This window comes from Halichoeres trimaculatus, unplaced genomic scaffold (assembly GCF_033239565.1).
Source record: "Halichoeres trimaculatus isolate MK-OKI-2021-1 unplaced genomic scaffold, fHalTri1.1 fHalTri1_scaffold_13, whole genome shotgun sequence".
Taxonomy (NCBI): domain Eukaryota; kingdom Metazoa; phylum Chordata; class Actinopteri; order Labriformes; family Labridae; genus Halichoeres; species Halichoeres trimaculatus.
Window position 1 is genome coordinate 22,338,294 of NW_027437191.1, and position 144,179 is coordinate 22,482,472.

Here is a 144,179-nt window from a genome sequence, read left to right on the forward strand (position 1 = left end):
ATACAAATATGGTATGATTGTATCAAATGTTGTAAAAATTAAAAACACTCCCAAAAAGATGAAAACCTAGTCAGAAATGAATGGTTGGGTCAGACAGAAAGCAGAAATCACACCACTATAAAAGTGTACTAACAGTTAAAAACCCTGTAATTTAAAATTTTTATCTTGCTATTTTGATACAATATCTCATAATTGAAAAGAAAAAAAGAAAATAGATCATAACTAATTATCTCATGATTTTAAGTTTTTTTATTCCATAAGTTTCACCATTTGTTAATCTCAAAATTTTAATTTTATTTCTTGTAATTTTAGCTTTTTATCTCTTAGTTTTGATAAGGTACCTTAAATTTACAAAATTTCTATCTCATTACTTTCTTATACTTTTGACCTTTTTATCTCATAATTCCACCTTTATCTCTTAATTTTTACCTTTATCTCGTAATTGTGACCTTTTTCATTTCGTAGTTCCAACTTTGTCTTATAATTTCAACCTTTATATCCTTTAATTTGAATATCTTAATTTCAAATTTAATTCCAATTTAGTATCGCGTAATTTAACTGTTTTTCCATTTTTGACTAAATATATCAATTTTACAGATTTCCATCCAATTTAGCATCTCGTGATTTTGATTATTCTGTATCCAAATTTTGAATTTTTGTTGCATAATTTCAACTCTCTCATAATTTTGATTGAGCATCTCATAACTTTGACTTACAAAGTAATTATCAATCAATCTTAATACATCTCACTGATTCACGACAAACATAGCCTCAAAATGAGATTATTAGTCTTTTTTTGCCTAGTGGAATTGTGCTTCAATGAAAACAATATTTTGAAACTTTGTTTAAGTCTTAAAAGATCAACCTGTTAAAGCTTCTCCTCTATACATCATCCGTACATTTCTGTTCAGTTGCAAAATTTTAAAACTACCGATACCTGACTCCAGAGTAGGGATGGGTACCTTTTCACATTTGAAACGATACAGTGCAGATGCCCGGCACCTGGCAATCGGTCTCGGTACCAGTTTTCGGTACTTTTTTGTGTTTATGTTGTCAAAAATATCAGTTGGTTTAATAACAAAACATTTTTTTCAATTTAATTTATTTATTCTTCAGTATATAACCTAGTAATGCTGTGTTCATGTCCAGCATGGAAAATCACCAACTCTTCCACTCCCTCATAATCACAAGGATGCATTTAGGTACGTATACATGGTACCTTTTGATTTTATGTGAATCAGTACCTGGTACTTTTGACAGAATTTGGTCGGTACCTATTAAGTAACCTAATTCAGCGCCCATCCCTACTCAAGAGCATAAAAGTCCTAACCTTGGGGAACCTATTTTTCTGCAAACTAAAGGTAAACAATGAGTTTGATCAGTTACCCGTCCTGACAAAGTGTCCTGATAACTTCAGTTCAGGTCTGGGATCAAAGCAGAGATCAGCTGCTCTCTGGAGGAAATTGCTCCATTTAAATCCAACATGCAGAAAATAATCTGCCAACACAGTTAATAAAATATGAAGCATCCAAATAATTAAAACAGTTTTTCAGGGTCAGCGTGAGCTGCTGCTGCTGCAGGGGGGAGTCTGAAAACCCAGGCTGTGTCTGCCCAGAGCAGAAAATGAAGCAAGTGAAACAGACAAAAGCTTATTTTGACTAACAACAGACAGAAAGAGTAAAGTAGGTTAAAACTGTCTGCTGCTCAGAAATCAGACGGCACAGTTCATTTCTCACCCCCACAGCGGAGTTAGATAACAAGAGTAAAAAGTACACAACGCTCAGTTTTTATTCAGACTGAGACACCTGCCTGCATCAACACAAACCAGAAAAACCTGACGCTGTTTGTTCGCTGCTCTCTGAACGTGAAACACTCCTGCAGGAGTCGATCCAGACTCAGCTGCTGAATGAGCACAGGGAGCAGGTTAAAGGATAAAATAGTTTATTTTATAGTCTCATAGTAAAGGTAGGCCTCAACTTGCAAGACAATTGTTGGCAGTATGTACAACATACTTGTAATTTCCATGGAATGGAATCGGACAAACAAAGACCTAGTACACTAATTATATCCTCCTAAATGGAAATAAAATGGAAACAATATACATACACACACGTTTCCTAGACACGCAAAATGCTTCCTTTTTTTCCTCTGGGGGGATTCAGCAACATTGATTTTACCGTGTAAAGCACAACACATTGACAGGGACTCGATTCGCCTCCTTGTACTGCAAAAGACGGGAGCTACCTTTGACATTCAATACCTAGTTCATACCCTTAAGGAAATCTACATGTGACAAATTGGCATTTTTCCATGACTGGTGAGGTTACTACAAAATGCATAACATACTTTAGTAGTTGAAAACATCTGATCAAAGCTTTTTTTTGTATTTTAATAGTTTATAAAACGAGATGTCTAACGTATTCAGCCACCTAAAGTCATTCACTACTTCAAGCTAAAGGACGAAATACGATACAAGTTTCGGAATATTTTCCTTCAAACCATCATTTTCAACAAAGGAGGCATTTTTCTTTTCTTCTTTTAATCAACGTGTCTTACAAATGTGTCAGGCAGACAAACATCTGCGATCCAGTGGGCCTGAGGTGGGTATCACTTAAACATTTGCTCCAAAGCGTCTTCACATTCTTTAATAGTGGAAAAAAAAAGCTACAAATGTTTTTTTTTTCTATTTGATTTTAAAAAGGTAAACTTCTCCAGGATCGTTTATCTAGGTGTGTGTGTGTGTGTTTGTGTGTAAATTCTAAACAGGTTTTTATCAAGAATAACAAAAATAAACAAAAATATAATATAGCAGTGCTTGGAGGAGTACGCCTGCCACGCCTTTCCTCCTCCAAAAAAACGACCTAAGAAGGAGGAGGAAGGGCTAAATGAGGGTACAGAAAAAGCATCCAGTCCTTACGTAGCCAAGCTGCCTCTTTTAGGTTTGGGATTGTTGACGTTGCCGGTAGAATTGATCAGGAAGGAAGGGGGGGGAGAAAAAACCTGAAGCTCTCTAAATGGACCGAAGCAGTCATCTCCCACCCTGCTGGCGTCCTCCTGCACGTTTTTCTGGGTGAGAAGAGAGACGATTGTGGCGGAGGTGAAGGAGGTTTAAGGGGTCATGAGTCTCCAGTGCGAGCCCACCCAGAGATGGAGGAGAAAGAGACAAGAGATGGAGAGGGAGGAGGGGGACGTGGGTGGTGGATGTCGGCGTGAAGAGGGGGGGAGGGGTTGGAACAGCCTCGAGAGCTTTAAAGGCTGTGTTTCCTCTCGCCCTCCCTCGTGCCCCGCCTCCTCGACCTTGGCCAGGGGTTTAAAGGCTCTGCTCTCTAGGTTGCGTCCACACGCAGCTTCTTCCTGTTGGGCGGCTCCTCGGCCTCTGACTCGGAGCTGGAGTCAGAGCCTCCGTCGAACGCAGACACGGCGCTGCCTTTGGGGTTGGTGTAGAGGCTGCTGTCAGATGAAGAGTAGCTGGCCTGGAGCTGGGCGGAGCCTTTTACCTTCTCCAGAGCTCGGACTGAAGGAATAAAAGAAGAGGAGGATTTCAGAGATGGGAATCGGAAAACAATCCCCATTTAAATATCATCTTCAAACCCTCCACATTTTGTGTTGATTATGGTGCCCCCTGTAGACCAAGAAGTGCCTCATATCTTTTTCTGATCCTGTTCTTGTAAAAAATAACAGTAAATAAAAGTTTTAATCCAGGTGAAGATGGTCTTGAAAGCTTTTGTGGCTTATAAAAAGGCATATCTATCAAGTTCGGTCTGCTTTGCAACAGTTGAAAAATTCCTTGAAGAAGCTTTATTTTCGCTAAGATGTAAATGTCTTTTATTCACTTTAAACTTTAGCCTGATTTTGGTTTCATGGTTGAGGAATATTCCGCCCATGAAGAGGATTCCTGAGGACAAGCTAAAGTTGTCAATACAGAAAGCACTCGCACTGACAGAGATGCTTTAGGTCCTTAAAATACATTGTCCTGCTGCCCACATCCACAGGTGAAAATAGCTGAGCTATCATCATGTCTCTTGCACAATCCAGAACTATCTCTCCAACCAAAATGTCCCTTGCACCTCTATCATGAAAAACTATTCATTGGTTTTCCCAACTCCTTCATTAAATCTGCATCCACATGAGTTTGTACAATTAACCACTGGTGAATCAGGAAAGACAACACAGCCTTTGTTTTTCTGGCGTTCAAGAGCAAACAGGGCTGCAGGCAAACAGCAATTGAGGACACCAAGGTCATTAAAACTACAAAGCTGGGAGTAATGGTGCCTTATAATGTTGATTATACTTTAATACAAGGTTAATTTATCTTTCCTCTTTGCCCCAAACCAGCACAGACCAGAGAACAGTTAAAACCATCCAGCTCCAAATTAAACAAATTAAGAAACTGCTTCAAAGTTTCCCCTGATTCAGCATCTCTGCTTACACTGAGTGCCCGTTTTATTCTCACAGACACATCTCGGTCTACTAAAAAACAGATGTTCAAATGCATTAAAGCTCCTATTCTGATCTACATTTCCTTAAAAAACAGATTTTTCCTTACATTAGGGCCTAGGTCCACTCACAGCTTTGCAAATTATCACCAATACACACTCTGAAAAACATGTTCAGCTCTTTTCTGTATTCAGTCTAACACTAGAACTGAAGATTCTGGTTCCTGGGGCTGTTTCTATAAAAGGACAAGTTCAGTCAGAAAAATGCTGGAATGCAACATTTTTTTAAAATATTTCCAGCAAAAATGAAGAAATGAAATGATCAGCACACTTTTTTTAAATGAACATTTATCATGAGTCCACAGGCGGCCTCCTTTTATATCTTGTAAAAAAAAAAAAAGAAAGAAGCACAAAAATATATATTCTTTTTAAACTTCTGACTTTAAATTCTGAGATCAAAGTCAGATATCTATGAACAAAAATGTCATACTTTTGATAAATGGTAGACTTTTTTATTCTATGCTCATCAAACCTTCAAATAATGTAATACTTTGTATGTCCCTTCCCCTCTTCCAAAGAAAACATTTTAATGTCTGCTAGGGTCCAGATTTCATTTGCAGCAGTCTTGTGTTTTGTTGAGACAGGTCAGTGCAGATGTAAACGTGACTTTGAGATGATTACAAGTAAAAGTTTGGTTCTGGGACAGGAAGTTCCTAGATATGTCTTTGGTTGTATCAATAATTCCTTCATGTGCATTTTCCTGTTCACAGACCATGGTGTGTGTGTGTGTGTGTGTGTTTGTGTTTTCACCTTGTTGCTCCAGCAGAGCGTTCTGCCTCTTCAGGTCGTCGATGTCCTGCTGGTGTGTGTGGTTTTTTCGCCTCATGTACTGGATGTACTCTGTGGCTTTGTCTAGGATTTGAGCTCGAGACGCCTGTTTGGTAGACTGCTGTTAGTGACACATGCAGAAATTGAAGCAATGACGCCAGTATTCAGAGATTTCATTACATTTTCATACACACACAAACACACACACACATTTAAATACATATATATAAAACACAGTAGTACAGATGGCTGAAACACACTGCTGACTGAAACACTAACATTAAGGGGAAATCTGGGACAATGCTGAGTGTCTGCACACAGCTTGGCTCCCTGTTAACCTCAGAAAATCCTCCGGCTCTTCAGTCTGGCATCCGGAGGCCGGGTCACAACCCAGAACACTACTGTCAGTGTGTTCGCCTGGTTTACAGCAAACAACAGAGCGGATGCTGCAGACTGTGAGCTCTGTTACTACAAATAAACCAACCTACGCTGAAGGAAAATAGACATTTATCTAACAAGCATTTAACAGATCTCTAACAGCAGCATCTTTGATCTATGCTCTCCCTGTATTCATAACAGTCTATCGACGTGAGACTTCACCTACATATGGGTCTCCTTTTGTTTAAAACAACTAAAGGTGGTGTAAAAAACACCTCAACTATCAATCAACCTGCAAATTTGGTTGAAATCGTTTGGTCAGCAGACAAAAATCTCAAAAACAAAAATTGCATAACAACGCTGAAGCTATAGCTGCTTGTTTTTCCCTCCTGAAGCTCCTCAAATTGAAGCTGAAACTTTCAGAGCTCCCCCTGGTGACTGACTGCAGTATGGGAAGTAATTTTGACATTTTATTTTAGAGTTAAATGTGTCTTGCAGCCAGATCTATTCTGTGCATGCCTTGGTTGTACATAAGTGCATACTGTGCTTGTTATTTGGCTTCACTTTTTGAAACATAAAGTGATGGAGGCATGCCATCCATATTTATATAGAGTTGATGCAAAAAGCAGTTTAAGAATCAGAGATCTGAGGTTAAATTCAAATGAATTTTGACTTTAACAGACAAAATCTTGAACTGTTTACCTTACTTTTTCAAAAGATCAACAACTTTATCAACTGCTTGTCTCAGCTCTTGCAAAATGTTTACCATGTTTGACAGTCTTGTGGATTTGATGCTGCAGATCCAGCGTGATGTTTTGGTACGTGTTTCTAATACTCTCCTAATTTTTCTACTCTGCGTCCTCTTAGAGGATTAAACTGCAGCAGTCTGGCTCTAAAACAGAGCTCTAACAGCCATTTGGTCCTGGGAGAAAGGCAACGGTCAAGCACTGAGGCAGCAGTAACCGAACATTTCTCACAAATGGTCATCTTAACGTCCCTCACATCATTTCATCCGCCCACGCCCTTTGCGCTGCGTCAGAGTCAGAAATGGTCTTTTAGGGGAAAATAAAACGCTGTGTGCCTGCTAACTGAACCAGCTCCAAATGCTCTCGATGTCATGGATGTCAAAACAGGAAGAGAGCGGCTAAATTTCCTCATAATAACTTCCTGAGGCTGGTCCAAGTGTTTAGACTGCTTCACTGTTTGCTGCTGCTGCTGCTCATCTTCCTTCATTTCACCCTCACTGTTTTCCTCCACTAGCATAAAGACATTAAATCACCTCATCCCTGCAGTTAATGTCACAAACATATCATACTTCACCTTCATCAAACAATGACAGAATACAAAAATGTCTTACATGAGTCTTTTGTGAGCCTAGCAGACCTGCAGGCTGAGCTTTACCAACCTTTTCTCCCTGCAGGGCGGGTACCGAGTCCCGGAGGCTGTGAAAGCTGTCTTTGATGTGGTCCCTACGCTTGCGCTCCAGCGCATTGTGGTGTGCCCGTTTGTCTGCCTGCAATGAGAAGAGTCACAGGGCCTTGAGCCGGGCAGCAGAGCAGCGTGGGTAGAGAGGACAGCGGGCGTCCAAACATCGACCTACACACACCACTCTGCTGCTGCTGCTGCTGAGTCCCACTTCTGCCTTCACAACACCTTCTGACACTGCAGCTATAAGGCTGGTATTAAGTTATCATTCTAATATTTAGACATGTACTCAAATATATTTATAACATCTAAAATAAAACAATGAAGGGCTTCTTACTCATTTCAACATCATGTTTAATGTGCTGCAAATAATTTTCTCAAATAATTTGATCTACACTTTTAAAGGATACAAACTGTTACTCTATATAATGCTGGTTCAGGGATTTTCAATTTAAAAAAACAAACAGAAATGGCCAAGCAAGCACTGCTATGATTAGGAAGCAGAGAAACTGAGAGATTGGACATTATATTTGGCTTAATGTGCACTAAAGGTGCTGTGTGTGTGTCTCTGCTCTGCCCTCTGTCACACATGTAGCTCTCACCGAGTCATGACTCATCTTGTGCCTTGAATTCACAGATCAGAGAATATGGTTATTTAGGCCGCCTTTACACAACAATGTTTCATCCGAAAACGCTTAAACGCAATGAAAAAAAAACTGCATGTACACGGAAACACAGAGGGACCAAAAATTCTGTAGTAAGCATGCCAGGCCTGTAGTTGGCGCTATAACTATTTTGTCCAGAAGCCGCTTTTGGGAGATCACCACAGAAGTAGAGTTGAGCCGATCATCTGGTGCATTGGCGAATACTAAGTGTAGAATTTGAGCAACAGTTGCACATTTTGTTGAAAGACAGTCAGCAGTTTCAGCAGATTGAGCAGCACAAGCACAACATGGTAGTTCACAACGATTGTAACAACGGTACTGTTGTCCTGTCATATTGGCTCACGGAGCGGAGTGTGACGTCAGCGTTTCCACTGAAGGCGCCGGCTTACTGTTCACACAGCAACGCTTTAGGTCGGCTAAGACGCTGTTTCCGTGTAAGCGCTAGGCCAAAATTCAACAAAACTTTTGCGTTTCACCCTAAAACCATTGTTGTGTAAACAGCCCCTTAGTCAATCCTTCAGCCATTTTTAAGGTTTAGGCACAAGTGAAATGTTTGTCTGGGGACAAAGTTATTAGCAGGTCCCTGATTTTTACTATGAGGTCTTTAGTTTCTGTTTGTGTTAGTGACTTCTTCTGTGTCAGCATGGTGTTTGGTTTGATTCTTCTTGGTACTGGTGTTTACTGAAGTGATTTAAAAGCTTTTCTGATTGGTTTTGAAATTGAATACTCAAAGTGAAACCCTAGAACTTTCAGACTGGGTGGGAAATCAGTGTACCTTCCTACAGGGCACATTTTGATAACCAACACACTCCTTCAGTAGTGATTCAGGGATAGCTCATGAGTTGCAAGACAATCATTTCTTGATACATCAAGCTATCTGACCAACTAAATACAGTTGGTAATAACACATAAATAGCCTTTCAATTTATTTCAATGGGGAAAACTGATTTGACATACGAGTAAATTAAGCTAGGAGCCACACTATGGAACAAATAGAACTCATAAGTTAAGGTACCAGTGTATCACAGTACGTGGAAGGTGAAGGGGTAGAGTGTATTATTTGTGTTATTGGTACCAAAGTTGTTTCCTCTAGAGGTTCTTAAAACAGAAATATTTTGTGGCTGGGTTGTAATTATTTTCTCAAACATGTTAGGATGACAACATATTTTGACCCATCTATGGGAGCAGATTCTGAATAAGTGGAGACGAGTATGGTTGTAACATGGGAAGGGCGGTAACACCACCAATCAGGGATAAGACAGAAGTCATATCATCAATATTTACCCACTTCCACCCTGATCACACATAGTGATTGTTAGGACTGGAAACAGGTGCATGCAGTGTCTATAGAGAAAAAAATTGAAGTAAATGAATTTTTTGACTAAGATTTTATTTTGTTTAGTACTTGTTACAACCACACCCAGTCTCCCCTAAATATGCTTTTGTCTGTTTTTGTACAGCACTTTGTTTTGGTTGCGGTTGTTTTTTAAGTGCTTTATAAATAAAGTTGAGTTGAGTATGTGTCTGTCAGGTCGTTTGAGGTAATTAATGGTCACATTTCATCAGGAGGAACTTTCTTCATGTGGTCAGGTGAAGGGGAAAACACAGATTTTGTCTGCTGAAGCAGTGCTGTGCTGCCAGAGTTACACTTTTTAAGCTTTGTGTTGAAAATAAATAGACTCTGTGTTTAAATACCACCAGGATTTTTGCATATTAACCCCGTATTAACTCTGTAACTCTGAGCAAGTCAATAAGTTATCTGGGTGAAGCATCTGTCTGGCCTCTACACCATTCTAACTTAAAATACCTTCATACTTATTTATCAAGCTATGCCATAAGCCACTCATTAAACATTCAAAAGCTTATGGTACTAGTTTGTCCATTCTGTGTTGCTGTAGAAACTCAGCGGTGAAAGCCAGCGCCTACTTGGAAGGGGAGGCACTTCTGATATAGATTAAAGGAGCTAAATTTAAGTCAACAAAAACCGAACACCTTTTTTAAATATTCAGGTGATAACAGACAAATTAAAACGCTGTCTTTCCAGTCTGCACATTATACCTTCAAAAATAAAGCCTAAAAAAGCGCGAGGGTTGTAACTCACACAAAAATCAAATGAGAAACAGAAAAGTTTGTTATGATACTCTAAAGATTTACCCGACCAATCCAAGAATACATCTCCAACAAAACTTAATATCTGAACAGGGCTGAAATAACAAGGGGAAATTCAACAATCACTTGGAATTGGAAGACGTAACTCTGCAGCCATTTCCTTCTCCAAACTTTGAACGATTTCAAGGGGAAACATTACATCCTCAGATGTAATAAATACCTAATTTATTACCCTGATTCAAACCAATGCCAGAAACTAATCACAGTCCCAACTGTTGGCCTGTTCGCACCAAATTTCTCATACAAAGCCGTCAGATTTCCTGGAGAATAATCAGAAAGAAGCAGAAAATAAGCTCCCTGGCAGACAGGAGGACAGCCAATCAATACAGCGATTAGCTCTGATGAATTTTCTCTCCCACGCCAAATTGATTGTCAGCACCACAAGCAGCCATCTTAAAAAGTCTTCCTATGGTCATGAAATTACTTTTTGAAGGATCAATTGTCATCAACACAAGTTGATGCATTCTTCGGCCTTTTAAGCCCTGTTTCCACCAAGCGATTCAGTTGCATTCGTCTCGGCGCTGCACACTCGCTATGGCGTTTCAATCCCAGCACAGATCCTCAAATAACCAAGACGAGTCGTCCTAGTTTTTGGGACCCTGCTACAGGGTTGCCAGCCTAAACTGAACCGATCCCAGAGGGTGGAGCTCCAACACTGCAGACCATTGACTGGTAGAAAAGATCGTCACTTGCCATGCGACAGCGGCTGTATTTCTCCTCGCAGCACTCAGTCTTCTCCGCAACAAAGCTTAATTGCGCTTTGTAACAAAGAGTCACATGGAAATCACAAAGAGGATGAACTGCTGGATAACTTTCATCGTTGCTCTTTGTTTACTGTGTTACTGTGTTCTTCCTCGTTGGATTTATTAGCGGGGTTCACTGTGTCGCGCTGCTATGGCGTCACAGTATCATATAATTGATGCAGCTATTGGCATCCAGCTTACACGCCGCCTACCACGAGGGGGCACGGCTGGCTGTGAAAATGCAAACAGCATCAGGCCTTAACTGAGCCAGAACGTACTGATCTAAACCGGACTGCTTGGTGGTATCATGGCTTTAGGCTTCCATCCCCCCTCCTTCAATGTGACCAAATGTCAACACCCTCCCTCCTTCCCTCACCCCTCCTCCTGCTCCACACATCCAGGCTGGATTTCAGTCCCTCCCTCTCTGCAGGAGCCCTTAGGAGCGGCCGCTCAAATTCATGACTTGGTCAAAGTCAAGAAACTGGAAGAAGAATGAGGTGGGCGGAGAGGAAAAGAGGATCCTGGAGGATTGATGGGACTGAGTTAAACTGACGAAGACCACGTGAAAGAAGTCCAAAGACGTGACTTAAGGAGCTGAAGATCCAAGGTTGAAAAGAAAGTCTCAACTCAGCCAGATGTTGGGGCTAGTTTCAGGCTGTTTTGGAGCATTTCCTCAAGTTTGAAGGTCTTGCTCCAAGCTTGTAAACAAACAAACACGCAGGCTTGTGTAACATGACCTCAAATTTCAACCACACATTGTTTCCTGATCACAATGTATAGGCACAAGATGGCTGCCATGATCACATGACCCTAGCCTGAGCAGGAGATCAGTTTGCTGCCTGTAGTTCAACCTGTTTTGAGGCCAGCCTGCAATCACATCTGATTGTGTCCTAATCCAGGCCGTCACCAGACTGAGACATTAAGTCTGACACCCAATCAGAGGCTGACTGCTCATCTCACTCTGAACAAAGAGGCCTGATTTAAATATTAGCAATCGAATGTGGTTTCAATGAGGTGGGAGCCATGTGATCTAAATGTCCTCTGACTCATTCTGTCTGAGGATCACAGCTGAAACCCAAAGCTGCACACAGGTTAGGACAGGCTAATGATAATAGTTACAATTCAAAGAAGGCCCGAACGCGAGATCCAATCTGTAATAAAACCCACTTTTTTTTTCAAATTCACTCCACATTACTCACAAAGCCCGCCTTGTGATTAGTCTGGCATGGCAACAGCTGCTCCCAGCCTGTTGCACAACAGCCACAACAAACCATCCTAGAGACACAAATCCACCAGGACCACAATTCTCTTCTCATGGTACGCTGAGCCACCAGAGGGCTGGACTCCACTCCCTGCTCCAAACACATGACTGCTATCTGTGGCATGTGCTATTACAAGTTACACGGCCGATTTCAGGAGTTTGAGGAGAACAGAAAGCTGATTTCCTGTTTTTACTATTGCTTTAAACAGGAGGACATGATGAGATTTCTGCTTTGTGTATCTCTTTAAAAACGAGCTCAGCTTTTCCTATCATTAATCTTTGAGACTTAATTGAAATCTGATGTATTTAAGCTCTCCTCTCTGGAGTTCCTTTATATACAATTACAGCTCAGTAATGGCCATTAAGTGCCCTGTATGGTTTAAATGAATGCTTTTTTTAAGTGGCTACTTCTAACTATCACTCCAATAAAAGTCTGAATTGAAACACATCTGGGGTAAAATGTAATAACAGAGAAAACTGCTTGAGTAGTGACATTTTTATAGAATTAAACTGATCTGGTTTTCTCAGCAGTTTCTATTCAGCAACATACTGTTATGTGTTTGAAGCAGGATTTAATAAAGAAGTGTGGCTATGTCTATAGTTTAACGACGGAAAACGTTCATTTTCAGATCGGGGGATTAGATTTATACACAGAATGCTGCATGAAATCTATAGGCCCTGCCTTTTACTACAGCAATATGGGATTGTATTAATAACAAGATTAGATCCTCCTGAATCTGGATTAAAACCAAAATTGAGTGTACTTTCTGCTTTTTGAGGGAATAGATAAGATGCAAAAAAAGGCATTCAGACATTGGTTTTAGGTCCAATTTAGCAGGACAGTTCCTGATCTAGTAATCAGTATTCATACAAAAACAATATTCCACATGGCCGATTAACTGATTCATGAAATACTTCCCCCTGCGAGGTCCATAAAGTGACTGTGCTAAATTGCTATGGGCTAGTTAGAAACCATTTTGAGCGCAGTCACACTGGCCATCATACTGTGCCCATGCTTTAACCCTAAGGTCCAGTTTGTCTGGTCAGTGTGACCACAAGAGCACATGATACAATCCGTGATGTATGATCGCTGCGACCGCTCCTCTTGACAATCAACAAAACGACTTATGTAGGCCAAAAAGTCTCTGAAGTTGTAGCAGCGTACTCTGTGTCTCATTGTGCTTCCACTGATGAGATTGCACTTTGTGTAAACAGATGCTTCACAGACGTAGGCAGGCCATGCGTGTCCCATAAGTCTGGTTCATAGTGGAGTAGTGTGACCACGGGTCATACTACTCAAGCAGGGGAACGGCACTCTGAGGGGCAATACGCCTGAGTACAACACGGTCCGAATGGCCAGTGTGACCACGCCCTTACAAATGGAAATAACATATATTATCTAGTTTACAGGGCAAAGTTTGCATTTAGTATAATTTCTGATCATTTTGGTTGAAGTACCTCCTAGAACTCTTTGGTGTTAAGATGTTTTATGAAACTTCCTAATCTCACAGATGTTTTCGTTGGTTATTATGGAAGATGTTTATTTGATTACAAAAAGCAATTAGTCTTTACCATTATCAGTCATATCCTATTACAACAAGGGGCTGATATAAAAGGTTAGGAAAATACATTTTTAAGCAAAAATATTAGTCTTTGGAACTATTCAATTTTTCATTATAATTGATTAATATAACATTCAAAAATCAGGACTCAAACCTGATCATACTGATTCTTGATCAAATTAATGTAAAAATACAGTTTATCATTTGTTTCATAGGTTTGCAGAAAGGTGGACAGGTCCTAAACCATGCACTCTTAAATCCAGTCAAAACACAAACATGGATAAACCTGTTCCACTGACTGTCATCAAAAGAGATGTTTGGGTTCAGTCAATTACAGCCTAGTGTTGACACCTTTAAATCTGACACAAACATTTGCTCTTGGTATTATAGAAATATATAAAATGTTGGTCATGTGTCTTGTTCCGAGGGGTTCAGTTAGCTGCTGCAGGCGGCACAGAAATGCACAACCAGCAAAGGCTAGAGGACGTTAATCTGCAAGGAGGGCTGGGGGTCGAGATGCTAGCTCTTCTAACTTTAGCCAAGCGAGGTAAACCAATTTATTTAACTGCAGACTTGGTGACTGTGCACTAACATGTGTCTAAAAAAGTGTACTTCTGAGTTTATGCTTACCTATGAAAATTCTGAATATTAATGTTTTACTAAAAAAATATCAAATTAGCATCTTGGGAATATCCCTGCTGTTGCAGGCCTTTCACTTTCTTCAGACTTTTCCTTTTAACTTAATTTACAGATAACAAACCAAGCAAGTTTTACCCAAATTTGATAACAGACGAAAGTCAAACTCAGCCTCAAATCAATCAGTCAAAATCAAGCTACCTGTACAAACATATTTCAGTACCTTTCAAACTTCATCCTATACACTATCTGAGCTGACGAGTAGGTGAGGCGCCATGAAAACCAGGAGTCCAATTACGTCATTTCAGCCGTTATCAGTTCATCATAAAACGGATACCTTTTCCCTGCTGCCTGAGACGACACAGCAGCTGAGCGGCTCCCTCAACTCTATTCATACCTGACCATGACACATTACATAACTGCTCCAGGTGTCAACTGGGAGACTGGAAGAGCTGGTAGGTCTTAGCTGCTGAGACCAGGCTAACCATAGCCGTCTCACATTCTCTGCATGAAAGCCTACACTTCTGACAGGCTGGTGGAAAAGATTCTCGCTTTAATGACAGTGGAAACAGCGATAAAGCAGAAGCTGAGGCAGGTGATTTGGACGTATAGAGGCTTTAAGACAGGGAGCATGCTTTTCACCTGTACTTAAGGGAAGAGTGGCCCCCAGAGTGCTCAGAAAGTTATATAACCAATCACCAATCCTCAAGTTACGACATTAAACCTTTGTTTTGTAAAACAGCGGTTAAAAACTTGTTAATAATAAACTGACATCAATATTTTTCTCAAGGTAGTAGCCAAAACCTTTAACTTAATCTAAAAAAATGGCAATTATTTCATCTGTGTTACTGCAAGCCTTTTGATCAACTATGTTTTATGTCTTTGTTGTGTCTGACATATGTTAAAATTCCCAATCTGCATCACATTCAGTGCGTAGTCTGTGTAAACAGGGTCATGTTTACATTTAACAGAATGTTATACGAGGACGGAGCAGCTAACCAAGTCTGGAAACCTGCTCAAGGTGGACCAAATTGCTCCCACCATTAAAGATTTAAGATTTTATGTCTGAGTTTCTGAAGGAGGCTGATTCAAAGAGTGGAAGTTTTAATCTTCACCAACAGAATATGCAGATCCTTTGCAAAGCCTGAGCTGGCAGCTGTTGATGCAAATAATATTTACGACTATTTCCTCAAATCCTCCAGCCTTATTTGTGTAAATGCAGATTCAAAGCCTGCAATGTAAGAGCCAGCCTGTCTGACGAGCACAGGACACACATATTAATACTTATAGCTTCTGTGATCAAATTAAACGAGCTGAAATCAGGTTTGAGTCGCTCATGAAACTCCATCTATAAGGTCACGACTGTGCAGAGGAAAAACAGGGGAATGCATGTGGTGTTTGCGCAGTAAAGCCTTTTTAAATGACATTATTGATGCAGACTCTGAAATGTAATAACGCTGGTGCTGCTTTAATGCCTCCCTGCATTTAAATCCTGTTTATCTAACAGGAGGTAAGACATCCTGTCGTGCAGCCTTTGCATTAACCACGTCGTGTGCAGGGTGTTTTTCTCGCCGGAGTGCGATGCAGCTTGCTATACGTCATTCATTTAGGCTGCCAGCCCTTCAGTGGCCTGTAGAGAGAAGATGGCTCTAATCACTGGCTGCAACACAGGAAAACATCCCGCAGCACGCCTTCCTGACACGGACGCTTGTTCGAGCTTCAGGCGCGGCTGGCTCTCTTCCTCCATACATGCAACAACCTTTCTAACCACCTCATTCTCCCTCTGCAACATCATGAATGCAGCGCAAACGTAAACGGGATGACCTAGATGTGTAATTTGCAAAAAGGAAAAAAAACTCTGATCACGAGCGGAATCCCCGCGGTGTGGGGTGAACCGACGGGGGAAACGTGCACAGAAAGCTTTGCAATACGTGGAAAAAAATAATTCTCATGCTAGGAAAAAAAGGCTTTTACGGAGGGATAAAGCTTTGGTCTAAATATAGATGTCGTGTCACCGTCTCCCTATGGCTGCGTACGCGCAGGATGGGGGATACCCTGCAATGCAATGGAGGAACAATTGCAGCATATCGAAATTTGCAAAGAGGAACATTTCCATCCTTGTGTATGAATTTCAAATGTCCCAAAGCACAGAGCATCACTTTATCTTTCTCTTTGATGTTACATAAACCTCAACAGTGCAACCTATCCAGTCCACTAAGAATAAATAAAGCATAAATAAGGCAGAAGGTGGTAATCAAATCAACTTTGCAACAGCAAGTGAGACATATTTCAACATTGGACAAACCCCAGCAGCATTACGCACCACAGAGTGATATCTCGGTGAGTCTTCCTGCAAAGAAACAGAACAAAAAGTACAATTGTAGCCAAAATTGTTCAGCAAATCTTACTGTTTCGCTGAATTCATTAAAAGGAAAATAGGTCACTAATGTTAAAAAGCTAATAAAACTTGTGTTTACAATTATCATCATTATTAAAATTCCCTGCTTTAAATATTAATCTGACAGAAAAGCAAAACTAGCCCAGCTTACAGGGAGCTAACACTAGCTGAGCCGCTAGTTCAGCTAAATCGCCAGCTGGCAAAATATCCTCCATAAAAAGCGAAAAATCTCCATACTCACGTCACTATCGACTTCGATGTCATCGTTATCACTCATTCTTCGGTAAAATAGTCTAGTTTAAAGGGACGGGAGGCTAGAAAAACAACATGAAGCACTTTAGCACCGACAGCTCCGACAGACAGACTGCTAAACGCTCTCGAACTGTTTGGACAGAACCGAGGAGGACTCCACGTGACTACAGTGCACACACACAGCTACTACTGAGCAGCACGCATGCGCAACAAACACGGGAGATTTGGGTAATGTAGTCACACTGGCAAATTCTAGCTATTTACATGAAAGTTAATAAACTACTCTGGTATGTTTTTCGCTTTTCTCATTAAGAATGACAACTAAGAAGAATAAAAACTCAATAAAAAAATTAAACTGCGTAAAATTTATAAGAACAGCAAGCAATGTATATTCTAAAACTACAATACCCAGAAGTCATCTACCTTCCCTGTGACATCACAGCGTCCTTTCGTTTCATAGGCATCATGGGAGTTGTAGTTGATGTCATATTTGTATGTCAGAGGAGTTAAACAGGGCCATGGCTAAGACACGTGGATGTGGAGCACACACTCATACACACCCAGCTCCAGTTACAACAGCCTACAAATATTCACCAATCAGCTGATTCCTCACTGTGGACACTAAACATGCTAATTGTGCTGACTTTTCTCTTTTGTTATGCTTCATTTTTGTATAAGAACACTTAAAAAAGAATGATATAGAAAGTGTAACCTAGAAAAAAAATATGTGCAAGACCATTTAATGACAATATGTATGTTAAAAGCAAATGAAGGCACAGAGAGTGCACAGACTAATAACATAGCAGCAAAAAATATATATATATTCTGAACTATAATGTGTTGAAGAGGTATTAAACATATAATGTGGTAATGTCGTAATAATTGCACAAGTAACAAAATCAATTATTTCACATTTAGAAAACAGATGGTTGACACTGAACAAGCTTCCCAGTGATGTTAAGTCTCCTGCAAGGGGTGGGACATGTTGTCCATCAAAAACAACATTTTGGCTGCTGTTCTCCTGTCAGTAACCACTTCCACAGGGTCCAGAGGGCAGCCCAGGTTGGAGCTGGGCTTCTTCGCCACTCTGATAAGTATTTTCTTGCTGCTGCCGCAGCAGACTACCCCAAAAAGATGCCAACAAAGAGTCTCAATGGGACTTTAGAGGACACCAAAAGACCTGAACCCCTTGAGCAGAAATGGTCTGCTTTGTCCCTTTTTGTGGATAAGATAAATAATGCTTATTTGTTTGTTGTAGCTCTTGTCTGACGTTGTAATACATAGATTACTGTTTGTTTCCTTGTCATGGGGGGTTGACGGGGTTATGTAGAGTGTGTGCTGCTCTTAGGACAAATAGCAAATAATCTCCTCTAGTGCTTCCTTTTTTTTCACAAAACTGTGCTGTAGATAAGGAGCTTACACTGTGGATTATTTTGCAGTGCACCAGTGGGTCAGTAAAAGTGTAATAAAAAAAACAAGCTGGGAGCAGCCTGATCTGTTCCCTGGTGGGTCAAGAGGCCTCAGCAGCTGTAGGCGACACCCTGCAGACGCACGGCCCGTAAGACCTGCTCTGACCTCGATCCTATCACCTTCACTTCACATTCTTGCCTGAGTCCTCATCCTTTTTCCTGTCATATCTATTCCTCCTCCATCTTCTATCTAAACAGTTATGCTGCAGAGGAGCTGGAACATGGTCACGCAGAAATTATCCTTACCAGTGCAGCCTACGTGAAGAATGACAACACAATAAGGCTTTAATAATGCATCTGCTGCACCGAAGCCTCTCTGTCTCCATGCATGACAGCAGAAAGCATCAGGCTATATTTGTGCACATTTATTTTCCCTCCAGGGATGAGTGATGTTATAGAAACATTATGATAATGAGGCAGCGCTCACTGGAACCATGATTTTCTTCTTCATATGTTTTCTAGCCACACCCGTCATGCTTTAACCTCGAGGCCTGAGCTGAGTTATGAAGTGTTTTAGCACCATTTCAGTCCATGATACTGAGGCTGGAGGGGGCACAGACATTGATTAGCTGTAGCTCAGGTTGGGGGAGTAAAATGTTGTAAAAAAAAATGTGAAGGGCTGGACTGTAATTGTAGTAATAGAGAAGCTGATCAGGCCTGAGAGAGTCTCCCCTCCCCCCTTGTCCTCCCAGGGCTGTCCTGTGTAACCAATAAAACGCCCTCCTTTTGTCCCTGTCCATACTGCAGACACACTGGACAGACCACAATAAGCGCTCCCCATTAGAGATTTCTTTTTGTTCAGGCTATTGTTGTTGGTGCATGACTTATAAAAGAAAGGAGGGGGCGAGCTGTCATAGATGTCATCAGATTAAGGCTAAAGTGGTTTCATCTAAAAGGCTGTACATGAGAGTAAGCGAGTTAAAATGCAGTCTGGAGTCTTTGGAGGGGCAGGACAGTGGTTAGCTTTATGAAATGAATAACTCAGACTAATCTAAACCACAAACTGACACGATTTCTGTCAATAGAAGTATAAGTTATACAAGGGGCGGAACAAAAGAAGAAAACTGATGCAACAACTGCATTCTCCTTCATCATTTATCCCTTTCAAAATAAAACAGACTTACATGAGCTATAACTTAAGTCATGCAGATTGTTTTTAGTTTGTTTATAATAGATTTTTTTCCATTCTTTCCAACACCTCCTTATGTTAGTTACACGTTTGTTCTTGTTGAAGTTCTAATGATCTTTGAGTGAGTTGCCATCACAAAGTCATGTTGTAACCTCAGACTCCTTAAGATTTTTTTTTCTATTAGGCTCATTAGAATAGAATTGAATAGAATAGAATAAAATAGAACAGAAGAAAGCAGGGCCTACAATTGAAAAAACAATAGAGTAGAACAAAAAGAATAGAAAAGAATATGTACTATTAGAATAGAACACAGGATAAAGTAGAGTAAAATAGAACAGAATAAAAAGTTACTTGAAATAGAACAAAGAACAAAAAATAGAATATGACTTCAAATAAAACAATAGACTATGACTTAAAAAAATGGGATTGGTAGAATGTGACTTAAAACAAAACCAAAATTAAATGAAGGAATCATAGACTTGTAGATTCAGGCTTTGAAGATTTTGAATCTCATTAAAAAAAAAGGAATGGTTTTTGTTATATCTTTTGGGCATGAATTTGAGAGACAGACAGAAAAAAAGGATGATAACACTCAAGAAACACTTGAACAAAAATAAAAAATAATAGCCAGATAATCACAAAAAAATAAGAAACAACTGATATAGTTACTAAAACAACTTAACCGAAGAGGACTCATGAGTTCTCGTCAGCCTTTTTGGTTTAAAATTAACCATAATGAGTGTATTCTATAAATAGCCCATCTTGTAGTCATTAGTGTGGAGCTATCAGAGCTACAAGTATGAATAATTATTTTTTTTCCATTCATTTCGTCAGAGACTTTTGCACCGATGCCAGCAGCAGCAAAATATCCCTCAGAGTAAAAGAGATTAGAAACCCTGGCAGGAGCATCAGCGCAGCAATCTGTGAGCCCAACACCATTTGTGATGGTGTACAGAGTTTTGTTCTTGGCAGAAAAAGAAACTGATCTGTTGGAAGCCAGAGTGCTGTTGCTTTACAGTCTGAAGAAAGTATCAGAAGTTCTCGTGCAGTAAGCGAAAAAAAAACAAAACTGGACCATATCCAAAAGGAGTTTTTTCCCCGTTGATAGAAATTAAATGTTTTCCTGACCAATGGAAGTAAAATTCAGGAAATGTGCGTTTCATCTTGTTTTTAATATGAAATGTAATGAAAACTTCAGCCTCTTGGGGCCGCCAGCAGATCTGAGGAGCGTGATGTTGCCAGAAAGTCACACCTCTCACGCACACAACTATCTACAGTCAGCACGGAGGGCTGCTGAAACATTACTCACCAGTACTGCCAAACTAAAACCTCTGCTCTTGATCAGGATTTTTGGGACAAAGCACCAAAACCTTTTTGGGACAAAGCACCAATGTAAATCCAGAGACCTACTAAAAACATATAAAATGAGACTAAAGTTTTAAAATTGTGCAGAAAAGACAAAACTGAGCATAACACTAGTTCAGAATGCCGGATGAAAAAAATTAAGGGCTAAAAATTTTGAGGTTAAAATACTCTGAATCTGACAAACAATCCTGATCTAATCCAGCTCCTGACAAAAAAACATCCTGACATATTTTGCCCATATCAACCCCTAATGGAGAACATGTACCTTGGTCAAAAGCAGAGTTTGCTGGTGTTTACTAGCATGTAACACTGCAGAACACTGACCACTGATCATCTGGTATCAAGAGACACCTGAAGAGACACCTATCTGTCCTATTGTGTTGAGGTATGGGGAAATACATATAAAAGCACAAAAGATTTATATTTTACAAAAGAGAGCCATAAGGATGGTTCACCATGCTGAGTACCTTGCTCATACAAATCCTTTGTTTTTAAAATCGAGGATTTTAAAATTCTGAGACTTAAACATTTTTAAAACAGGTCAGATTTTGTTTAAATCCTGGAATAAGTTGTTACCAAACAACATCCAAATGATGTTCATGGTCAGAGAGGCAGCATACAATTTGAGAGGGAATTTTAAATTTAAACAACCATCCATCCATTCAACACTGAAAAGTATGTGCATCTGTTTTAGTGGTGTAAAATTGTGGAATGAACTAGAAGAGGACTTAAGAAGAATGAAGAAGAAGAATGTGAATTAACTTAAAACAATTTAAAAGTAACTACAAAAAAAAACACTCTTGTTCTGCTATAAAGAACTGGACAGCTAATTTTATAATCTTTTTTATTTTTTCAAATAATTGAGTCAGTCAACATGCTTTTAACTAAGGTTCTCTTTATATTCAAGTTGTTTGTTTTATTATACTATATTGTATGAATTATGAAATTATATGACAGTGTAAGGGGGGGCTGAACTTGATAAGCCTTGCTTCCTTCAGCCCCTTCTCGAACTCGCACTTTATCATTGTGTGCTATTTTTTTTTCCTATTACAAATATTGTTTGTTTTTATGTGCTTGTTTGAGACAAATAAAAATCAAATCAAATCAAATCAAGGACAGGTGAGCTTTGATTTCATCAGTCTGTGATGATGAACAAGGAGGTCTGATTAACTTAGTGACTGACTTTACAAATATACATCTCTGCATGCACCTGTCAAAGAAGTTCTGAACTGTTTGCGTTTTTCACAAAGTAAAGTCAGATCTAGGAAGCCCTCTTTGGTAAAAAAGCGTGCACTAGATGGCAGCTGTGCACAGCCGTCAGCCTTCATGTGACATGTGTGAGTGATATGAAAAGAGAGAGCAGGCAGAAGAGAAAGGGACTGTGGAGCAGACAGGAGAGCAGAGAGGAACCTTTGGCCCAACAGGTAAGAAACACTTTGCATTCAAACACACTCAGCTTGTTTTAACACCTCAGACTGTTGCTTAAAGTGTGTTATGAGGGAATCCTTTAATGGGTGCTACTTTCTTCAAGAACAGGTGTGCAATTCTCACCTTCAGAGCAACCAAAGAGTAAGTGTGGAGCTGAGTGACATGTCTGTGAGATTCTGTGGTGTTTTTCATTCTAGTTTTTGTTTCTTTCTATGTGGGTGAAAAGATGTGAGAAATCCTGTGAAGGTAATTTGTTGCACGCAGCATGTGAGCGTACCTGTAGGGAGGATGTGGTGGAGTCTGGAGATGTGAAAGAGTGAGGAAGAAGCACATGCAGTGATTTTCCTTTTGAGTGAAGGGATAAGGAACATTTCAGACCCTTCCTGCAGACATTTCTGTATATACTGCGTGTTAAAATTTCTAAAGAGTTAGTTAAAGACAAAAAGAGAGAAAAAATGCAGGTGTAATGTGAGAATCTTTGAGGAGGCGATGCTTTATTTTAACACTAAACTCAGCACATTTCACTGCTGCTGCACATTGCTGAGCTGTGGGATTGTTTGAATGTAAAGGGTTGTAAGCTTATCTTTTAACTACATGTTGTAAACGCGCTGCACAGGTTAAGAGATCATTAAGTAACAGCTTAAGGCGGGGACAGACCAAAACAAAGATGCAAGGTGTTCTAAAGGAATAAGATCAAACTTTATTTTAAAATGCAAAGTGACAGATTTTATTTCTTAGAGATTTTGTGTTCCCTAAAAAACTCAAAAACCTCAAACATGATTAAAAGGTTTAGTCTGTGTGTTAGACGCAGCTGAGTGTAAAGGTCTTCAGAGCTTAGCGTGAAGTCTCATTGTTTGATGATTAAAAGAAAAGCTTCTGGAAACCTCAGCAGTCTCTCTGATCATGTAACACCCGGTGATAAAAGAGCTAAGAATTTAAAATTATATAATAATCACCGACAAGCAGTCAATACAACTCTTTTTATGGTATGTAGCTCCTCATAGGGTTTGGCTCTTGTTTCATACACTTGAAAGACTTCGAAAAAGTTCTGCTGTCTTGTTTTCTCCACATGGAGGCTGTTTTGCAAGGAGCACTGTGACGTTATCTCAACAAAAAAGGCTATCTGAGCTTTCATCAAAACATTTGTCTCGCAGAGAGAACACACTATATGGAACGCTTCTGTTTTCTCCAACTGATGCAACCATTAAGTGCCATGTTTCCTCCCCTAGGAAGGCACAAAAACTAGGATCCTTGAAACACGTTTTTAAATATGAAGGGCGTCAAGAGAGTCTTTTCATTTTCTCCAACTGAGAGACCCCCAGGAAGGACCTGTACAATATTTAGGACACTCTAACTCAAATGTTTTCTCCATTAACCACACATTCTGAAATTAACAGAATCATATTTTCTCTACTGGAAATGCAAAGAGAAGAAATGCAATCAAATTTTCACCACTAGAGGGACACTACAGGAAGTGTCTTCATGATTGTTGTTATTACTTCTACCATGCACAAAATTTTTCTTTTTCTAAATAGAAGAGGCATCCAAGAAAACTTTCATTTCTCCAGGTTTCAGACCCTCAAGAGGGCACTGTGCTATGTTTAAGGCTCTTAATAGTATCTCAAATGTTTTCTCCACTCGACATGCATTCATGTATTTACTGAGCCATATTTTCTACACTGGAAATGCAAAGAAAAAGAATACAATGAAACTTTCATCACTTTGAACAGCAAATCCTTATGATTACATTGCACAATAAACACTTTGGGGAGCAATCTTTTTCTCTGATATTTCCACTGGAAGAGGATTTTGATGTACTTTTCTAGACAGAGCGTGATCATGTTTTCTCCACCAGTGGGTAATTTGAATTTCCCAAGTTAAGTTTTGTTTTCCTTGAAGGGCATAGAAGAAAAACACCTTTGTTTTCTCCAATAAAGACCACCTTTGTGGGCACTGCAACTTGTTATCTCTGATGGTAATGATACAAAGGAAAACCACATCACGCTTCCTCTACCTGAAGTGTGCCTTTCTAAACACTACACCATGTTTTCTCTACTGAAGAGTGAGAGCAGGAGTGTTATTATGTTTACAAAAACAGACTTTACCCAGTGGGCACACTTCATGGGGTACTACTTTCAAGTTTTCTCCTCCATAAACACATTGTGAGGCCATGAGCAAAGAGATCTAGATAGGCTGTGTGCTAGACTGTTTCCTCAAGGGTGTAACATTTCATTTGTAAGCTGGAAGGACAGAGAGGTTCATTGATTGGGAACCATTTTTATACTGTTGAAATGCATTTGTAAATAATCTGTTAACCTGTTCCTGGCCTACCTGTTTGTCACTTTGTTTCAGATTTCAGCTCAGTGTGACACTCCAACATGGAAGAAGTCGTTGAAAACACCTTGGATTTGTTCTCAGATCAAGATTCCATGGAGTATGAGGATTATTTTTTCAACACGACAGTCTTGAACAGCACCTTTGTTCCTGTCATGCCACCTGTGATCAACAAAACCATCAACCTGCTGCTGATAGTTGTGTTAACCATCACAATGGTTTCTATGGGATGTACCATGGAGGTGTCCAAAATCAAGGTGATTTTTAGAGAGATTATTTATCAACAACGATGGATGCGTGCGCAACTTGGGTCCAGAAGCACTGTGTAGTATAATGTTTAGTCAGCAAACTTAGAGGAGTTAACCACTGAAAAACACATTTTAAACTAAATGTCATCACTTTGACGGACGGTAAACCACTCCCAGGTTTGTAAAAAAGCAGTGAGTGGATAGAAGAGATCAGCAAGTGGACAGATATTAGGTGGACAGACGTTTTTAGTGGAGAAATCCAGCGTGTACCCAGAGAGCAATTTAAACACACAACTGTCACTCCGTGCTCATACTTGCATTATCCGTGACATGCCAGGACGTAAACGTGTGTCAATAAATCAGAAACCCTCCCAGACCATAAAAGCACACATACTGCTGAGTCTGAGACCATACTAAAAGAGTTCATACTAAAAGAACCAGAAAACAACGTCCAGAGGGTTAATTATTTACCCACAGACGTCGCTGGTCTTTCAGTGTGAAGTGTGGCCCTGTTAACTGTGACTCTCGGCCATTATAGACTGTATTGTTAGCTGAGGGCAAAAACTGTGTAGAGCGGGGTGAGTCACCTGTTAGCATGGTCGCCATTAGCTCCAAAGCACCGGTTGCTCTGTGACGGTCAAAACTTGACAGACGTTGCCTCTGTTGCATCGTATCGTTTAAAAAAACTGACCATAAAACAACCGTACATTTTTATTCTGATAACAGGTTGAATTTAGTGTTTAAAATACGATAACTCGTCTGAATGAATGGAGCCAAACTCTGCTTCTGCGGTCAAGATGCGTGCGCATCTTTATGATGACGTTGGCTGTTAATCCCTGAGTGTGTTTGAGATATGTTTTCAAATGGACGAAAACTGATCTCACTCTCTTTGTTTCAGAGTCACATACTGAGACCTAAGGGGGTGGGGATTGCAGTGCTGGCTCAGTACGGTGTCATGCCTTTGACAGCCTTCGGCCTGGCTAAGGTTGGTGGGTTCTTCAGCTCTGATATGAACAGTCAGACAATCACACCTTCATCAGGAAGCATCACTGGGTTAAAAATCATCCAATTCGAGCGCATTCGGGGCCTGTTCAACCAACAGATGAAAATGAGGTTAAATTGTAGCAAAGTGGAGTTAACTCTGTCCTCTTGATGTTTTACTGACCCACATGGTTCAATTTTTTCACCGTGAGGTTTAAAGTGGGCAGAGATCAAGTGAGGACAAATTTAGAGAGTATTTTTTCTTATGAAATAAGGTCTTTAAGATAACATTTTACTTTTATTCACATTTATAAATAATCCAAGAGATTACAAGTAAAGCAGTAGCCAGATCAAAAAGTTTCATGCTATTGCAAAGTAATGTAGCCTAAACATGAGCCAAATGATGGGAAGTTGATATACAACTTCAGTTAGGAACCTTATTTTCTATCTATTAATTTATTTATTTATTTAAAGGGACAGTACACATGTTAATGTACATTTCTGTGCAGTTCAAGGAGAGTGACCAAACTAAAAGACAGGTAAAAAATATCATCATTACCTGAATGTGAAATTAAAGAGACTTGTAGAACTGGACAGAAAAGCTCTTACACAGATGTTTAAACATATTAGACTGTCTTTCCCACGCCAGCATCAAATATGTTAAACACCCTGACCTGAGACACAAACAGGAGCAGAGCTCTGAATCATTCATGTGTTGCTCTACAGGCGTTCCAGCTGGCTGAAATCCCAGCTGTGGTCGTCCTGATCTGTGGCTGCTGTCCTGGAGGAACCCTGTCCAACATCCTGGCGCTGGCTCTGCAGGGGGACATGAACCTCAGGTACACACAAACCAAAACACACAGACACTTACATCACTACTTTGTGTGTTACTTATTACACTGACCTTAAAATTTGTGGGAAGCTTATTTGTATTTCTCAAAAGTTTAAACATTCACATCATGGTTTTTCTCTATCACTTCCTTGTTTGAGCTAATTAATCATCACATGCTACTTAGTATAAAGCCAAGGCATCTATGACATCAACATCTTTTAACCTTGATACACTTGAGAAACAAAGCAGTGTTCACACATGCAGAATTTTGTGCATGTGTGAATACTGCTGATGATATTCACACATGCATCTTTAAAATTTCCGGACAGCCTGTAAGCTTTTATTCTCATGTTTCCTCATTTGACTGCATCAACTGACCATTTTTCATACTCTAACCAGTTGTACCCTAAAGTAAATATTCTGTCATTTCTGTTTCAATTTCAAAGCCTGACCATCAAGAGGAGCTGTTCATTAGCCAAGAAATAAAGTAGAAAAATGATGTGTCATGTTGACAAAATATCTAAGATGTCAGGTCTATCAGAGTCTAACTCTGGGGCAAAACTGTTTTGCTGTTGTATGACTGTTTGCATGACACAAAATCATCATCAAGCCACAACCTCTGGTTTTAGAAATACGTACCCTCTGCGAAAGTGTTAAAAACTGCAGTGCCTTGAGTGACCACTAGAGGGTTGCTGCAGAAACATTGAAATCTACAGAAAAACAAAGACAAGAAAGCAGATTTTAACAGTAAGATAACATGTTAACAACCTGCAGAAATCTGCAGTTTCTTGAGTGTCAGCTTGAGGCTGGCTCCGGAAGTCTCAGCAGAAATTAACCCATTTACAGCCTGGTACAAAAAACATCTCCTGTCTGTCAGCCCACACTGTATGGGGAGGTGAAATTTTTCTAACTTAGCAGTTTAGTGGATATTAAGATCTCAAATTCGCCCAACTGACGGGCGCCCTATAGCTGAAACTGATGATTTGCTTCAAAAATCCATATCAGAAACAGACAGGTGACGTCTGGGAGACTACTGTTGTGGGAAACGTTGTGTTAACACGTGCAGAACTCTGTGCATGTGCAAACACTGCTATGATGTTTGCTGAGCTTTTTTTGTTACTGTCTCAGTCCTCTCGTAAAATGAATACTGTCTCCGTTGATGTACAGGCTCTGACTCAGCAACATTAAAACATGCTTTTTTTGTGCCGCTGCAGTTGAGGATGCTTGCCAAATCAAAGAACATCCTGTATCTGATAAGCAGAACATGCCCTATCTTTATGTGTGTAACAGCATGTGGGATTTTACCTATCGGCTCATAAAAGCTCCATAAAGACTTTCCTTTTTACGACTTTACCTTTCACCCTGTTCTACACAGAGTCCCCCATCAGCTGTGGATGTTGTCACGTTGTCTTTAAATCCTTTGTTGTGTTAACCTCTTAAAACCCAAGCTTTTGTCTGGTGTGCATTTTGGATAAGTAAGACATTAGGGCTTGACATTAACTTTTTTGCTCACCAGCCACCGTGGCTAGTGGTTTCCCAAAGTTACTAGCCACTCAGCATTTTCACTAGCCATATTTTTGTTGTTGGATCATTATGTTTGATATGATTAAAGCTGACTATGAAATATTAAAGTTTGCTTGAACTAAATTTACAACCTTTTAAAATGTAAATGACCCCCCGTGCACACTCATATTAAGACTACAACAACGTTGAACACCCGAGTCATTATCAGGTATTCAGCTCTGATCAGGTCGTGCTCCTTTAATACAAAAATATGCAGACTATTGAGATAAAGTCGTAAAAGGAGGAGTTGATTATTCTATTTAAGATGTGAAGGTTGAAAATTAATTGAAAAGATAAAAAATAAACTGAAAAAAATCTAGCTAGAAACACTGCCTGCCTGAATATTTATTTACAACATTAATTTTTGGCAGTAATAAACTAAGTATAAGTAAGTAAGTATAAGTCATAAAATTTTTCATGAAGAAGAAAACAAAATATATAAATCACACTGGACTTTAAGTCACATTTAATTATAATGACTTGGTTTGTTAGTATATCCAGGGTGACCTTTTTACATATACCTTTGATAACTGTTATTAGGAGCTTTAAATATTGTTCCTTCACACCTCATATCTGTCACCAGTTTATCTTCTCTATGTGTGCTTCTCAACGCCTATGTAATGTAATGTGATCTCCAAATAGGTGGACACAGCGTCTTAAGATTAAGAGGTTAAGATTTATCTGGCTCACAGCTTTCCAGCAGATCTTGTCATTTGTGTGTGCTTCATAAACTGAAACTGTAGCTGCTAAAGAGCATCTTTTGTTGACATTACACTTACATGGTCATAGCATTTACAAATGGATTTTTCTAAATATTTTCATTTTCTTGTGGCATTTGTTTGCAAACTTTTTTGTATATTCTGCTTGAAGTATTTTACAGCAATACACAAACATACCAATGCAAGAATAAGAAATGAGAAACTTATCTGACACACAGTTGTAAATAAATTCACAGGCACATTCTACTGTCACAATGCATATTAATTTACTCTGATGCAGTGTAAAGGTGACTGTTGCATGTTGCAGTCTTTCAACATTTTGAAACATATGTAAAACACATCAATCCTGCATCGCTAGAGCCTAAACAGCACCCTCTGCAGGCCAAATTTATCATAACAACGCACAGCAGAGACATGCTGTGAAAAAAAATTATAAAAGTCTGACCTCTACATCAATTGCTATTAAACATATTTTAGTTTGGAGGATGCATACAGCTTTAGTCAATCTGAAGTGAGCTGGACCAGGAAAATCAGAGCATACTAACCTACAAATACGTGGCATGTATGAACCCAATTGCAGGCCAATCAAAGGGTCATAGGTCATTAATGTAAGGTATCCCCTCCTGGTTCTCTCCTTCAGCATCGTGATGACGTCCTGCTCCACCCTGCTGGCTCTGGGAATGATGCCTCTGCTGCTCTTCCTCTACTGTCAGGGTTTTGGTAACCTGCAGGACTTTGTGCCTTACCTGGACATCATTAAATCTCTGGCCATGATCCTCATCCCCTGCGGCATCGGCATTCTGCTCAACTACTACAAACCGCAGTACTCCAAGACCATCACCAGGGTAACTGCATGCTTAGAGCTGGGTCTAACTTTGATTTTTGGTTGAAAAATCAAAAGTGGAAAACGTAACCAACCTTTGTTCCTATCTTTCCAGGCTGGGATCATACTTCTGATGATGGCTGTGTTGGTCGTCATCACTCTGGTCAGTGTTGGAGTTGGAGGCTCTGTCCTGAACGTCCTGGCTCCTCGCCTCATGGCTGTCGGCTCCCTCATGCCCCTTATAGGATACTCCTTTGGATACATCATCTCCTCTCTTTTCAATCTCACACACAAGTAAGTCAAACACACACGTTTCATGTTAAACTCTGGTTGGATATTCTGAGATTAAAAGGGTAATAATACCTGACCCTCCACTCTGCAGGGAGCGGAGGACAGTGGCGATGGAGACGGGCTGTCAGAACATCCAGCTGTGCACCACCATCCTGAAGCTGGCCTTCCCCATGGAGCTGATCGGCCCACTCTTCCTCTTCCCCATGGTCTACGGATGTCTGCAGCTGATCGAGGCTGCGGTGCTGATCGTGATTTTCAGGACTCATCAATACTTAACACGAAATGAGAAAGGTAAGGCTCAGGTTTTTATGAAGACTCAATGTTCATATAGAAAAGGGACACAAAGAACACACCTGGTTTATGACTGGTTTATGAGCAACAAAGAGCTGCTGTAAAATATTAATATTTCAACCTCAACAACATAGACAGCAGTTAAACAATGAGTTAAAAATGAGTGCAAACATGACCACTGCCTCACCCTGATAGCTATCTGTTCTAGTTGTTAAGTTCATTCAACTTAATGGATAAATACAACTTCTAATCATGCTAAACAAAGAAATTTAACTAAGAGATCTAAAAATTCACGGGGACCTCAATGTTTTTCTGTGACCTTCCAACAATAAAAGTAAAGACATTAAAATAATTCACTGCATACAAAAAAATATGAAAAAAAAAAAACACTCAAAAAGGTCACAAAATAAATGAAATAAAAAAGATGTAAAAAAAAAAAAAAAAAAAAAAAAAAAAAAACTTGCCAGAGACTATCAAATTCAAAAGGTACAAAACTACTGCAGAGAATTAATGTTTACTGTTTAAACAGTTTTCTAAATAAAATGCAAAGATCAAAGGAACATGAAAAGAATTTGAGGGCTAAACAACTTCAGTGAGATGTAAAATACTTGAAATATGCAAAACATTTTCAAAATGATGTAAAAATACTTAAAATTTTTTGAACTACCTTAAAATAAGAAGCAAAACAAATTGAAAAAGATGTAATACTACAAACAAAAGATGTTTTACTTAAAAAGATGCAAAATAATTTCAAAAGATATAAAAAAAACTTTACAACTCGTAACATGAAATGATCTTGAGTTTTGAACCTGTAACTTCTTTAAAGACAGCAAAACAAATTTTCAAACATGTAAAACAATGAGAAAAATATATTATACAACCTCAAAAAGATGTAAAACCCTGACACATGTATATAAAAAAAACAAAACAAAAAAAACAACCCTTCCAAAGGTGTAAAACTACTTGAAAAAAGTTGCAAGATAACTCCCAAAACATTTAGTACTGCTTCAAAAAGATTTTAAAAAGACTTTTAGACTTAATGTAAAACAAAACCAAACCAAACAGAAATTGAGGATAAAAACGATAAATAAATAAGAAAAAAACAAACTTTTCCGATTTGTTAAACTTGTGTCGGGTGCCAACAACTCTAAGAAATGAAAAGGTAAAAAATGAAAAAAAAAAAAAAAGTAACAGCATTTTCACCTGTTGTTACATTGTGTTTAATTTAATAAACCTAATATGAGCTGAAGCAGGTAAAAAACTACTGCAAAGAGGAGTAATGTTTACTGTTTAGCTGAAACTGTTTCATTTTATTCTCTAAAAACCAACTGTCACCACTTGACTTCCAGAGAAGTACGAGCCGACACAGACAGAGGAAGAAAAGTCTCCAAATGGGCCGGTGTGATGTAAGAATGAATCTGCTTTTATTTCCTGTTTGAACTGTTGCTGACACAGACAGAGCCGCGCTGATGAGGCTGTGAACTACTTGAACAAATGAAAATCACTGAAGGAAACCAAAGTGGAGATTTAGTTGAAATCGTTTTTATTGTTTACCCCTGTTGTCTTCCTACACCATACAAACGTCTGTTGTATTTTTCACTGAAAATAAAATCCTTATGTACAAAAATGTCCAAAAGTCTTGCCTACACGTTCGTTTAAACCACAGAAACATTAGCAACAGCACCAACAGGTAAACTCGGAATCACATTATACGCTCAATAAAACAAAAGTCTGCTGTACACAAAACCCTTTAACAAATCCAAAACATTACAATGCTAGAATACACTGCATTCTACAAAGTGTTGACTTTTTTTTTTTACATCCCCCCAAAATAAAACTTCAACAGTCAACTGCAAGAAAATGTAAGATTCATGAAAGATACAGTTTATTTCCTGTAGCTGTTTAACCGCAGTAAGAATGTGCATTATGGTACAGTGCCCTTTATACTGAAGCTGCCAGTGCCAGCTATAATGGTGGCTCATCTTTGACCTTTAAGCATTAATAAGAGAGTTCAATGAGGATTCAGAGACTAAAGTTTGTTTAAAGAAACGCACATGCAAGCATCCAAAGGTAGATATGACTAACACCAGCTGCGGGAGGGATACAGGAGAGAGGTTAAAGGTCAGGAGAACAATGGGTGATAAAAACAAAACAGAGGAATTAGTAAAAAAAAAAAAAAAATCTGACTGGCAACAAGCAAAAGTTTCACTTGAAGAAGTGAAGAAAGTGGTCACACAGCTTGCCAAACGCATATTAGACCCCCCTGCTGAAGTTTTCAAGAGATGACTCGAGCTATCATCCCTGTCACAGAAGGACTGCTCAACCAGATCAACTGTCTATTGGATGAGTGAACCAAAAGGGAAGGAGTCAGCGTGTAAAACCACAAGAGTCTAAACATGATGGGTTTCTACATTTCGTCCTGAAATGCCCGATAATACATTAAAAATATCTGAACAGCAGAGGATCCTTCAGACTGTGTAGCTGAGTTTAAAACTTAAAAATGTACGACAGGAACCCAGAGAGGGAGATGACGTGATTTCATGAGGGGAACAGCTTTCAGACGGGGTCACTGGAGCTGCAGTGTGAACGGTTTGGAGCTAATTTATGGAACATTAGCCACAGCTTCTAGCGCTGGCTGTCAGTGGAGGGGGAGCGAGAGCGGGAACGTGAGCGAGAGCGGGAGCGCGAACGAGAGACTGATGCTCTCTGAGCAGGCAGAGGAGAGGGCGGGGTGGCAGACTTGCTGGTCTTGGAGGAGCGTTTGGTCGGCTCCTTTGATTTACTGGATGGGGAAGAGGCACCGCCGGCGGGGGAGCGGCTACGAGAGCGGGAACGATTGCTGGCCTTCGCGGGGCTGCGGGAACGCCTAGGGGAGTGCCTGGGGGAGCGAGATGCAGAGCGACCACGAGATCGGGACCGTGAGCGGGAAGAGCTCTCAGACCGGGAACGGCTCCTCGACCTGTGAAATAGAAAAGAAACAATCATCAGATCGTACACCAAATCATTCCAACAGGAAGAGGCAATGAAGTTATAGCTATATCATTCTGGATTAGTGATTCTTTTCTGATCAGTCATGAAACTTTCATTAAAATCTTTCTTAACTGTTCAGGAGCTTTTAAATAAATTGTCACATCTCTTAAACAATCAGACTAATGTGATCCTAAAACAGCTTCCTGTCTGCACTTAAAGGTGTTAAATGGACACTAAAGTGATCCTCTCTCTAGAAAGTGCCTTTTAAGCACAGTAAACAAAAATCAATACACTCACACATAACTGCACACTTTGCCTCCCAATAAAGAAGCAATATTCCTGATATGATAAAACAGATATTTTCATCTTTCGCTGATCTGAGGCCTTTATCAATGAAACTGAATCAGGAGCCATTATCTGTGAGCAGGAGTTGTAAATTCTCAGCTGGCTCCTGTAATATGTATCGATGTTTTGTCTCTGACTGAACAGAAGCTCCAGCAGACAACTCACCTCTTTTTTGCTGCCTCAATGAGCTTAATTTTCCTGCCATTGATTTCCTTTCCAGACAGTTTCTCAAGGGCGTTTTTCAGATCACTGTAAGCAGCAAACTCAACAACCCTGCAAGAAACAAAACGAAAGGAGATGATTGAATGTCCTTTTCTCAAATTAAAAACACACACCACTAACTCTGATATTCTTTTCTAAGGTGGCAGACTCACCCTTCGTTGAGTTTGGGTCGGTGTGCGTCCGCAAATGTCACCTCTCCAGCTTGTCTCATGAAATCTTTCAGGTCCTACACACGTAAACATCAGTTAACTCACGGAGAGGTTTGAGACACAAACACAAGCTGAGACATTAACAGGACTGATTTACCCAAAAAAAGAGATGGTTAGATCTGAGAGGTCTACAAAGCTACTGCAGATAAGGAGTGTGAGTCCAAGAACCTCTGTCAATCAGCTGTTCGCTCAATAAATAAATATGCAGAAAATCGGACCCCTGAAAGATTTGTCCCAATTTAGAAAACCCGTCAGATTTGAGAACCTGTGCCATGTCTGCAGAGGCAGAGTGTTTGAAACAGCTTTGAGATTCTTGGACCCACGGCTCATTACAACTACAGAGACATGAACACCAGCTGCATGAACTGATCTGCAGTGGCGCCTCCTGGGCAGCATTTGGCACTTAGAGCCCCATGGCAACCTCCCTGGCAAGGAGAGCACAGGGCTCGGCGCCGGGACCGCCCCTTGTCTCGGCACCCTGCCTCAGTAAAGAGAGTGTACAGGGTGGAAGAGAGGAAACTACTACCTGAGAGCGAAACCCTTTGGGACGGGCCCATCATAACAGCAGATTATATCCACGGGTACCTGGGAGGCATTCACACCCTCTCTGTCTCTCTCACGATGTGCGGGAACACCAGAAGGGGGGAGGGGAGGGGGGATATCGATCGATCGAAGCCCCTCAAATTAACGAACCATCGATCAATACGCCATCACCATCGACTCTCGCTCTTTCCTCTCCTTTCTCTCTGCCAACTCTCTGTTTCCTCTCTCTCGCTCTCAGCCACACACCAGGCGCCCCCCTGCCTTCGACAGGGGGCGTTGCGAGCGAGCGTAGGGGCCGCCAGCGCCTCTAGTGTGGAGCGAGCGCTCACAAGACCAGCAGGCATCAACTAGGAGTAGGACAGACTGGCTGACAGCTCAGGCTCAACCCAGACAGAAGGACCCAGAAGGGGTTAACTCCACCATAAGCGAGCTCTTCCACATGACACAACAGTCAGGCTGGTAAATAAAGGGGTGAAGAATTGGTTAAAATTTGAAATTATAAACAAATTCAGTGTTTTGTTGTCTCTGCTCTTTGAGTCTTTATTTAACTGCATGTGCTGCAGATTTACAAGAGCTCTGCTCTTTACAAAACAAATTTGGGATTCATTACATCAAAATTGTATGAAATGTTTCAACATTTTAGCAGGTTTAATTTCTTAATTTGTGATTTTTCAGCTGTATGTAAACTGTATGTGTATACTGAAGGAGACAGTCTGTTGGTTGGAGGTGATAACATCTGTAGCTTTAAGAGGCTTTCTATGCAAATCAAAACATGAAGTGACACTCACCTGCCAGCTGACACGAGAGGACAAGTTTTCCACAATCAGACGATTCTCTGTACGCATCGGAGGAGGGTTACGGCTGGAAACAAGAGGGTGGAACGTTAAAAGAGGTTCCCATGATAAGAGCTTTAGTACATAGTATTTTAAGGTTAGCAATGTCATGTTCTTTCTCCATTGATATCGCTGAATTCTCACCTCCGACTGTTCTGTGATCCTCTGCCATAGCGATCAGAGAATCTTCCTCCTCCACCGCCACCTCCCCTGCCACGGCCGCCACGCAGGCGCACACGAGCGTGCTCGATTGTCACCCTGTGGTCACAGACAAGGAGGTCAAGGGAGGATAAAACCAAAACATTCAAGGGGTAACAGTAAGAGAACGGTGTAAATTCAGTCCTACCTTTCATTACATAACTCTTTCCCATCAAGCTCATAAACAGCATCTTCAGCGTCTCTGGGGTCATCGAACTCCTACAACAAACAAGACACATGTTCCCATCAACACTGTTTGACATTTGTGTTTTTTCACCATATCTTTTATCTGCTATGCAAACATGTTCCAGGAAACACCAGGTAGAGATAAAATGCAAATGCCCTTTGCTCATTGCATATATTACCCTATGCAGTGAATTAATGAAGAGGGGATGGTATCAAGATACTGAAGCATAGCTCAGTACTAATGTGTATTCAGTATGAAAATACATTTGATAACTTGAATCAAACCACACTACATTCAAATACTTGCATCCAGCATTAAGTCACAGACATGAGCAGTTATCCTGTGTAGGTGTGTCAACCAGGTAGAACAAAATGGAGCATAAAGTGGGCGTCACATTGATGAGACCGCTGTAGATATGCATGCATGTGAGCAGAATCATTTTCCTGCAAAATTAAACATCTATCGTAGAGAGATAAATATCCTGCATTTTGATTCCTTCTCATCATGTGACTCACCACAAAGCCGAAGCCCCTCTTCAGGTCGATGTCTCTGATGCGGCCGTATCCTTTAAAAAACCTCTCCACATCCTTCTCTCTGGCAGACGGGCTCAGACGGCCGATGAAAATACGACATCCACTCATGCTAGTGCTGTGAAAAATGCAGTTTACCTTAAAAAACAACAACAGAGACACTCAGTAACAGTATAAGACCAATTAAAATCTGAAACTACCGAATCAGTTGATAACAATGATGAATAACGGCCCTATACAGTCGAGTTCATACCCCGTCTGCAACAAGGCCGGGTAGTAAGCTAATTGCAGCTAATTGGCTAATGCATAGCGAAATACGATTTAAGCAAACAATATTAGATAGTAACGGGTTTTCAATCTCAAAGTACACACCTCAAATTGTTATCCCGGAAGGGTGTATCCTTGGTGGCTGTCAACAGTGACCGCAAACGCCAAAATCAAACAAAATGGAGCCTCTTCACTGAACAGGGAGGTGAAGAAGACGAGCCCACGTGACGTATGACGGAGCTATCCAACGGCAGCCGGCTTGAGACGCTGTCGCTTCCGGTCATTTTTTTCTTTTTCTTTTTCTTCCTCTTCTTCTTCTTCTTCTTCTTCTTTTTTAATAAATAAATAACGAACATACAAAAAAGGGAAAACGATATCTAACAATTCCCCAAAACTTTAAATCTGAAAAACGTTTTTCTAAAAAAAAATATATATATATATATATCATCAGTCGTAACGATACATTTCAAAACCTTTGATTTTTTTTTCCTTTATCGCGAAGTAAAAATACTGTATTGCATGTCAACATTTTTAAAACAAAGTTATGTCCAGCAGTGTCTTAATTTTTCAAGCGACACAGACTAGGTTTTATATGTTAGTTTACAGTTTGATAGTTTGGTCGAAAATACGCCTAAAGTGAATTTTTATTATTGCCGTTACATCGGCAAGGACAGATGCTTCGAATATTTTCTACGGTGTTTGAAATAGAAAAATGAAAGAAAATGAAATTCTTCAAGCGCTTACTATTTTCATTGGTTAAGTTTATACATTTGTCCACTAGATGTCAGTCAGACACAGTGAGAATATTCAGAGTGGGTGTTACTTTTGAAGGACAATAGATAATATTTACACTTTTTTGTATTAAAAACGCTAAGGCCTAAAGTTTAAGGTAGTAATTTAACGATTAAGATGACTTAAATGCAGTTAAGCACCACAAGAAGATATAACAGCTTAACCAAATGCTGCAGCATAGTAAGGACACCATTATGAATCAGCTTCAAAAATACAACTACTATCTTTATTTTATGTGATATCTTTATGCTGGAGACATACTACAGTGATTTAAATTAATGTAGCAGATACTGAACCAACCTATGGATCATTTAAAGATGTCTTGGCTCAGAGGAGGATCCTGAAGTGCTGTATCATGACAGATGTTCTACCATAAACCTTAGCAGCACCGGGAAACCCTTGGAAATTATTGCTTTGAATACTGGTTACACCATGACAGGAAGGAGGCTGGTGTATTCATTCAGGCTGACATTGAAGAGGAGCAGATTTTCCAAGTCCAGCACTGCTCAAATCTTCCAGGAACTCAACCAAAGGAAAAATGAATCATACTCTTTTGAGCAGTACAACCGTTTTTGTACTCGTTTCCATGGCTGACAGATACTGGAAATGTCCTGACACTGACATAAAGTGAAGCTTCTCTCTGGAAAAGTGTGTTTCATGTCAGTGAGATATATATATTTTAATTTTAAAAAATGACACGTGATCATACACATTCAAAAGAAAGCTTTAATTAGAAAGTTATATACACACTGTAAAATTAAATTAAACTTTATACAAATATTAAATTACTATCTTCACACCCACTGCCATGTACAGAGGAAAAACAAAGCTGAAAGCATTGAAACTAAGAATCAAGATGTGTTGTTTTTTTCTGGGAAGCAACACTGTACAACAGTGTTTCTGGACACAAAGTTAATCTCTGTTTTTCATCTTTTCAATCCCAAAATACTTTAATACCTTGTAGCAAAAGAGAAGCAAAAGAATAGTGAAATATAGGTGCTTATAGGTTCATCATTATCATCATCATCATGGTCATTTTCATCATCACAGTAGCTGGAAAGGGGAGGACAGAGGACTGGACATTCGTTAAGCTGTGTCCACAACCAAAGTAAACTCATTGATAAATACACAAAGACAGTTTTATGCATAGAATAGAAAAGAAGAGAGTAAGGCCATTGGGAAAACAGAACACGCTGCAGTACTGTAAAGCAACCAACGCAGAGGCTTGAGATTATACGTCCAAAAAAAAAAAAGGAAGAAAATAAATGTACAAGTCTAAGGCAACATTGTTTGCATTAATAATGTAGCCATTGACACTGACACACAGCCACGAATGCCAAATAAAACTGAGAAATTAGACGGATTGTTCCTTTTTTCCTTTTATTTCTCTGAGCAGCGAAGCTTTAAAAAGTGATTCTCAGGATCCTCCAGAGTCATGCTGTTTCCACGGTGACCAGCTTAACCACAGCTTTTTCGAGTGGTGATGAAAACAGAGGATGGTTTCTAACAAAATAACACGATTCTCTGAAATCTGCACTTGGCGTTGGAAGGGTGAGCAAGTGTATGTGGCGGGGGTGGGGTGGGGGTGGGGGGTGTGTTAGAACAAAAACTTTTCTATCCTTTCACTGCAACCAGTTGCAGTTGTGTCAATAAAGCACAAAAACGTGAGTCTTCAGTACAGTGTGAAGGTGGGAGTGAGCCAGTTCCTCTGAGGAGACTCCTGTTTTCCAGCCATTCAGCAGAAAATGATAAATATTCGAGCTGGAGAGCAGATGAATAATACACACATTGTGTGGTGGACCGCTTGCCTGAAGTGACGCTGATTTGTTCATGTGACTTATTCAGTGCTGGGAGAGATTTTCCTGTGGTGTAAGACGGGGACATTGTGAGGCCAGTCTCTGATGTGAAAATAGGCAAAATCAGAAAATGGCTGACACACACAAACACGCACACACATACACATACACACACACACACACACACACACATACATGCACTCTGCAGCAAACTGAGCCTCACACCAAACAATAAATAGTGGGGAGAAAGCTAAACCACCTTAAATTTCATTCACGTGCCCAATCATTATGTTTAAAGACAACATATCCTCAGCTTGCTCACAGGATGTGACATTATGTCTCCCTCGGCTTGTTCAGGTGAGATGAAACGCACATCCCTGGCACCAAAACACCAATCAATCCCACTTGTATGACAGAAGAAGAAGCACCATCCAAATTCAGGGAGCAGCTGGCAGCAGGAAAGAGAAAAGAGCAGCTCTTTTAAGAGTTGTGACATGATGCTCTGTCAAAACGCTGCATCCTGCTTCTAGCTCCTGTGAAGTGGTTCTCAATCCCACTAATCCATATGCTTGACGCCGGAAACACGGGAAGCAAGAGGAGACAGAGACAGAGTGAGAGACGGGGAAGGCTTCATGCTTCATTCAGACTGGGCCACCGTGCTGTGACAACGATAACTAAAAACAACATGCAGCATTCACAAAAAAAGAAGAAAAAAAAAAAAACAGCCGCCACTCACAACTCTTCAAGTACAGCGGGAAGACGATTCAGGTTCTGAGCGTCGCAGCTTCAGGAGCCAACATTACAAGTGATCTCATATTTATTTTCTGTATATCTGCAGTAATCCCAGACAGTGGATGTGTCATGGTTGCTGTAGCCTTCTCCCATGAAGCCTCTGTGTACGATGTTAATACAGAGAACTACACTTGGGAGGAGTGTACGGTAATACATGGCCTATGATACACGACCTTGTCTTACAGAGTGCTTTACTCTTACACACAGGATCTACAGGATTCATGTTGAGCTGACACCACTTTGTTTGATTCTGTGTTCCTCCATCATTGCTTGTGATGTATCGCTTGTTGGTTTTTGACTCTGCACGGGCAGCGGTGGCAGAAGAGGTTGCATGGGGATGGGGTGAGCATAGTTCTAGTCTTTTCTCGGCTGAAGGGAGTCAAGGGAAGTGGGTTGACAGCCACAGTCAGTCCTGGTCAGCAGTGAGAGATCGGGGGAACGGGGTCCTCTGCTGCTGATGCTGAGCGCGAGCTGGCAGACTTCATGCTTCCTTCAGAAGAGGAATATCTGCAGGGAGGGAGACAGAGCAGACGGGTTAGAGCAGAGCTGAGGTGAAGGGTCAGCTGGCTACCCACCACACAGTCAGGCAAACCATTACATCAACAAAGAAATTCCAACATGGGTGGGTTTGTTGTTGTTAGGTCATAAGAAGTCATGGCTCTTTTAACTCTTTCACTCATCTACTTGTAGGCTGAATCTGTCAAATGCATAATATCTTCTGCTCAATCCTTATTACCCAGCAGATGTTCGGGATCATGCTTTTTCCTCTTACCATCAGAAAACTCGTCTGCAGAGGTCACAGAGAGCAGACTGTGCTGGTCGCTGCTCTCAGAGTCTCTACGTAGAGGTAGGGGGCCCGCGCATGCACCCCCAGGGTGCTCTCTGGCCCATGATGATGAAGAAGAAGAAGAGGCCGAGGGGGCCTGATGAACCAGTACTGTCTCTGCATGACGGCGGGAGGAGTAGGACGATGAGGAGGACGTGGATGGGAGGCAGAAGTCTAAGTCTCTGTGATGGCGGCTTCTGCTGGAGCTTTGGCCTCCTGTGGCCCCCTGAGGTAGACCCTCAGAAAGCACGATGGGGACCCGAGACTCTGGAGGAGCCGGGGGAGGCGGTGAAGGAGGAGGAGGACCAGAGGCACCGCAGGGTCCACCGTTTCCATATACAGCCTCTTCATAGGAGGGAAGAGTCACCTGGACGCCCTCCACCATGATGGAGCTGGACTGGCCTGACACTCCCTGCTCCCTCCTGACACAAAAAGATGTAAACAATTAATCAGAACTGGAGGCTCAGGTTTAGAGTCATGTGTGCAGCGTGCCACAGTATAACCTCTGTGAGGAGGTGATTAGCGCTGACTGTACCCTTAATAGCAGGCTGCACTAAGCCCTCAGAACTACCACACAATCTACCACAGTGCCAATGAGCACTAGATTAAATCACAGAGGCTTTTTATCTCACAGGCACAGGCAGCCAGAACCCCTTTTTACTTTTACTTTCATTTCTCAGAAACCCAAAATGGGACATCCTGTACAACCAGTTGCCTGGCGTTGCTCTGCTTATGCGTACTACTTATGAACTGGTTTCAACAGAAACAGATACGAGGTGTGTACGGGAAAAGATACACAGCAGACTCTGCTGTGTCTCTTTAAGGCAAACAGGGAGGTGGTTTATGGGATTTAAAAAAAAAGGGCAGTGTTCCTCCAAAACAAGCAGAACAAAAGCTTTCAAGAGTTTCTGCCAGCTGTAGTTTGTGTAAGAAACAAAGGGCTTATGTAAAATTCCTTCTCAACTTGATCACAGAGAGACAAAAGACAGTGTGCTAGGAACAACTTGGAGGTTAAAGAACATGCACAGCTCTATGACAACAAGGAGCTGATGTGGTCTTCATGTCTGTGATGATATCGCACTGGACTCTTTTATTTTTTAAGCCATCTGGGGAAGTGACAGCTTCCTCACTTTACAACGCAGCCTTTTCAGGCAGGCAGTACAAGACAGGATCAGAGAGTTTGTGCAGGCAGGATTCCTACACAGTTCTTACCTCGGGCTCACTGAGAAGGCGTTTCTATATTAAACTAATGCAGCTGTGTAGGCAAGGTACTGCAGCTCAAGTTTCTCACACTTGAACATTTAAAAAGAGTGTATGTCAAGACAGCAATGACTGTTGATGTTTCATGGTGGCTGATGCCAGGTAATCCTATCAAACTTCAATTTTCAGTGAGTTATGAGTTAGCAGCTTGTATCATTTTCACAACACTTTGGTCCTACTTTAATGTTATACTCCCTTTCAGCAGACTGTCTGCTACATTTTGGTGTTAGTTGCAGGTTTGTATGATAATTTGTTACCTGACAGTGTTAAAAATTATGATGACCCAGTACATATTTCATATTCCAGATCTTAGTGTCCAGAATATTGCAAAGATCTGAATCTGACCTTGTCTTGTATTGTTTTGCAAAACGATCCGACCATCAATCGTGGAGTAATATACACATATGGTGAAAACGGCCCTATCTCACAATGATAAAGAATCCTTTGAAAACATCCTGGATCCAGATGGTGATCTGGATCACCTCCAAAATGTAATCACTTCTTCCTTATCCCACTTTGAACATTTCCTGAAAATTTCATGAAGATCTGTTTGTTACTTTTTGAGTTGTTCACAGACAAACTCTCCCAAAACCATTACTTCCTTGGCAGTGGTAACAAGTGCACTGCAAAAACTGAAATCTTATCAAGTGTTTTTGTCTTATTTTCAGGAGAAAATTCCTATTTAGACTCAATATGAGCCAAATTCACACAACAAGAGAAAAGTTACTTGTATTAAGACATTATTCTAGGAAATTTTCAAGCATTTTTTTCTTGTTCCATTGGCAGATTTTTTTACTGGTTACAAGCAATTCAAACCTCATTTTTGTACTCTGATAACTTGAAACAAGACATATTTCTGGATTGATAAGTTGAAAGTGGCTTATATCGAGTATAATAAGACAATTTTTACTTAAAAAAAGACAAAAACACTTGATAAGATTTCAGTTTTTTTGCAGTGTGTGTTTGTAGCTTGAGTAGGCCTCTGACAATAATGGATGGGTGTGTGTTTGGTATCTGTGTGTGTGTGTCTTACCTGCTGTGGTGGAAGGACTTGAGTTTTGGCTGTACAAGAACAAACAGCACCACTAAAAGCAGGATAAGAGCCACAGAGCTGGCTGTTGATGCCACGATCGACAGAGCTGGTACGCCCAGCGTGGAGCTCGGCTCCTTGTCTGAGGGACACAGAGAAGACGTCGAGTCGTAAGTGGAACTGTGGTCACAGACTCTGCATGAGGTCGTGTGTGATTACAGAGGTGTACAATCAAACCTTGTGTAAGTCGACAGCTAATCTGCATGGGGCCGTCCCACTCGCCGTTCTGGCAGGTGAGGAACTTGTAGTCTCCCTTCAGAGCGTAGCCCTCGTCACAGAAGTACTCGATGACGGTCTTCTGGGTGAGGCGGTGGCAAGGAGACGGATGACAGCGGTATCCACCATTCTCTGGTTCAGTGGGGGGTGAACAAACTGGGGAGAGAAGAAGAAATTGTTTCTGTTGTGTTCATTAATTGATACCTGTTTGAAAAGTTCCTTTTTTCCCCTCTTTTGGTTTTGAGGAAAGATATTTAACTGGTCTCGTGATGCTTTGTTTCAGCTTGGTGTGGGAGTGCAAATGCTCATTTTCAGAGATTTAGAAAGCTTACTTTAAAGGAAGGTGGAAAAAATAAAAAAACTGTCTCCCCAAGAGCTCAACTGAAATGGATTTAGCTACAAAGAGCAATGAAAATGAATCATTCCATTTATGATGGGTTTCTCTGAATGCCGAGGCTTTCAAACCTGAAAAGCAGAGTACTTAAATATGATGAGTAAACAGGGAAGGTAACCTGTACTTTGAGATTATTCCTCTATGTGTGTTTGAATGCTGCTCACCGCTGCTCCTGACGCAGCCTGGAGGCTGATGGGACCAGGCTCCAGAGCTGGTACAGATGATGCTTGTGGGTCCATCCGCAGTGTAGCCCGGCTCACAGCCATAAGTCAGCAGGGTGCCTGGGGGAAACGAGCCCCGGTTGGCTTGGGTCTTGTTCACCAGGTCTCCGTGCTGCACGCCGGGTGGCCTCGCACAACCTTCAGACACACAGACATGCGAAGAGAATGAGAATGAGTTTCCTGCCTTTGGGCTTTGCCTCCTGAAAGTGAGATACAAAGCTTCTCTTTGGCCCCCAGACAGGACCTATGATCAGTTACGTAAGAAACTACCAGCAGCCAAACCGCCATCCTGAACCACATTTTAAAAATAAAAGGTAAACACATTATGATGAGGAAAGCAAGTAAATGCAGCAAGAGTTAAAAGTTCTGTGGATGGATTATGAAGCCTTTTCATTTCAATTTATGCAAGCATTAAAATCCTGCTGGGAAAACGAGAACAATCTGTTTCACATGCAGCCTGAACCTCTGCACTAATATTGTGTCAAATAAACAAAGTATTTACAACAAATAAAGGAGCCTTTATGGCACAATCACAGGACTGTGTTGCACGATTTGTAATACTTTTCCCGTGATTGTTGTGTTTAAGTGTTGCATTAATGTGGAGTTGCTGCGATATTGTGCTGTTCTATCATTGCGCTGACATAAACTGCCGACTGGCTTCCTCTGCAGGCAGCTGCCACTGGGTCAAACAACTTTTCACAGGGAGACTGTGTCAGGCTGACAGGTTGGGCTGATAATTAAAGCTCAGAGGTATTGTTACTTGAAACCAGGCTGCATTTTACACAGTAACAGTAAAACAGTGAATCAGGATGACGAGTGTTGTTTGAGACAACTGTTCTGAGCATGACAGAGAACACCTGAAGGACTCACGGTGGATTAAAATATCTGAGGGAGCTTCGTATAGATTTAATTTCTCTTGATTATCTGGCGAGTGATGAGACAGAATCTTTAGGGAGACTCATCTAATTGGCTCTAATGACAGACTTGAAACTCTAAAGCAGCCAATAAGGACAGGGTGAGGCAGAGACCTGATGTTAATTGTGCTTTGATCCACCTTCCCATATTCTGTCTATGATGCCGCAGTGTCATGCCAGCTCCTTGAGTCTGTGTTGTGGATTGATTATCTCGAGTTGTGCTTCACTCCCACAGCTCTGAAACTCCCAGACGCTCATGTTTAAATATACAGATTTGGAGCTGCAAACTGGCAAGTGTGGATGATGTTAATCCAGCAGGTCTGACAAAACAATGCAGCACCTGTGTAAATGCAGACACGACAGCAGGAGGCGGGCTTTGGAAAGTAGATACAGACATACCAACTTTATTACTACTGATCTGGCTCATCTGTGAAGTTGTTACGCAAGAATTTCAGGCTTGGCTTCATTAGAAACACAATAAACACTTAGCTAAAACCCATCTGGGTCATAAAGTATATTTGGATCTGTCGTAATAAGAGGATTTCATGGTGTTATCTGTACATCTTATCTGCTTTAATTCATTATATGGATTTATAGAAAGCGCAGTATTTTTCTCAGTGACAAAACTCAGGCCTAAGTACGTTTTAACACCCCCACAACACAGGCATTAATAAAGCCATCATCAAAACTAATGACCACATGGCTCATTATTTAATCCTTACTGTTAGAGTATTCACAAAACATATTAGCTATGCTCGATTGCAGGGTCTTATCACCCGCTTGACACAAACACACACACCAACACTGCAAACAGCCACTTTGTCTCTCTTGCGTGTGTGTGTTTAGAGATTGAAAGAGAGACTATTTCCACAGCAGCGCCTCTAACATCCTCTAATCTCCGGGGAGAAATGTCGCTCTAAGCTGGCAGCACAAGATTAAATGCAAACACTCAAATGTGTGCGCCTACTCACCCAAACACACACACACACACACACACACACACACAAAACAAAGTCAACACCCACAAACAAAGACACTCCCAAGACAAAGTGGTGTGATACCAAAGGGTGTGATATTGAATCCAGCTGGGGACAGATTTGGGGTGTGTGTGTGTGTATATGTGTGTGTTCAAGGAGTGTGACCACTGCTCACTGCTGCTGATGCTTCGTCACCTAATTGGTTACAAAACATCTGGATAGAGGTAGAGAGTGGTAATTTAGCCAGCTGCCACTTTTTTACCTACATACGGCGTCCTTCTAAATAAAAATATTACATGAAAATTGAAGCATTATTTATTGCACGAGTGCTGCTGGAGTTTCCAGAAGCTGGTTTAAGCCTGATCAAACTTCACATTTCTTTATAACAAGAGCCTTTGTTTAGGAGTAAAACAAATAATAAATAATCTGCAGATTATAGTCGTGATTAAAAGCTTATCCTTTTGTCACAAAGATTTGAAAATGTCCCAATGCCAAAAGGACCAAGTAAACAGGGATAAAACAGAGAAACTGAACTTATAGGACAAGTTTGGTTTATACAGCTTTTACATTGTTTATAGAATGAAGTAGAACAAAATACTCACCCAGAAGGCTTTCCTGATCCAAGCAGTGCTTCGGGAGATATTTAGATCCAAAATCGTGCAGTGGACGTCCGATAATGGGATCCATCGGGGCATAGACAGGGTCGCTCCTAAAACTGCATTAATGGTCCAAAAACTGATGTTTTTCACCCATATTCCATCATGGTCTGCTCTGGGTTGGTTCTGCTGCAGTCTGTGTCACTCCAGATAGTGCTGTGTGGCTGTAATGACCTCTGAACTGACAAAAACTTTGTTTACGTTTGCCCCTCCGTGAATGCGCAGTACTCTCTGGAGAGCTGACTCCACTTCCTCCTTTCTTTGAGGGGCAAACGTAAAGAAAGTCTTTGTCAGTTCAGAGGTCAGTACAGCCACACAGCGCTGTCTGGAGTGACACAGACTGCAGCAGAGGACTAACCTGGAGCGGACCATGATGGAATATGGGTGAAAAACACGAGTTTTTGGACGATAAATGCAGTTTTAGGAGCGGCCCTTCTATGCCCCGATGGATTCCATTATTCGGATGTCCGCTGCACAATTTTGGATCTAAATATCTCCTGAAGCACTGCTTGGAAAACCTTCTGGGTGAGTATTTTGTTCTACTTCATTCTATAAACAATGTAAAAGCTGTATAAACCAAACATATCCTTTAAGGATGGCTAGAATCCCAAGCAACCATGACAGTAACATTAAGATTAGGGATGCACAATATATCATTATCAATATCGGTATTGGCCGATGTTGGTCACTTTTGTTAATAAATCGGTATTGGCTAATGTGTAAAAGTGGGTCAATATTTACTTATTAACTGCTAGCTGTTTTCAGGGCATCTTGAACCTTCAAGATCCAAATAATATTGTTTTCTATGACTATGTAAACACCACAACTACCAAAGAGGAGTGGACTTGCTTCTTTTATGTCTCTCTCCCTGCTTTTGATCCAAAAAATAGACAAAACATACTTTTTGATCGTGCTACGTCCTATGATCCTCTCAATGGTCGTCTGTTGTCATGGTCACAACGCTTTTTCTTTCTGAACTACCTTGACACATAATCTCAGGTTGTTGTTTTTTTTTTTAACCAATACTTATATTGGCAAATATCGGTTATCGGCTATAACAGCAATATTGATGTCCGTATCAGCCAAAATGTTCATATCAGTGCATCCCTAGTTAAGATTACCTGACTAATTGTGAAATTTGAGGAGGAATGTTGGTAATAACTTTAAGTAACAAATATTTCTAGAAATGTTTAATTTTAAAAATAGTTTTTCCATTACAAGAGTTCAAACCAGGATGCAACAGCTCTGAAAATACATCATGTGTCTTGAAGCTCAGTATTTTAGATGCGATGTGTTGGTATTAGCAACACCTGCAGACAAACATCCTGCATGGCCACTAATCCAACCTTGAAGTAAACTCAGTCTTTAAGACGCAAACACAGGCTGATGGTTTGTTTAGAGTGATACATAATGACAGAGGTTCATGTTCTCACTCATTCACAGCCTCTTCTCCAACACGCAGAAACACTATCTGCACAAACATATCAGGATGCTATTTGACACCATGACCTGAGCAGTTGTTGGGCCAGTTGCTTCAGGCAGGCTAAAGGCTCTCTGAGGGGGTGATGGTGCTAATGGAGGTGGTAAAGGTGATGAATTGATGACCCTGGGCTGGGAGGCAGCAGGGGACAAAAAAGGCCTTAGGGGGCAGTTTAGGAAAACGGCCTCAGCCCAGCAGTTACTGTGATGGTCTTTTGTGGTGCAAAAAGCCATCAATACATCAGCTGAAGACAGATTCTGTCTTTTGTCTGGGCTTTTCTCTGGATAACAGCACATTATGAGGTAGACTGCTGTATTTATGCTCTGTATTTTTAGCCGAACATAACTCAGAATTTCTGTTACAGCTCGTTTTGAGAGGATGTCTGCAGGGATCTGATCGGAGCTTCCCCAGCATGTCCCTCCTTTGTATTTCCTCTCTACTTCATATAAATACAGATAAGACATGCTGAAGAGGTTTGGGTCAAGTAGGGAGAAAAGTAGGAACACAACAGTTGTAAGATGTTTCTCAACACATAAAGACAAGCTAGTTCTACTTACAGCTTCAAACAAAGCCAGTGTTGTTTTTGTTGCTAAATCTAAAAGGCACTGCTGTGCATTAGCATGAGGTCAGTTGATCAAGTGCAAAGAAATGGTTACAGTGAGAGGTTTAATCCAGCAGAGGGTTCATTCAGTCAGAGGTCACAGCAGAGAGAGGTCAGACTGGATGAACCATGAAGACAGTCAAATGTTATTTTTATACTCATGGGGCTTTAAGATCAGCGACCAACCAGGATGTCATGGCAGGAAGGGCTGTTAACTGGATAACCAAAGATCACGGCTAAAACATTTCATACCTGAAATAAGCAGAAAAATTATCTTATTTAAAGGGATAGTTCAGTTTTTTTGAAGTGGGGTTGTATGAGCTCTATATGACCACTGAGGACATTAGATACAGTAGAAAGGTGTCTCCTCTCCCTCAGTAAGACACAGAATCATCATCAGAAGCAGATGTTTATTGTATGCTACATGTAAGAGAAAACAGTGTATGTGATTTAAAAATAGATATTTTACACATAATAAAAAGATCCACTGAGAATAGAGCGTCTCATACTCATGCCAGCTAAAAATCTAAAGGTTTAATATTTTTAAGACAGAGAAAAGTCAAAAAGTGGCTGTCAAGCTTCAAGGAATAAAGATGTTTGCCTGAAACTTACTCTCCCATGGGATCATACCTGTCACAGGAAGCAAGAACCCACTGGAAAATATATAAATATATTCAACATCAAAAAATTCTACTGCTTTTGTAAATTACCAAGACTAAGTGTGAGGCTTAAAAGCAGGAAGTAGGTGAAGAGAATCTAAAAAAAGAGAGTAATACTGTCAGGAAAAGGTATTCATTACTAGATAAAGAAGCAGAGAGAGACGAGGGGGGAGGGGAGAAAGAGAAAGAAAAAAAACATCAGCATCATGGAGGACTGTGGCTCTGAGCGATTACACGCCAAAAAGAGACATGTCGTGGCAGGTCGTCCAATAGTTTCTGTGAGCCAGGGAGAGGCTCTGTGCAGCAACAATGGGAAGAGGAGGCAGCCGTCAGCCACAGCGCATACCACACTGTGGGCTGGGTGCGCACAACTCAAGAGACTGTCAAAGGAAGGAACAAACACGGCTTCAGTATCCCAAGATGGAAGAGAGCTTCAGATATATGACCCCGCCGTCCCTCCCTTTCCCACCGTCGCCCTTACAGCCACCATTGGATATCGGCTTTAAAAACACACAGGGGGGAAAAAACTGATAAAAAAAATAGTGAGCAATGCCAGAGTGGATGTCAGCACGCCATGTTTTGTGCTTATGAGGAAGGGAATGAGTCACAGTTTAACACAAGCTGTTCTCCCACCAGTCTGATGTTAAGAGTTTGCTCAAGAGAACGGTGGTTTCGAGGAGCGGCTCGAACAATAATGACTAAAGCAGAGTAACAGCAAGCAGAAAAAATCCTTACATGAATTACAAAACTGTCTTGTGAAGTCAAGTAAATAAAGATGCTTTAATAATTCTGTTTCCTGAGGATGTGAGCAGTGCTTAAGCCAACATAAGGAGTTAAAGTGGTCATATGAAAAGGTTAAACTATAAAAATCTTCTGGGCACACGACTGTAAGCTGATCAAAGGGCTTAATTGCTAAAGGTCGCAGCAACACTTGATGTAAGTGGGAGTACTGGGCCAGGATGGAGCGCCCATGAGGCCGGCGGCTAATCCCAACATCCGTCGCCTTAAGGCTGTGCCGGAGGAGACTTGGGCTGTGGGGGGCGTTAAAATCCCCTGCCTTGCTCTGAAGTGCCTGCCTGGCTGTGAATATCTCCCTTTCCCCATCTGTTACCGACGGTGCTCGCCTGCTGAGAGCTGGGAGAGGTGGGGTGGGGTGGGGAGGGGTGAGGATAACTGTTGGTTGGGAGGGAAAAACAAGGGGTTTTAGCCGCCTTTGCCAAGGCAAATTAAAATTCTAATTATCCTCCATTACAAGCTGGAAGCGCTCGAAAGCAGATCAGATACTGATGACTTCTGCAGCCAGCTGTTTGGTTGCTCTACAGTACGAAACAATAGGCCATAAAGAGGGTGTGTTTTCCAGTGTGAGTGTTTGTCCTCTCAACTGTGTCAAGGAGCGGGGGGAATGTGTGTGCGAATGTACATAAGAGGGGGGTGTGTGTTGGATTAAGCTAAAGACCAAAGGGATGATGATGCTCTTCTTTGGCCTGGTAAATATGTTTTTGTTCCTCAGATCCTCTGTTGTTGTTGTTGTTTTTGATGATTTGATGTCAGTTTTTGGGCAGAGGGTGCTTTTGTTTCCCTCATCTCTCCCCTTAAACCGTTTGATTTTTTGCCAAGCAGTTGTTATTCAAGTGTTGTACAGAGCAGGCGAACACATAATAGGGAAGTGCTGGAAATACTGGGAGGGGCTGCGACTAAGTTCTGCCAAAAAGTGGTTCTTCTGAAACCGGGTTTCCCCCCATCGTGTCAGAAGGCTGATGATGAAACTAAAGACTGGAACAGGAGAAGATTATGACAGCCAGGGGACGTAGCAGCTCGTATAGCAATATTCCAGTAAAAGTGAAACTTCTTGTACTTCTTTTTGTTTCACTCCCTTAGCTTTTAACTAGGGGTGCAGCGGTTAACCAGTTATTCTACCAACCCCGGTTAAACGTCCGGTTATATAACCGCAGACGTTCGGCAACAACGGTTATTTCTGCTTACAACAGTCCGTCAGTTTAAACCCGTGCGCCGCAAAATGCAGCCGAAACGGTTCCTTTGTCTCTCTCTCTCGCGCTTGGTTTCCACACGGCCTATTTAGCGGGCGTACCACAGCAGCACACAGACGAGAGACAAGAAGACTATGAGATACAGAGAGAAATAGTGAAACAGTGTTTGTAAAACAAATCAAGATAGACTGGGACCATTGTTTGTATCACAGACATAGGAGCTGCAGCCCACGAATCCCAGGAGAAACAAGCTCAGCTAACCATGGTGGCTATGTTAGCAAAGAGCTAATGGCAGACGTCGCTGAGCAGGCAGATACACCTGAAACTCAACCCAACAAAAACGACCTCTCCACCAAAAAAACGCTTGAGGTCGGCAGTGTGGGAGCATTTTGGCCACAAGAAGGATGCCCAGGGACTTGTTCAAGATGACGGCTACCCAATTTGCAAAACCTGCCGACGAGAAGTCTCAGCTAAGGGCTCCAATACCTCGAATCTCCGGCAGCATCTGCTTGATCACCCTCCCGAATTACATGCCAAAGTCGTTATGGTAAGTAAACGGTAACCAACCAAAATATGTTATATGATTAAAAATATGTAATTAATAATAATACTAGCCTAGACATGAATGACATTGATTGTTGAATGAGTGGATGATAATAACACTTAACGTCTATTACCCACGTGTAAAATAAATAAAATGTGGGAAAAAACAATTAAACATATTTTCAAAGAATGCCAATGTGATTTTTTATGTCTAAAATAATCACCGTAAAACCATGTTTTTTTCTCAGACTGTAACCGTATACCAAAATCTGAAACTGTTGCACTCCCTGAGCTTTTAACTAGCATAAACAAGCTAGTTGTAGCATAAGCCAAAATGTGCCAAAGTGTGTATTTGCTCTATGCTCTTACTTTCCTTCTTTCACACATTTGCTGAAGCTGATCTGTGATGTTAGCATGAGAAACTTCACACAGTATGAAGTGACACAACTGCGCGTGACCCCGCTGAGTAACACAGGACCATAACATAAGAAGCTTGATGTTTGGGTGAGTGATACTACCAGGGTCATGTTTTATTGCGAGCAGGTGAAAAGTCGTCATGTTGTAACACTGTCTCACACACACACATACACCAACACACAAACACACTAATCTCTGCTTTCAGATTACTTTTACAGCTGGCCACTGAGAACCAGCTAAAGCAGAATTTTGATAACAAGAAGAGAGGTTGGGAAAAACTGCTTATAAAACTGGACGTATATTACTGTAGGGCAGAACCAACGCAGATCAAAGCTGAAACTTTAAAGTGTGAAACCATTTATAAAAAAGGAAAACGAGATTTAACGCTGATGTGAGATCTTTAAGGCCTCTGGGGGCAGACAGGGGGACTTTAGCGAGGTAAAACAGGGGGCAGAGGTGGAGGAGGATGAAGCAGGGAGGCATAGCGAAGAAAGTGCCAGCACAGTTCTACTAAAGTGTATAGTTTACTCTCTCAAAGTGGAGGTTTCAGGCGTCCCAGGGTGCCACAACCAGGAGCTTTGTTGTGCTAAGTACTTAGAAATCTGACATGTAGGCATTTATTTTGTTAACAACACACCAGGGCTTTAGGCCACTCAGAACTGGTCAGTTGAATCAGATTTAGCTGTTCAATAAACTATTGACTGTTTGCCTCTTGTCTTGCAGCTCAACACCACAAACTGCATTGTTGTCTATCCTTTAAGAAACACACTGTCAGAGTTTTTCAGAAGCACTGGTTTTTGCTGAACCATCAACACATTTTCCATGTTTGTCCATCATTAGTACAAAATGAATCCAAGACACCGTTCTATTCTAGGGAAAGGCCAAATCTTGATTCTCATTTCTCTAAAGGGACTTTGGGTCTATGTGACATAAATGGATTCATGATCTAATGGGAAAGTCCAACCTGACCGCAGATACTGAGAAACAGCTTTTAGAAATAACCAGTTTGGACTTTTTCAAGATCACATTTCAAGTTCTGAAAGTGCCTGTAAATAAAGCCCCATTTCAGAAAGAAAATGGGACACGGTTAACAAAGAGCAACCATGGAAGACATCTAGGGATGGGTATCTTATGAGGTACTATCATAGGTACTGACCTAATTCTAGTTCTGCACGATTTGGGGAAAAGGTGCGATTGGCGATTAGGTGGACAATATTGCGATTGCGATTGTGCTTGCGATTTAATAAAAAAAGTTGTGTCATGAGTCTACAGACTTGCTTGGTTATCATGGAGAAAAATCAAGAAAAAAGCAGAGATGGATTACTGAGGATTTCAATTGTGTAATAATTCTCAAAATATCCAAAGTTACTGTTTACAAACAACAATGTACACTACAACAGTACTGTTTTGTTTGTATTCAAAATAGCACATTTATGCCACTTTTGCTTTGCATGTTTTGAAAATTACATCTTTTTGCTCAGTGTCATTCAACCGGTAACCAAAATAACACCAAATAACAGAGGTAGAGTTTCTTTTCACCTTGAGCGCCTCACTTCTTTTTGCTCCATCTTGTCTGATAAAACTGCCGTACCAGGGGGGCAGGTAGTCACATGACCAGTTGAAACAGTGACTGATTAGTCATCTCACACTCTCTTACTCAGTCACACACACACAGACACACACACATCACTCACACAAACACGCTCTTTTTTTAAATTAAAAAAAAAATAATTGCACAATCGCACCTCTTTTGCGATTACGTAATTGCATGTGCTGACATTGTGATTGTGATTGCGATAATGGTGCAGCACTACCTAATTCCATAGTACCAAGTATCAATTCAGGTCAAATCAAAAGGTACAATGGTCAGGTACCTTAACACATCCTTGTGACTGAGGGAGTGGAAGAGCAGGCAATTTTTCATGCTGGACATGAACACATCATTGCAAGTTTATACATTGAGAAATAAATATGTTAAATTAAAAAACTTCAAGACTTTATTATCAAACAAATTGAAATTTATTGTCACAAAATCACAAAAGCACAAGTACCGAAAATTGGTACCATACCAATACCATACCGACACCAATTATCAGGTACCAGGCATCAGTACCGCATTGTTTCAAATGTGAAAGGTACCCATTCCTAAAGACATTCAGCAATTAGCATGCAGCTCCTAATCCCCATTTCCACCAAGCGCTTCAGTTGGGTTCATCTCAGTACGGCACGCATTTTGTGGCGTTTCCTTGGGCTAAAACCAGGACAGGTCCCAAAATTAACCACCTGCACGTCCCTATTTTTGGTACCCTTCTGTTGAAGTGCAGTACATACCGATCAGACTCCAGAAAGTGGAGCTAGAAACACTGCAGTCTGTTGATTGGTGGAAAGAATAAAGAAACACATGACCCTGCCAAGTTTAAATCTCCAGTCAACTTCCTGAAAACAACTTTCCTTTTACTTGGAAATGACATCACCACGTGAAACTGCTGTCAAATGAAACCGTGTCACTTTTTTCTTCTTTGTTGGATTTATTAGTGGGGCTCTTTGCCATGCTATCATGCTATCATGTAGCTGACACAGTTATCTGCATCTGGCTTACACGCCGCCTGCCAAGAAGGGCACGGTTAGCTGTAGGAACGCAAACAGGATCAGCCTTTACCTATCCAACCTACCACTCTGTACTGGACCACTCGGTGAAAACAAGGTTATAGAAAGAGGAGAAATGGTTATCTTGTTTCAAACTGCTTTATTCTGCATTTAAAACTTTTCTTGCACTGTCTGGTCTGAGCGTTTCCAAGGTTGAGTGTGAATAATTAAGCTCTTGTAATAAACCTTGTGGATAATGACTACTGGAGGGTCATTCCGAGAATCTTCCAGGTCGACAGTCTAACCTCTTCTCCCTCCCACACTGCTCGGTGAACAATTATCCAGCCTGACTCAGGATCTTTTAGACTTCAATTATTTAACTTTGAGTGGGTAGCCCAGCCGCAGACGCAACTCAAAAAGCCGTCTAGTGTCTGTTTGATGTGCTGCTCTGAGATCCACAGAGTTATCCTTTCCATAAACAGGAAGCTGACCAGAAGACGTGAGTCAAACAGCTGTGGGTTTCCTAAAGGAGAATTTCCAGAGAACTCAGTCATCCACTCCTCTCTTCTCTTCCTGCAGCTGGACACACAAAAACAAACACTCACGCACACACACCCACACACGCGCACTGATCCAGGGTGAGGGAGGTCTACGAACAGACTGATACATCCAGTCTCCCCCCTGCTGTTACATCGCATTTAGCAAGCCACGTGTGCTGCTATTACACTCCATTGTTCCTGAGAACTGAGGGCGGGGTCACGGTGGCAGATTTAAGCAGCGTGCCTCTGAATAGGACAACAGACAACTTTGCATTTGAAGGGTTAAATATGCATGGTAGGCCAAAGTGGGTGAGGGCAAGGGGGAGCCCCATTGTGTGACCCTCTTTCCAACTCCGAGCCACACACACACACACACACACACTGTCCCTATGTAACAGATGGGTGGATGTAAGCGAAGGCGAATGGCGAGCTCCCCCTCCTTTCCCCTGCCATCACTGCTGAGGACAGCTGGGAGGCAGACATTCCTGCTCCTCAGCTTTCAGAGGAAAACAAAAGAGAGTGTGGTGCAGGACCCCTCCTATGTACACGTGCATGTATTTAGATACACACACACACACACACAAATGTGCACACACGCAACCCCCTCCCCAAAAAACTGTCAATGCATCTGTTTGCTGATCAGATTTCAACAGAGGTATGAGAGCTGAGCCAGGGACATTTGCTGAAGGTGAAAGTCAGGGAAATAATCCCAACAGTGGCTACGAGCAGCGTGTACATGGGCATGTCGGTAGCAAGTTGAGGGCAGTTAAAAGTCTGTTAGGGGCAAGGTTATAATAGTTAACTAAAACGAAACTAAAAAGGAAAACTAAAATTTAAAATACGCAAACTAATAAAAACTAGAAAAGAAAACAAAAACGATAAGAAAACTAAAATTGTATCTTGTGTTCACAAAACTAACTGAAACTAAACAAAATTATAGACTAAATGTCCTTAGTTATAGTTTCTGACAATATTAATAGCCTTTAGGATTTAAATTAATCCGACACATTTTCCCAACCAATTTTAAGACAGTTTTCGGCAGTTGTCAGCGCCATACGGCACCATCATAGCAACGTACTGGGACGTGCTTGTTTACTGCACTGACTGGCTGTGCTCTGTGCTGCGACAAAACGTAGAGGAGCAATGAATCTGAGCATCTGTAATAGTTTAATTTCATGTGAGTCTGACTTTATTGTTACAGAGTCCAAGTTTCTAATTATTAAAGTTCATATTATATTGTTTTAGATAATTTATGTTTTTATTATTTTTATTTAATTCATGTTAACATTGTTTTATATAATTTAAAGTAATGTTTTTTTAAATTAAGTTTATATTATTTTCTTGTGTTTAAGGCAGCAGCCAACAGTTCAGTATCAGCATTGACTGAGCAGTGAGCACTATGTTGGACTTGAAAATAAACTGTATTACAAAATATTTACTCTGACCTTTTTGAATCCTGCACCTGGTTAATAAGGTATGAAAAACTAAAACTAAACTATAATGACAAATCCAAAACTATTTTAACCTTAGTTAGGGGGCCATTAAACCAAACAAACTCAAACCTGACACTGGCTTTTCTTGTGTCTTCACTGGTGATCAGAGTTGTTTGGTGACCAGGTCCACTGCAAAAGCACAGAACATCCTGTGCTTCAGTTACCACAACAACTTAAGGAAATCAACTTTAAATAGAGCGCCCATGTTTGAGAAAACAGGAAGTCTTGTAACAAAATTCAGCAACAAATTCTGAAATGACCACGTTCGCATCTCAAGTGACTCCACAGACAACACGTGTTTGTATCATCATCCTAATGAAGTCCAACTGACCTTTCATAGAGCAACTGCTCCAGCAAGTGGGAGAACAAATGGCACCCAGCACATCACGTCTTCACACAAGCAGACTTCACTGATGAGAGAGAGGAATGCTGTTTGTTCAACGAGTACATCAGACTGTAATCTGCAGCACTCCTGATTCAAGTGAAAGCTTTGATTGGTTCTAAAGGTGGATAACTGCTTGTTTCCTGGGCTACTGCAGGTTTCTGACCATTAAAATAAACTTCACCCTGAAGCTAACACTACTACACATCTTCTGACCATAACAAGATGACCCACAAGTATGAGAAGGTACTTTGCCTCAATTAAAATTACTGTCCAGTTCGTAAACAAACCCTGTGAACCAGTCGGGGGTGAATTTCTATTTCTGATTCTGTATTTACTCCAAATCAGTCACGGCTGTCCAGTAGACAAAATTGCAAGCATGTGAAAATATGTGCACCACAAACTGTGTTCAGTGAGCCATTACTTGTGGGGACTTTGATACAGATTAAGCAGAAAAAACATGATCTGGTATCACTAGTGGTGCAAAGGATCATCATTGATCCATGATCCGTTTGGATCGACGTAATCGGTTCGGCACACACGTGACCCGCGGATTGATTTCTGAAAAAAGCTGTGTGCTCGTCCACACACATTTTTTGATGAGCGGAGAAGGGAGGTGTGCAGACATGGCAGGCAGAGGAGAGGAGGAGCTTGAACGCCCTGCGACACACTGGTCATACACACCATGCCGTGCCTAAAGTGATACTCTGGGATGGAACGAGTTGGGTCCTATCACTTTAAATTTTAAAGGAAAGAGATATGCCTATATATTGCACTTTAAATTGTTTTTCATTAATAACTATGTTATAAAGAAGATACGCCTTGTGCACTACTTTTATATATTTAATTTAATAATTAAAGTGTTTAATAAACGGACAAAACTTGTTTATTTATTTATTTATTTATTTTTGTTTTTATTTTTTTGCTTTTTTGCTAATCTGAAAAATGATCCGATCCGTGACTCTTGATCCGAGGAATGATCTGATCTATGTGTTTTGTGATCCGTTGCACCACTATGCATCACTAAAGAAACCCAAATGATTGATCAGATGATGTATATAGGGCTGGTATGATGTACTATTCTCACAATTCGATTCTGTTATGATTTCTGGCGTGTTGATTTGATTTAAACTGCCATTTTCCATAGATATGATTTTTGCGATTTTTATTTTGCTTTTTTAACACCAGACCATGTGAAAAAGTTAAATGATGATGATAATGTCTCCAGATTATATCCATATTTTCCCATAAAATGCAAATCATGTGAGTCAGAGAGAAACATTTCACCCTCTGCATCACTTGCATTTGAAAAAAAAGGGATTGTTTTGACAAAGAATACAGATTTTGATATTGTCAAACAAAAATTTCAGATATATTGATTTTCATTTTTTTCTCCCACCCTTAACAACCACTGTCTGCTAAATGTGCCGAACATAGTACAACCTTCAGTGTTTACAATCAAAGAAGTGAAACTGGGACGTGCTTATTATCAGGTAATCAGGTTCAACTTAAACCAACAGAGAAGCCACCGGAAAATGAGAGGGTTACCAACCGTCTCTTATCATGAGGAAGATACAAAGTACTGTTTGTATTGCTGGCCAGACCTCCAACCCAGCAGACAGGTTGTAGACGCAAACAAAGATATGAAAGTATGTCACCGTTCAACGCCTTGTTGGGTCTTCTGCAAACATGAAGACAACGAAATCATCACCTAAAGCCTTCATTTGAAGGGTAAATACGCTGAAAACAAATAAAATCATGTGTTTGTACATATGTAAAGTCACAAATACAGAGATAAGTGTTGAAATCTTTCTGGACTTAAGCCTGGTTAAGAGTTATGGTTAATGATGTGGACTTCGACCTGCATTCACAAACACAAGCTGTCCCAGATATCATGACATAAAAGAATAAATGTGACAGAGAAGGAATCTTATACCATTTTGGTAAAACACCAAATATTTGCAGTAGGCAGCCAAGAGTTGTTCACATTTAATAATTTCTTATTGATTACCCAAGCACACACACTGTCACTGACTCAGCTGGCAATTTAGAGATGTCTTTGGGGGTCTGATAGCTTGTGCTGGTCATTTGTCATCATTTCTAAATCGATTTAAAGTCAGAGATTAATTTATAAAAGTACAGGCTTATACAAATAAATATGCAAAATAGTATGGTTGGGACACAGAGACATGCACGCCTCTCATAAATCCTAACACAATTATCCAAATGGACTCTTCCTGGTTAGCCCGTACAAAGACCTTTGCTGTTTGGCTGCTGTTTGCCACGGAGAGCTGTTTACAGATGATGTAATAAGGACAGAGGGCATTAGAGTGGAGCTAAGCCAGCTGGGCACTAAACATCTCAACACTCAATCTAATGGACTGGTTATGCTTTGAGAGATAGTAACAGACAGATCAAAACAAAAACAGGAAATAATGGGAAGTAGACAGGAAATATTCAGTGATAATTAGAGCATCCTGCTGGGAACAGAGGACGACGTTACATGGAATTCTAGCTGAGTCAAGAAACAGGGGACATGCTGCTTTAAGGCTTCAGAGTCAGCAAGTATGAGCACTCTGCAGTGTCGACTCTTTAAGCTACAACTGTAATTCTGACCAGCTCAAAAGATAAAGGAGATCAGCTCAGAGTTATGAGTCGGGGACTGCCAGCCCTCTGTAAGGGAGGATGTATGGAGGCAGAAAATAAACACTAGAGCAATAACGGTGCTTTTTCTGATGAAATGCACTCTGTTAAGGAGAAACAGCTGTACTGCCTCCTCCACCCATGAAAACAAGCAACACTCGTGCTGCAGGATAGCACATGTACAGCCATGCCTTTCCCCTCAGATCCTGAGTGTTTTTTTTTACTTTGCTGCCAAAGACTGAGTCTACTTGAACACTTAAAATCGTACTCAGAGGAATTCTTGACAAGACAAAGTTAAAGTTTGACTCAAGATACAAGCTGAATCAACACACACATATATATTTTTTTCCTTTTTCAGCACACTACTGCCAGATTTCTGGTAAATTTCCTTCAGCTCTGACTATTTGAAGCATGGCTTTCAACTGTGGAGGTGATAACCACTGTGACCATGACTTTTTTTGGTCCAAACATAATAGTTAAGCTGAGATTTAGTGCTAACCAAATGGTGATGCAGGCTGCAAAAATAATCAGCTGTGGGTTCTTTAGAAGCTGCTGAGTAGCTCAAGTATTTCTGTGGGCTAGTGTTGTAATGACTGTTTGAAGACAGAGCGTGCAGGCCAAGTACTTACCGCTTCTGCTGCTTCACATGAAGAGCCAAGACAGAAACTTTATTGTGAAACAGCTACAGGAAGTTCAGCTGAATTAGTCACTGATTTTAGCATTTCCTTGAGGGCAAGACACACGCAAGATTTGGATGGCTGTCTTGTCATCAGATCAGTTTACAGTTTCACATTTTCCCAAAGATCTGATGTGAAACTGGTAAAAATCCAGAAAAAATGTGGCTAGCAGTAAAAGCCTCCAGCCTTCGACTTGTCATTAAGATTTCATGTCTTACCCATCCAAGAACCACTCATCCTGTACCCGCGTCACAAGCTCTGACACGGTTGCTCACAGTCTGTCACAGCACTGATGTCTCAACTATTGGCAGAATCAGCATCAGTGTGTAGGATGCTCGCTGCCTTATGTGTAAGCTGATGAACTTGTTTGAGCAGGATGTCACTGTTGACTAACGGTGTGATGAAAAAAAGAACAGCCCACACTGTTGCAGTGGGCCTGAAGACACACATGGTAGAGGAGGTGTAGAGAGGAGGAGGGGGAAAACGAGACAGATGAAGAAATGGGAGACAAGTAGATCAAAAAGAAAGAGATTTGTCTGAATGCATACTTAAGACTGTGAAGAAACAGCTCACAAATGTACACAAGACGTATAAAACGGCAAAAAATTGGAAAACTTAAAAAAAGGATTGAGTTAAAGGATGAAAGCTAAAGCAGAGGCAAAGGCAACATAAGACAGGAGAGACTGGGGGATATATTTAGCAGCTCATTAGTCAGAGATGTCCTCTACTCAGCAGGCTGGTCCCTCAGATGAGGCCCTTTGGAAATCATTATGACTGCCTGCTGCTTCAGACAACCACACACGTTTCACTGGAAAACAATTTGCAAACTGCCTCATTCCTCCCCGGCCTTAATGTAGCTTCAAAATAATCCTCAAGTTCTGGAGAGATGCCCGAAAAAACAAAGCTTTGCACAATGAAAAGTTACACAGTGTTTTTAATAATGGCTGCGTGGGTTTTAACACTGCAGTAGTACAAAACACAACTGGAAGGAGATTTTAAAACTGAATTTTTATACTGCATGTCACCAGAGTTGGCAGTTAGCACCACTCCCTGCTTTAGATATTCATTAACCTTTACTGCACAGTTCCTGTCAACTATAGACCAAAAACTTTAAACAGGTCAGTGGAAAATATTTTCAGAAGTAGTTTTCTGCTTTCTAATTCCTTAAAGGGGACATATCATGCTGATCCCTGATTAAATACTTACATATGATATAATAAATTTGAAAACAAGACCTTTCACCCCCTGAATTTTCAAAAAATGAGATATTGTATTTTTTCTGATATCCTAGAACGAGATTTGATGCCTCTGAAAATAGGTCATTGCCATTTGGCCGCAAGATTACGACCTTCGAGACGACACGAGGATCCTCTCTTTTTATTGGAATAATCTGATAAAGCAGCTCCTCCTCTGTGATGTCAGTTAGTCACACAACCAAGGATACACCCACCAAGAGCCGACTGACTGGGTGCTGGATGCAGGGACTCTGCTCTGCTGAGCAGCTCGGCTTTACATGGTGAATTAGCAGATAAAACACTGTAGTTTTAGCAGACGTTGTAATACTTGTGAGACTGTGATATTTGCATGCTTGTTCTGAAATATAAATAGTTTATTGGTGAAGTCTGCCTATATTTCCACGTATAAACTGTACATGTTACAGTACCGGTTTGACTCACCACACTGAAGCGTCCTGAGATGATCTGTGTCGAGGTGGATTTTCTTCCTCCTGAGCTGCAGAACCGTCCGGGTCTGACTCGGGGTCCAATTCAAAAGGCCGTATCCTACACTCTGCCATTTTATTAGTGCTATCAATGCCTTACGGTGAAGTTTTTGCAAACAGCAAACTCGCTCGGTCTGCCCCATTCAATGTGGCGATTTTGTAAATACTGCCATGCTGCAAAAACCGCCCCCTGGCTCTACCCCCTCCGCCCCTCTGATAGAACCGACCAATCTGAGCACAAAGGGCTGTGACGTTGCAAGGTTACTGGAGGCCATTCTCGAAACGGAGCGTTTCAACGAGATCTTCAGAATGGCCAAAAATGAGGATATTGAGAACGCTATTGTGGGGCAATGAAGGAACTAAATGACTTGTCCTGAGGGCAGAAATGCTTTACAGGCATCCTAGTTTGGCATAGTGAAAAGGAGAAACAAGCATATGTCCCCTTTAACTTAAATACTGGTATAGAGTGACCTATCAATATAGGTATGATGAGAATATATCCAAACTGTGATATAAAACAGCAAGAAACATAGATTTCTGATCAAGTGAAATCTAAATTCAAAGAGAAACACTGCCTTTAAAGTGTAAGCAAGCACTGAACATACATAGAATACAACCTTTGACGTATGATGCACTCTTTACCAGAATCATATTATTCTAAATAATATGTTAACATGACTATTGAAAGGAAAAAAAATATTATATGTGGGCTAATTTATTATGCTATGGCAAATTTTCAAGTGTACTTGCAGATACCTTACCAGAAACACATTGACACAAAAAAGTCAAAGAAAATAATTTCAAAAAGCTGTCAAAACATAAAAAAAACTCCTTTGATATGTGTTGGCTGGATCAATGTCTGTGCTGTGAAGCTAACAACAATCTGTGGGAACTGTCTGGTCAACTAAAGTGAATGAAGTGGTCTTTTCGCTCTGCAGTATCTTTTTCCAATGAGCGTGTTTGTTTTTTTGTCTGCTGAAGCGTTTAAAGTTCCCCTTTGGGGCTTGATTGGGTGAAAGAGCTGTTAAATGACACAGGGTGAGAGCAGGGAGTGATGGCTGGAGTGATAAACACACAGGTAATGAAAGAGAAAGGCTTGATGGATTCGACCAGACTGCTGCTAATGGGCTCTGGTCTCACCTGGCTAATGGCTGGACCCTTAAAGAGAGAGGAGTGAAGCAGAGTTCAGACATCATAGAACAGGGGCTGTGCTGTGCCCTGTGAACCCAGTCACACACACACATGTATACACACACAGAGTGAGTTAGCAATCCTAATTGCAGACTGGTGATCTAGCTGAGCTGCAGCTTGCTGTGGTTTTTCAGCCCGTGGCTCCCAACACCCCCCTGAAAGCCCTCTTTGTTCTCACATTTCAGAGAGGAACCAGTTGCCAACGTATTGCTTTACTCCTGCCTGCCTGCAGACCGTCTTACTAAAAGGACTTCAGGGGACGATTCTGAACAGTTAATTGCACAGAGCCAATTGTCTCCCCCTTTGTAGTATTTATGCAGCCTTTCCAGAAAACTCCTGTGAAGCGAAAGTCACTCACTGTGGTTTTTATTTCACGCACACACGCAGAAGTTTTAAAGAATACGGCTGTTAAAAGAAAAGGGCACGGCTCATTCAGATATTTTCCTCTGTGGTCTGAGAAATGACGCTATGCTAGCCACCAGAGCCTAGTCTGTTATTAGAGAGGAACAGGGAGTTGTCAAAGGTTTTTCCTGAAGCAACTTGACTTTCGAGAAAACATCCCAGTGTCCTTGGGTTTGATACGTGCCAAAAATGAAGGGATCCTGGGAGTGTAATGCCTTCATCAGGTGGAGAAATATGTATTCAAGTCAAGCCAGGAATGTGCAACAATCGATCGTCAAAACAAACACAGATCTCGGAGGAAATGAGAGAGTCGGCTCTCATGCTCTCCTTGCTCCTTTCTTTACCCTGTGACTTCACTTTTTTTGAGGCCCAAGAGGGGAGAGGGTTGTTTCCCGTTCTCACACATGAACATACATAGACGTCACCGCCTCACAGAGAACGCAGCAGGCTTGTTTGTGTGAGACTCCTGGGCCTCACAGGAACTTTCCTGTCCAGCTTTAACTCAACTTCAAAAAGACAAAGAGTTTTCAGAGGGCATCGTTTGTCTGCTGAAGTGGACCCACAAGGATGGTCCAAGCCGATTCGCTTGACACAACACTGTTAGAGCGAAAACACGTTATCATGTGAACAGACACTTTGACGCTCAGAGTTCTCATCTTTACTCTCTCAGTTGTGACTCACTGTCTAGGTCAGCTTCCTCTGAAACAAACCACAAAGGCTCACTGTAAGGAACTGACACCATATTAGGAACTGAGCTCTATACAGCCCACAATAGTGGGTTGCCAGATTGACTCAGAAAAGACATGAAACAAATGATATTTACACTGTGCTCCAGACTGATTCCATTTATCTTGTGCATACACAAAAACCCAAGGTGTTGCTTTGTTGTTGTGTTTGTTTACTGGCACCCTGCTTCAGTGCAGAGGATGTTTTTGTTTAGCATGTAGCTACTTTTGGCAGAATGTCCTGAAAGGCAAACAGAAATGTAATCATACCCAGTAATCACAAACACAAATTTGAGGGAGCTTTCTACATTAAGACAGCTGATACCCTGCTGGTAATCTTGTTTACACAGCACAGCTGAACAACAGACAAAAAAGACATGACTTGGACTGTGATTGCTTCTGAAAATAGCTCTGCCCCAAAAGGCTTTGTCACTACCTCTTGAATGAGGGTATTAACAGATACAAGAAATGGTAGTCCTGACCTTTCCTTTGATCATAAAGCTGCTTCTGTTTGGTTGATGTAAAAGGCCAAAAGGGCAAACTACCTCATTATACAGTAACACCCACAGAGAGGACGATGCTGCATGGTGTTGTCCTCTGCTCTCTGTTGTTTTGAGCTCCTTATCTAGAATGCAAATGCTTTACAGTAAATTTCCAAGTATCATTTTTATTCATGCCGTGCTCTGTTATTTGTACGAGTCTGGGATAAGCCTGTCAGCTCTGATGGAATTTCATATTCATGAAAATTTCCCGAGCGATCTCCAGGCCTGGAACACGTTGAGGGATTACCTGCGTGAATTATGTATGGTGAGCAGGAGAGGAAGGAGGACGGTGACAGAACAGAAGTACTGATGACATGACTCGAAAGCTGGAAGCCTTGCCTTTACTGTTATATGTCCAGTTATAGATTAACTCTACGTAATGACATGATTGTAGCACATGCTTTGGGTTTTTGTACTGCAGCATAAGAAAAAAGCTTGAATGCTCCATCCTCATAAAGAATGAACAAAAGAACTGTAAGGTTTGTTTGAAATACTTCTGTTTCTTCTGTTGTAAAGAGGCTATTTTGTTTTAATATTTAATACAAGTTTCCTTTGTTGGATTAAATATTTAAGATTATGCTAAAGTACTTGAATAGAAAAATGCACCAAAAATTGTGCACTCATTTATCATTAAAATGTAAGGGCTGAGTTTGCCTGACAACCTTTGCATAGGCTATACTCTGGAATTACTAATATATATTCATTTGATGCAAAAGAGCAAATATCAAGAGCCGTACAGCATTTTGAGGAGCTGTGTGCCATGAGTCAGCACGGACATACTATGAGGAAGTGGATCCAGAAATAGGCAATGACAACACCCAAAAATGAGAGTTGGTTTTGTCTTGAGCTCAATCAAAGCGTCATCAGGAATGTTCCTTTTCATGTTTGGATACATAACAACACTAAAAGTAGCAGGCGCTGGATGGGGGTGGTTTGGGGCCGGGTGGGGGGTGGGGGTGTGTGCTGTCTGCAGGGGGGCTGCTGCCCCTGTTGCCCTGGTGTTTTTCCCTGGCGCCCTTGATGGGCCGGGTTGGTGCCCCCTTGGGTCCTGGGGCTGTATTTGGATCCTGTGGCTCTGGGGGGGCCTTGGCTGCGGTCTCCCTGGGTATGGGCGGCTACTTGGGTATTCGGTGACCACCTGACACGCATGTGTGTAAAGACACTCGAGCTCCTGTTGAGACTAAATGTAAAGAAGCGATTGGTCCCATCAGAACATGCTGAGTTGGGCAGTCATACGCATCTTCTCACATCCTATGTCTCCTCCATATCTCACCACTAAGGGTCCACCCCCCTTTTTTATCAAGACTACACATCTCTGGTGTCTCTGGTTTCTTACAGCCTTTACTTCCAGTATGGATTTAGATCAGCACAGCACTTGGACTACTATCTTCAACTAACTACAATACCTGTTTGTTCTTCTCCCAGTTGTCTTATCTTGTCTTGTTGGTCACTGTCTCCCCTTCTTTCACTCTGTGGTGTGGCACGGCCCTCCCCTTCAGCTCACATCAGGGGTTAAATAAAGTTTTATATGATGGAGTAGCCTACAGGGAGGGCTGGTGATGGTCACTATTAGAGCAATAATCGGGCCGATTATGCCTGTCACCGATTTATCGATATCAGCCAAAATGTAGCCGATTATAAACATTTTTGCTCCACGGAGATTCTGTCACTCCTGCTCCTGTGTGTCTGAGTGTTGGGCTGCACACTGCCCGAGTGCCCACCCCCTCCATCCACCATTATCTAATGTAAGACTATAGAAAGACGTTTTAACATCGGGTTAGTTGCTTTTTGTGAGATAAACAGAGATAAATGGTACTGTCATTTCATACGTCCACCATTATCAAATGTAAGACTATAATACGGCGTTTTAACGTCATGTAAGTTGCTCATTGTGTGTTTATATTTTTAATTTTTTTTATACTTACTTTGTTTAAAGTTTGACTTATTTATTAAAGGTGTTTACAGTTTGACTTCTCTATTTATTGTTGTGTTTACAGCTTGTTCTTATTTATCATTGGTTTACACTACAGTTCTTTAGTTGAAATTTTTAAATTTAAGTTCCTTGTTTTAATTTAATAGTGTTCTGTCTCTGTCTTGAATCATATGGGTATTATAATAATTTGTGATTATATACAGTATATATCCCGTGTATATCAATGAATTTATCATATACATCAACCGATATATCGGATATCTGTTGATATATCGGATATTGGTCGATATATTGGATATCGGCTTTTTTTTGCCCTCAGGATCGGCAAAAATCCCATATCGGTCGGCTCTTGTCACTATAGCAGTGAATCATATTCACATATCTCTCACTGCTAGAAAAAAAATGCATTAGTCTTTCCAACCCTGCCACCGGACACAGTGCCCGGCTGTAAAGATAATGCAGACAAGGGGAAAAAACAAAAAGGAAAAAAAAAAAGAAAAAAAAAAAAAAAAAAGTAGCAAGCGCTGCTATGAAAACAAATACAAATCTTAGCTTCATCGTGTTGGCCTCAATTCCTTCAGGCAGTTTGAACACTGGGTCAAGTAATAGTAGAAGTTAGATACAGAACGTGAGTCTACAGAACTGTTTGTCCTTTCTCATCAGTCAACCTCAGAGGTGCAGGTGCATCAGCTCATTTTTCTCTCTGTATAGCACTATCTATTACAAACACTGTGGATACAAGGTCTGATGCATTAAGCTGCACAATTTTACGTAAAAGCTTCATCTTTATATGATACAAAACAACCACGAATAACACAAATTTGGAGCGCACGCATAAACACACAATCGTGCAGCGTACAGAGCACGTGGGCTGGGGATTTGAGGACACATTTCCTTGCTACTGGTAGGCCGTGTGTGTGTGTGTGTGTGTGTGTGTGTGTGTGTGTGTGTGTGTGTGTGTGTGTGTGTGTGTGTTGGATGCAGAACGTGAGTGTGATACCAGCCTCTCTGGGCTCTACATGAATCATGTGTATTACATAAGACACACACACACACAGCCAGAGAAAGAGAGGGAGAGAGCTAGCGAGCTGGAGTCGATACACCAGGGATCAGCCGTACCCAGCCACCCATCTCTCCCCTACAAAAGAAACTCCTTCTGTTGCTATTTCATCTCCTGATACACACATTTCTAATGTGAGAGGTTTAAGAAAGGAAATCAATTAAGGATTTAAAAACATCCAAGAGCTGAAACCGCCCCTCACACGCACACATTTACTTATTCACACATACACAGTCCGCCTCCTCTCAGTGGCAAGGACATCTGGCACATTTCACGAGCTGGCTGTGTGAGGGTTGTGTGTGTGTGTGTGAGTGTGGGAAGCGCGTGTGTGTAGGTGTGTGTTTGTTAGGGGAGGAAGGCACAGGAACATTGAGGGCTAATGTGAGAGGAAAGCTGGCACAAGTGAAGGGGATCAAAGAGTAGAACTTATCTCTATGTACCACCACACAAACAATGTTTACATCTGCTTACAAGTCAGAGCCAATATTCCCAAAATTTTGCAACTCACATTTTGAGGTAATCACAACCGTGCTGTGTGATAACAGCCAAAGCCACCTAACCTTGTTAAAAGCTCTCAGGGGAGTCTAAATGTCACAGCTGATTGAAACCTCATGACAGCGATGTGACTGCAGAAAACAGCGTCTCCCAGTTTCACTCAATAGTGGAGAAAAACTGTTGTGACTCATTAGGGCAGTGAATGGATTCACAGAGTGGGCGAGATCAAGCTCTCTGCCGCTGCTAAGAGTGAGAGCAACCTGACCGAGCCAAGGGTAAAGGAAGCCAATTTAATCTACCTGACCTGCAGGACGAGGGAGAAATAACCTCTATCAATTCACAAGAGACGGTGAAGATGCTTGTTTAGTCAATAAGCATCATGTGGGAACAGAAAAAGAGAGACAGGAAGAGGAAAAGCAGTGTGTGTGTGTGTGTGTGTCTTACCTGATGCGTGACCATGAGGGAGCAGGGTGAAGAGGAGGAGGAGCACAGAGGCAGCCAGCCTGTGGGTTAGAGGAGAGGAGGAGGAAGAAGAGGAGGAGGAGGACGGGGCTCTCGTCTGAAACGCTACCATTCCATCGCACATCTTTTCCTCCGGCGACCAGCGAGAGAGTCCTCTACGGCTTAACCTGTCCAGGCCACATAGAGAGAGGAAGGGATAGAGAGAGGAGGAGGGAGGGAGGGAGAGGATTACTATCAACATTGAGTGAGGATTACGTAACCAAAAGCAACACGGAGAGACAGCAGGGAATAGAAACAGAGTGAGAGTTACAGGCTGGAAGACAGAGAAAGGGGAGAGGACTTCTCTGATCATCATTAAGTAACAGTTGGTTTACTGATTATAACGTCATTAAGAACTATTTGCGTATTTCCTCTCCCTTCAAAGTCCCTTAAATTGCACAAATTCTGCTTCTACTTTTTCAAAACAACCCAGAAGTTCCCCCGAACCCCCCCCCCCCCACATCTTCACTTTCAGCTCTGCCTCTAAGATTGAACCGAGTAAACCTGCCCCGGCGTTCTGCTGTAGATGATGTAACAGGGAAACAGATCCCTGCAGCTGATGAGGAAGCATTAGGGTGAGTGAGGCTAGAAATGTGTTAGGGAGAGGGAGGAGGGGAGGGCAGTGGAAAACCATAACAGTGAAAACGTGCAACTTTTACAGTCAGGGGAGGAGCTACATGAGATGTAACTTCATTTCAAATGAGTCAAAGTCCCGGTTTTTTTTGCAACACTGGAACATACAGAGCAGTCTCGGTCATACGGCTTCTACAGTCTAATAATAGCAAGGGTGCAGTACTTCTCAGCTGAGTGATAAACAGATGTCAGCTGACTGTATGCTCAGCTGTAGCTCATCGCTGCCATATGCTGCAGATTGTCACAAGAACCAGAGTTTGATGGATTCATTATTAAGATCACAATCAAGTGTAAACATCTGAGGTATTTCCTATTCTTCAACCGCTGATATGACCAACATGCTACCAGAAATCTGTTGATAGAGGATGCAGTGTGTCTTGCCGTTCTTTGAACCATACGTGACTGACTGCAAGACATGTTGGAGCCCCAGAGACACCTTTAAAAGTCACTCTGAGAAAAACAAACACAGGCAATACAACTCTTAACAAATCTCTCTCCATGATACAAACTTAGCAAACTTCCTTAAAGCAGTTAAGACTGCACTATCATTACATAAAGGAGATGCAGGTGCATATACAGTCTTGAGAATGTTGCTGCAGAGAGGTTGGGATGAAGTAGCAGTAGTTGCGTTTTTCTGAGGAGCTAGCTTGCTGGCTGGCAGGCAGCATATCCTCGAGAGAGGGCAGGGGGCCATTACAGTTACAGAAGGCTGCTGAGCTAATGGCTACAGTAATGGCATGGCTGCACTTAGAGAGCCGCCAATTTGATTGCAGATCTGCTGCGTGGCCACTGGCACTGCCTCAGACAACCTGGAGCTATTGAGATGAGGAAAGTTTCTGAAAACATGCACAAAATCATATAATGTGTATTCCCCATGTAGCTGATTGTGTTTATAAATGTATACGTCATGAATCTGGAGCAACTTTTTTTTTCCTTTTGGAAGTATATTTGGCCTGGAAAATTACTGAAAGACGAGCTTAAAGTGATACTCCGGGATGGAACAAGTGCAGAAATTACCCCTACAGCAGTGTTACTGTGCAGCAGAAGCCCAGAGCGCACACACCAAACACCCCCTCTCTGCTCCTCTGCTGGTTTCCTCTGCACTCAGACGCGGCCATTTTTTACTTGACCAAAAACACAAATAAACGGACTCCCACCCAAAAAATCTGATATCGGTCTGCATTCACGCTTTATTTAGAGATTTTTAAGCGCGTTACTTTCACACAAAAACACCGCTAAATAAGGCTCTAGTTCTCATCGTGTCGTAAAACGGCGCTGCCTCCGCTGCAGAGCCACAGCTGGCTACGAGGCGCTCGCCGCTTAGTGTATCAGTCCGCGCACGGCGTGCCAAATATAAATAAACACAGGCAGTCTGCCAGGACGAAGAGACACGATGAGAACTAGAGCCTTGTTTTGCTGTGTTTTTGTGTGAAAGTAACGCACAGAAAAATCTCTAAATAAAGCGTGAATGCAGACCGATATCAGTTTTTTTGGGTGGGAGTCCGTTTATTTGTGTTTTTGGTCAAGTAAAAAATGACCCCGTCTGAGTGCAGAGGAAACCAGCAGAGGAGCAGGGAGGGGGTCTTTGGTGCGAGCGCCCTGGGCTTCTGCCGCACAAAATCACTGCTGTAGGGGTAATTTCTGCCCTAAACCTTGTGATATGACCCAACTTGTTCCATCTCGGAGTATCACTTTAAGCATTTTATACGCAAACTTTACGAGTTGCTGAACTGATTGTAAATTTGCTATCCAAAAATCTGTGTAACATATTGCCACACATTTCCCAGTAGACACACACACGCACATGCACACAGGGCAGGGCCACACACAGCTTACCATCTTCCTAATACCCACAGAAATAGGTTGGAAAACCATACCTGCACGCAGCACAGACCAGTGGGAAAGGGAAAGAGTGACGTAAGCTACTTTTGGCAGAACAGTTTGAGAACAGCATTGAGCCAAACGGCAGACAGTCAAAAACACATGCAGAGGACCCGTGCCAGCTATTTGATCCATAGACGCTTCCTCGTTTGTCTACGTTGGAACGATAGCGCTGCTGAGAGGCTGCTTTTAATGATCACGAGGAAAAGTCTTAGAAATAGAAAGGAAAGAAGCAAAGTCAAAGGAAGGACAAAAACCAGCACGTTGGGATGTAAATAATCACTTGGGATGGCATTTATAAAGCAGAGTTGATCTCTTGAGAGAGCTGGGGCCAGAATATTGACCGACCCCAACGTCTGAAAAGTGAAAACTTCGACGGAATTAGCTTAATTGCTTTCGCACAGGAGTCTTGGACAAAGGAGCAAGTCATTAACTTTGTACTTTGGTATCCCTCAAACATATACAGCTTTCCAATTAGCTGTTACAATAGCCTAAGAGCAATTTCTTGCAGATATTTTTCAATACACCTGGTGTTTTAGAGCTAAATTGATTAATAACACAGCAGGAAAGCGACAGAGCGTAAAAGCCTCAAATTCTGATGTCAGCTTCCCTGCTTGTGTTTCCTGTCAGACATCATCAAAGACGGCGAGTTTCACACATCACTTTAAAGGCTGCACAGCTGGTTTCAACTTCTCCAAAACATATCTTGTTCCTGGAACAAAATACTATGTCAAATCACATTATTAAGCACTCGCTGTCTGCCAGGGGACACCGTTTAAGCCCTAATATGAGTGTGAATGTTTGGTGTATAATAGACATGTTTAAACGTTTAGCATCATGTTGTGTTTGCTATTCAAGCAGACGTTGGAAGAAGAGCAAACACAACCTGGCACCTGCAAAGGAACAGAGTCACTTCCTTGTTTCCGGATAAGTAAAGCTCTGTGTGCTCTGCTTTTAATAATTAAACGGTGTGAGTCTCGCAAAAATGCATACAGCCCTATTAAAATTATATGAAGATTCGATGTGAACATTTCAGCTTAATTGGACATCTTTACTCAAGCGATTCACCCTGTTCAAGCTCAATAAAAAAACTGTATCTTAAACTGTTAGAAAGAACAGTCGTATCATAAATGTGTTGCTTTGGACTGGAGCAATCTTAAAATTATTTTGCACATTATGTTGTAATAAGTCCCAAATCTGTGGCTCGTGGTCAGATTAACACCACCACAATGGTACCCTTACAAGAAAGTAAATCTGCTGTACCCAGACATTAGTGGTGCCAAAGTTCTCTTTTTGAGAGGCTGTGTGTAAAGCCAGATAATACTGGAGACTGAATGCTGTAACAGGAGAATTTAGAAATGGCAAATGGAGAAACTGTTTCTCTGAAATGGCAACAAGTCTGTTTGTCATGGGCCTGATGCTGGACTCTTCTTTTTGTACATTAAACATCAAGGAGCGCAGTTTTAATGCTAATGATTTTGGAGAGAGGGCTGCTTAGATAAAGCTCGAGTTGAAATGAGTATGTGATAAGCTAACTGAAATATAAATGTTAGCCACTTTTGATAATTAGTGTAATAGCTTGTCTCTTTTCTGAAGCACAGATGCTAAATGTTGTTAGTATTAGCTTGCTGTGCCCTTTCACATCATTATTAATTGAGTACTTGTGTTTTTTGGCCTCAAAAACAAGTAGAGCAACTACAAATTTAACTGGTAATAAAAATAACTGAGTTGCAGCAATGTTTAAACAGTTTTGCTACTTGACAGTGGGGACAGCATTTTTTGGCTCTCAGATTTAAAAAAGTGCAATATTTTGTCTGGTTAGTTTCCACCTGGGGGAAAAAACGATGCAACCCTCCACTTCAGACGCCATCGAGACAACCAGCCAGCCCAGCAGGCTGCTACTGCAGTCTTTCAGCTGCCCGGGGCTCCTGGAATGCAAAGGGAGCCAAGGAGAGCAGCAGTGCAGGCATGTGTCCGGGAACAGAGAGCACTCAGTGTGCCAAAGAAACAGCCGGGAGGAGATTTCCACCCGATAGGCCCCAATGCTACTGCGGCTGGTGGAGCCCGCCTGGGCCTGCTGAGGGAGCCCAGAGATGAGGCTCTGCATGGCAACATAGAAAGGAGCCTTTGTTATGAAGTATTATGTGGTGGTAAGCCCCACAGCGCCTGGGTATCCCTCTGTACTGCTACAAGGAAGGAGGCTGAAAAAGTTAGGAGACAGTAAAACTACAAAGAAAGTAAGGATAGTACAGAGGAACGCACGTAAGAAAGAGAGAAATGCTGTCATGTTATGTTGACAGCAGTGAAAGGTGGGGAAGGCAGAGTGGGACCGAAGCCAAACACGCTGTTCTTATCTGTCCACACAAGATGTTTTCTCTGAGCTAAGTTGTCAAATAGAAAAAGCCTCTGAACGCTGGACGGGGAGTTATAAAAATCACACTTTGGGTACACAATGGCTGTAACACTGAGAACCATTAAAGCTGCCCATTGTTTATCCGCAAGTCCCTCTGTGAAAGCTAGAGTGTGCACAATGTGTGAAAACAAAACAAGTCCATCCAAACAATGGAAGTCGGAGTGATGATTGTGACACTTAAAAAAATAACACTTATCGGTTATGGACAGGGCAAAGCTTAAAGGCTCTGTAAGACTACTCAGAAAGGCTACTGTTTTTTCCAGGAGAAAGATTCTGTTTCCCATGAGCACCACCACCCACGGTTGTAAAACGAGACTCTTGCCAAGGTGTGCGTTTGTTTAGGAAGCACATGAATGGGGAGTTTATCTTCTTTAAAGAGGCTGTGAAGAGTTTCTAAGTGATCTTGCAAAAGTCTCTCTTCTACAAATGCCTGATAGTAACCCACACTTGAAAATGAGATTATCAGCACTAGTACAACAGGTTACAGGTTATTTCAAAATGCTACTTCTTAGCTTCCCAATTGGGTCGGACAGGACCGGATTGATTTACGGCACCTCTATGTCTCTATGACAACTTCACGCAGGCTGACAAAGTTTAGAAGTAAGAAGAGAGATATGTGTTTTCCTCTGCTGAAAAAGATTTATTAGAGTAATTTTGTAGTCATGGTGGACACTGGAGCCTAACTGAGCTAAGCTAAGCTAAACAGGAGAGTGACAGAGCGCAAGCTAAAGGTTAACACAGCGGCTGAGCTGTGAAAATGTCCATTCCAACCCACATGCAACAGTTATTCTGCATTGGTCTGTTAAAACTTGAGTCTTTCAATAAAATGAAGAGTGAGGATAAGAGTTAGCTCTGCTTGGGAGATGACTAGCAGGACATAGCTAACTAGGATTTACTAAGGTTACACATTAGACATGTCTTAGAGCACCGAGCTGTGAGTAACACTAAATGTACACAGCTACTAAACTGCAGACAAACTGACTAAGTAGGCCTGTCATGATAACAAATTTTGCTAGACGATAATTTTCCAAAATATTATTGCCGATAAACGATATTACTGTCAATATTATTTTGATTTTTTTTTCATTTTTCATTGATGTAATTATGATAAATGGGATAATAAAGTGAGTACACCATATCAAAAGCAAGAAACTTTAATTTCTTAAGAGTATTTAACTGTAATTAAAAGGTCAGGATCTTTTTGATAAAATAAATTAAACAAAAAATATAATAAATTTAACGAACAAGAAAGAGAAAAAAAATACAATGAAAATGAAATGGACTCTCTTTTAGAAAAAAATACATGTCAATGAAAATAATTAATACTAATCAAAAACAATAAAACATAGACCCTGTCTCTAAAGAAAAAATAAAACTTAAAAAAAAAACAACAACAATAAAAACTTTAGCCTAAATAAAAGGGATTTTAAACAGTTTCTGAATTGTTTGTAACATGTACTTTTTCCCAGTCAATCCGTACTGTCTCTCAAACATTTTTAACATTTCTGGCTTTCAACCGTATTGAAGGGCTGCATTTCTTTGGCAATGTAGCTGTCTCTGAGCGCCCACCATTTAGCGCTTTTATTTCTATATACTTTGCCGATCAAAAGCCTCAGTAAGGGCAGATTGTCAAAGAACAAGGCTCCGCTGCACCTCCCTCTTCTTCTTCGTCGCCACTATTTTCAAACAAATGCGACATATCAGCTCGTTGGTGTTCATGAGCTCACACTTTGTTCATTCTGATAAAAAACAAAATATTCCCACACTGGGACTGTGGCAGGCGGCTTAAGAACAGTATCTTTCGTGCCATCACTCACATTAGCGTGTGTTTCCTCCTTACTCCTCAGGATGCTCGCCTCAGCTCTCTCCGTGTGTACGCGCAAGCAGCCCTGTCGCAAAAGATGCCAAAGATCGCATTTTTGACAGATGCTCACTCTGCTATAAATCTGCTAAATCCGCTATAGAACCTATGCACCCCGATGTTAGGAAAGATAGATGTAGTGAGCCATCTTCTCATTCCGCCTCTTTGGTCGAAAGAGAGGAGGAAAACAAACATGCATGCACGTGTCAGTTTATCAAGGCTGGCAAACTTACCGAGGACGTTTTTATTTATCATTCGGTTAATCAATTTATTGATTATCGTGACAGGCCTATGACTAAGTTTGCTTGTTGTCGCATTAGTCTACAGATACACTGGACCACAGGGCTGCCAGCAGTGCTGCATATAGCCGGCTACTACAATGTTTGCATGTTGTCATGTTTCAAACTATGCAACTGTACTGATAAAAAGCTTGCCTCTGCATGTTGTACATAGTAAAGGAAATTTGTTAGGATCCAATCACCATTTATTTCAAGAACAAACACGCACCTCGCTAAAAGTCATTTTCACAACAGTATGCATGAGACTCTAGGCCAGAAGGTGGCGAGGCAGCCCAAATAAAACAGATCCTCCCCATAGCATCTTTAACACTATTTCATTTAAGACAACCTTTTTTTCAGGATAAGGACGAGGTTAAGGTTTATTGATAGACTGTCAAGTTTGAACAGACCACAGACTAACTGCTGCATGTGGGTTGTAACACATTCTATCTCAAAAAGTTTAATCTGTGTTTGAGCCTGTGTTCTATCACTCTCCCGTTTTGTTTTGATTTTTTGGCAGTCCAGCTCCAGTGTCCGCCATCACCTCAAGATAAATCCAAAAGTCACTTTGCCAGCTGGTGTAGTGTTGTCAAAGGGACTTCACTGTAAATGGACTGGCCAGGCTGTCTACAGATACTAAGAAATAGCATATAGAAACAACCAATTTCGGCGCTGGTAATCTCATTTTTAATCATGGATTATGAAAAGGCAAATATATAAAAGTGAGAACACCTATAAAGTCCTTGCAGGGCCTTTTAACTTGAAGAAATATTCTGTTGGCGGGATCTTTTTATGTGACTGAGCGGCAAAAAGCAAGACATGACATGATCTTATCTCTCCAAACAACATGCTGTGCACAAGGACTCGATGAAAACATTGGCTGGTCCTGTAACAGACACAGCACTCCTAGCTGTTTGCTTAGACTGCACATTAGCCTTGAATACGTTCCCCTTCCTGACTTCAGGTGCCTCTTGCTCTCTGTTATGATCATAGGCAACAGCTCACATTTGGTTCCCCTTTAACCTCTCCAAACCTTCCCAGCAAGCAGGAAACGACTCAAAGTTTTATTGCAACATTTGCGAAGGGGGTAGGAAATTACAGTGTTGAGGAAACTCTTCTCGGGGAGACCCTAGCAGCTCAATATTACGTCTGTAATGCTGCAACTCTATCAAACGTGGTCATCTGCCTTCGTAGCAGCTCCAAAGCGGAGTCACACGCATCGACACGTGCAACTGTACTGCGAGCTATTTAAACAAAGACTGTGGTGGGCTGCCAGGAACACACACACACACACACACACACACACACACACACACACACACACACACACACACACACACACACACACACACACACACAGGGACAAAAACAAAGACACAAACCTCATCCTAACAAAGTAAGAAAGCCACTCGCGGCTATTATTACTATTCTTTCACTTATGTTAATATATGCGGTATTCCAGCTGTAACCACATATTATTGTTATCGTTTGCTAACTGAACAACATGTAACACTTTAGTAACGCTACAGCTGTTAACTGTTTCAGATATGACTTACTAGCTATCCCGCTTGGTTTTCTGTCTAATAAAATATTTAACACTTTAGCAAGCAAGGGTACCCGAGTTTAAAAAAAGACTTTAACTTGCTGAGTAATATCAGACCTGCCAGGAAAACACAATACAGATTTTAACATTCGTCAGGGGTTACGGCTAGCTTAATTGAGAATACACTTTGTTAGTTGAGAAAACATTTAGGTGACAACTCATTATTCAAAGTGACACATTAATACTTGTTAGCGTAGCGTAGATAAGTTGTCTTAAAATGGAAATACTACAAATTCTGACACAGTGGAAAGAGAAAGGCAGAACCAGAGATCTCGTAGTGGCCTATCCGTGCTTAGCTTGCGAAAAAAAGGGACTCACCAATGTAAAGGTTACCAGTAAGCCCTCCTCTCAACGTTTCACATTCGAGGCATTAAAGGCCGCTTAGAAGTGAGACACCCAGACGAGAAAAATATAGCGAATGAAGTCATAAAAATCTGATGTTTTCGTCGTCCAGCTCTGTTCTGTTGTTACCTCGTCCTCGGCTCTTTATTCGAGGTGTGCGGAAACACTCGCTGTGAGAACTCTACCAGCAGCTGCCTCGCTCTCGCGCGGTCTCCATGGCTACCTCGTTGGAAGGGCGGGTCCTAATGTGTCAAGGCAAGCACAAGGGGTTGATTTCAAAATAAAAGCATAGAAATAAGACAGTGAGACAAAAGAACAAAGAACAATGAACGATACAATTCATAACAAGAAAAACAAAAACTACTCTTGCCGGATGAAAAAATGTTTTGTGATTAGTCTTTCATGATGAAATATTCCATAACAGATAGACGTTGTCTTCCTGTTTAGTTCTAGAAAATTGTTTGATATCTAATATTATTTTGCTGATAAAAGAACATTCATTTTCAAGTCACAACCTTTTGTTGTTTCAGTACCAATCAGAATTTAATTTGTCTATATAAAGCAAATGTTATTTGTTTTTTTTACAGCAGCTTAAATGACAGAAAAGACATAGTGCAAGATGCAATAATAGCATAAAACATATAATTTAAAACATGTACAAATTTGCAAGTGCGGGCAGGGGGGATGAAAGGCGGTAATACAGTGTAAATCAATGGCTTTCTAACATTATGTGTGTTTAATTTTCAGTTATAATTTGGTTTGAGTCCTAAGCCATGTTAAACACTGTATCATACTCATTTTAAATACTTCCAACAAACCAAACCAAGCAAAACTGCCATCTCACAGATTAAAGGTGCCTTAAGTCTTTCATCTCTAGCAGGTCACATGGAGTCTAGTCTAGTTTCCATGCTGTGTTCTACTGTAAAGGATTGTCTTTGTTGTTGCTGCAGCTGGAGAGACTACATTATCACAGCATGCATATGCATTAGATCTAGACATGGACAAGTATGTTGAAGAGGAATAAATAAATTGAATGTGTATCTGAATGTGCTTAAGGGGCCACTTTATTATCTATGAATGTATACAATGTGTTTTCAGCTGAAGGGACATAAATGTGTAGGAGGAAACCACTGTCAATTACTCAAAGACGAAAGTAAAATATCTCTTCACACTAAACCACAGACAATGCAGCACAGCAAGCTTGCAAAGCTCAATGCATCACTGAAAAGACATATCAGAGGAAGCAGGTCATAAAGTGCCAGAAACTTCTCTTAGTGTAAGGCATCCAAAAACATTTGATCAATCATGTCATATGGAAAGAGCAAATGAATTATTGACTTTCTGCACATGTGAAAAATACAGGGCATCCACTGCATCCAAAGAAAGTTTTCCTAAATGTTTTACTGAGGTAAAGATCTTTTGGCAAAATATTGATGTTATTTAATAAAAATCCAATTTTGGCCATGTTTTCAATGTCCTCCAAATGGTGCTCCAATTAATTGACTCTGTTGTTGTGATGTTATTCCTTGGCACAACACTCAACACCAGTGAATCATTCCTTGCGCAGGCTGTTAGCAGGAAGAAAATTCAGACCCCAGCAACAATGACTGAACATTTCCTTTCATTGGCAAATCATTATCAAGACATTTTCAATGAAAAACATCTACATTTACATTCTTCATTTCCAGTAATGTTTGCCCCCTTACCTGACCTCATACATCCTCTCTGATTTCCACTGCACTTATATAAAAATAAGTCCTCTTCCTTTTCCTCCCTTTGTAAATAAGTCTTCTTGACTCAGGGGTACTTTCAGTCTTGGCGCTGGACAACCCATAATTAATAGGAAATAAGTCCAAGCCCTTGACATGTCATTGAGTTCTGCGAGGAACCTCTCAGACAGAAGAGGGATACCCTGGAGATAAACAAGAGGCAGCTGAGCCAAGTGTCCCACCATGTTGCTCATTAGTATGAAAATAAATTCAGCAAGGTGGACCAGAATCTAATCAAATAATCTATTCCAGTGAGGGAACATGGGGTGGAAATGGGATTCACGTCATGTTCTGTTCTTTTCTACCTGTGCTCTTGTCAATAGTACAAGAACACAGTCCCAAATATCGTATCAACGAGTTAAGAGGTCAATATAAAACGTTAGTCCTGGAGCATCTTAACCTTTCCTGCTTTAGCTATTACTCTGTTCCTCTGCTGACATCTAGTGGCCGTCCCACCCTCTTGTAAATTCAAATAGTTTCCTGATTCTATTACAATTGATATTAATTTGTAATTTTAGATAGATCAAATCAGTTTCTACCAAATCCGATTTCACATTTAAAATGAGTAGGTCTATTACTTGAACTCAAGTGCACAGTGCCAGCTGCTGACAATATGGACATTTTCATTGCACAGATGGAATGGCTTCTGGCTTCCCTTCAAGAATGATTACTGAAATAATTTCAAATCTAAAATACAATAAAACATACTTTGAGTGAATATTTTGACACACGATTAGTGTACGGAGCGGCACTCTCACTAGAGCAAGACAGAAGATTCAGAAAAATCCGGAACCGCTCCCCCCTCTAAATCGGTAAAGTGGTTGCGCCCACATGTGAGCTTCCTGATATGAAGGCGCTGCTTCCATGGTTATTTCAACGATGAATTAAAGAATCGCTACGTTGTGCATGTACAGGTATGCATTTCTGTCACTCTCTAGCATTTGAAAGATGATGTATTTCGAATGTGTTTGCACGATTGCCAAAAACAGTAAACCAAAACACACAATTTGCTCGAAGCAGAGGGGTAAACAATCACAAACTAAGAAGACTATAACATCTGCAAACTGAATGTCTGGTTAAAGAGCTAGCATATCAACATATAATTTACATATTAAAGCGAGAACTCGCCGATAATATCGATATATCTTAAATCTTGGTGCCAACTGTCCTCAGTTATCTTTTAAACCCAAGAATACTGTGACCTTTCACCCAGTTGGACATTGCTGTGTCCCTGAATGCCCTCCTCCTCAGTTAAATACACTTGATTCAGTTAAAGGTGGAACACACCAATGACAAGCAATGGCATCTCAATCATAGATTCTTTGGTTTACTTCTGTGGTTTATTTCTATGAACAGAATAGAACATCAATTGGTTGCCATTGTTGTGACCAACCAAGGGCAGTTTAGCATTTCTTTAAAATAGCAGCAGATAAAAAATTATATATATATATATATATTTATATATATATATATATATATATATATATATATATATATATATATATATATATATATATATATATATATATATTTATATATATATATATATATATATATATATATATATATATATATATATATATATATTTATATATATATATATATATATATATATATATATATATATATATATATATATATATATATATATATATAAAAGAGAGATTAAGGGTTACCATCGCTCATCACACAATTACAGCAGTTATAAATAAAATATTAATAGGGTAACTTTACTTGACTTTGCGTGTTGCATGTTCAGTATAAAAGTGAGAATGACTGAATTCACTCTTGGGCTGAACCAATGAAAAAATCCCTTGAATCAAAATTTAATGAATAAAATCTATAGCAAGCTTTTTCTTATTGCTTTGACAGATGGTGACAACATAATTGGCTAAGTCTCCTGTCTACTTACAAGAAAAAGGACTTGACTGTGAAAACCTAAAATGGCCTCACAGATCCGCCTGAGAATCCTCCCCAGCGTTCGTTGTTTCTTTGATAAACTGGTGCAGGTGAAAGTGGAGGGACTCGCTCCTCACAAACCAGTTGAGCTGAGATCCAAACTAGTGGATGACAAAGGAATTGTTTTCAAGGCTTCTGCCCTCTACAAAGCTGATGAAACTGGCCAGGTGGACGTCTCCCACGCACCATCTCTTGGAGGGAGCTACACTGGAGTGGAGCCCATGGGTTTGTTCTGGTCCCTGGCACCAGATACTCCACACAGTAAAGTTTTTAAGAAGGATGTGCTCACGCCAACACAGGTGAAGATAGAAGCACTGAGTGGAGACACTGGTGAGCTCTTAGCATCTGAAACCAACGAGAGAGAATTCATGATGGAGGGGATGAAGAGGATACCTGTGGAAGAGGGAAGAATTCGAGGAGTCCTTTTCATACCACCAGGTAAGCTGTGTGCTGTGAGTCAGGATTTAAGAAGTGATAAAGCTGCAAATAAATTGGAGAGGATTTTATTTCCACTATTTATTCCCTCAGGAAAGGGCCCATTTCCAGGAGTAGTAGATCTATACACTTTTGGCGGAGGTCTCACTGAGCCCAGAGCCAGCCTCCTGGCAAACAAAGGTTATGTGGTTCTGGCACTGGCGTATTTGGCTTACAAGGATTTACCAAAAAAAGTCTCAAAGCTGGATTTGGAGTATTTTGAAGAGGCTATTGCTTATCTTCAGAGACAACCACAGGTGAGTTATGAAGATCAAAACAAGACAGAAAACAATATTCAAATTCCCTTCCTCTTCACTTCTAGTCTATATAGTGATATTTCTCTTATTTATTTTATTGTAAATAATGAAACTTAACCAGTTTTAGGCTTAAGCTGACATGATGTTGATACTGTGTTACTGATGACATCTAGTGGTGAAAATAAATATTTTTTGAATATTTTATTTGAAAAATATTCACATGAAATAGGTGGAATAGCTGTAGATATAAAACAGTTACTACAGATACAGGTGAGATGTCTACATCTCCTCAGAAAATGTAGAATAAACAGGCCCTCGCCCAATAGATTCCCTTGTCTGGTGTGCTAACAAAATATATACTTGGATCCAAATATGGTAAGACATATAACCCCAATAACCCATATTAATGCAACCAGATTGTACACATCTTAATCCTTAATTCCACAATGATAACAGAAGTCAAATCAAATATCAAATAAAAATTAAAAAGAAATAAAAACATTTTGTTGCAGGTCAGCGGCCCAGGGATTGGCATCATATCCATCTCTCACAGTGGTGGAATCGCTCTGTCCATGTCGTCTCTCCTCTCTGGGATCTCTGCAACTGTCTGTATTAACGCCTGCACCGGAAACACTGTGATCCCACTCCACTACAAAAGCAAAGTTTTCCCCCCACTCACTCCGCTTATAGAGAACATCCAATTCTTAGACTCTGGGATCGTGGATATACGTGACGCCACACCAGACGCATCCTTGGAAGAGAACAGAGCATCTCTGTTTCCAATCGAACGCGCTAGCTGCCAGTTCCTCTTCGCCGCCTCTGAGGATGACCACAACTGGAACAGCGCGTTTTTTGCCAAGCAAGCTGTGGAAACTCTACGAAAACACGGAAAAAAGTCATACGAGCTGGTGACGTACCCAAAAGCTGGGCACTTTTTGGAAAACCCTTACATGCCGTATTGCCCATCTGCATTTCACAGAGCAGTAGGGAGCCCTGTGGTGTTTGGTGGGGAGCCAAAAGCCCACTCAGAAGCTCAGCTGGACCTGTGGGAACGAGTCCAGGAGTTCTTCAAGAGCCACTTAGTCAACAAGAGCACTTGTTAGCAAGCACTGCTGCATCAAGTGTATCAAGTATCCTAGAGCTGCCGTCGCTAGGCATGCTTGACCCTGCCTTTAGTTTCTAATGAATGAAGTTGTTTGAGGAGCTTTCAACTGCACTGAAGCATCAGCATCTTAAAACAGTCTTGATATGCCTTTCTGAGCTTCCATGTGAGTCATGACTCAAACAGCACTCCAGTATTAATTCAGATAGGATTCAGGATTCATGATGCTCCTGTGAAAGTGAGGTGTTACACTAAAGCAAGGCAGTGAGCCACTGTGAGCAACGCCAGAGCTCCAGAACTAACACATCCAAATGAGATGCAGCCATCATCTCTGTGATTGATCACCACTGTGGAAACAAGACGCTCTTTTACAGCCCCGCCAAAATAAAATGACTCAGAATGACAAACTTATTAAGTCCCACGAATCAATCAGTAATCAGAATCAGAATCAGAATCAGAATCGGTTTTTATTGCCAAGTATGCAGCACATACAAGGAATTTGACTCCGGCAGTTGTTTTCTCTAGTACAAGAGTGGACACAAACATGACACATAGACATGACAATAAAAAAGATAGATAAATAAAGATGTGGATATAGAAAAGGGCTGGGATAAAATGTGCATCAGAGATATTTACAGAGTAATGGGATATTTACAATTCAAGGTGAAAAAGTGCAACTGTGCGGTCCATAGTGCAGCTGTAAGCTGTTTTAAAAGGTGCCAGTGTTAATTAGAGTTTTTTATTATTTAATATGGAGACTGCAGACGGGTAGAAACTACTCCTGTGCCGGCTTGTCCTGGTCCGCAGAGCTCTGAGGCGCTTGCCGGATGGGAGCAGTTCAAAGAGTCCGTGAGCAGGGTGAGTGGAGTCCCTCACAATGTTTCCTGCTCTCCTCTGAGTCCTAGAGCAGTAGAGGTCCTGGATGGAGGGCAGGGGGACTCAGCTGGGATAACTTAATAACACTTCATGCCTGTTTTGAAGACTTAGTTTGAAAAGACTTCATATCTTTGTATGTCTGACTTTGAATGATGTGATTTAATTACAGTGACGTTATTGAACAGAAATTATTAAAATATGACAGAGCACATTAATCTGCCCATTAGTCTTATTCAGCCAGAGTTAGCACAACAGCTAACTGAGGCAGGAACTCGAAATAGAAAGGACGTAGAAATGAATTCACAACAAAAAGACACAGGTACATGTGACAAACACAGTGCAGACCAAGAAATACATGATGACAAACACAAATCAAATGATGAATAGGCCTAATGCATTTAACCTCCACATTAAGATAAACTTACAGAGGACTGGTTGATTGAATAATAAAAATACCTCACACATTCAATCATGCACACACTTAAAATAATCAATATGAAATGGATGTTAAAGAAAAGTAGCATCTACATTAACAAATTTTGTAATAGTTTTTAGAAATAAGGTGCAGAAAATAAAGTCAATAAAATATGTTATAATTGATTTAAATATTTTTGTTTCCTTGAACAATGGAAGACAGTGTTCATCATCTACATGTGACACTGGATATATCTGCCACTTTATTAAATCTGTAAATATAAAAAAAAATAATCACACACTACAGATGATACTTAAATATTATTGTTAGGTTTGGAAACAAAATGCTTGAAAATAATTAGTAATCTTTACAGATATTGCCCTCTAGTGGCAGCTCCTACTTCTTACATTCACCCCTTTGTTTCCAGTTGTGAGATCAGTCCAAGACAAATGTGTTGCAGAGAAAGGGGAACTTAAATGATGAAAGGTTTTGAAAGACAAAGACTTGTCTTTACTTGAAACATTGCAGCCCTATTCACATGTTTGTAACCTCATATTTGACTCACAAAGGGGAGTAAGTGCAGGGTAATAATGTTCATTTCTCTCAGTGCAACCTGCAAAGAGGAAGTCAGATCTGAGGATGACAAATGAGTAACACATTATTCTGACTGAACAGAGCTAATTTTTGTGTCAAATCTCTTTTTATCTCATGAATGTTGTTCCTATACTGTGTCTATTTAACAGGGTGAAACTGGATATGTACAGAACACTTCAATGAGCATTTTGCACTGAAAAATGCTAATTCATACCAGATCAGTTTGTTTCAAGTTGTTACTATTAAAAATTTAACATTTAATACCAAATTCAGTCTCTGTAATGAGTCATTGATTCATCATTTTTGAGGAGTTTTTAGTTATTCTGAGCTTACTGAAATAAATACTGATAACTCAATTAACAACCTTATTTCACAATTTCTGCAAAGACTCTGTTCAAGTGTTGACAGAAGGAAGGATACAGTTTTGTTGAAAGAATCAGGGGCCAGTTTGGCTCAGTGTTGGCACCCAATATACATACAAAAGTATCATCCTCAAAGAGAGCTGAATGGGTTAGATACTACTCTGTCCCCAGGGGGCAGGCAAAATCTCATTGATATATCTTTCTTGAGGGTCTAAATGTGCATCAACTTTGGGATTCTTTCATTAACAGACACTCGAAGTATCACATTCAGAGTCACAGTCAGAAAAAAGGCTGCAACTACAGTCTTATTACTTATGTATTGGAGTTTGGTAATTGTGTGATTGATTATTAAAGTTCCTGTTTTTTTTTTGTACAACTGGTTAGGAATCCGATTGTAATAAATTAAAAATGTCTGTTTTTAATCAGATTATTTCTGTATTGAAATTACTGAGGTAGAACAACAAAAAACACTGGTGGGCAGTAGGTAGGTGCCACATTAATCACAGATGTGATTAATTGCTTATTTCCCTGCCTCCATTTTCCACAGATTCCCAGCACGAGATACACATGAATATGACAAAATTCAATTGTGATATGCTGCTTTTTCCAAAGAGGGCACCAAAATCAACACAGTCTTAAAAGGCACATACAGTAGCTTTAAGTTCAGGTGAAAAATACCCATAACATTTACCCACAGCCCAATGTGACATCATCAAATATTAAAATTTATACAACTGATTTGCCATAATCTGAAACTTCATTTTCATCGCATCAAAAAGTAAAAACAGACAAATCCTTAAATTTTTTTTAAACTGAAATCATCATTTTTATATCTTTTTTTTTTTTTTTTTTTTTTTTTTTACAACAAAATACATTTTTTGCAGCTTTTATTTGATATTGATGTTGATTAGTAATTTTATAATAAGGATGTTTTGTTGTACTGAGGTATGTCCTCTTCCATTTTGTTATTTCCCGCAGACCCAAGAGGCATTTCACAGGTACCTGTAAGAAAACAGAGGGAGACAGCAGCAGGGTAAATTCAGCGCAGAGAAGTGTTAGCCTAATGTCTGAAAGCCACTTTTTAAGGTCTATAGTATAACGGAGAGTTGTGGATTACCTCAGTATCAAACACAGCAGACCCATGGATAATATTAGATTGGTTCTTTAAAGGCAGCCTTTAGCAGGACTTCGTTTTGTTCAGCACCAAAGTGGGTCCACGGGTCTCACAGCACGAGCTAGCCTCCCTCCTCTTCCTCCCCATGCTTGTCATTCATAAGATTCTCGGCGCTGTCAGAAGAGGAGGGGCTCTCCTCTCCAGTCTTGCACCTTTCTCAGTGAGATATCCCTTTGCAGGCTCTCTCACCACTTCGTGTACCAATGAACCGCCTGACAGAGCGACAGGCAGCGGCAGCAGAAGTAACAGCCTGACAGACAGAGGCGAGGGTTGAGTGATCTAACCGGAGCTGTGCGTCTTCCCCCCCGGAATGGACACTTTGCTGCCCGGTGTGCTCCTGGGTGAAGCCGATGTCAAAGAGCAGCAACCGTTCTCCGAGCAGCCTCTTTGCGCGTGGATTCCAGATGCCGTGACCGTTTTCTCCATGCATCTGCATCATGAAATGAAGGAGCGGATTTATTCACGTCTGCTTTCATGTATGGTAATGAGGCCAAATCATGTTTTCACTTAACAGGCATCTGACTTGACAAAGATCCTCTTGTTGCCGGCAACTGCGCGCCTTACCTCCTCTACCTGTGCATCCCCGTTGACATCATTTGTGTTGTGCAGATTTTCCTCCGTTTTGCATCATCCCCTCCAGCAGCGCAGCAGCTCAGACATGCCTCCCCACGACTGGCTGCTGACAACCCGCAAACCCTCTTCATAAAAATCACCCAGGAGTCGACATGGATGCTGGGAGCCGGGCAGTCACGGTTGGAGACGTCGCTGCAAATGTGACATTTGCCCACCTCAGGTTGGAGCTCCTGAACGCCTCGAGTGCTCCGACCCGATGGGACAGCAGCCCGAGCCCGCCTGCAGGGGAGACCGAGAGGATCTACCGGGAGCAAGCCTATCGGGACTTCACCACCGCCATCCAGGTCCTCATCCTCATCGGTTCGCTTCTGGGTGAGTGGAAACATTTTTATAATCGCATTTTGCATTCTTATATTGAGCCTAAATACCTGTTATTGCTTTTTTGGGGCTCAACATCCACGTTTTTTTTAATTTATCAGCCTCAACAGTTTGATCTTAAGTCAGTCAAGTGGAACTCTGCTTTGGGAAAACCCTGATCTGTGGGAAATCAACAAGTCTGCCAAAAGAAATAAATCTCTGTCTCCGCAGAAGAGGAAGTGCGTTCAAATATGCCCCCAAAATAGACTGTAAGAAATCTGTTGTCAGACTACACATGAAAAAGTGTTTTTTTATGTTAAAAAGAATGGCAAAGAAGCAGGGGTGTGCACAGGTGGGGGGCAGAAAGCCCCCCCCCCCCCCCCCCCCTCGTGGCCAAGTGTTTGATAAAACATGCGCTTAACTGCGAGCTTAAGTGCCATCTTGGGTGCCAGAACTTTCAGAAGGTGCCCTCTTGTGAGTCAAAACACATGTGCTAAAGTGCCCCCTTGAGTAAAACACATGCTAAAATGTTCTCCTGGGAGCCAGATTAATGCTACAATGCCAACTTGGGCACCAAACCATGTGCTGAAGTGCCATCATAGGCCTCAACACTTTAAGAAGGTGTTCTTGTGGGGGCAAGATTGTGTGCTTAAGTGGACTCCTGAGCCAAAACAGGTGCTAGAGTAACCTCTTGGGAGCCAAACCGTTTCTTAAGTGCACTCTTGAGTCAAAACAAGTGTTTAAGTTCCCTCTAAGGAGCAAAATGTGGGGTGTAGTGTCCTCTTATGAGCTAAACTGCTTGCTAAAGGGGACTCTTGGTTCAAAAGGAGTGCTTAAGTGTCCACTTTGGAGCCAAAATGTGCGCCGCAGTGCCCTCTTCTGGGGGGCCAATATGTGTGCTTAAGTGCCCTGGAAAACATCCAGAACTTAGTGCCCTCTTCTGCGATGATCTAATGTACTGAATTGATTCATGACCAGCTCTTAACTTCTCGCTGAAGCTTTAATGTGACTATTTTTTCAAAGGGTGACAAACAGGAGTCACTGTCTTCTCCTTATTTGTCAATAGTGTTACTCAAAGTAACCTGGACGACAGGGTATGTGCCAGCTTCAAGAAAAAATTCAAAATGGTTAATTATTTTGGTAATCTCGAGGAAAAAACTTTTTTTTTTGGATTTGTTCCTTTTTTGCATATTAATACAATAACAAGGACATTTGGGGTTATGGACACTTATTTCAATAGGGTTTGGTATTTGATTATGTCACACTGGGCTCTGGAAGCTTTAATGTGAATGTTTTCAATGGACCAAAAGCAGAAAGATTTTCCATTGGTGTGAAGTTTTAGTGTCCAAAGCTCTGTGAATCATCTGCACGCTCGTTCGGTGTGTAGTGATAACCGTGACAGGTGTAAGCTATTTATTTCGCCCTGGATTAAGCTGACACAGCCGGGATAAACACACATTTTGGGTTTCTTTCAAGCTGAAACAGCTCTGGCTCTGGGACAGAGACTCGTGCTTGTGCCAGGAAAAGCTCAAACCGCTACTGTTCTCCATGATGATGATGATGGAGATGTGAATGATGAGTGAGGGAGCTGTGAGAATTGTTGGACAGCAGCAGCACATCTGTCTCAAACTGAATTTCAAATCTGCTGTTCTCCTTGGCAGAGCTTTGTAAGAACATGTCGTTAATCCCCAAATCTGACTCTTCCCATCAGAAGGCTTTATAATCACAGCACAAAACACACTGCATGATTGCTAGTTTTTGGACAGGTCTGGATTCAATGACAGCTTGGACTTTTGAAGCCTTGCAGAAATAGCTCTTTGTGACATAACTGAGAGGATAAGACACAGAAACAGGCAGAAATGACCAGCTGACTATTGCTCTGACTCAGTATCACCTCCTGCTGTGCAGCACCATGTGGCGGGGTCAGAGTAGTGCGACATTAATAGTTGCATAATATTTTTTGGCGATATAAAACACACTGTTTATTTCTCGTTCCATATGGCCATAAGAACTAATTATCTTCTTTTGGTTTGTGTGACCTCACTTATATGAGCCCTGAAATGCTTAATGAGGAGACATCATATAAAGAGGCTGCTTTTTACAATCATACTAATAATGGATTATGTACAGAACACTTCAATTACAGTTTGAAGTGCTTGACCTCCAAATCTCCTGACTGTATTCTGTTAGGGCTTCTATCTCTGGGAACTATTGTGAACTGTGAATGACTTCTAGCCAAACCCTCCTCTTCAAGAAAATGTATTCATTGCAGAGGACAGACCCCTCAGGGTGGAATATCTCCTTTCAAGAGGGTCCTGGGCAAAATCCCCTCTGCAATATGTCATCAAAATTGTGACAGTGTAGCACATTTTGCAAATTGCATCTGTCTTGTTCAGTCTTACATCTCTCTTTTAAAATCTGTATAGAACCAAACTTTTAATTTGAAATTCAGAGGATAAATTGGCTCATTGGCTTGGTTCCAACATGTTTATTTACCTTTCACCTCATGCTCTTCCTGGCAAATTCATCCTCAGCGCAGGTTTTGCAGTGCATCCAGGGAGCTCATATACTTTACATATCCACGATTCCGCTACGCATGTTACGTGGGTCGAAGAAATAATTCCTCCAAAATATGTTACTAACACTGATGAATTAACGTAAACAATAATGTATTTAATAGATGGGATTGTGTCGAGACAAGCATCTTGTTACCCAATGCATCTTGATAACCTTCCAAAATTGCATTGACTCTTAACTGCTCTACCGGTGAATTTGCACCGTGATATATGTATCGGATAATCTTCTTATCCCTTTTAAGTTAGCAACACTACCCCTCCCTTCTTCTTCCTTTACATGCATGACGTCAGCACTATATGCTACATTAAAATTAGTCCAGGCAAAATACCACACGATGAGCTTTAAAAAAAAAAAAGAAACAATTCCTCAGGGCAGAGGATAGTCCTCAATCAGTTTTTGGCAGTCCAGGTACTCAAATTATTTGAGGTACTGTGAGACCTAATATGAGCCCCAAAAAGAAACCAAACTTTTTGAAATCTCACTGGGACCAACCTAAATAAAGGTTAAAAAGCAAAATTAAAAATACATTAAATCTGGGAAAAAACACTGCTAGCAGCCAGATTTTAAATATTTGCTACAGCAGATGCCCAGTATGTGATGCTTTTGACTGCTAGCAGACGACAATGTTAGATCTTTTTTTTGGTATGAACAACTTACAAATGGACATAATGGAATCAACAAAGAAATCAGAATAACCGCTTTGTCCACAGACAGACAGACAGGCAGATAGATAGATAGATAGATAGATAGATAGATAGATAGATAGATAGATAGATAGATAGATAGATAGATAGATAGATAGATAGATAGATAGATAGATAGATAGATACATACATACATAGATACATACATAGATACATAGATAGATACATAGATAGATAGGCGGGGGGCAAGATTTAATGCTAACAAAAAGACAGGTACAGGAGCTTTGATTTAGTATGTAGGATTTCTAAAACTTTGAAGTCAAATTATAAAAGGCACAACAGAACTTCAGCAGTATGAACCTCTAAAGGAAACCAATCAGAGAAATGGTGGGAAATAATGGGTCTTAGGTTGACCAAAATTAAGATGATGATGATGATCATGCAGAATTGTAAAACAATAAAGTCAAACTTTGTTCGGTTTTCGATGTTGATTTTAACCAGAATGTGATTTTCAGCAACTCTTTCAAACAGATTTCTGTATTCAGAGCTGAAAAACCTGGGGTCAGGTTTTTCAGATGGCTTTTGACTGGAGCTGAGGTTTGGGAACCTGTCAGTGAATAGGTTTAAGATGAGATACACACGACCACAAACCAGAATCAATGAGCCCCTTCACATGTCTGACTGGAGTCTGCTGCTCTCTCACTCCACCTTTACACCAAAGAAGAATCAGGGTCATTGCCAAAGCTTGCAACTCTCCACCTGACTATGGAAAAAAAAAACATAACCCACACAATAAAACAGTGAATCACACTACCAATGTTAGTCCACAGAGCTCGCTTTGAGGTTTACGTTTTTATTAGTTGGCTATGATTCTGAGGCTACTTTCACATCAAATAGGCTTTAACTTCATGGTTAAAGATTAGAAAAGCAGACAGCGCTAGTAATCAGTAATGTTCAAGACATCCTTGTACTTTTGCATTCGTGATTCGGTTAATTACTTTTCAATTTTCTGTATTTTTCCTATGGAAGTGTCCTTGGTTAATGTATGAGCAGGTCCATTTCTTAATTACACCTTTGAAAATCATCAATCAGACATCTTCAAACACTGACCTCGGCAACAAGGTCTGAATGTGTGAGCCGAGGATAATCAGAGCAGAGATTTATGAAATATTGACAACAACAATTACTTTACTTTTTAATTCATTGAAATACTTGCTTTATATGATTTTTTGTTTATAAAAGGATGGTGGATTGAGCGGGAAACATGGTGAGGGTGAGTAGTGACACGTTGGAGCCCTGGCTGACTCACAACTATACTGGGCACTGCCCTGGGTTACTTTGTGCTGGTTTTGTTGCATTTAAAACTTTTGATTTGTTTCCTTCACATAGCACAGGAAACAGAACACACTGAGATAAAGAACACTGGAGTGTAGGTGTCAGAAGACTCAGGTTTGACTCCAGGTTCTGCTGCTCATCCTTATAAAATCCAGGTCCTGATCCTGCCATAAAAAAACATCCTGATTATATTGCCCCCTTATGGAGAACATTGTCCTTGGTCCAAAGCAGAGGTTGCTGATGTTTACACTGCACGTAACACCGCAGAAAACTGACCACTGATCATCTGGGATCAAGAGACACTTGAGGGACAGTTGAGATTCACAGGTCACTGTGTAGCAATGGTAATGATGCACTATCATTAATTACCACTTAAATGGGTCATTTAACCAGAAAATGCAAAAGAATGCAGTGAAAATATTCTGTGTTGACACGGAAATAGAGTTGGACTGATCACCTGGTGTATATATTGAATGTGTCTTCGCTCATTGCAGTAGTGATGCAACATATGCACATTTTGTTGAAAGGGTGTCAACAGATACAGACACTGGGGGTGGCAGCAAAGAGAGGGCGCCTGGAGCACTTAAAAAAAGGCAGAGATTTTTTTTCCTGCATTTGTTATGGTGGTTGTGGCATTATTGTTCCTTTCTGTCTGCCACACAGGTATGGTCATCTGTGTGTGTGTGTGTGTGTGTGTGTGTGTGTGTGTGTGTGTGTGTGTGTGTGTGTGTGTGTGTGTGTGTGTGTGTGTGTGTGTGTGTGTGTGTGTGTGTGTGTATGCGTAAGTTAGCGCATATGTTTGTGTGTCTGTAAACGCATCAAGGTGGAACTCTGCTGTGGGCGATACAGAGAGCCGAGGTGAAAGTGAAGTTTGAAGGGGAGACCATGAGGTAGAAATCACATCCTGTCATTTAAATAAGATCAATAACATAAAGCTGTTTAATCTGTTGAATAAATTAACAAGGTATAGACCTGGTCTAAGAGACAAAGCATGCTGCTTCAATTATGCCCCCAGATCAAGCTTTGAATGAGGGAACTCCTACAAAATAACGGAAGACTCTCGGCAGCTTTCCTCTTAGAGAAGTACTGTTTTTCACCGCAGATTGTTGGCCATGGTAGCTCTGCCTCCAGCCTCTGACATAGTCGGTGCTTCAGCAAAGGGTGCTAAGCACCAGTTTTGAGCACTTAAAGTCAGAGCTTTGTCTGTAGTAACAAGAACCAGTGCTTAGTCAGGAATTGGCACTGAACTAGCAGTAGCACCAGCTCGGTCAAACAGGGATATTAGCAGGTGTGTTGCTAAGTGTGACAATCTATTTGAAATGTGAACTTTCTGGTTATCCAGCATGAGATTCTTAAACTCGGGACTATGTTTCCCTCTCACAGTAACCCAGCCATCGATCCCTGCTGCTCTGGATCCACTGGGAGGAGGGCTGAGCTAAATGGTACTGTAGAGATCCTCTCCCCCTTGTAGTTGCTGGTCAGCATCACTCAAATAAGTATGAAAGTGAAAACAGTAGTTTTGCATGGTGAGACTCTAAGAACTTGCATAGGGGAAAAGGGAAGGCGTTAGATTCTCCAAAACAAGAGGACATCAGTATAATAATAATGGACATGGGCTGTGGCGCGCAGAGCTGGAGCTCTGATGCACAAACACACATAAGATAAAAAGTTGATCAGGTCAAGTGTCTGTTGTGTTCAGAGTTACTGTTTTTAGCATTTCAGGTATAAACAGTGTTGAAAGAAATCCTGTTATTGAGGTGCATTAGTGGCGTGAAATGAGCATCAGGGCTAAAAATAGATCCAAACCCTCACACTCAATTCACAATCTGTTGCACCTCTTGTTTTCACTCACAGAACAGTGCTTTATTTAGACCAAGGCGACGCAACAAAAGAGGCGTTAAATATGCTAACTACGCATGAACTCAAGGATAAATTCATACACCTTTAAGCATGTGTGTCTAACCTGAAAACAGCATCTCATTGACACAGATCCACACCTCTGTGTGTGTGCGTGTGTGTGTGTGTCTGTGTTTGTGTGTGTGTGTGTGTGTGTGTGTGTGTGTGTGTGTGTGTGTGTGTGTGTGTGTGTGTGTGTGTGTGTGTGTGTGTGTGTGTGCTGACAAACAGAGCTCCTGTTGTGTCAGGGATTTTTTCTCATATTGTTACCTGTAGTTGCCATTTGTTAAGTGCAAAAAGCAATCATGTCTAATGTTTGCCCTTTCTTCTGATTGGCTGCTGTGCATACGGTTGCTAAGGTGTCTGTCAAGTGCTGGTTGAGTGTTTCAGGCACAAAGGGACAAAGTGGTGTTGCAGACAAAACAGACCTGGATGATAGAGAAGGAAAGGTCGTAATGTTGTCAGAGCGAGCACATTCAAATGCTGTGTTTGGTTTTATTAATTAGCCTGAGCTCTGGAAAGCACTTTTTGCACATCCTTCAAAACAGAGACACAAAAAGCCACTTACTCAGAGCAGAAGAGACACTTGTACTATTTGAATGAAGTGTTTTTTTCTAACAAAGAATTTCAACTCTGATCCAGTCTCACCTACAGAAGTCAGAGTACATTTGAATGAAATGTTGCAAAATAAAAGCAACAGGAGCTGTGATCCCACATTCATCACCAGCATCGCAAACACTATGAAGGTGTGATATGACATCACCGCAGCGCCTCTGAAGATAAACTCTCACACAGCTCCCGACAAGAGCGCTCTTTGTGCTAAAATTACCTCCAGGGATGTGTACACACAGAGCATGGTGAAGGATTGGAGAAAAGGTACGCTGGAAAGGGTTCGTTGTTTACTGACCTTGGTGGCTGGTTTTTGTGGGTAGAGGGAAAGTGGAGATGCTTCGAGGCAGACCAGATACCAGCTAAAAGCAACAACACAAGATAGAAAAAATGCAGAGTAAAGCCTGGTTTTTACCAAGTGGCACAATCTCCTCTAAAAGATGAAGCCTATTCTGAAGTGCTAAAAAGTGCAGTTCTTTGAGTGTCCACTTGAGGCTGCTTTTAGAAAACATGAGTAATCACAAACACACTGAGATGAACTGGCTCAAGGATTCAATTGTACGACTCAAAATGTGCAACAAAAAGAGGCTCTTTATTCAAGTAAAGGACAATTTTAAGTATTAACAGGGTATCAAAAAGAGAACTGGAGCTTCGTTGGCTTTTAAAGATTTAATAAATAACCTGAATCAAAGACAAAGACTTCTGAAAATCTCTGTCTGACAAGAAGAGACAGACTTTTTTTTCACACATGGTAATGGGGCACTGGTGGAAACAGTGAGGGCGGGGACAACAATCACAAAGGTGCAAAACACAACAGGGTCAAAAGGAGAGATTCAGCTACAAAATAAAACAGTACAGGACAAAAAAAAGATGAATGGATCTTTTTTTTCAATACTATGAAGGGGATGAATTATTTTACAACTTACCCATAAAAGGGCATGGCTGACCCCAAAGAGTCCAAAGACCTTCCTCTTTACCTTATCCAAACTTGAAAAAAGCTTGGATTCAGCATTGCTAACATTACTGCTGCCAACAATGGGCTGCAAAACTGTGCATCAGAAACAAACAGGTGACATCACAGACACAGCATTGGTATATCATACACTTAATGGTATGTCCTTATGTGTCATAAAATTGACAACACCCAGCCAGATCAGAAGACACAGGAACCTGTTTTTCATGTGACTGAGGCTATTTCTTCTCCTTTAAAAAGATCTTGACTGCAGCCTCAGCCATTATACCTTTTTCACAGAACCATCTGAAACAATAAGAATCAGGATGTAAATTTATGTCCTGCTGTATTCTGAACATTTATTTGAGCTGATTTAATTAATCCATGTGAGCCCCTTCACAGGAAACAGGGGCTGAGCATTAATTAAGGCTATATTAAGGTTTCCCTGAAATGCTGCCCCTGTGTGCTGTTGTGTAACACAACATGTTACTGAAATCCTGCAGTTAGAAGCAGCAAAGCACAACATGTTCCCCTGAAAACAGCTTCTTCAAGCAGCGTCTCAAAGCTCTCAGGATGAGCATTCACAACACGTCTTTATTGAATCTGACGTTGCTTTTATTCTGCCAGTACAGGGATTCTTCCAGCACCAAAGCATTGGTTTTTATACACTTTAAACATTCTTTTCTCTGACGCTAACAAACACCAGGATCAAATTACCTCCGAAAAATAACACAAATCATTTTGCCTCAGCAGGGAACATCTTGCTCTGTTTGTGACACAGAGTGCACAGCTAACACTCTGTGGGTAATTATATCTTGAGAGGCTGCGCTCTGTGTCCCTGTGTGACCCGACGTCAGTGTGAACACCACAGGGGGTCAAAAGTTTACCTTTTTAAACCTCATTAAGAACCACAATGTCTCCAAAATGTGGAAAGTCACTGTGTTCCTGAAAACACCCGGAGGGGATGTCTCCCTCGGCTGAGGTTTTGCTCTTTCAGAAAGAATTTTAAACTGCAGTTTTTTAAAGTTGCAGGTGAACATTAAAGATTGATATGATCATAAAAGCTCCAGAGTGTCTACCATCTAACTGAATCATAGTCACCTATGGGACTTTTCTTTGTCTTTTCATGTTTTACTTTGAGCTTTCAGTTGTTAGGGGGCTGCTGGAGCTCAGTTGTTGAATCCCCAGATCATGCAAAAACCAGGGCTAAAGCCTGGTACAGGTGCATGCTCCCTCAGTTGGTGAGTGGGACTTAATTTCCATGAAATACTGTATCAGTGCAGTGTTGCACCGAGGCGATCAGTCTGTAGCTCTTGCTGAGGTTTTATGGAAGCTTTGACAGCAGCATTGAGCTCATCTGTTTTTCTGGATCTGGTGTTATTTTTAGCCCTGTTTTCACCAGTTGGTCTGGTATGGATAGGTACAATTTGGTACGAGTTGGATCTGTATAGCCTGATCCTGTTTGTGTTTCCACAGCCAACTCTGCTCTTCTTGGTAGGCAGTGTGTAAGCCAGATGCTGATAGTTGCATCAGCTACGTAATAGCCTGATGGTATAATAGCACAATACAGTGTAACCCGCTAATAAATCTAAAAAAGAAAAAAAAGTGACAAAGTAAACAAAGAGGAACAATGTGGGACTGACCCAGGTACATGTCAGATTTTTTTAAAGGTGACTGCTGTCTGAATAGCTAGGTCACATTTAGTGCGGCTTTGATGTAAAATGAGATAACTGGCCTCTGCCATGTTGACACTGTTTTGTGCATGACGTCATCAATGTTCAACTGAGCAAACTGAGCATGCGGGTCACTTCAGGATTGTGAGCTCTTCACATACCCAGTCGACAGACAGGCCACACGTAAAAATGTAATGTTAACAGCCAAACACAAAAACGGATTTGAGCATTCAGGACTGCATTGTGAATGTAGCCTATTCTTCTGCTCGACAAGTCTCAAAGGTCCAGGTTGAGGGAGTTTGCTGCCTAATCAAGCTTTGACTAGCTTTTGACTCTTTTGGCGCTGTGGGCAGGAGCCAAGTCCTGCTAGAAAATGAAACCAACCAAGCAGGAGGAAGCATGACGAGCTCCATAATTTCCTGGTAAATGCCTGCATTGACTCTGGACTCCAGAAAAAGCAGTGGACCTACAGCAGCAGATGAAGCGGCACCCTCAAACTATCACTGACTATGAACTGTGGACTTTGAGACACCTGGATTCTTGGCCTCTTCGTTTTCCCTACAGACACTGGGTCTTTGATTCCCAATGCAATGCTGTGCTTTGGACCCCTAAGCTAGTCTAGTTCCTTTCCTCCTTAGCCAAGGTCAGACTCTTCTGACGTGGTCTCTTGTTTAGGACTGGTTTGACTCAAGGAACAAGACAGGTTTAGTAAAAATCTTTGATCCGTCTGTGGTGGATCTTGATGCTTTGTCTCTAAACTCAGCCCACTCCTTGTGAGCTTCCCTAATATTCTTGAATGAGGTTTTCTTGACAAACTCTCTTCAGGCTGAGGTTATCTCTGTGAAAACATAGTGTCTTACCCTCCTTGTGGAGACTATCTTCTAGATAACTGTCCAAACAGCATTTCCCAATGATTGTGTTGCAGACTGAACTGGACTAAGAGACCATTTACCGGCTCAGGATTCCAAATGCTTTTCTCTATTTTCCATCTTTATACTAAAATTTTAAGGTAGAGCCACACAGGAAAAAAAAACATTGGCTTGCTTTTCTGTCACTGCTTTTTCTGTGATAAAGTTAGATGTGGTTGATGGTTCTGGTTTCCAAAACGGAGTTCAGTGTTGGCGTCTAGGCTGTTACGTGACATAAGAATAAGAGGCTGGGACACAATGTTTTTAGATGTATTTTTAAAGAGTTTAAAACATTCCTTTTTATACTTTTGTCCATGCAGTCCATTTATTCCTTAATTATTTCAGTTCTGGTCTCTGTGTGAGTGCATTTTAAAATAACGCATTTGGAGAAAGGTCGGGAAATCTTTTCAGGGGACATCACCGTGGAAACCTAAAAATACACTGGAAGAGTGCTTCAGATGATTCATGGACCTCAACTCCCCAAGTGCTGTAAAAGATGTAGTCATATAAACTTTTGTTGTATTTGTATTAATTTCAGGCTGTTTTCTCTTTTGGTGACACTCAAATGATGTGTTAAAGGTCAAGGAAGTCAACTTTTTCTTTGTCCCCACAGGAAACGCCACAGTGCTGTGGTGCACCATCCGCACCAATGTCTTCAAATCAGTCACCAACCGCTTCATCAAGAACCTGGCGTGCTCAGGGATCTGCGCCAGCCTGGTATGCATCCCCTTCGATGTGGTGCTGGGTGCCAGCCCGCGCTGCTGCTGGTGGATTCACATGCTGATGTTCTGCAAGAGCCTCAAGTTTCTCCACAAACTGTTCTGCTCGGTCACAGTGCTCAGCTTCAGTGCCATCGCACTCGACAGGTTAGTCTATCAATAAGTTTATTGTCCTTCCAAACCTTCTTTCTGTCTGTCTCTGTGAGAAGTCAGCTAGACAAAAAGGCAACTAGACAAAACAATGTGCCTCATTTAGAGTCCCAGCAAGTATAAGAGAAAGAGACAGCGATATAGAGAGTTGACTGCCTGGGATTATAAACACCTTGGCAACAGGCCAGGTACTCTAAGGTTGAGAAAAAAACCAAAGCCCATCAGAGACCTGCAGACAGATCAAAAGGTTAGTAAAACAGCAGGTCCTTACGTGGCGGGGTGGGAGTGGGGAGATACAGAAGAGGAATAGGGCCATCAAAGTATTAAAGCAAGGCTGATTAAAAAAAGTTTCTGTTCTTTAGCCTAGTCTTTTTAAAGGACCCATATTATGCTCCTTTTCTGAAGTTTATTATGGATCATTGATGTCTTCATGAAATGGTAGTAACATGTTTAGAAAACAGCTAACCACAGCTAAAGTTAGCATCCTGAAGCTAACACAGAGACAGGGGGGGACACTGAGGAAAAGCTCTTACATCTGCTCCACAGCACACAGCATTTAAAATACTCACATTTCCAGGGTCCGAGGTTTGTTGGCGGATTGGTGATGCGCCTGGATATGGTCTATTCGCTAGCCCTCTGTTGTACTGTCCAAAGTTGGAAGAGCAGTCGGCCGTGGAGTGACTAGCACACACATGCACAGTTTTACTGAGTGTAGCTGGCACATTTCCTTGATAAATTAACTCTAGCCACTCAGTCTTGTCTTCTCCCGAGATGGGAAACTTGTGCATGGAACTATGAGGCTATTTATAGCCAAAAACAAAGCAGTGATGGGTGGGCGGAGAGGGGGTGCAGGGTATCTGCTCCGGTGGACCAAACAGGTCAGACTTGCTCCTGAATGGTCAAAAAAGGAAATCGCCGACGTCAGCAGATCCCTAAAATCCAAACAGCTTGTTTTAGGTCAGGATTTTACATTCACAAGCACTACTAAATACAGGTTTTGTCATTAAATATCACATTTTGTGGGCTGGGAGAAAAGCCAAAGACCCACAAATTTCACTAAAAGACTTAATAAAAGTGATTTTTGCATAATATGGGAACTTTAAAGTTGTATTACTTTGAGAATGATAAGTTGGAATTGTGTCCTAATCTCTGATTCAGTGAGAATTCAAACCCTTATATCAGATTTTGAATATTCTTATTGTAACTCTTAGCCTCGTTCCAGATTTCTGATACATATTATTTAAATTCTGACCCCATTGAAGAATTTAGGTTTTGTATATTAGAGTTTTGACCTTAGTTAATAACCTTTTTTTCTAACTTTCTTACTCTAATTTTTACATTTCAACCTTTTGAACTACAATTTTAACCTTATCTTGAATTTCAGAATTATGCCCATAATCTTTTAACACTGTCTTGTAAGTAAGGATTTTGTCCCTAAAAGAGAAAAAAAGACATCTAGTGCGGCTCCAAACTGCAAATAATTCTTGTTTTTTGTATACACAAATATAAGAAATGCTGCGAAAGAGGCATGGGAGCAGGCATCTGCCCTTTCTCAATAAAATTCATGTGTGTCATTGTTAACTTTATGTCAATCTAAGTGTCATATTGGTAGCATGCAGCTGTTATTGGGCCTGCACAGCGATTCTAGCGAGTCGCAATCTGTTCCACAGCGTAACAGCCAAGCGTAACAGGGGGCGTCTTTCTGTTGCCATGACAATGGTGTCTTCTGTTTTCGGGTGAAGGGAAGAGGGCCTCCCATTCCAGCCTTTCATATTTATACCTTCCCCCTTTAATCAAAGTGCCCTCCCCAGCCCCAAGTGTGACTTCATTTGGGGTGACACTCGGTAGTAAAGGAGTGGTGTGTAGGACGGGATTGGGGATTGAGCCCAACTGTTTTAAAGAGAATTTTGACCCTTATCTCAGAATTTGAACTTTTTAAGTAAGAATTCTAACCCTTAACTCCAAATCTTTATTTTTGAAACTTGAACTAAAACCCTGAACTCAGAATTCTGACCATTGAAATTATAATTCTGACCCTAAACTCAGAATTAAAACTAGATTTAATAAAGGTTCTAAACTTAATTTTAGAATTCTGTCCTTTTGTAAAATTCAACTCCAACCCTTATCTCTAAATTTTGACCTTTTTTAAATTACAATTCTGACCTTAATCTCAGATTTTGAAATATTGGATTGTCTGTTGAGCACTAATCAAATGAAAGTGGAGTTAAAGTAGGAAAATTCATATTTAACCTAAAATAATTTAGTCAGGTAATACATTTAAACTTAAAGAGCCCCTCTTTCTCTGAGCAGTATAACAATAATGCTTTGTGTTTTGCTCATCTGGCTTTAAAAGATGAGTCTGCATAAAGCTTGTGGCTACCTCCCACTCTCCTCGCAGGATTCAAGAGGAAAACATGCGAGAGGTGGATGTTTCAAATCGCCCCTCTGCTCACTTTATCAATACTCAGGTTGGCAGAAGAGTTCTGCTAGAGGAGAGCTCCGCGTGAATAGTAAGAAAAAGGAACATTTGCCAAGCACCGAAGGAGCACAATCAAAATGGTGCTTAACCTGAGTAAACTTTGAGCAGGAGAAGAAGCTCTCTTCATCTGCACCCTGTGGTGTAGATGAGGCAGAGGGAGCTGCGATCGATGGAGCATGTGTACTTCAGGCTGAGTGGCCTCCCTGTAGCGCTTAAAACTGAAGCTGGAAGTATCCTGAGATGACTGCTGCTGCTGCCCACGTACGATCCTTCAGCTTTAAACACACGTGTTTTTGAAGTCAAGCTGTTGACAGGCTCAGTCATATGAAACTTCAATTATAACGTAGATGTGAGACATCAAATGTGACTCCCTGAAGCTAGGTATAAAAGCGAGTTAAAACTGCTACAGGGCTGGTTAAAAATCATTTGATGTAAAACATTTATTATATCCAAAATTAAAAATGCTAACCCAGCAAAAGCTCATGTCTCAGGAGGTTAAGGGGAATATTCCTCAGGATGATGATTTATTGGCAAATCCATATTTTGTTGACATTTTTTTCAACATTGGTCAAAAAGAGTAATAAAACTGGATGAAAATAGCTTCATAAAGACTGAATATTCCTGAACAATATGAAATCTGCTCCCTGAAGAAGTCACAGGACTTCATTATATCAGCATAATTTCACTGAGTTCAGCATCGCAGCTGTTTCATTTCTTTATCACTGATATTAAAGTAGGATCCTCAAACACGGCGGCCTTGGTTTCACCGCCTCAAAGAATATGTCGCCTCCATAGCAACTAATACAGCCATGCTATCAAAGCTATGAATTATTTATTCTCTCTGCGGCTAATCGAGTGTGGATAAACAAGCCTGCTGACACTGCAGACACACTCTTACAGCAGCGAGTGCTGATGGAGAAACAATCCAGGGGTATGAGTGAGTCCTTCATGGGATTTGTTTTGCTTATTCATGAAGAACAAAGAGATGAAAGATATTCTCCAAACTGATATCTGCGCACCAAAACACCCAACAGGTTTCAGCTTCTGAGTGAAGTTGTGCAGCGCTGATATTCTTTCATTTTAAGATAATGGCATTATTTCAAGCACCAAAGTGTCTTTTAATCAAAGATAAGCTCCACTTTAACTTTCCTATTCTATTTTAGTGGCTATGGCAGTGACTATTAATGAGCCTTTGTATTAATATAACAGCTCATGTGTCAAGAGACTGCAGGGTTTATTTAGTCCCTGCAAGTTATTGAAAACAGTGTTTTGGTTCACGTAAACTCATCAGCAGATGTGGATTTATCCTTGAAGTTAAATGTTTTCAATATCATTAGGGATGCATGATATATCGGTATCAATATCCGTATCAGCCAATGTTGGTCAATTTTTTAACATATCAGCATCAACGGATGTATGAAAATGGGCCGATATTTACTCACTAGCTGCCAACCATTTTCAGAGCATCTTGAACGATCTTTCAAGACCAAAATAAGAATGTTTTCTATGAATATGTAAACACAAAAACTACCAAAGAAGAGAGGTCTCTCTTCTTTCATGTCTCTCTTCCTGTTTTTGATCCAAAAAGCAGACAAAACATACGTTTTTGATCACTTTCATCTCAGACTTTTGATCCTCTCTATGGTCGTCTTTTCTCACAATCGCGCCACTCTTTCTCCCTGAACTACCGCAAAACATCATCTCACATTGTTTTTTTTTTTTAACCAATATTGATATCTAATATCGGTTATCTGCCATAACAGCAATTCTAATATCGGATATCAGTATCGGCCAAAATTTTCACGTCAGGGCATCCCTGAATATCTTGTCTTTTCTGTGACCGCTTCAGGTGCGTTCAATACAATTGTAACTCAACATGTTTTTTCATATAAATTAAAGTTCTGTAAAGAGCACATTTAGAAATCAGACTTTTGAGCTTTTTTTCACCAGAGCACTGTTCTGCTATGAGTCTGTTTGAATGGACTGGAGTAATCTGGATCTGAGCCTGGTCATGGTTTTGATTATGTTTAACGCATTTTAGCACATTATGTCTACGGTTTAAATTTAATCAAATCTGGTTTTGGTTGTCGTTCTGCTTATCAGTTCATTTTCTTAATGGTTCCTGATTTGTTTTCTAGTATTTTCAGAATTGAAACAATAGAAAGAAAAGGGGAAAAAAGGTACAAGAAGAACAGTTAGCCTACTCGTACTGTCAGACTATTTGTCAACGGTGATGTGGATTTATCTTTTTTACCTCATAAAGCATCATTGTATTTTATCAACACTAAAAGCACTGAAATTTCATCACATCCAGAACTGTGAGTGTTTATTTTGGCAACCTAACGTTCTGATCCGTCTTTCTGAGATCCCAATTAAGTGATCCATATCTTTCTTACCTGATCCTTTGCAGACATTTTATTGAAACTTTTTCTCCAAATTTCTACCATTCAAAGTCGTCCTACTGAAAGACTTGAACTCTGACATCTCCCATGGTTAGTTGCTGGGTAATAAAAAAGACAATTTTGAAAACGATGTCTGTTGAAAAACTGTGTGGACAATATGAAAACTTTTGGCAAGGTTGTATTTTTTTATTTTGAGAAGTTATGTAAAAAAAATTATAATAAAATTATAAAACTGTCAGTGCAATTCTAGTGTTGAAAAGTTACAAGTATAGACCGTATAAAACATGGACGTAGTCTTTGTGAAATCACCTGATACTGTGAAATGAAGCCAATCCGTGGACACAGCCACATTGGTTATGACACCAGTTCTGAGCTTCCTTTTTAACAGTTACAGGGCGCCTGTCTGTCACTTGAGCTGAGCCGTGTCTCTGATTAGACAATCATACAACCCTTAATACTTCTAAACCACCTTGTTAGAAAAAAATTCACTCACTGTACAGTGTGTGCTCATAGTGAAATCAGCGCTAAAGACCCAAGCTGTTTTTTGTAACTGGGCTGTAAGTTTGCTTTTTAATGCTGTAAAAGTCTGTTTTTTTTTTGCTTGATGTGTATGTAACGTCTGGTCTTTCTTCAGCCAGCCTCAAGCGGATTCTTGAGAAGCAGTCACTTTTAGCACTTTCGCATAAGCTTCAATTTTCTAAACCGGATGTTGCCCCTTGGTTACGAGCCAAGTGACAGAAAACTGTCCCATTGGAATGTGTATCACAGAGACTTTACTCCACTCCATCTAACTTTGGTTCATCCCTGAAGTGAGTTTTTGACTCACAGGCACTCTATGTAAAAACCAGGGCGAGAGTTGATCTTCCTAAGCGTAACTAACAAAAAAACATCAGATTAATTTTGGGCTTTCTTATTAACAGGAGATCTCAGCACCTCAAATTCACATTGTGTTGATGATACAACAGACGCTCCCTCTCGTGCTGGGAACCTCAAAGCCTAGCCAAACTTTGAATCAGTGGCTGCAGACTGCTATGTGACGTAATGTTACACAAACTTTTTGTGGGCTGCAGAATTATCTCTGAGATCTAATCCTGTAAGGCTTATGTAGCTGTAAGGAACAGATTAGTTCCACCAAATGCACGTGCCTTATCAAATCCATGGCTTCTGGAAATCTGGAGCTGGGTCCTTTTGAAAACCAGTTAAAAGCCTCTCGTTCTGTGCCGGTTCTCTGGCTGGTTCCTCAGCTAAAGGGGCAGAGCAGATCCCGATCCTCAGAGGACCAAACTCTTTCCATTGGCAAGTTCCTCAAACAACCACACCTAAAAACCCTTGCCCTTAAGATAAGAGTTTTGTTTTCTGACTCACAGATGAAGATTTTGGAGTAAAAACAGATTTCAAACAACTCAAAGCATCAAGAGGAAAACACTGATAATTCTTTTAAAGCCTCCTCAGACTGAGAGCTGTTAAAAGAAATGAATCAACTGAGAGTTCAAAGAATTTTTCTCATGCTGCTGAAATATTTTGGTTAAGAAAATAATTTTAAAAAGTCTTTAATTGTTGAGCCTCTGTAATAATCTTGTCAGTGTGAGGATTAAGGTTCAGGTCCAGCAGAGTCATAAACCTGAACTAATATAAAGGATTCATCATTTTAATCTCAGGGGGAGGATGCGTGTTGACTCTCCTTTTCCTGTGTTAAGCCTGGGTTCTCCTGCCTTCTTCTCCTGTGCAGGTATTACTCTGTGCTGTACCCATTAGAGAGGAAGATCTCAGATGCCAGATCCCGAGACCTGATCATCTATATCTGGGTCCATGCGTTGGTGGTGAGCCTCCCTGTGTTCGCTGTGACCAACGTGACAGATGTGTACGTGACCTCGACGTGCTCAGAGGACCAGGCGCGCTCTCTTGGCCGCTCTCTGTATGTGTTGATCTACAACGTCAGCACCCTGATCCTCCCTCTGGCTCTGGTCTTCCTCTTCATGCTGTTGATCCGCAGAGCGCTCAGCGCCAGCCAGAAAAAAAAGGTCATCATTGCAGCGCTGCGGACTCCTCAGAACAGCATCTCAATCCCGTATGTGTCACAGAGGGAGGCCGAGCTGCACGCCACTCTGCTGGCTGTGGTGCTGGCTTTCTCTGCCTGCAGCGCCCCCTATGGAGCCTTGGTGGTTTATCGCACCATTCTGACGGACTCTGAGCTCCCCGTCTCTCTGTTTCTCACCGCTCTCTGGCTGCCGAAAGTTTCCCTCCTCACAAATCCACTTTTATTCCTGACTGTAAACCGCTCCGCTCGTCACAGCTGTCTTGACCTGCTGGCCAGGATCTACAGACGCTACAGCCGCCGCAACGTGGTCAGCACGGGAGGTCTGGCCTCTTTAGGGGGAGAGGGAGTCATTGGGGAGCCTGTAGGACTAGAAACAGCAGGGAGGTCTGGGAGCCAGCTGCTCGAGATGTTCAACATCGGCCAGCAGCAGATTTTCAGACCATCTGAGGAGGAAGAGGAAGAGGAGGAGAACATCCCGTCTCAAGGATCAGGAGGCTGCTCCATCCCCAAAGACGAGCAGAGAGCTCGGTCCAGACTGGGCAGCCTCAGAGGAGATGGGGTTGCAAAAAAGGACCCTCAGCAGGGAGCAGGAGGAGCGTTGGTCATCACAAAGGACTGCCTTCCTGCAGCCGCCACGGCACTCCGGAGCTCTCCGGTCCACACATGTGCATATGCCTCCTCCTCCCAGGTGGCCCCGGCTACGCCCACAGAGGTCGAGGACTCTACGCAGTTTGGTTTTGGACCATTCGAGCTGCCGCCTCAGTGGTTGCCAGAGACAAGGAACAGCAAGAAGAGGCTGCTGCCTCCACTTGGAAACACGCCGGAAGAGCTGATCCAGACCAAACTGCCTAAAGCAAGGCCTGAGCGGAGGATCAGCAGGAACAACAAGGTCAGCACCATCCCTGCTGTGGATCCATGAGAGCTGAATGAGGACGGAGTGAGCTCCTGCAGATCTTCTGCTGGATTTAAATCCATTCAATATGAAATGTTTACATTGATGTGAGAAATATGCCTGTCTAGACAATCCTCCTTCATCATTGGGACCTCTAACAAAAGCAGCACAATGGAGAAGGCTGACAACTCTGCATCTGTGGCTCTGATCTGAGCTGGCATCAGTAATTAAATGAACACACTGTGCAGATCTAATTATCCTGAAAGATGCACTGATACCTTCCCCCAGCAAATAATGAATCTCTTAACAAAAACCTTTTGTATGATGTTCCTGCTGTGACTGCACTCTGTAAATGAACACATCTCAGTGTTGCTCTCTCCACAGTGTGTGGGGAGGTTTTTGTAACAAGTTTTACTTCAATGTTTGGGATTTTAACGCCCTTTGCTGGCTGTTTTTCTTATATCCCACTTTTGGAATAATCCTCGTCTTTGTGATGTGAGTTGTTAAAAAAAAGAAAATGTACAAATCGTCAATTCTTCCAATACGTCGTTTTCAGAGTTAAACTGTATGTTTGAAATGTTTTCCAGACATCAAAATCTATCAGAAGCAGTGTGTGACAATCCCTGTGTGATCTCATGGTAGTAACATAGAAGAATCACTCGCAGTCGATCCGTTGTATTGATTCTTCTTAGGTTTCCTGAAAATCAATTTCTCATTGAAACGATTGTAAAATAAAAGAAATAAAAAAAGCCTTTTTTTCCTGTCATGAGAATTTGTGTGAGGTGGTTTTAAATCTTTAATTCCTCTGACTCTCAGCTTGCTGCCTCCTTTGTGATGCATGATTTAAGAGTAGCAGCATCATCTCCAAGGTTCAGGATGAGGCAAACACAGCCGCGCTGCACTTCAAATATTTGTCAAGCCATAAGTCCCTCTGGATTACCCACAATCCATTGCTGTATCCATAAAGATCTTGCATCTATGCGTTGTCCTTCCCCATGTTATGGTCCAGAAGGCTTGTGCTTTTTAAGCCCGAGTTGAAGCAGAATCCAGTGCTACTTCAAAACAGGAAGGAGATAAGTATGTTTGTTTTTCTCCTTTGACGTGACTGAGTTAGACTGAACAGAGGCTACTTCCGTAAATATAAAGGTTACACTAGACCAAAACTGTAAGATGGTTTAAATTAAACAATGGAGCCAATGGTTCAGTGCCAAAAACTGCAGATCTATTAAAGATAGCCTATGCAATACTTTTAATATGTTAAAAGAGGGGGTATTCTGTACTCCTATTTTTTAAACAAGGATATTAAATTCTAACGCTGGATCCTCAAAATAAGTGTGTGCATGTTTTCAGATCTCTACATATTCATATGTTGTAGAAATCCCTTAATCTGTCTGTGAACTGATCAAACATAATGAAATGAGGTCATCACATAAGGATAACCAGAAAGGCAGTCACACACTGAGGTCTTCCCAGTTCTGCCCCCGAAAGGCCCCCAGAGGGCTGGCCAATCAGAGAGAAGGGGGCTTGCAAAACAGCTAGTGTTTCAGACAGAGGCTGAAATTAATCATAATGATTAATAAGATTAGTAACATTTTGAAGCAAGGAGTCTTAAGAGATCTAAATGAGACTTGCTGAAATGATGAGGCCAAGACAAAAGATCATTAAACTAGCTTATGACACATTGGAGGGATGAGCCTCAACACTCTGTGTCTAGATCAGGCCTCCAAAGCTGGCCAATCAGAACAAAGGGGGTTTTAAGGACTGGGGAGTCTTAAAGAGACAGTAGCCACGGTTACATGAGGAGTTTTTCGTCTTTCCAAATGGAATCTTCCCGAATGATTTTTCCAAAAACAATAGTATACATGGAAAGGAATATTCCAATCTCTGGTCTACATGCGTCGCTGTAATCAAACAGAATAGTCAATGGGGCATGCGCAGAAAAACGTAAACATCACAAGATTTATCAAAGCTGGAGGACGACAGTTTGTTTAGCACGGTGTTGCAATACTCTGTACTGCAAGTTTGTCGTCCGTCCGGTCTTGAAATTATGTTCATTTCTTTCAAAGTTTGGATCAACAGCAAACTTTCCGCAGCAGTCCAGTGCTGACGGCTCACCGCTATTTTTAAAGTTGCGTTTTCCATCATATCTGAGCATGCGCTGAAAGAACGCACCCTGACAACTTTCCGTTTGAGTGGATACATGATACCTCAATCGGCTTGGGGAAAGGAATATTCCACCCCTGTGAAATCAATTAAATGTCCATTCGGATTGGCACTTTTCTTTTGGAATGAGGTGTATACAAAGGTTAAATTCTTTCCGTTTGAGCAAATAAACCGAATGCAAGCAGAATATTTGGGTCCATGTAAACGTGGCTAGTGTCTACAAAAAGGCTGAAACAAGGCTTTCAAGCTACTAGGAGGTACAAGAGGGACAGAATAAAGCCTAAAAAAGCACAATACCCCCTCTTTAACTCCTGTATAAGGGTGTGTTTTTTTTGTGACAGTGTATGTTATGTGCCCCATCTTACTGCATTTCTCCTTGAAATACATTTGTTTGTGATTCTGTGCAATTGATTTGCCGCTTGTTTCTTTGTTTGCAGGGAATTTGTAGCTGTACAAGTACGACTTTTCATTCTGTGAAGGTAAGACCACCCATGTTAAGGTGTAAGGTGTGACCAACCCTAACCCCCCATATAAAACAGTTACATATTTTCATTGTGTGCTTATTTTAAACACAGTATTCATGTTTTAAAATAGTTTTTTATCAACACCTGTCTATTAAAAACAACAACATTAAGTTTACTCCCAGTCAAAGATGTTTGAGAAAATTGCCTCATCTTGTCTACATCACTGCTCTGTGGTCGCTGTAACCTTCAGTGAATTCGACCCTAGGGTTTTACATAACTCCTCTGAATTCCTGCAATATTTCCTCCAGTGACTTTTTAAAGAAATGCAAATACTTTTTGCTTCTTTTCAAAGACTTTGCTGTTGATGAGGTTGTTAACGTCTAGACACGCTAATAACAGAGCAGAGGCTTACTGCCAGCTAAAAAAAAACCCTCAAATGAATCCTGTGAGGGGCACAAACACTGAGGTCTGCACATCAGGCGGCGTGTTAACAGAGAGCCGGGGTCGATCTAACACCATCTTTTGTTGCAGTAATTCCTAAATATTCCTCTGATTTAGTCACACAAAGGGCAAAAATAAATCATGGCTGCAGAAATCATGGGCTGTAAAAGTTTAATCTTCTGTGGCGTCTGTGTAAGAAGGAGCACATGACGAGATTTCCGGGAACAGAAGCAGGAGAACAGAGTCTGTTTGTTTTCAGCTTTGGTTTTACTGTAATTTAAGAAGGAACTGTCGTCACTGGTTTTATTCCTGTCGTCACTGTAGGCGTCAGCGTAGGGTGATTTCCCTGCGTTGTGTTTATCATGGATATGATCCGCTTTGTGAAGTTGTGGAGGAGTAATGGAGCAGTGCATGTCAGAGGGCAAAATCCAGAGAGAGGGATCAGTCTCTGGACTGAAACATTTTTAACCTTTTATTTGTGTTAACATCATCCATTAAAAGACTTTAAATTGACTTTTGAAATGGCTGATTAAATGCTGAGCACTAACCCTGAACACACCATTCCTATTTATAACCTTGGAACCCTATATGATATCATTAGGTGTGTGGTTTCTATAGTAATGGATTAATTTAATAGATTTTGATAGGTCAGAAAAATTAGGGAAATCCTAGATATCTAAAAAAAAAAAAGTACAAGGGTAAGAAATGTGCAATGTACATGCATAATCCTCTTGAACATGCCAAAAAAATATTGAAAAAATTGTATGGTGAAAATCTGTGAAAATTTGTAGGAGTGGCAAGCCAAAAAATGAAAATGAGAAAGAATGAAAAGTATTTTTTAATGAAGTCATATTTCTAAATGTTGAAATGCTCTGCATGTCAACAAAATAAAGCGCTTTACTTTACTTTACAAAAAGATTAATGACACTCTTGCTCCCAAAAGTGAAGCTTAATTTTGTGTTTGATAGATTATTCCCCTGTTTTAACAAAGCGTCTAGTTTTTAATAAAAATAATAATGGATTTTATTTATAGCGCACTAAACATTTGTGAACAAATCTCAAAGTGCACAATAAGAAGACAAAAGAAAACAATAAAAACAATGATAAAAACAGTAAAAACAGTAAAAGACAGTCAACAATAAAATCAGTCAGGAAAAGCAATATGAAAAAAAAGGTTTATAGTACTTTTTTTAAAAGAGTCCAGCGACTGTGGAGCCCTGAGGTGGTCGGTTAGGGCGTTCCACAGTCCTGGGCGGGCGCAGAGGGTGCAGTTGGCCTGACCAGGTTCTGGCTGTAGTGTGTGGGTGAAGGAGTTCAGTGGGGTAGGAGGGGGCCGCACCGTGCAGACAGTGGTGGGTGTAAAGGACAACTTTGAGTTCTATTCACGGGTAGCCAGTGCAGAGTGTGAAGGATGGGGTGATGTGATCATGTTTACGCACCCTCATCAGGACCCGGGCAGCGCTGTTCTGAACATACTGAAGCCTTTGGAGCTCCTCTAGTAATAAGCCGTCTACTGTTGGAAAACCTGTTTATTTCTTGTTTAAATGATACCACATTTGTAAGTAACATACATTTATGAGATGAGCAGCAGAGCTGGGGATGTGTTACACTGAAGAACAGTTGCCAAATCTTCTGTGCCGATGCCAAACAGCTTATTCTGCCACTGACTCTTGTTTTCAGTTTCTGGTGTCCCTAGTGTCAACAACCAGGACCCTGCTGCAGTGGTCAGTAGACCATGAGTCAACAGCAGAGTAAGCTACCCACACACACTTTAGCAATCAGGATTTTAGAATTAGCTTGACTAAGGGAAAAAAAAAACAGAAAAGGAAGAAAAGTTGGCAACATTATGACTTAATTCTCAGTAACAGCAACTAAAGCGACAAATCAACACAACATAACATAGGTTTTTATGCCCTCGTCATCACTTGTAAAAACTGAAGCAGAGATGATTTAATTGTCAAGGCTGCCAGGCAACAAGTCACCCTGTCTCTTGAAAGCAGGCTCTCTCCAGCAGACGCTATGTTTCCCTCTGTGCCGACTTCAAACAGGACTGAGTCAGCACAGAGGGGCACAGAGGGATGCCGAGGACAGTGTATAGATTCAGGAGTGTTAATGTAGGAGGACTCAGTGAAAGCAGTCTGCACAGGCCTTTCAATTCCCTTCAAGAGCTTCTATACAGGAAAGAATGTAACATCCTTGTACTGCTGCAAGTTTGTCCTCCACAGCTTCTTCTGAAAACATAATTCTGACATTTTTTGTTGTTGTTGTTGTCTGAGTTAGTTCAGACTCTCCTGAACTCTTGAACTGCACCCAGACAGGCAGAAGCACTGACAAAGCTAACACCCTGAGCTGACCCTACTGAGAATCTCATCATCTGAGATCCTCACCAAATGAAGTGTTTGTCCTTTCTCAAATCGAGATATTATCTTCATCGTACTTACAGCTTAGGCTCAAGGTTTTATTATCAAAGGTACACCGAAGAGAAATGAGAATGTCATCGTGACATCTTACAGTCACAATCCATGCTTCTTTCATCACAACCCCCAAAATAGAGGCGCCAGAGACAGACTACCCCCTGGTGTGGGAATGCGCCCATTGACCAATCTAAAAGTGGAAAAGAACAAACCAAAAAACAGACCTTTGATATTTATTTTGGTTGATAAGCAGAAACTAGTCTACCTATGTGCCAGTTTGCTGTGTTTTCTTGATGAATTTGCTTTCACTGTTAAGTCATCTTAGGGGCCCTCAACAAAAAAGTAGAAAATTCAAACAAACATTTTCTGTTTAGATTTTTTATATCACATTTAACCCATGATTTGTTTATATTTTCAAAACAATGGAAGAAATATGCAACTTCATTCATTTTCCAAACTGCTTAGCCTGTTCAGGGATGTGGGTGGCTGGAGGCAAGGTACACCCTGGAGTGGTCACCAGTCAATCACAGGGCTGACACAGAGACAGACAACCATTCACTCACACACTCACACCTACGAACAACTTGGAGTGACCAATTAACCTGATAAGCATGTTTTTGAAATTCCCTTAGGGAGCCCATGCATGCAGGGGGAGAACATGAAAGCCCCACACAGAGTGGCCCACCAGCCAAGCTGGGAATCAAACCGGTGACCTTCTTCCTGTGAGGCTACAGCACTAACTTTTGTGCCACCGTGCAGCCAAATCATACAACACGTTGATAGTTTCCGATTTTGGAAGGGATTTGAAGGCCCCCCCCTTGCAATGTTTTTGAACTTCTTAGGGGATTCTAAGGCTCATTTTTGGAACCACTGCCTTGGAATAAAAGAATCCCCTTTAATGCACAATAAACTTGATCTTCCACGTCTCAAGTCTTTTTTATGAAAAATTTGCCAAATCTTCTCTGCCATTGCCAAACATCTTATTCTGCTGTTGCTATTTACTCTTGTACTCTTCTGCTGTACTCATAATCATCATCATTAACAACAAAAACAACAACCACTTTCTTATTTTCTTCACCTTCCAAAGGGTGCTTTTTCAAGGAGTCACTCACTTGTGCATAAAACTGCCATAAAACTTGGCTTCACCTAAAAATACTTTCCAAATCAAGAGTTTTTTTTCTGTATTTTAATACATTGGGCCCTTTATAAAATGTAGATTCTGCTTCTCAATGCCAGGAATCCATGTGAGCTTCTGCAAAGAAATGAGACTTTACTTTTTTGATTTGCACCTCAGAAAACCATTAGCTTCTGCATATCTGTTACTGTAACTCTGCATGAGTTTGAACGCATCAAACATTTATTTTCTACAACTTATCGCCACAAAGACTCCCTGCTGTTGTACAAAGGATCGGCATTCATAAGTTTTACCTTGTAACTGAATTTTTCCATCTCCAGTAACCTAGCAAGAAATGAGTTCCTATTGCTGTAAAAAGCAAAAGATTATGGGGAAAAAATCAGTAATGAAACTGTAGATAAAGATACAGAAATGACACTGTAAATAATAAAACAGTATATGACTGACCCCATTTCCTGTAAATAAACAGCTGAACAACTTTTCTTTACAGTCTATCTCAGACAATGAAAGCTTCTGCAATTTTTTTTCAAACTCATTTTTTTGATAACTAATCAACAGAGAGACTCTTAGCTCTTCCAGTGAGTCCAGAAAGGATGATTTATGGCACCAATGATTTATGCACTGTAAGGGTTTTTCTTTTTTTTCTTTTTCTTTTGCAGTAATTTGAACAGTATTTTCCATAATAAATGTGGGTAAAAATACAGTAATGCTACCGAAAGATTCACAACCACCATGTTACAGCGTACATTAGAAGAGCTTGAGTGTTGGGATGAAATAACGCAGGAATAACCAGACAACGTGTTGCTGACTTGCAGAGAAATATTCATCATTAGTCATTCAGTCGCTGATGTTTGTGTGTGTGTGGGTGTGAAAATGTGTGACACGTGTGATACGTGTTATGTCAGGTTACCTCGACTCAAGTGCACAACATCTGTGAAGCATGGCATGCTTGTAGCTCTATGTCAAAACATAATTTTCACCTTTAAGGAAGAATTTTTAGCAACATGTTCGGTTTCAGGATGTGAATGGAAACAGAGCAAGAGTAACTCATCACTGAGCTTGTGTTGCCCCTTTCTGTGGATGTGACGAATCAACAGTTTTTTCTTCCTGTGTGTGTTTCACCACCATGTAGCCTGGATTCACATCTTGATAATTGAATCCAAACTCTTTTTCTGGAAGTGACAAATGCAAAAACCTCTATTTGTGGTTTGTCTTCTCATCCAGTAGCAGGGTTTCATATCCCACTCTCACATCAAGCATCAGGTATAAAAACACTCACATCCACAAGTTTCACTAAAATACAGCAAAACCATCCTCCAAATCATTTGTTCACTGAGTAGCAAATTCCATTTAAAAGGAACAAAGTGTATCCCTGTTTGTTCGTTGTTGAAGAACAACCTCCATTCGGTGTAACGTGGTGAGTCAGAGCAGAGGGAGAGGGGAACAATTACCTTTGCGGCTGAATGGAGACCATGGCAACATCTCCCCGATTTCTTGGAAAGGTATTGATGATGGACAAAGAAGGTATGGACACATGTTATATAATCTGTATTATATGTGCTTTAGGATTACACAGGCTTCTCTTTTTTCCCTGATAACTCCCACCCAGGTTTCTCTCTGGTAGTCTGGGCCTCATTTGACATCAGCTCTTTAATATTCTGAAACCCGTAGAAGCACATGGGTTGAAGCTTTTTCCCAGCTTCTCAAATGCACCAGATTAACAGAGCGTCATCCTTATACCTCAAATGACTCCTGCTCTCTCGGTTCATAGAAATATGACAGAGAGAGAAATCCAGGAGGACAGGAGGAGTGTTCCAGGTGATGAATCCTTCAATTAGTGTGTGGACAGAATCAATAATCAATACTCTGAGCAGCATGCTACGGTCAAAGGGAGGCTGACCTTTGGTCTCAAGCTATTATTTCTGCACTGCAGATCCTAAAGGTGGTTTGAAAATCAACCTCAGGCATAATAATCAAATACTGAGTTTGGTCATGAATGATTTTACAAGGTGGTTAGTTGATGTGATGAGATTGTCGAACAAACACATCGATCTCTGGGAGAGTGAATGCATTGTTGGAATAAAAAGATGAACGGCATAAAAGCTCCCCTAAAGCGAAGCCGAAACATTGGGGGCTTTAGCGTTTAACTGATAGATCTTCATTATTTCATTCATATCATTCTGATAAATGTCATAGTGTGCATTTTTCAAAGAAGTTTTTTTTTTTTTTTATATGAGACACCTTTCTTAGCGTTTTTAGCTAGTTATTTTGGTATTCTGATCTGCAGCTTTACCAAGCTGATTCCTGTCACCAGCAAGGGTTTCAAAGACTTATGTGCAACCTCTTGGATTCAGGGACAAGCTAAGGAACACAGATGGCTTAAGGACCTGGGTTGTGCCCCATGAGGTTTGCCCTTGAGTGGGTGGCCTGGGTTCAAGTTGTGGTCTATTTCCTGCATGTCATTCCCCACTCTTGCCCTGTTTCTAACCTTGTTTACTTTCCTATTCTCTCTAATAAAAGGCAAACCCCCCCTCCACAACTTAAAAAAATAATAGTTAAAAGAAAAAACTAAAAGAGGATGTTAATTGTGTAATTGTGGCCACAAGAGGGTGACTCAAACTGTGGTGGTAAAAGAAATCTGATTGAAAAGAACCTGAAGAGGAAGACTAACTAGAATAACCAGCCTTAACTAATAATTGACGATGCTACACAGTAAATCTAGGAAAACATAACTCCATTTAGAGAGAACAATTTAGAACAGAGTTAAAAATCCATGTAATCTTTTGACCTTGCTTCGTTTTAACATTTCCTAAAGACTTTAACATTTTCATTCCGTCGTTATTTACTCACCCAGACGCTGACATTTCATCCTGAACATGTTTGGTATTCCGCAGACATTAAACACCCAGCACCAATCCAGAGTGACATTTCATCCCCTGAATTTGTCTACTTTAACAGAACCTTTGGGAGACGAGTGTGTGTGTGTTTGTAATTTAATTTACCTGACCTTTATTTAAAGAGCTTAGGGAATACGTGATTACAACTGCAGGGATATTCAGTGACAGCAGTGTACAGGCACAAAAACAAGAAAGATGCTTTAACTCAAGTGTTACTTTATTAATGCAAACTGCACTTATCTGCTGAAATACGAGAAAACACCTGAAGGAGTTTTTTTCTTTTTCTTTTTGCAGAGAAATGAGATGAAGTAAGTTGCTCTCACAGGTGAAGGCAAAAGCAAATTAAACCCCTGGCTGATCTGTCAATAGGGGGCAGTGTTGCCACACAGAAAACAGCAGCAGCAGTGATGAACATTAACTTCACACCCTCAGAAGTCAAAGGAAACCCTGCAGCACAATTTTAATGATATATTATCAAGACTGAAAATTAATAGACCTATGATTTATTACTGCTTACTTCCAATGAAAATATGAATTAACTCAACCTCTGTGGCTCCCTCCAGGTCTGAGAGTCATAAATTAACACTTTAAGACAACAGAACTGAAACTTCCCCTCTGCACAACAAGATGTCACGTGTCACAGACATCAGGGTACTAAAAGACATTTAGTGAGAGGATTTCTGGACAGTAACTTTGTGAGTGACCGATTATATTCCAGGAACAGCAAGAGGCCAATGGAGCAAGGTCACAGACTATGATGTGTCTTCATGTTCCCTCACCTAAAACCCTGGCTGGAGAGTTTGTGGGCTCAGTCTTTATGAGCACTTATCTTTAACTCTGTGGAAAAGTGTCTTTAAATAATACATGGCATCAGTCTCATTTTAAAATGAAGAAAATATGGCTGAAAATGAAACTTCACAAGTGAAAGAAACCAGTTAAGAAAAACATTTTGTTTGGCCCTTCAGGTTCTTTATCAAAGTGACTATCAAAACCTTTAAAGAGAGGGTATTGTCCTTCATTTAGTCTTCATATGCCTCCTTTTACATGATCTACAGCTCTAATAAATCCTAATTTCCTCATCCTGGTGTTTCAGAGAAACCTTTATTTAAGTCTCTTTCAGTTATGCATCATTTTAGCTGCTGTCTTTTTAAGGCTCCACATGCCACAAACCCCCTCCCACTGATTGGTCAGTCCTCTAGAGGCCTGTCAGGGACATAGGCAGTGAAAAAAGGAATGTTATATCACTGGGCTTGAAATGAGGTTTCCACAAATAACTGCTTTCCCCCCATGACAGGCTACCGTATAGGTCACAGCATTGTTACTTTAAATCAATGTACAAAATACAGGAAAGCAGAATACCCCCTCTTTAAATTCTCTTCCTGTGGTTGCTTGTGACATTTGTGGAATGTGTTTTTATGCCAGGCTGCTGCAGTTTACTTTTGGTGTCTCAATGACCTCACACACTAGTTTCACAACTCCAGCACAAAAAATAAACAGGTGTTAAGAGGCAGAGATGGGGTCAGATGATAGCAGGAACATGTAGGTCGTGTGTTTGCAGTGAGAGATGTCTGCCCGTGATGATGCCCCATCTCCTCCTCCTCTTCCTCCAGGCAGCACTTTGTTTCATTCCTGACACTGACACACTTTACAGAACAGCCCCCGCTCACGTTTTTCACATTTTCATGTTTCATGTTTTATGACAGAGGCCATCAAAGCGTCAGCGATGAGGACGATTTAAGGTGGACTCACGGGAGGAACGTGAACCCATACATCTTTTTTTAAAATGTTCGCAGAAAACACAAGCCAAACAGAGATGATGGATGGTCTGGGTCTCTCCTCTTCTCTGCGGGTCAACAGCATGTTCAACATCAAGTCAAGCAAGAATGAGGTAAAACCACATCAGATGTGGTAAAGTCACAGTTACAGCTGCCAGAGGACAGACTTTTAACTGCAGCTGATGTCTTCTTCTTTCGAAAGACATTTTAAAAGCTGGGTCATGAAGCCCTCACCCTTCCCATGCCAACAGATAGGACATGAGCCAAAAACAAACTACTCAATACGGTATGCTTTATAATTGTTGAATCAAGATCAGACATAAGCTTTTTTATCTCTTTTGGCAAGCCGTACTAACACCACTGCAGCATCTTCCTGCTTCCTGCTGCCGTCTTGATGAAAAATAATGACACCACACACTAGTGAACAACACATTTTTGGCAGGTTTGACTTGTTTTTAATTTTTGTCTCATTGGATTTTGTAGGCACAGAGAGTAGTTATCCTGAAAGGGCCGTAAACTCCCACCTTCCTACTTCCCTCACCAGAAATTTGGAACAGATGAAGCTTCCAACAAAGAAGAAGAACATGACATGATAAACAAAGTGCAACGATGGAAGACACCCAGCAATTCCTCTTCTTTGTTACTAAGTGCAATCAAGGTTTGTAAATGAAAGTTATCTCCAAGAAGTTGACGAGAGATTTAAACACAGCAGGTTGTTCTTTATTACCACTGTAACAGAGGATGTGATGATTCTTTCCACCTTCTGGGGTCGGATCATCTAGCACCCCAACAGAAGGGTAGCAAAAAGTAGGATGGTACAGGTCAGTAATTTAGAGACCTGTCCTGATTTTAGTCAAAGGAAACGTCACAAAATACGTATTGTACTGAGATGAACCGAACTGAACCACTTGATAGAAATGGGGCTCGTGTTTCAGGCAGCCAAAAACTGAACTATGATATGTTCAGCGGTAGAAAGATATGTTTGGAACAAATGGGTGCAAATCATAGAATGTAAAAAGAATGGACGTCCTCTTGCTTGGCTAGGAGTGAGGTCTCCACAAAAACTGCTCCCCCTGGTGGCCGGCTGCAGAATAGATAAAAAAAAATCCAACTCTCCAGCCTTTCCAGATGGGCTGTGGTCAAACTTAAAAAAATTAATACACCTCGTAGAAATGTTTCTCACATCAGATTGTTGTGGTGATTTGAAGATATTATTTGGCTGTCTTGTATTTAAGCCCTCTTTTTTTTTTTTTTTTAGAAAAGTTTCATTTCATTAGTTATCCGAGGTTAAAAACAAGGTTTTACATCACGCTTAACAATGATTGACAGCAGCCGTTCTCGTGTATTTTTTTCGGGGATTGTAAAACATGTTGGGAGGTAAAGTCAAGAAGTGATTAGACTCTCAAAAGAAAAAAAAAAAACTATATATATATATATATATATATATATATATATATATATATATATATATATATATATATATATATATATATATATATATATATATATATATATATATAGTCACCCAGCTCCACTCAGATTCTCCCAGAATCCCTCACAGTCTCTACTGCGCAGACTCTGGCTGCACAACTGCTTCAATGGCTGCGCCTGTGACGGGGGTATTTTGGCTTCAAAACCGTACAATGGTAAATGGCGGAGCCACGCTGTCCACTCTATATACAGTCTATGGCGCAAATACACAGAATGATTCCACATTATTACATGAAGACAATGTTGTTCCAGTGAATCATGACTGACTTGTATCAGTCTAACGGAGACAGGTTGATCACGATTTGACAGTCCAGTTGCTGTTTTTTGAGTCTTCCGAACACTGATTCTCAGTTTCTCCTCTTCTGTTTGGCTTGGAACAGAGATGAATATCAAAACCATTCAAGTCTGCTGAGAACCTGTGAGGTTTTGCAGGGCCTTTTTTGATCTCTGTTTCAGTTGAGCAACACTAGTTTCCTGTTAAAGTTTCAGGCCTTTTCTCTCAGTCAAAGATCTATATTTGCAAAGTAATGCAGGTTTGATTGGAAAGTAATTTATCACAGAGCAGTCAGAATTCAGTCCTAATTAAAGACTCCTGTCTGGATGGAGTTCTGACCCCATCTGCTGGATGAAACATGGTTTAATTCTACATTCCTCAACTACACAGAGAGGAAATGCATTCCAGCTCTAAACATTTTTAGCTACCAGGCTTTCAAACAAAAACGAGACAGGAGGACATCATGGATCCCATGTAATCAGGTGGGAAAAAAATCATGAAAAAGAACAAAGAAAATGTGACTTTTCAACTCTATCAGTGCACTGGATGTTCATGTGGGGTTTCTGATTTATGGTTCTGTTTCATTACCCCGATCAAAGATTTACTACCACCCTGCTTTGGAAGGAGAGCTCTGTTTTTGGAGAAGTTGTTATTCTGGGTCACTTGAGCAGAGTGGACATATGAAGTTAGCATGCAGCAGTCTCACCCCGGTGCCAGAAACTCCTCCTGGGTGCCAAATGGATGTGTTTTTATGAAGGGAGTCCAGAACTAGGACTTCTTACAGGCCTGTGGCAGGAAAATTCTTTTTAGAAAACCTTTAAAACACAAATATCTCAGGATTATTGTCCCAGTTTCAGATATTTACTGACTTTTTATGATCTCTCTCTTCACTGATGCCTCTTCTTTATATCTTTGTTTTCCCTCTTTCCTCTCTTCTCTTTCTGCTCTCCATTCCAGCCTCTGATCCTTCTCTCTTGTCTCTCTGTCCTCTTTATAAGAGATTTTGTAGGTTTACCAGCACTCTGGGTTGCCCATGGTAGCTCAGGCTGTGTTTCCACCTTGTTATTTCTATCCAGTCACCTCACCCTGCCACAGAATTTACTGTGTCTGCTCTTAAAACCTGCACAATGGCTCCCAGAAGCCCGTTCCCTGGTTGAGTGCTGCTGCTACCAAGGTGCATTTTTATCAGCTGGAAAATGCTGGGGAAAGACAAAGAGGGAGGGAACCAGCAAGGGTACATAGATGTTGTTTTGGTATCACCTAAGTCAGGATGTTTGATCAAAACTGTTTATGATAATCTGGGGAGTTTTTGATACAGAATTGATGTGTTGGGGGGTCAGGCATGCAATAATACTTATTCACACACACATTTTTATACATAACACGGTAAGAATTTTACTCTGTGTTTGACTCCCTGTGTTATTATTAAAAAAGTCAACAAAAAATTCACTCACTGAGGAAGTTAAGCTCCTTTAACGCCTGTAAGAAAATTATTTGTGTCTTTTACCAGTTTTTTATTACCTCGCTAAGGAGGTTGTGTTTTTGGAAGAGTTTGTCTGTTTGTTTGTCTTTGAACAACATAACTTAAAGAGTAACAAACGAACGAACAAAATCTTGATGAAATTTTCATAAAATGTTCAAAATGGGATAAGGAAGAACTGATTTAATTCTGGAGGTGATCCGGGTCACTGTCTGGATTCAGGATTTTTTGAACAGATTCTTTATGATTGTGAGATAAGTCCGTTTTCACCATATGTGTATATAACTCCTCGATAGATGGTCAGATTGCTTTGCAGAACAATACAAGACAAGGTCACCATAATTTCTGACAGATGTAAAAGTACGATCCAGATCCTGGCAAAATTCTGGATACTAAGATCTGGAATATGAAATATAGTCTGCTTAAAGGGAGTATAACATTAAAGTAGGATTAAAGTGTTGCGTGACAATCACAATATGCTTGGCGGGGGTCTGCGCTCCCAAAGTGCTTTTCTAGTTTAAAGTATTTTAACTTTCTCTTTTATTTCCAGGTTCAATGGCTTGTCTGTTAAACATAAGAAAAGCCTTTACAGTAGTGTAAAGGTATGCACCAAAATAATCAGACTTAGACAAAGAGACTTAAGTTCACTGCGGGAGAGGCAGATGGTCCAACAAAGCTTTGGAAATACTGTCCTGATGGGACCTCATTCTTTCCTCTGTCCTCTGCCATTAACAAAACAACCTGTGACTCCAAATCTTTCACTCCTTCAGCCATCAGGCTGATAAACCTTGATGGTAGTCACGTGGCATCAGTGTACTGACCATCTATGCATAGATAATTTATTGTCTCTGGCATACTCCTGCCTGTTGGTCTGGGTAGATTGCTAAAACTAAATTCCTCTTTCTCTCTTTCTCTTCGGAATAAACAAAGTTGTCTGAATCTGAAACAGCAGATTATGTATTTTTCCTTCTCAACGAATCTACCCTTCAAAGAGAAGTTTGATAATATGTATTCAACAAAGGTTATGCACATTATGCTGTAAATAATGTTCATTGCATGGAAGACAATCTGTATTACAGAGTAAAACTAGAAAAGCACTCAGAGAGCACAGACCTCCGCAGGACATATTGTGATTGTCACGCAACACTTAAATCCTACTTTAATGTTATACTCCCTTTCAGCACTGTCTGCTACAATTTGATGTTAGTGGCAGGTTTGTACAATAATTTATTACCTGACAGTGTTGAAAATTATGATGACCCAGTACACATTTCATATTCCGAATGTTAGTATCCAGAATATTGCCAGGATCTGCTTGTACTTTTACATCTGTCAGAAATTATTGTGACCTTGTCTTATATTGTTTTGCAAAGCAATCTGACCATTTATCGATGAGTTATATACACATTTGGTGAAAATGACCCTATCTCACAATGATAATGAATCCTTTAAAAAAGTCCTGAATCCTGACGGTGATCCGGATCACTTCTTCCTTATCCCATTTTGAACATTTCCTGAAAATTTCTTCAAGATCCGTTTGTTAGTTTTTGAGTAATGTTGCTCACAAACAAAAACAAACAGACAGACAGACTAACTCTCCCCAGAACATAACCTCCTTGGCGGAGTAAATAATGCCCATCCTCTGAAGTTATATACAGTATACTGCACCAGTGATTGTGTATTTCAAACATTGGATTTTTTGCAACAGCAATAATGCATGTTACATCACAGATAATGTACATTATGCTGACTGCACTGTTTGTAGCCTAGTTGAGTAATGCATCTTACACAAGAGGATCATTTTGTACTTGTAAGAATGTTTTTCTGCGCATGATGAAAAATTCTTACATTTGAAAACATTTGAGGCTAAACATGAGTATTTTTTATCACAGTGCAAAATACAAGAACTGAGTGTTGGGATTTAATGTTGTACTTGGTCCTTTTATGGCTCTCTAACCTTTTTACAGGGCTACTGCTGCTTCAAGGTGTTGAACTTTCTTATTTATAATGTCAGCTCATGTGGGTCAGTCAAGTTACACTTACATCACTCAAGTTTGCTCCTGTGCAGAGAGAGCACCAACTTAGTGGCTGAAACTTGGGTTAGATATGAAATCCAATGCTAATGCTAAGGTTTACAGGCTAACGTCTTTTCAGCTACTTGCACCTGTTAAATCTCTCATGCATCCGAAGTATTCATGGTGATCAGGTAAGGAGTCAGAGGCCTGCTTTGCCACTAATGTGTACCTTTCACAGTCGTTTTCACAGCCACTGGTGACACACTGAGGGTAGATGTGGAATTGATGAGTCATTAACTATGCGGCCATCATGTCAGTGAGCTGTTGGATGTTTTGGGTTTCGATCAATAGGCTCTTGTTTTGAAGCTGCTGCGGTTGGGGAAAATAACTCACATAGCAGATTTTATGTGTCAGGACAGATCATGTAAAAATGTCTGCTGGATGAAGGATGAGCGGCTCATAACTGTTTCCATCGATTGTTTATATTTATGAGTTTGGCGCCGCGGAGCTCACGTGAGGGAACGTTGTTGTTCTGCCAGAAGAAGGTAACCTGAGAGAGAAGAGTCTGACCATCCTTCTCAAAGCGTGGTATCATCACACAGCTGAGGGGAGAAACAAACACAGGGCTTCCCATGTGAAAGTGGTTCCCTCGCCCTTGTCCTCATTAGAGAGGAATGAGTTATGGCTGGAAAAGCTGAGCACTGGGATGGAGCCGGAGCAGCAACACAGACACCATTGACCTGTCAGCGAGCAGGGTGAGCTCTCAGCAGCCCCAGATCCAAAGCAGCGAGACTCACGGGCTGACACCAGACTCAGGACGCCGAAAGACCCTACAGCGCCTGGAAACCCTCGCATGGGAACAATTATCATCACTTTAGAGTCCGCAGCTTCTGTGGGAAAAGTTGAAATAAGAAGTGTTAAAGTAAGGTCACAGGGATCTTCTACCAAACCTTCCTGAAGTTAGCCCTGGATCAGTCTGTAGATGATGTAAGACCAACACAAAGAGTCATTTGTGCCACACACACACACAGCCTTGCAGCGGCCTCCATATGCACCAGGTATTCTGTCAGATTGGGTTTTAGGAAAAAGACCTTACAGAGCAAAAACTGCTTCAGTATGCAAGGTCCAAGAGTTTTACGTTTAGCCTCATGAAGGAGGGTAGAGGGGAAACTTCAGTCAGAGCTGGGTCTCTGCGTTTATGACAGGAGGTCAACTCGCCTGGTGAGCCTGGACTCACATCAGAACTTGTTGGCTGGTATGTTTTAGTTTTTGGCAGCTGTTGGCTGAATAAAGTGGTCAGTCCAAACTCAGACTTATGTAACTCTAACGTCTCAAATGAGCAACATGTTCCTCTGCCACACATAGATCCACCATGATATAATGACTGAATTTATAGAGAGCACTCTTTTCTAGTAACTTGTTATATTTTTTCATAGATAAAGAGTATTTTCTTTAAAGCTGCTTAAACTTCATAAAAATATTCTACCTTTTAAATTTATGCCATGAGAAAATGGTGCATTTAGACTTTATTGGTGAAAACAACAACAACTACCTGGCGGTGCTAGAGAATAAACCATCCTCTGTGTCACATTGTGCTGACTCTGATGAGATTGCGCTTTGTGTGAACAGATGCTTAACGATGACGTAGGCAGGCCGTGTGTGTGTGTGTGTGATACCTGCTAATGTCTGGATCGTGTTGGACTAGTCACCTCTATAAGTACTCAACAGATTTATCTGTAGAAAAAGGCTGTTTCATGTCCATAGCTGCCTTTGTTTTGACTGCTTCATTTTTTGATGTGTCAACACCTTACAGCACAAAACACACTGAGGTTTCTGTCATCAATGTTATCTATGATTCATTCATTGCTCCATCAATAGTATGAAGTTTGCTAATTCCATGAGATGAGAAACAACCCCATGCCATGATGCGTCCACCGCCAAACTTCACTGTTGGTATAGTGTTTTTTGGCTGATGTGCAGTGCCATTTCTCCTCCAAACATGGTATGTAGTATGATAGCCGAAAAGTTCAATTTTGGTCTCATCTGACCAGACAACATTCTCCCAGTATTCTACAGGCTTGTCATGATGCTGCTTCGCAAACTTTAAACAAACTTCAACATGCCTTTTCTTGAGGAATGGAGTCTTGCGGGCTGAGCGTCCATAAAGGCCATGGTGGTAGAGAGCAGTGCCTATTGTTTTCTCTGTAACATTTGTACCTGCTGCCTCCAAGTTTTTCTGGTGCACTTTCAGGGTGGTCCTTGGCTTGTTGAGTACTCTTCTGACTATCTTTCTGACTACCTGGTGAGAAATCTTGCAAGGAGCTCCTGTGCATGACCTGTTGATGGTAAGGTGGTGCTTCTTCCACCTGCAAATAATGGCCCCAACGGTGCTGACTGGAATATTCAGGTGCTTTAACTGCTTGGTGAAAAAACAACCTTTTTTATAGGACCATCAATTTGCTCTAGCCCAGCTGATGTTGGTTTGCACTAATTAGAAGTTAAAGTAATAATAACTGACAGATTACAGCTGGTATGGCCTTTCCATGGCGTGTTCATTGCTTTTTTTCCTGTGTTATCGTACTTAATTCCACATGATCATTATCAGTGGACTTAAATGTCATGATTTCTTTTCATGTGTGGATTATTTGAGTTAATACCAATGTCTGGTAGAAATTTTGTTTGAACTGCAGCTTTGGAAATAAATGTAATGAGAAAAAAGTTGACTTGTTCAATACTCATTTTCTCCACTGTTCACAAAAATCACTCTGTTTTATTTGGTTTCAAATCTGATCTATACAAAAACAAAATGAAGATTCAAATTGCAGCACCAGTGCTATGCGTGGCTTTATGCAGAGCTCTATGCTGTGCTCTATGCAGGGCATTATGCTGGGCTTTATACTAGGGTCAATACTAGGCTCTATGCCGGGGTCAGTGCTGGGTCTATGCTGAGCTCTTTGCTGGGCATTATGCTGAGCTCTGTGCTGAGGTCAATGCTGGGCTATATAGGGTTTGTTGGTGCCATTGTTGTGAGTAACATGTATTGAGAGATGAGCTGCAGAGCCGAGAATGTGAGTTGTACCCACCGAATTCTGACAAATCTTCCACGCCAGTGACAAACAGCTTATTGTTTTCTGTCCCACCTAGTCTGGGAGGTAAAGGTCAGTTTTTCTACCTCTACAGGCCTTTGACATGCAGGTACAGTTCAGCAAACAAGTGTTTATCTCATAGCTAACCATGCTTCACTGCAGCTGTTGTTGAAACTTTAATTAGATCAAGATGTTTCGGTGCATGTTCTCAATAATTCTCATCATCACTGTACATGTGCAAAGAATGACTTGTTCATGTCAACATATTCTCTGTGACGCACAGTCCCAGGTGATCCCAGATCCAGGTCCCATTTAAAAACAAAATAAATCTAATAAAGAAGAAAAAGCAAACTGAATCCATTTTTTCCATCTCTGTCTTCAGAAATGAAAACATCACAGATTGTGTTCTCTCCTCTCCCTCTTTTTATTGCTTTTCCATTCATTTTCAGGTATGCCTGTTAATTTTGTGATTTTAATGCGTCACCCACATTCCTCTGTGGATCGGTAAAGGTCAGTGGATTTCTGGTTGATGTGTTTTTCCACGGCACGTGCAGGACGTCCAGGAAACGTCTGTCTGCAGCTGCAGGAACAACAGGCAGCGGCTCGTGGCCTCTCCGCTCGGCAGGAGCCGGTGCGGGGCCATGCTCTTTTTTCAGACGTGTTGAGAGCCTCTCCACAGGTACACGCTTTGAGGCTTAAGGTGAGCGTAGGTCATTTCTGCTCTCACTGCACAAACACAGTGACAGGAGGGAAGTGAGAGGGAGCTGTCTTTAAAGTGTGATGATGGTAGGAAATGAAAATATGGATGCATGAATAAGCGACTGTCTGTGGAGTGAACGTATCCATAACAACTTTTTCTGCTATTTTTCACAATGGACTTGTTGGAAGATGGAAAAAGACAGTTCAGTCTCCATCCAGAGGTCAAAGGCCACTGATGAAGTCTGCAGGAGACGACAATCCATCATAACGTCTCCGTTACCACAGGGCGCTAATCAGCTGATGAATGCTAGCCTGAGGTCACTCTGTGAGCTGCCTAACCACCTTGTCTGTTGCCTGCTGACGCTCAGACATGAAAGGACTCTCACTGTTGATGCTCCCTGATCGGCTGCTGGGGTCAGATCCAACCTTTAAAAGAGGTCTCAGATCAGCTGTGAGGATCTCAAAGAGAGGCTGTGTCAGCCAGCTGGACAGAAACAGTGAAGTGAAGATTCATTTAGGATGATAGTCATCTTTTTTGCTTATAATGAGCTACAACTTCACCTGTAAGTCATTTCTAACAAGTCAGATGAAAAATGAACAGCTGATCTTGTCTTATCAGCTTAAAAGTCTCTCTGGTGGCATTCTTTATTTTATTTTATTTTTTTTAGCAGATGTAGACTTGGTCATGTTGTTTTTTTAGTATTTTGCATGAACATTCGTTGGGATTTGGTGCAGGAAAATTCAAATCAGAGAGAGTCCATCCTCTTACACTGACTCTCGTGTTTGGATCAGAGTTTTCTTAAAATCAACAACATTTCCAGATAAAGTTTGTTTTAGTTGCAGGGACTGATAGCTGAGCTGCTGATCAGATTTCTCAACAGAGATGTGAAACCAAACCCTGCAGGTTATACCTTTATTGCTGATAAGATGCTCACACAACCCCACTGAGGAAAAAAAAAAAACCTGAACAACACTTTGTGACAATGATTTTTTGCTATTACTGTGAGCCTTCATGCAGGGGTGTGTCCAGACTTTTTAACCCAGGGGCCAAACCAAGGCACCTCTAAAGGCAGGGTGGCTGTGGTAGAAATGCGATCACTTGCACATAAGTAAGTACCCAAAGTTATATTTTTATAGCACTTTGAAAACACTTGTAAAACCATTTCCCCTTTTCCTACTCTAAAAACTCTCATTTGAGTATCATATGGCAGTTGTCAGGTTTGTAACACATAAAAATTTTAAGTTAAAATCTTTGAAGACTCCAAAAGAAGATGTTTGTCCGAAGGTACAGTTCATCACACCAACAAGTATAAATGTTTAACATTTGAATGCAAACAAAGCAAGTGTAGATGGCAAATTAAGGTTCATTTTCAATTATATATTTTGTTCATTTTCTGTATTTATTTTGTCTTTAGCTTTGTCCATGCCTCCACATGTGGTGAGAAAGTATTAGTTTTTGGCCCAGAATAAGCAAGATGGGTCACAGCACATACCACCATTGACAGTGATGCTGTTACTAAGTAACGCATTGCTATGTAACGTGATACTCTGATATGACCACTTTATTCAGTAACAAGTAACCTAATATTTTACTATTTCCAAACCAGTGATCAGATTAAATGTTACTTATCCATGTCACTGTGCATTACTATTATTTTTTTCCTTTTCCCCAGTATAAAAAGATATATATTTTTTCGATGCATTTCGAGGAGCAACGGGAGTCGCATATGCAAGTCACGTTTTCAGCATGAGGACAGCTGGCGTGTAATACATATGGCCAAAAATAATCGAGAGGTTGTTAACTTGTTAACGTTTAATTTTTTTTTTTTTTTTTTTACATAAGAATAAAAATCTACTCAAAATCATCTCTAACTGGATTCTCCTTGGTTCACTCTGAAAGCTTGTATGCTTCAGCTACGCCTAAACTCCCTGTGATAAAAATTACAAGACGGCTGATTTTGAAGTAAGATACGCTTCAGAAGTATCAAATCGCCAATCACAGCTTAGAAATTTGGTGATTTGGTGACTCTGTAGATCTGTGCAACTAAATGTCATTATTTCCCCACTCTGAGACAACACTAACATTTTTACCACAGGGTCAACAGGCAGGGGCGGAACGCCTGGTGATAAGTCAAAAACAGAATTGATAGCTGAAGAAGAAACAACTTTATCTTTGTTTCAGCCCAATAACCACTGACATCCACCATTACTTCAGGTTTCATGAAGCAGTCCAGAGGAGCAGTCTCAGACCATTATCCATATTTCAGCTGTCATTTCCAATAAGCTCTGTACTCTGAGGGGACTGATCCAGAGGTTAGCAGGACGGTTTCATGGTCACATCCAGCCGGAGAGAGGGAGGCAGAGGGGACGTATAAATTATGATGCTGTAAACCGGTGAAACCACATTTGTTTCTCCAAAGCCACCATGCTTTTGTAATCCAATCCTGCTGCTTGGGTCAAGGACGCTGGGATATTACGACGGCTCCTACTCCCTTTGCAAACACTGAATTGTTTGAAACGTGGAGACTCTGCTTGGATTTTTACTTTTTTTTTCCTCATGAAAAATATTTACAGAACATAGCTGGGATGATGAGTGTCTTAAATCAAACTTTAGGAGTCTCAGCACTCATATTTCTTCAGACAAAATAGTTAAAAACATGTACAGTATCAGGGAAATCTCTGAGCGCCATGCCACCAGCCTCTTGTTAGGAGCCACATGGAGCCAGGGGGTAACATGACTCTGTGGAAAGACACTGAGACGACAAGCTGCCTGCTGGTTTTGGGTGGTGCTGCTGCATCTACGGTTCTATTTTAGCTATGCCCAGATGGGAACCTCTTTGCCAGGGATATAGTCATGGATAGAGATATGTGAAGGAGATATAATAATGGGTTGTAGTGTTATTATTATGGCCTGAAGTTAAATCAGCAGTCACACATGGACAACTCAGAGGCCTTGATCCAAACAAAGGGAGGCTCAAAGGAGAAGTTATAATTATTCTGCTCTGCATAAACTGAAGGTTTAAGTTCAAACAGATCAACATAACTTCTCTGCTCCTTCATCTTTTTAGCTCTGGATATTTTGTCTTAATAAAACCCTGAAAATAAGGAGTGTCACTCACACTGTAGTTCATCTGGAGGTCAGCTCCAGTGCCGTTGAGCCTCATCAAGATGTTCTGCCAATAACCATGACTGATGGATCCACAGCAGAGACAACATATGCTCTCCTCTGTTCTTATTAAAGCTACATTTTAACCTCACTCATCATATTTAAGTGTAGACGACTTCACGTGTCCTAAACGTGTATCAGCGGTCGACGTGACTCACATCTCTGCGCTCACGTTCTCATTTATAAACTTCAACATGACCAAACTCTGGTCTGGGAAATCCCAATAAACAATTAAACGTTTCTAATCCTCGATGCTGCTTTCTTTTAGCACACAGCATCCATACATGTGGTTATGAAGTCACGGTTACATTCTGAGTGCATGGGTTGTGTGGGGAGGCCACGGCCTGGCAGCATCCTATTAAACCCTCTAAATCCAGCCCAATACTCATGGAAACACAACAAACAAGACATTTAAAAACAATATGAGCTTAGTCAGCTGGAACACCTTTACATAAGCTCATCATGCATGTAATGCATCAAGGGCTGGCAAGATGTTTTGGTGCCATAGGCGAGGTTTGGATACCCAGCCCACAGAGCTGGTTACAACATAACTGATGATTGTAGATTTAGTGCAACAGAACATTTATTTTTCTGCTTATTGCAAAGACAGTTAAGTAGTAGCGAGGATAATTCAACCAGCCTACACTGCAGTATCAGGGTTTTAGGGGCTTTCCAGAATCCTTCAACAATTGTTTTTACATAGTGCTACCTTGACTTCAGATCTATTTATTCTGTCTGGCCTCTACATTTATGTTTCTTTTTACTTTCATAGGATTGGTATGGCTTCCTGGTGCTGCACCCTCTCATTGTTTAAGGACATCTTAAAGAGGGGGTATTGTGCTTTTGTTTAAGGCTTTATCCTGCCCCTCAGGTGCCCTAGTAGTCACAAGTGACAATTTATATTTGTGCTACAACATATGAATACAAAGCAGTTTTAAAATCTGCACACATTTTAACTGAACAAACAGCATTGATATTTTATATCCACGTTTAAAGAGAGGGAAAGCAGAATGCCCCCTCTTTAAGTGGAATTTTTCTAAAAGTTTCAAGTTTAAGAGTTGTGCCTTGTGATGTTCTCAGGAATCTGTGGCATTCAGTTTCACAAAAATACATTACATTACTACGGAACTGAATGGGTCTGCAGTTGGAAGGGCTAATTTAGCTAACACTAGAGAGACATTTTAAAAGCATCCTTTTATTTTATTTCAGCTTAGATATCAACGTGTCTGACTGATATCACCACATGGATGAAGGAATGCCAGCTTCAGCTAAAAATGTGCAAAGCTGAGCTCATTGTCCTTCCAGCATGTCCCTTGGTTCAACCACAGATCAGTGTTCTGCTTGATTCCAATCAGCTTGTGCCCACAGACTGCCAGAAATCTGGGTGTCATGATTGATAACCAGCTGAGCTTTAAGGTTCATGTGGCCTTGATTGCTCAGTCGTGTTGATATGCCCTTCTACAAAATCAGAAGGATCAGACCCTATCTAACACAACAGGCCACACAAATTCTGGTCCAGGCCCTTATGATTTCACGCATCGACTACTGCAGCTCTCTTCTAGCAGGCCTCTCTGCGTGTACATCCAGACCTCTGCAGATGATCCAGACTGCAGCAGCACGTCTGGCCTTTAACCAGCCCAAAACAGCACATCACCCTGCTGTTAATCTCTCTTCACTGGCTTCCTGTGACAGCTTGAATCAAATTCAGAGCTCTTCCTCTGACTTACAAACCACTGACAAGAACGGCCCCTGCCTACCTGAGGTCCCTCATCCAGGTCTACACTCCTTCTCACCCACTACGCTCTGCTTGTGAAAGACACCTGGTGCCCAACCCAGTGCGGCTCTAAATCTCTAGCCAGACTCTTCTCCTCTGTTGTGCCCAAATGGTGGAATGAATTACCTAACTCTATACGATCCACAGAGTCCCTTTCTACTTTTGAGAGATATCTGAAGACTCATCTGTTCATGGACCACTTGGGCACTTATGCTGACCCTTCTCCACTTCGTCCTCGGGGGTAAAATAAGTCAAAAGGTCTCAGACCTATCTCTTGGTGAATATTTAGCACTGGTTGTTGAATGTTGTTTAAAGGATAAGTTTGGTTTATACAGCTTTTACATTGTTTATAGAATGAAGTAGGACAAAATACTCACCCAGAAGTTTTTCCTGATCCAAGCAGTGCTTCGGGAGATATTTAGATCCAAAATCGTGCAGCGGACGTCCGTATAATGGGATCCATCGGGGAATAGACAGCGCCGCTCCTAAAACTGCATTAATCGTCCAAAAACTTTTGGTTTTCACCAATATTCCATCATGGTCCGCTCTGGGTTAGTCCTCTGCTGCAGTCTGTGTCACTCCAGATAGCGCTGTGTGGCTGTACTGACCTCTGAACTGACGAACAGACTTTGTTTACGTTCGCCCCTCCGCGCATGCGCAGTGCGGCTCATTGTTTCAGGGGAAGAAGGCAGGCTACATGACGACGCACGGAGGGGTAATCGTAAACAAAGTCTTTGTCAGTTCAGAGGTCAGTACAGCCACACGGCGCTGTCTGGAGTGACACAGACTGCAGCAGAGGACTAACCCAGAGCGGACTATGATGGAATATTGGTGAAAAACACGAGTTTTTGGATGATTAATGCAGTTGTAGGAGCGGCGCTGTCTATGCCCCAATGGATTCCATCATACGGACGTCCACTGCACGATTTTGGATCTAAATATCTCCCGAAGCACTGCTTGGATCAGGAAAGCTGTATAAACCAAACTTATCCTTTAAGGTTGAACAATAGTGTTGTAGCAACTAACTGTGGTTAGTTATGGCTACATTATTCTACATGGGGAAAAAATCTTCTTGCACTTAACTGCCACAATGGCAGCACTTGCAGGCAAATAACTTGTAGCCCTTTGTTACACTGACTAAGGTTGTCCCTTCTGTCTAAATTCTTGCTTGTGTTGTATGTTGCTTTACACTAAAGCCTCTGCTAAATGAAATGAACCAAAAAATCTCATCATCTCATCATCTATCGTGATCCACTGTTGCTCTTCTATCCACCTGCTTGTTCCAATCCGAAGCTCTGTCAGCCGTGTGTTTGAATGAGAAGCCCGTATAAATAAAGTTGAGTTAAACTCTAAACTTGGTGGAAAACACTGGTTTGTGTTTGACTAGGAAAAAGTTGATCCCTCCAGGGTTGGATTTTTCTTCGCCAGCACTAGACTGATGTCCAGGTAATAACATACCAGTTTGATGTAGCCACCACGGAAAATGTTATTCATGGAGAACACGACTTGAAGCCAAAGTAGAAAGAAGCAAAAGCGGTAATATGTCCTCAAAGCTTCCATTTTTCACCCTTAAATACTAAAATGTATTTCAAAGCCATTGTGGAGAGTGAGGCATGCAGTCTCTCGGCTTTAAAGGACGGAGATTGGATACTTCGTTGAGTGCAAACTGAATTGCTCTTGAAAAGATGATAAAACTTCAGGCAGCTTTTGAAAATGAATTTATCATCAGTGTCAGGTCCGCGCAGGGACCTGTCTGCTTTAAAAAAAAGTTCAATCTGTGAAAAGTAACTGTGTTTTCTGATGTGCAATAAAAGTTTTAATCCAGTCAAGGCCACACCAGATTCAGGGTCTGAGATATAAATTTTCCATTTAACAGTCAGAGAGAAAAATCTCTCTTTCCAGGCAAAGACTGCGTCATAAAATGAGTGTACATTTATATCAAATATGACACTCTTATTCAGATCGGATAGACTTCAGCCCTCTTCCAGTTTCTCTGTTTTTATTCTTTATGGGACATTTATGGAAGCTGGCGAGTGGCATAAGTGCAGGTGGTACTTTTCTGCTGTAACACATGGCACAGTCTGCTCCCAAAGAAAAAGATTTATAAGTGTTTCAAAGTTTTACATAAGATGTAGCGAAAGCAGGACAACCTTAGGTCACATTAATCTGAAGGGTGAGGAAAAGTCCAGTTCAGGACATTCAGGTCAACATATTCCTAAGTCTCAGGAGCTAACTGCCCATCAACAGGATGCAGTTGGACAATGATTTATTAATTTTATTAGAAGAGTCTTTTTGTGTAAGAGAGTTCACCTGTAGGCTCATGCTCAGAATAAGAAGGATTTATCTCTGAAATTACAACTGCATTATCTAGAAATACTAATTGAGCAAACACTTTGAGATCTCACCAGAAGTTTCAACATCTCCATAGTTGCAGAGTAAATGCAGATGGGACACGGCATAGATAAAAGATCTCTATTTTTGCATAAAAATGTTCTTCTTTTTACTGTAAATTTTCCCTTTATGCAACAGAAGCTTAAAGATGTAAGAAAGTCATGGTACAACACCAAGACGTCAGCTGTGACAAGTTTGAGGCTGTTGTAGTAAAGCAGAGTAAAAAAAATACAGATTTTTGTAAAGAGATGTCTGCGTGTTCTCAAGTTTGCTACCGTTTGGCACAATTTGGTTCAGTTGTGCCATTTTGTATTTCTTAAATGCTAAGTTGCAAAACTCATTTTGTTTCATTTCACCATGGCTCCAAAACATTATCTTATATTAGACAAAATAAGATTTTAAAAAAATCAAATCAATAATTCAAAAAACAAAAACAAAACACAAATAAAACAAAACAAACAAACAACAACAACAAAAAAACAAACGATCAAAAACAACAACAACAAATTCAATATACCCCAAAATCTACACATCACCTACTTCTTTCAAAAAATGCACAAAGAGATTATGCTGGGTTCGACAGGAGCAGATGTATTCACAGCATAAATAAAGCAAGATGTCAATCGATTGATTTATTGATCAATTAATTTAAATCATGAACAAGGACAACATAAAATAAAAAAACAACAACAAACAAAAAATTGAGGCCAAACACTAAACAACGATAGACTGAAAGGTGAAGAAATTTGAGGCTTTTAAATAAGAAAATGAAAGTTTTTAGAGCACCCTCTGCTGGACCACAGGGGAAAAACCTTCAAACAGATTATTAAACTGTGAACTTTTATAAACCCACTATTAAACACTATTCTTAAATTAGGAATAAAAAAAATACACATGCACCAGATGGGTTTGTGTAAGCTTGCTGTCATTTGCAGCTTTCTTCTAAAGTTTGTTCTTCTTCTTCTTTGTCTTTTAAATTCGGTGCAGAGGGAAACATGAGCTGTGAATGATAATCTCTCTGCTCTGATCTGGTGGACTGAAACCTGGCTTTGTTTGTTTGTTCTGTTTCACAGTTTTTTCTCCTCCACATAAAACGTTTGTTGTACTTTTTTTTTCACCTTGAAATGATTTATCAATTGTTTGAATTTTACCAACATGTAGGAAGTTCAAATCATTGTGTCCTTCCTGTTTTGATTCTTGACCGCCTTCAGATCAGTTATTAATCTGATTAAGTGATTTAATAAAGGCTCAATGTGCAGAGGTCCATCATAAAGCTCATGCTGTTCTTGTGTCGTGCTGCTTTCATGACCTGCCAGCCGTGGCCAGAGGCTGAGTGTGCTCTGCAGATTTCTCTTAACCTCCAGTTTTTACTTGTCGTGCTTTATGAGAAGCTATTATCCATCTGAAAACAATGGAGAACAGAAAATACTAAAGCATGTGCTGATTTCTTTCAGTGGTATAGATGTCAGGCCAGGGCTATGATCTTTTGGCTTGTGAGGTGTGATGAAATAAGGATCACATCATTTTCACTCATGTATGGTGTTGTAGAGAAGTTTGTACATTAAACATCAGCAGAAATATTTCATGACTTCACTGTAACACGATGTGAATGCCTGTTTCAACTCTGAGCCTCCACGCTGACGTTGATGCTCTAATAGTGTGTTGCCTCTGCGTGTGTCAGAGTTACTACATCAATACGATCCACATCCCAACCCGGGCCTCTAATCCAGACTCTTGTAATCTGGCCAGCTGTGGTTTGGCTGACGGAGCGACAGTCAGCCCTCCGCTTCCCTTCCTTTCCTCACATCCCCTCTGCCGCAGTGGAACCCCACAGTGACCCACATAGATAGCAAACCCTGTTATTGTCCAGTCCTCGCAGTATTTCTGCTCACCATCAAAGTGTAGGTTATGATGTCTAATCATAAACAGCAAAGCCTCATCGTGCTGGGCTGAGTTTAGAACCAGCTGAGCATTTACAATGAACCGCTCTACATTTAAGAGACATTTATATCCAGTTTGTTTTTGTAGAGGTTTGTCTGACCCAGAGATATGTGACTGCGCTGTAGGTGGTAACCAAGCAGCAACCACACTGCTGGAAAACATGGCTGATGAGGAAGTGCAAAAAAACTGCAGGTGCTTGAGTGCCCACTGGAGGAGACACCTTTAACACCAAAGCTAATACATCTGGCGAGAGGCTAATCTGGAAGCAATATGTTGCTGTTTGCTAGAAGGAACCTCAGCTTGACACTTTTTGGCTGTCTTTGAGTTAAATAGATGGGCTGGTTACTTCTACTACTTATACTTCTATGTTTCTACTGAGATTGTCTATCTTTAAAGCCTAAAATGGGCCTTAATAATCCTGAATGCCATGAGTGCACAGTGTGTGCATGCCAATTGGTCACATTTCAGAACATGTAATATCAGTCAAATGACATTCAAACAACTGTGTATTTGTAAATACTTGCATTATTATTATTATTATCACTTAAAAAAAAAATAAAATAAAAAAAAGACGCATAGGTGTAACACAGTATCCCTGCTGGATGGGGGCTGTGGCATGTCTGAAAGTTAAACACATGGTAAAAGTGCCAATTTTCACACATTTACTAATAAATCCTGTGTTTTTATTGTCCTGATTATCCTGTTTTATACGGTACTAACTGATTAGTTTTCAAATCTTTTTAGCTTATTATAAAATTGTAATACTTTAAGTCTATAATTGGGTAATAAATAAAGTCCATTTTTTTGGGACTCATGTGAAATTGGTGATTACATTTCTGTTTATGTGACTGTGAGGAGTTTGAAAGTGATCTTGAAAAAGGCTCCCTTAGATATATGTCTGATTGTATCCACATTTTAAAATGAGATTATCAGCGCCAGTATTGCTGGTTACAGGTTGAGGCTTTTAAACTGGATTGATTTACGACACATCTAGGTCTCTATAACAACACCACGCTGGCTGACAAAGTTTAGTAAAGAGAAGAGAAACAACTTTTCAGGTTAATTTTGTAGTGATGGTGGACACTGGAGCCTAACTGTCGGACAGAAAAGGGTCAGAAGAGTAGAAGAAAGCTAAATGGGAGAATGTTACAGCCTGAGCTAAAGGCTAATTAGCCTTTAGCCTTTATCTTAGGCTGTATCACTCTATAACACAGGGGCTCAACTGTTTGTGATAATGTTCATTCCAACCCACATGCAGCAGTTATTCTGCAGTGGTCTATTTAAACTTGAGAGTCTATCAATAAAACAAAGAGTGAGGTTACGTTAGCTCTGCTTGGTAGATGACTGGCAGGACACAGCTAACCAGGGCTGTTTCCCAAAGCCAAGGTACCTTGCCTTGCCTTGGTCTGATGTGGGCGTGGGGTGGGCGTGGGCAGGCATCCACATCATCAGTCGCTGCCCAAGTGCTATTCCAATGTTCATGTCCTCCGGAGGCATATGTCCTCTGTTTGGTTAGCATGTGGCTAATTGACCAAGGATACACAGGTGTATCCTTCGCTGCCTTGCCATGGCTATAAATACCCAACATGCAATGCGTGAATCTACAAAAAAGGGAAAAAAATGGAAGGAAAAGACGCACCAGCCGAGGCGCGTGGTAAATTCCAAATTAAATGTAAGTAACAAAATACACCTCTGAAAATAACAACTTATACCATGTCCACCACTTAACTCTTTTGTGTGTCACTCACGTAACTATAATTACTGAGAAGCTGCACCTGCAGAGTGTCAATGATGTGACAATAAAAAAGCAGAAAGTGTAGAAAAGTGGCAAGTTATGACAATATTTGAAGCCGTCTGAGCTCCTCCCAAAATATGCCTTTGTAGGCTGTTCCATTAGCATCTCCTTTTGAGCAGAGGCAGGACACTTGCCTTGGATTAGAAGGAAGTGGCTTCGGAGGCACTGCCTTCCAAGGCAAGGCAAGGAAAGGTACCTGAGCTTTGGGAAACAGCCCAGGATTCACAAATGTTTAACATACGGACATGTCTAGGAGCACCGGACTGCCAGCCCCACGAAATATAAACTGCTACCACACTACATACAAACTGAGAGTGTTTACTTGTTGTCATGTTAGCCTACAGATACATCGGAGCACCGGGCTGCTGATAGCGCTAACATATAGCTGGCCACTACGTCTTTGATATTGCGTTTCAAACTGTAGCACCACATACCTGTACTGATAAATACCTTACCCTGGCGCATTGTAACCTGTGAAAAGTGTTCTTGAACAAAGAAAATTTGTTTCAATCTGATCTCCATTTAATTCCAAAACAAACACACGCTAAAAGTAATTTACGACAATGTGTGGCGACTCCAGGCCACAAGTTGGCGAGAGAGTGTGATTTAAACAGATCCTCCTCATGGCATCTTTAAAACTGTGGAAAAAAAACAGAGTGTTTTTGTGACAACATTACAAAATAATGAGTTGAAATATAGGCTGATTGTCTCCTTCCTATTCGTTTTGTTGTTTTCCTTCTGAAATCTATAGAGCAGTTTTTACATTTAAGGACAGACTTTAGGCCTGAGAATGTCCAACTTATCAGATGAAAAAATCCTGCTTTAGGACCATTACTTTTAAATCAATGATCAGGAGTTCAGACATACAGTTAAGTCTTCTTTTTCTGAGCCAGTTAGTCATTAAGTCCTGGTGAGATTCATTCTTCCACTTCATCTTTGTCAACATTCAGTGAATATTTGTCTGTCGTTCTTGGATTAAGAGCGCATGTCATCACCTCCGTCTATCTTCTTGTGGTTGAAACTGTCATCACGTCAGTAAAATAAGAAAATCAGCTACAGATCTTGTTTCAGTGGGTGGCATTTATCTTAGCTCTAGTTGGAGCTCCACAAAATTACATGAAAAGACGTCATGTTTGTAAGAGGAGTGTGATAACTACTTTGACTTTATCATATCACAAATAAGACCTTGACATTCACGATGTGGCTCTGATATCAGCCTCCATCTGCTCTCACTCTGCGCCTGGCTTCCCTCTGCACATGTCTGTGGATCTGTTTGTGTTTGTGTGGTCTCATATGAACACAGTTTGTCTGTGTCACTGACAGCGCTGACACCAGGAACACTTTAGGATCCCTGAGAGCCTCTTGGAACTGTTTGGGTTTAAAACTGTCACCCGTGTGGTTTCTGCTGGGTAATAAGTGGTGTGATCGCCCACTGAGGCTCATGGGGAATCCCAGCAGCATGTGATTTAATGGAGACATCATTTGATAATGGATGGTTGGGTTGTGTAGTCTTAAATAAAAGGGATGGGATTACAGACAACATTTACGTCTGCTGTTACTCAGAGACTCTGTGGGCATGGATACGTCTCTGAATGAACTCGGCCACAGCTTGACCAAGGCTTCCTGCTTCCTGTGCCCTCATCTTTATTAAAACAAAAAATATGGAGTGCAACACGACTTAAGGTCACATCCCCAAACATGAAAGTTTACCTGGATACAGAAACAGATGTTGAAATCTCAAAGCCAGAAGTTCCACATGTTCACAAACCTTAGCATGATGAATTAGGTTAAACCTGGAGTCACATGAGGAGAAATCTACTCCAGTTATGTGCCAGGGAATTACTCTGGAACTGAGTGATCACCTGAAGTCATTTAGAGCACAAAGCACAGATTAGCCTGTTATGCAAAGCTAGAATTACACGCCAGGGGGAAACTGAATCTGCATCCACTAAACAAGTTAAGAAATCTGAGCAGCGATCAGTTTAGTGGTAATTTTTCCTCACTTTGTCTCCCAGTTTCCAACATGTGAGAGCATGCGTTCTGTAAAGCCTCAGTTTTTTTATGGAACATCTATCATTTTTCCATCAATACACATGAGTATCAGCAGGTTTTTTCATGCCATAGAGGTCAGCACATGTTAGTGAATATGAACCAAAGCCAAAACTTTCAGTTTTCTAAAGTGAAACCACATGACACATGACCCCCTGTCGGGATTGACCTGGTTTAAGACCTCTCAAAAGATTGGTCTTCTCTGAGCCTGATAAGACTGTTTCCACCGACTGTTTTGGTATGGATCAGTATGATTTGGTACGGGCTGGATTGGCAAAGCTTGATCCTTTCTGTGTTCCATTACAAACTGCAAATGAAATCTTATCAAGTTTTTATGTCTTATTTTTTAGTAGAAAATGTCTTATTAGACTTAATATGAGCCACATTCACCTGACTAGTCCAGAAAAATGTCTTATTTTAAGTTGTTTAAAGACAAAAATAAAGGCCTAAATTGCTTGTAGCTAGTTAAAAACATCTGCCGATGGAACATGAGAAAAGTACTTGCATAAAGACATTGTTCTACTTTCAAGCAAATTTTTGAGCAAACTTTTCTTGTTCCATTGGCAGATTTTTTTTTACTTGTTACAAGCAATACTGACCTCATTTTTGTCTTTAAATAACTTAAAACAAGGCATTTGTTTCTGGACTGACCAGGTGTATGTGGCTTATATCAAGTTTAATAAGACAGTTTCTACTTAAAATGAGACAAAACACGTGATAAAATTTCCTTTTTTTGCAGTGTTTGCATGCTCTTGGTAGGCGGTGTGAAAGCCTGATTCCAATCGCTGGGTCAGCTACGAAATTGCGTGACGGCAAAGCAGTGCAACACAGTGTACCCCACTTATAAATCCAATAAAGAAGAAAAACGCAACACAGTAAACAAAAAGCAACGATGGAAGACATGCAGCAATTTTTTGTTACCACTGTTCACAGGAAGTGACGATTCTTTTCATCAATCGACAGACTGCAGTGTTTCTAGCTCCACCTCCTGGGGAGCTCCAGTATAACCACCCTCTACTGGTCTTGCATTGTGTGGCATTACCTTTATCTTTTTCTCCATTCGTCAGTCCAACTCCATTCAGCCACAGAAATCATGTAGTTCCAAGAATGTTTTACCACGAACTAAAAGTTTTTGGTTAAAAGCACCTCAGTGTTTGGTGTCTTCAGGTTTACAGTTTGTGTCACTGTTTGCAGGGCAGACTTAGAGGTCGGACCCTTGAGCAGAAGCTTACAGGAGACACAAAAGAACACTAAGTGATAATAAGGAGCGGATTAACAAATTGTGTGATACATTTGGTTTGAGAATGACTGGAGGTGGCGATTGCATCAGGAACATGCACGCAGCTGCAGAGAGGAGGGAACGTCTGAACCTGGCATCCTGTTCGCACCATAAACACAAACTCTTTATGAAAGTGATATCATCATATCGCCTTGTCCATGAGTCTCTATGCTCTCTCTGTATGTCTGCTAAAAGTTTAGTTCTGGCAGCAAACAGGAAGCATAATGACCTGATTCTGGCCAATAGAAAGTGTGATCCTGATGCTTTGGACAAACATGAGAAGTCTATTCTGAAGAGTTCTGTTGTTGCGCCAGTGTTTGTCACTCTCTGCCTGGCAGATCCATTTGTTATTCATTCACAGTCGAGTCAGCACACAAAGTACAGACACCCTCCAAATATGGGTTATTTTTGTCACTGGTGCACATGTTTTCTGCCTCAGAGAGATCCTTCAGAACAGTCATTTGGAGTTTTAGGGATGGTGTATTAATTTATAAGACATGTATGCCATGTATTTGAACCATGTGAGTAGAATAAGCGAACATACAGCTGCTGCCTCTCTGTTAGTGATACATTCCTTTCTGTTTCCCTCAGCCTGAAATCCCAAACACTGCTGTGAGGTGAGTGAACAAAGTCTGCATATTTTATTCTTGTACTGCATTGTTGTTGAGTTATTGGTTTGGTGAGCTGTGAAGCCTCATTGGGTGATCTGACTCAAACTGGAATCAATCAGCTTAACATTTAGTTCAGGGGTGTAAAAATTATTACAGCATCAGGACCACCCAAATACCAACCAATCAGACGTTTGATTTCTGTTAGAAGGCTGAAAGTGCTCTTTCAGCCTGGAGACCATAAAGCTTTTCTACTTGAATAATCAACAGTCTGATTAGTTACCTTTTTTAAATGATGGGATGCTGATATGGCAGTAAATAATTAGACTAAGTCTAAACAACAACAATCTGACACTGAGAGTGGAGTCAGGTCAGGCGTCAACAGGTTTGAGGTTTGAATGAGGAGAGATTCACTGGAAACGGGGCAGGCTTTAAGTCTTCACACTGACAGCTATAGGGCGCCCGCCTGTCAATTAGCTGAGCTGTGCCTCTAATTGGGTAAACTCCTACTACCTTCTAAACCAGTAAGTTAAAAAAAAATCAGTTCACATACAGTATGTGCTGTCAGAGAGAATAGCGATTTACACTGGAGACGTTTTTTTGTACCAGGCTATTAACACCTTCATTTCTGCCATAAAAACAGCTTTTTTGGCTTAGTATGTATGTGACTTCTTGCACCTCCAGAGCCAGCCTTCAGTGGGCACTTATTTCCATCCAGTGTTGGATTAATTTTTCACTAAGATCCTGCGTTGATGACGGTAGGGTCTGACCACAGTCAGTCACAGATCAGCGAGGCTAACTGGGAAAAAAGGCTTCAGTTTGCTAAGGAGCAGAAAGATTGGACTCTGGAGCAATTGAAGAAGGTCATGTGGTTTGATGAGTCCAGATTGACCCTATTCCAGAGTGATGGGCCATCAGGGTAAGAAGAGAGGCAGATGAGGTGATCACCCATCATGCCTAGTGCCTACTGTACAAGCTTGTAGGGACAGTGCTATGATCTGGGGTTTCTGCAGTTGGTCAGGTCTAGGTTCAGCAACAGTCTGTGCTCAAAGAATGGGGTCAGCTTACTACCTGATTATACTGAATGACCAGGTTAGTCCATCAATGGATTTTTTCTTCCCTGATGTAACGGCCTGGATTAATCGGGCTAAAATTGTGAAAGAATGGTTCAGGGACCATGAGACATCATTTTCCCACATGGATTGGCCTCCACAGAGTCCAGACCTCAACCCCATTGAGAATCTTTGGGATGTGCTGGAGAAGGCTTTGTGCTGTGGTAAGACTCTACCATCATCAATGACAGATCCTGGTGAAAAATTAATGCAACACTGGATGGAAATAAATCTTGTGACATTGCAGAAGCTTATCAAAACAATGCCACAGTGAATATGTGCCTTAAAGCTAAACGCAGTCCAACAAAATATAAGTGTGTTACCTTCAATTTTTGGTGGGACTCTTCTTTTGGCCGGGTCATGTATTTTTAGACCAGAGGTTGCCTCTTGGTCAAAATGCAACTGAGTGGAGACAGAATGTACACAAATCTGGTGTGAGTCTGGTGTTACTTTACCCCAAATAAAACTAGTGAGTAAAATAAATCTTCATTG

General features: G+C 40.9%; 6 protein-coding genes and 1 long non-coding RNA gene across 14 annotated transcripts; 3 read left to right on the top strand and 4 right to left on the bottom strand.

Annotated features, from left to right (window-relative positions):
• Window positions 1-1,924: 1,924 nt before the first annotated feature.
• max (myc associated factor X) lies at window positions 1,925-16,945 on the bottom strand. 7 transcript variants are annotated; one of them, XM_074685002.1, is made up of 5 exons: window positions 16,743-16,937; window positions 16,427-16,453; window positions 7,000-7,155; window positions 5,247-5,370; window positions 1,925-3,514 (listed from the first exon to the last, which is right to left on the bottom strand). In XM_074685002.1, the coding sequence occupies exons 1-5, from the start codon at window positions 16,776-16,778 to the stop codon at window positions 3,327-3,329; spliced, it is 531 nt and encodes a 176-aa protein (XP_074541103.1). In that variant the 5' UTR covers window positions 16,779-16,937; the 3' UTR covers window positions 1,925-3,326. The 7 variants fall into 7 exon arrangements, with proteins under 7 accessions (XP_074541103.1, XP_074541102.1, XP_074541106.1 ...); XM_074685001.1 differs by having other exon boundaries at window positions 5,247-5,385; window positions 16,743-16,936; XM_074685005.1 differs by having other exon boundaries at window positions 7,048-7,155; window positions 16,743-16,933.
• A 7,577-nt stretch (window positions 16,946-24,522) lies between these two features.
• On the top strand, window positions 24,523-31,650 carry slc10a1 (solute carrier family 10 member 1). Its single transcript, XM_074685465.1, has 7 exons — window positions 24,523-24,735; window positions 25,625-25,711; window positions 26,434-26,546; window positions 29,462-29,666; window positions 29,760-29,938; window positions 30,027-30,226; window positions 31,576-31,650. Exons 1-7 carry the CDS (start codon window positions 24,523-24,525, stop codon window positions 31,629-31,631), a joined length of 1,053 nt encoding a protein of 350 aa, XP_074541566.1. The 3' UTR covers window positions 31,632-31,650.
• A 102-nt stretch (window positions 31,651-31,752) lies between these two features.
• Window positions 31,753-36,773, bottom strand: srsf5b (serine and arginine rich splicing factor 5b). Of its 2 annotated transcripts, none has more exons than XM_074685466.1 (8): window positions 36,636-36,773; window positions 36,249-36,401; window positions 35,695-35,765; window positions 35,493-35,606; window positions 35,304-35,376; window positions 33,916-33,989; window positions 33,707-33,814; window positions 31,753-33,185 (listed from the first exon to the last, which is right to left on the bottom strand). In XM_074685466.1, exons 2-8 carry the CDS (start codon window positions 36,372-36,374, stop codon window positions 32,852-32,854), a joined length of 900 nt encoding a protein of 299 aa, XP_074541567.1. In that variant the 5' UTR covers window positions 36,375-36,401; window positions 36,636-36,773; the 3' UTR covers window positions 31,753-32,851. The 2 variants fall into 2 exon arrangements, with proteins under 2 accessions (XP_074541567.1, XP_074541568.1); XM_074685467.1 differs by having other exon boundaries at window positions 36,249-36,381; window positions 36,636-36,767.
• Window positions 36,774-38,030: 1,257 nt separating this feature from the next.
• susd6 (sushi domain containing 6) lies at window positions 38,031-78,282 on the bottom strand. Its single transcript, XM_074685768.1, has 7 exons — window positions 78,029-78,282; window positions 68,985-69,169; window positions 43,861-44,055; window positions 43,264-43,458; window positions 43,030-43,168; window positions 40,683-41,158; window positions 38,031-40,417 (listed from the first exon to the last, which is right to left on the bottom strand). Exons 2-7 carry the CDS (start codon window positions 69,124-69,126, stop codon window positions 40,392-40,394), a joined length of 1,173 nt encoding a protein of 390 aa, XP_074541869.1. The 5' UTR covers window positions 69,127-69,169; window positions 78,029-78,282; the 3' UTR covers window positions 38,031-40,391.
• Window positions 78,283-80,638: 2,356 nt separating this feature from the next.
• acot20 (acyl-CoA thioesterase 20) lies at window positions 80,639-84,047 on the top strand. Its single transcript, XM_074685150.1, has 4 exons — window positions 80,639-80,735; window positions 81,694-82,218; window positions 82,309-82,511; window positions 83,024-84,047. Exons 2-4 carry the CDS (start codon window positions 81,765-81,767, stop codon window positions 83,612-83,614), a joined length of 1,248 nt encoding a protein of 415 aa, XP_074541251.1. The 5' UTR covers window positions 80,639-80,735; window positions 81,694-81,764; the 3' UTR covers window positions 83,615-84,047.
• Window positions 84,048-85,123: 1,076 nt separating this feature from the next.
• On the bottom strand, window positions 85,124-87,734 carry LOC141802358 (uncharacterized). Its single transcript, XR_012599467.1, has 3 exons — window positions 87,599-87,734; window positions 86,978-87,464; window positions 85,124-86,862 (listed from the first exon to the last, which is right to left on the bottom strand). It is a non-coding gene; the product is annotated as an uncharacterized LOC141802358 (long non-coding RNA).
• Window positions 87,735-87,759: 25 nt separating this feature from the next.
• gpr176 (G protein-coupled receptor 176) lies at window positions 87,760-107,895 on the top strand. Its single transcript, XM_074685901.1, has 3 exons — window positions 87,760-87,979; window positions 99,172-99,424; window positions 106,038-107,895. Exons 1-3 carry the CDS (start codon window positions 87,760-87,762, stop codon window positions 107,263-107,265), a joined length of 1,701 nt encoding a protein of 566 aa, XP_074542002.1. The 3' UTR covers window positions 107,266-107,895.
• The last annotated feature ends 36,284 nt before the right edge of the window (window positions 107,896-144,179 follow it).

Coding starts and splice junctions, on each gene's coding strand:
- max (XM_074685001.1), bottom strand. CDS start 16,778: ATGAGTGATAACGATGACATCGAAGTCGATAGTGAC. Junction 7,156..16,426: donor CACCGAGATATCACTCTGTG/GTGCGTAATGCT, acceptor TTCTCATTGCAG/GCAGACAAACGGGCACACCA. Junction 3,515..5,246: donor CGCTCTGCTGGAGCAACAAG/GTGAAAACACAA, acceptor TTATTCCTTCAG/TCCGAGCTCTGGAGAAGGTA.
- slc10a1 (XM_074685465.1), top strand. CDS start 24,523: ATGGAAGAAGTCGTTGAAAACACCTTGGATTTGTTCTCAGATCAAGAT. Junction 24,736..25,624: donor TGGAGGTGTCCAAAATCAAG/GTGATTTTTAGA, acceptor TCTTTGTTTCAG/AGTCACATACTGAGACCTAA. Junction 25,712..26,433: donor CAGCCTTCGGCCTGGCTAAG/GTTGGTGGGTTC, acceptor GTTGCTCTACAG/GCGTTCCAGCTGGCTGAAAT.
- srsf5b (XM_074685466.1), bottom strand. CDS start 36,374: ATGAGTGGATGTCGTATTTTCATCGGCCGTCTGAGCCCGTCTGCCAGA. Junction 35,607..35,694: donor AAAGAGTTATGTAATGAAAG/GTAGGACTGAAT, acceptor CTGTGACCACAG/GGTGACAATCGAGCACGCTC. Junction 35,377..35,492: donor GGATCACAGAACAGTCGGAG/GTGAGAATTCAG, acceptor TCTTGTTTCCAG/CCGTAACCCTCCTCCGATGC.
- susd6 (XM_074685768.1), bottom strand. CDS start 69,126: ATGTGCGATGGAATGGTAGCGTTTCAGACGAGAGCCCCGTCCTCCTCC. Junction 43,169..43,263: donor TAGCTGTCGACTTACACAAG/GTTTGATTGTAC, acceptor TGTGTCCCTCAG/ACAAGGAGCCGAGCTCCACG. Junction 40,418..40,682: donor TGCAGACGAGTTTTCTGATG/GTAAGAGGAAAA, acceptor CCCTCCCTGCAG/ATATTCCTCTTCTGAAGGAA.
- acot20 (XM_074685150.1), top strand. CDS start 81,765: ATGGCCTCACAGATCCGCCTGAGAATCCTCCCCAGCGTTCGTTGTTTC. Junction 82,219..82,308: donor AGTCCTTTTCATACCACCAG/GTAAGCTGTGTG, acceptor TTATTCCCTCAG/GAAAGGGCCCATTTCCAGGA. Junction 82,512..83,023: donor ATCTTCAGAGACAACCACAG/GTGAGTTATGAA, acceptor ATTTTGTTGCAG/GTCAGCGGCCCAGGGATTGG.
- gpr176 (XM_074685901.1), top strand. CDS start 87,760: ATGGATGCTGGGAGCCGGGCAGTCACGGTTGGAGACGTCGCTGCAAAT. Junction 87,980..99,171: donor CCTCATCGGTTCGCTTCTGG/GTGAGTGGAAAC, acceptor TTGTCCCCACAG/GAAACGCCACAGTGCTGTGG. Junction 99,425..106,037: donor AGTGCCATCGCACTCGACAG/GTTAGTCTATCA, acceptor TCTCCTGTGCAG/GTATTACTCTGTGCTGTACC.